The sequence below is a fragment of the Capra hircus genome, chromosome 4 (assembly GCF_001704415.2).
Source record: "Capra hircus breed San Clemente chromosome 4, ASM170441v1, whole genome shotgun sequence".
NCBI classification, from domain to species: domain Eukaryota; kingdom Metazoa; phylum Chordata; class Mammalia; order Artiodactyla; family Bovidae; genus Capra; species Capra hircus.
The window spans coordinates 79,993,373-80,137,551 of record NC_030811.1 but is presented as its reverse complement, the minus strand read 5'-3'; the positions used below and the strand labels follow the sequence as shown (position 1 = coordinate 80,137,551).

At 38.7% G+C, this 144,179-nt stretch overlaps 1 protein-coding gene across 1 annotated transcript; it reads right to left on the bottom strand.

Annotated features, from left to right (window-relative positions):
* Window positions 55,267-130,852, bottom strand: LOC108633303 (platelet glycoprotein 4-like). The gene is made up of 14 exons (XM_018047277.1): window positions 130,808-130,852; window positions 116,948-117,156; window positions 95,971-96,131; window positions 87,399-87,546; window positions 85,752-85,931; window positions 84,001-84,092; window positions 81,734-81,780; window positions 72,764-72,833; window positions 70,035-70,222; window positions 68,758-68,876; window positions 67,703-67,776; window positions 60,319-60,373; window positions 59,322-59,484; window positions 55,267-56,414 (listed from the first exon to the last, which is right to left on the bottom strand). The coding sequence occupies exons 2-13, from the start codon at window positions 117,065-117,067 to the stop codon at window positions 59,326-59,328; spliced, it is 1,413 nt and encodes a 470-aa protein (XP_017902766.1). The 5' UTR covers window positions 117,068-117,156; window positions 130,808-130,852; the 3' UTR covers window positions 55,267-56,414; window positions 59,322-59,325.

The following is a 144,179-nucleotide window of genomic DNA, read 5'->3' as shown; positions in this document are numbered from 1 at the left end:
GAAACTGTGGTCCCCTCAGTTTCTTGATTAAACAAGCATTCCCTTTTCCTTAGAGTTGCAAAGGTAAGGAAAAGCCATTATAGTTTAATGAAAAAGCTGTGACTTGTTTGGAAAAGTGTGTTCACTCAACATAATATCCCTTTTAAAAACTTGCAGTCTGCAGTTTTGTATTTCTCAGCACTAACCTGGGATAACTTCATCACAGTCACTTAAAATTGCATATACCTGGGCTCAATTCAGACTTATTGAACTTGATGTCAGGGCGTGGGTCCTGTCCAACAAACACATATGCACATGAAAATTTCAGAGGCACCAGGCAAGTTTTCCCTAGTTTATTCTAGACCACATGAAAAAGTGTCAACTAGATGTGCTATTTATACTACATGGAAATATGAGAAAAGGATACCTACAAAGAGGGCTGCTATTAGCTCTGAGTTTTAATTTCTTCATGGGGAGATGAAACTGTGGAAATAGGTGATCTCTAGTTCCTCTTTCTTGTTCTAAAGTGTTTTGATTCAGTTGTGTATTTACCAATCTGTATACATAGTCACTTCCAGGAACCATAAATCATGTTACATGGTTTTCCTTGGGCTTCCTGCTTGACCACATTATTTACTGTATTGACTAGAGCCAAGTATTTCAAATTTGTCACTCTTCTTGGTGCAAAACAAAGGGGAAAGAGACAGGAGTGCCATAAATATTTAATTTGTACTTTGATCCATTTCTTACATATTGTTTCTTTTTTCTCAAAATATTAAAAATGATCATATTCTTGTACAGTCTTACAAGATAACTGAATTAGGTTTTACTTCCAAATGAAAATATTAAATACTTAAAACATCAAAAAGTCAATAATATGGCAAACTTTCTATTTTATCTCAGTAGCTGATTTTAGTCATACTCATTATAAAAATACAATTTATACTAATGTTCTTTTAGTGGCTAATGGATCTGTATGTTTAACCATTTAGATATTTTATGATTGTTTTTACCTAAATGTGTCTCCTTAGCTTATGAATAAATAATGAAAAGCAATCTATACCTTAAAGAGAAACTAAACCTGTATTGAGAAGTGTTAATGCCATGTCTTGCATTGGTGTTTAGTAAATGTTTCTTGAATGGTTATTAGTTACTCCACAAATTATTTCTGACAAAACAGTGATTTTTCAAAATGCCTTTGCATGATATGAACTATAAACAGTAAATCCAACTATGGGCTTACAGATGCTTCATCTTGAGGTCTTTTGTCTACAGTTTTAATGTATCTTAAAATAATTTCCCATTGCCATGAAATGCTGGAATTGTTCTGAATAAATTAGGAGTTCTAAAGAGCATGGAAGTGACAACTGTGAGACTGCAGTAGAAACCACAGTTTCTTTTGTAATGGAGTTTTGAAGGGGCAATCTTACTGAATGCAGGTGTATCAGGAAATCTTTGGGTAAAGGTACAGTTAAGCAAGCATCCAAAATTGAATAAAAGTTCTCATGTTCCATTGTTTAATCTGGAATAAGTTAATAAAAAGTGTTGTTTGTTGGCTTTTCCTGCCAGTTTTCAAGATTCTCCCCAAAGCTGATTTAACAGCCACTTACTTCTAGAATATTCCAGCCTGGTAAAGTGTTCTGAGTTAATGACGTAAAAGTCCAGAGTTATGGGTCACGATCCAATAAAGCCAAGTCTGTTTGCCTTCAGTGATCAGTTCAGAATCTGTTGAGCCAGATTTTTTTTCTCCTAATTGGGAAAAAAACAGGCAGTTCCTTCATTTCAAAACAGCATCATTTCATTTTGATGGTTTTATTTTTATATTCATAGTTTTGGTGATGTTTGATACTGGTACATTTTTAGAAATAAAAGTCTGTGATGGTATGTTTTGGCTTTTAAGTATATTTCGTTTTGTTATTGTTGAAAATGATACTGGTGTATAGTTTGTACAAAACATGCCAAGCATTTTAAAACATGTGATTTTAAAAAATTATTCAATATGAAAATTCCTTGCTATCCATAAGACTTGATTCACTAGTTGACATAAGAAAGGTTAATGTGCTAAGCAGAAAAAGTATTACTAAGAATTTTGACATTGCGGAAGTCATTTTTTTTTAAATACTGAAAGTTGTTTTATATGAAGAGACATTAAATTCCTGACCTAAGTTATATTTGATTATACAGTTAAAGTAAAGGTAGGGTTTAACTTTTAATAAGAGCTTTGAAACGATTTGTGTACATTCGAGATTTGTGCACATTCAAGAAACACATCAGACTTGACTAAAATCAAAATTTCTTTGGTAATATTTATCCAGAGAAAAATAATCTTTTTTAAACTAACAAAGGTTCCTAAAGAATTCAAAAAACAATAGTATCACAAAAATAATAATGAATCAACATGATTGGAGTTTGACTGAGTTATGAGATAGCTGACCAACCCCAGATGCCGGGTTTGTCATAAGTTGCAGACTCATTTTAGACAGAAACATTGGTCAGTCATCATTATGGTGGACAAGCTTTTTCTAAATCATGTACAATAGTGAACCATCATATTATTATATATTCTCTCATTCTAAATTATTAAAAAAAAACATAAGAGTCAGTATACATTGTATTGTGAGGAAATCCTTCAAGGCTCTATTTACATCTCACATCTGTGATAAAATCCTACCATAGTTTCTTCATTTTTGTTTCCATTTTTATGTTTTTACAGTACACAAGGTGTGAAACTAAAAAGATTCTACGTATCTAAAGTAATAAAAGAATAAGAAAAGTCAATTCCTCTAGTAAAATAATAAATCATTTTTAAAGTTCTCATTTCCAAATTGATTACCTTAGACTAGTGGTTCTCGAAGTCTGGTTTTTGGACCAGCAGCAGCGCCTTAGTACCTGTTATATATGTAAGTTTTCAGGTCCCACTCAGGCCTACTGAATCAGCAGCTCTGAGAGGGGCCATCAGAGCCTTCACAAACTCTCCATGAACTTCTGAAGCCTACCAAAATTTGAGATCATCTGCCTTTGACTGTGAAGCCTAAATTAACAAGCTGAAATAGATAGGCCTGAATTTTTGGGTAGACTCATTGGCTGTTGTTGGATCTCAGCCCTCCCTGCTGATCCCTCATGGGGATGTTTCCAGGATCCCAACTCAGATAAGTTAAATCAGTATCTCTGTCTTAGCATCAGCATTTTAAAAGTTCTGTGGTGGTTCTGATGAGCTTCAGGATGGAGAGATGCTGTTGTAGGTCAGCCACTTACTGCAGATTCAGACAGACTAACCCTGTGGTTGTTCCTGTTGCCTTTTCTGTTGACCCTACTTTTCTGTGTTTCCCCACTGGCTGAAATACACAGAGCCAAAGAGGGTGTGATTTAGCTGCCAAAATAGCTTAGATATGACTTAACTCTGATTTTGGAAAATTTTACATTCAGTTTAAGAATCAACCCACTATCCCTTGGATCATCTACTACTGATATTTTTTCCTCTTCAGCTTATCCCTTTCTAATTCATTTCCACATTGTGTAGTCAGTGTTATCTTTTTCAAAACAAAGTTAGTGAAGTATAGTTGATTTAGTGTGTTGATTTCTGCTGTATAGCAAAGGGATTCATTTATATATGTATATCTTCCTTTTCATATTTTCCATTATGATTCATCACAGAATATTGATTATAGTTCTCTGTGCTATACAGTGAAGGGAACTATAACGCATGGAACTATAATCAATATTCCGTGATGAATCAATAGGCCTTGTTTTATTCTATTCTCTGTATAATAGTTTGCACCTGCTAATCCCAAACACCCAGTCCTTCCTTCCCCTGCCTCCGTTCCCTTATGGCAGCTGCAAGTCTGTTCTGTCTGTGAGTTTGCTTCTGTTTCATAGCTATGTAAATTTGTGTATTTAGACTCTATCTGTAAGAAATAGCATATGGTATTGGTCTTTCTCTTATTGACTTTCCTTAATATGATAACCTCTAGGTCCGTCCGTGTTGTAAGTGGTGTTATTTCATTAGCTCCCATTCCCATGGCTAATATGCCACTGAGTGTATGTGTTTGTGTGTATATACACATATGTATACGCCAGGTATTCTTTATCCATTCCTCTGTTGATGAAGATTTACACTGTTTTTAAGTCATGCCGATTGTAAATAGTGTGGCTATGAATATGGGGATGGATGTATCTTTTTGAATTGTAGTTATGTTTGGGTATATGCCCAGGAGTGGGATTGCTGGATCCTGTGGCAACTCTATTTTTATCTTATAAAAAAAATTATAATGCCCTGTTTAAACTCATAACCACTTAACTTCAACAGCATTCCTAAACTTTACACTCTCACTCCCTTCCCTCTTCACAATTTAGGTTACTGATGTTACAGTTTACATAATTTTCATATCCAACCAATGACAGATTATTGTAGTTATGGTTATTTTTGCTGTCTTTATTTTTAACTTAAAAAAAAGTTGTAACTGATTTATACACCATCAGTACCATATTTAAGAATTTAGATGTGACTATATTTAGTATTGCTAATACGTTTTCTGCTGTCTTCTATGTTTTATGATGTTTATAAGCCTTCTTTTATTTCCACTCAGAGAATCTTTAGCGTTTCTCGTAATGGTCTCTTTCAGCTTTTGTTTGTTAAGTGAAGTCATTGTCTTTCTTTGTTTCTGAAGAACAACTTTTCGGGGAATGGAGTTCTTGGTTGGCAGGGTTTTTGTCTGTGTATTTTATTCAACATTTTAAATATGTCATCCCCTTTTCTCCTGACTTGAAAAGTTCCTGTTGAGAAACCTGGTGAATGTCTTATGTTGGTTCCCTTGTACGTTCTCTCTAATCTCTTGTTGCTTTGAAAATCCTTTCTTTGTTTGTACTTTTGATAATTCAGTTATAATGTTTCTCAGCACAGCCCTGTCTAGGTTCAAACTCTTTGGGAGTCTTAAACGGGACTTTTTTATTTGGATGTCCATTTCTCTTTCCAAGTTTGGGAAGTTTTCAGTCATTAATACTTTTTTCCCCCTCACCTCCTTCTGAAATTCCCACAGTACAACTAGTTAGTTTTGTTCTGTTTTGTTTTTTTTCCTGTTCCTTAAGTCTTGTAGGCTTTCTTCATTCTTTTCTCATCCTTTTTCCCTTTTGCTTTTCTGACTCTGTAACATCAAATGGTTTGTCCTTGAGATTACTAATTCTTTTTTTCTGCATGGTTGGGTCTGCTTTTGAAGCTCTTTATTGAGTTCTTCAATTTAGTCATTGTAATTTTCTGCTTTAGGATTTCTGATTTTTTTTTAACGGTTTCTGTTTGCTGAACCTCATCTTTTGGTCATACACTGTTTTTCTGATTTTGCTTAGTTGCTGTGTATTCTTTTAGTTCACTAGACTTTTTTAATGGAGAAGGAAATGGCAACCCACTCCAGTGTTCTTGCTTGGAGAATCCCAGGGATGGGGGAGCATGGTGGGCTGCTGTCTGTGGGGTCACACAGAGTTGGACACGACTGAAGCGACTTAGCAGTAGCAGCAGACTTCTTTAAGAGGATTATTCTGTGTTATTCATCTAATGGTTTATAGATCTCCATGGCTTTAGGGTCAGTTATTGGAGCTTTATTAGTTTCCTTTGATAACGTCACATTTACCTGATTTATTATAATTTTTTAATATTTATTTTAGCTGTGATTAGTCTTTTTTGCTTTCTCTAGTTGCTGAGAGTCGGGGCTGCTCTACCTTGTACTGTACTTGCTTCCCATTGTGCTGGTTTCTCTTGTTAGGGAGCATGGGCTCTAGGTGTGTGGATTGCGTTGTTGTGACAATTGAGACACACGGGCTTAGTTGCTCCACAGCATGTGGGGTCTTCCCAGACCAAGGATTGAACTGGTGTCCCAAGCATTTCAAGGCAGATTCTCAACCACAGGACCACCAGGGAAGCCCTTATTATAATTCTTGATTCCTTACTTTGGTATCTGTTCATTTGAGTCATCCGTCGTCTTTTGCAGATTTTATGATTTGGTTTTCTGGACATGTCTGATAGTAACCCCTTGGACAGATGGGGCTCACTATTGAGGTTTACTTTTGAGTAAGGCTGTTGCCTAGCCCTAAGCTCATGGGTTGAGGTGGGGGATGCTGCTTGTTGAGAATAGTTGGATAGGTCTGCTGACTTGGTTTCCAGTCCAGGTAATGCTATAGAATGGGCATCATGGTTGCTTGCTTCTCTAGATAATCAGATTTTTTTTCTAGGTTGTCTAGGCTTACTAGATGATCAGACTTGGTACTGTCCTAGGTCACAGTTAGGCCTATAAATTATAGATTCTGCCCAGAGCATGGTGGGGGTTGCTCAACATAATGGACCCCGGAGTGTGTTTATGTGGCTCACTGTTTGGGGCACTCAAGTCAGCAAGATTATGAACTGAGTTCCCTGGCCAGACAGGTCAAGGATTTTGTCCTGCAAACAGGGAAAGTGATGGGCTGTACTCTGTTCAGGTGCCTCTGTAAGCAGGGCTGTTGGATGTGCTATGCAGTTTCCCATGTGCTCCTCATAGAGGAGCTGAAAACTGTTTAGTGATAGCTGGGGCTATGCATTAGTTTCCCTGACTGGTCAGAATGGAGACACCAGCTTCAGGTTCAACAAGACTCCTTATGGTCTTGACTCAAGCCAACCCACTCCCCAAGTTCCTTGGCTGATGAGTGCACTGACTTTGCTTCAGGAGCAATCAGCTCTGCTTAGAGACTCTGCCACTCAAGCGTTGCTGGGGTAGGTAGTTTCCCTGTGTACCCAGTCATGCTTTCTGGTCAGGAGGGGCTGGGAGCTAAACTCAGCAGTCGTTTGGACTAAGATTCAGCTCCCCTGCCTGGGAAGGGGCAGGTCAGGATTGGCAAAGTTCTCTATTTGAGGACCTGAATCAGGCAGACCTTCACCCTGCTGAGTTGCCTGGTCAGACTGTACCATTGTCTTGGCCCCGCAGATGAATAAAGCTGCTGGTGGGGACTACACCGCGGGCCCTGGCGGCGGGAACTTGATCTGCCGCCGTCCAAGCGCTAGTTATTGCAAGCCTGTCGTGGCTTCTCCACAACAACCCAATTTCTAGTGGTCAAGTGCTGGCAATTCCCCCACAGTTCTTAAGGGGTAAGCCTGGAGTGAAAGCGCCCAGGAAGCAACGTATAATTCTGGGGGAGCTGATGTCCACCCTGGGCTCCCTTTTCCAACTGGAGGAACCGAAGGTTTAGGGTAGCTGTCTTAGCAACGTGCTTGTTCTGGCCTGGGGGAGGGGCGGTGTGGTCAGTGTGTAGCCGTTCCTCTTCCTCTTGTGGTGTGGTCTGTGTGTGTGATGGTCACCTCAGCCTCATGTTCTCGGATTCTCTCAGTGGTGTCTTGGAAGTGAATGAGGGGAAATAAAGTCAGGAAGGATTTATGTCATACTCATGGTGATATATGGCATATTTTATCATATTTTAAAAAATGTTTCTCAAATATAATGCATATAATAATTTATTATATATTAAATTGTGTATTATATAATACTTACATTGTGTAAATTGTGTGTGTTATATAGTGAATAAATGATATGGATATATTTATATTATATGAATTATATTAAGGATCTGTCAAATAGATTAATTTTAGTATATTATTATAGCTAATAATATTCACATCTTTGCTTCCATCAATTGTCTGGATAAGAAAACCACCCTCCATGATGGCTGAGTCTGAGAGCTTTCATTTCTTATCTCTTTGATATTATATCCTTTAAGTTTGAAATGAGAAAATTAGACCCTTTGCTTGCTGGGTTCTAAGAAACTACTGACCCTCTTGTCAGTCTGTAGCAGGAGATGCTGTTTTGAGGCACATTGTTAAATAACCCCAGTGCTCAGAGTGTAACAACTCATTAGTATATGGATACCTTGTCCTGAAATAGGGCAAACTGTAAGTCCCAAGAGAACATTGTTCCTCAAATAAGAGATGAGTAGAACACTCTGAAAATTATTTTTGAAAACTTTTGGCTAATAAGATACCCTTCTTTCTAAGAATTTGAAACCTCTCCACACAAAGATGGGAGAACCTGATATTCTGTTTCAGGACACAGCACAGCGCTGGCAAACAGGAAAGGCAGATTCTTCCTCAGCTTCTATCCTGCCACCACTCAGCCCCTCACCCTAGGAATGGCAGTAGAATCTATTCAGCTTTTGTGGCTCTCGAAGATGAGTCATACTCAACTGTGTTACCAGAAGAGTATAGTTTACCATGATCTCATATTGTGCTTTCAACATCCTCAGCATACCAATTGTTTCTTGAAATACATACAGAAAATCTGGTCACTAGGTGGGGAATATCAGCTTTTTACTTTTATTTCTTAAAGGATATTATACCTCATTGAACATAACTTCTTTGTCAAATTCCCTGTTTATGTGGACTCATGATGGGCAATAAGTTGCTAAAGTGTGAGGTAGGGCCAAGGAGATGATAAACTTTGCTCTACTTTCAATCTGGATAGAAACTGCAAGTGGAAACTGATATTTGTATGATTAGGTGATGATGCCTTTGGTACCCACGAGGTAATGCAGTCAGTAAACTGCAGTTAACCCTTGAACAATGCAGCACTCAGGGGTACCAGTTCCCTGCACAGTCAAGTCTATGACTTTGCAGTCAGCCCTCCACATCTGCAGTTCCACATCAGTGTCTTCAGCCAACCAGCCTTGGATCATGTAGTACTGTTGTATGTATTTTTAAAAATTTGTGCATAAATGAACGTGCCCAGTTCGAACTTGTGTTCTAGGGTCAAGTGTACTTAGTTTCTCTATTCTACAGGAAAAAACAAGAGCACCAGAGAGCAGTTCGGGTGATGGTCCTCACTGGTGTTGGAGCTAAAGCAAATTCAAAACCGTGGATGAATCGGGAGCTCATGTGTGTGCATGGCCTGTGTGAGCCTGTCGGTAGTGACGCCCTTATAGGAGCATATCTTAGTCGTGCTCTGTGGAACTCGAATCCTGCCCCTGGAAGCAGCTCCAGCAGGCAGCGCTGTACACTCATTCCTGTCTTTTAGGTATTCACACTGACTAATATTTACTAACAGCTTAAGGGGTCTGCAGTAAAGCAACCTGATGAATTTTGTGTGCTCCAACAGCTTTGCTCTGAGTTATTCTCAGTCTGTTACTCGTTTTTATTTTTATTTTTTCCTTTGAGTACACAGCATTAACATTCTTAGGGATCAATATTCCAGGGTCATGTTTTGGAGGACACTGCTCTTGACCGTTTAAAAGTGAGTCATGTCCAAAGCAAAATAGGCCTTGCAAAAGTAGAAAGCTTCTATATTGCCTTCCAATGATTTTTACCTTGGCTTCCCTGGTGGCTCAGAGGGTAAAGCGTCTGCCTGCAATGCAAGAGACCTGGGTTTGATCCCTGGGTCAGGAAGATCCCCTGGAGAAGGAAATGACAACCCACTCCAGTACTCTTGCCTGGAAAAGCCCATGGACAGAGAAGCCTGGTAGGCTACAGTCCATGGGATCGCAAAGAGTAAGACACGAGTGAGCAACTTCACTTCTTCTTCACTACACTTTTAATCCTCTAACAAGACAAAAGTCTTTAAGTTATATTAAACATTTTTAACTTCATTGTGCAATGGAATAAAGAAGAAAATGGGAGTGTCCTAGTGCAATCGAATGAGGGATAAAAATTAAGAAATCTAAATCCTGGCTATGTACCGAGAAGGTTTAACCTTTGCCTGGGGATTAAGACTTGGGCAGCTGTCATGCTGGACATGCTTAGTTCACTGCACTCCCCAGTTCATAGAAGCTGAAAGCACGGTTAGGCTCACCCAGATGTTAATCCCAGTTGGCAGTAAGAGATATCCAGGAATTCTGGGCCTGCCTCCCTATTCTCCAAGTCCCTGGGCCAGATGCAAGACCACAGGGGAGTAGTGACTCAACAAGATGAGGAAGAAGTTGGCAGTATCACATGTAAGTCAGCAGGAGAAAGGTTCCGGGTGGGAGTGCCTGACAACAAAATGTGCAGTGTGCTATGTGTGAGGGACTTCGTGTGAGCAGAGAGCCAAAGGGCACCCCCGGGACTCTGAGAGGCCAAACTGAGTCAATTACATATACAAGAAGAGGACAGCTGGGTGAAAGGGAGTTTTCAGTTGTAGACTGGAGTTGCTTGGTAATAATAAATACAAATTTATAACAGACATGACAGCTGTATTTATCACACTTCCAGCGTTTGGAAATGCCTGCAAAAATGCTTAAAAATTACAGCTCTGACCAGAAATAACCATTATTTGCATGTGGTGCATTTATTAAGGAGAAGGCAACGGCAACCCACTCCAATACTCTTGCCTGGAAAATCCCATGGACAGAGGAGCCTGGAAGGCTGCAGTCCCTGGGGTCGCGAAGAGTCTGACGTGACTGAGCGACTTCACTTTCACTTTTCACTTGCATGCATTGGAGAAGGAAATGGCAACCCACTCCAGTGTTCTTGCCTGGAGACTCCCAGGGACGGGGGAGCCTGGTGGGCTGCCGTCTATGGGGTCGCACAGAGTCGGACACGACTGAAGCGACTTAGCAGCAGCAGCAGTTATTAAGTTGCAGCATCATGTAAAACTTCCCATTTTATTGTCATCTTCTTGGCATGCAGTTAGAAAACTTCCACACTCTAATTCTCCAGAATTATCTAGGCACTGAAGCTAAGTGATCACTTTGACATACCACCTTACCCCAGTCATTGCAGGGTCTAACCTCTGACTGAGCATGGGTGGAAGAAAAAGGAAAAGGGTTTAGTAACAGCAGCCTCATTTGGGTGAACATGAGAGACCCACATACAGGAGCATGTACCCTATATTAGTGATGAGTTGGACTTCATAAGCTTTGTAAAGTCATCAAGACCGTCTGCTTGCGCATTATCAGAGAAGATAACATGCTCACTGAGTAACAGAGGGACAATTACGCATCTTATACGCGTCACACAAACGCTAGTGTTCTGCCTGGAGAATCCTCATGGACAGACGAGCCTGGCGGGCTACAGTCCATGGGTCGCAGAGAGTCAGCCATGACTGAGTGATGAAATACACACTTACATGTCACAACATTCTTGCTACCCTTTTTTTAGTTTTTTGATGACTGTACATTCTGAGGTTAAGTTGCTGACCTCTTTTTCTCATCTAGAAGTCTTGAAAGAGTTACATACAGCTTTTTTATACTTCTAACATTTCATTCACTCTTGGGCAGTCTGGTTTCCACCCCCACCCTTCTGCCCCTGCTACCCTCCAGGGTTCAGCTTAAGCATGGATGCTGCTAATCACTGATGCTTCCTTCCCTTCCTAAAGCAGAGGCTTATCCTGGCTTCCGTGGTGGTTCTCCTTCTATAGTTCCTGGCGTCCCTGTTAGTGTCTTTGGAAAGGCTTCCTCTCCTAGCCAATCCTTTAAACTTAGTGTTTCTTGGGATTCAGTTTAAGCTTTTCTATTTACTTTATGCACTTCTGTTCAATGAATTCATTCGCTTCCATGGCTTTAATTAGAGCTCTGACTCCATCTCTTGAGTTCCACTTACACATTCCATATGCAGCTGTGAAAATCTCAGCACATCTATGGCTCAGCACATCACTTCACCCCACCAACTTTTGTGTTGCCTGTGTCGGAGACTGACATATCATGTTACCCAACCATTTAAGGTAAGTCATCTTATAGCCCACAGGTTAATCAACAGATCCTGTCAATTCCATCCCCTTCGTATGTCTTGACTACCTTCCACATTCATTTCAAACTTGAACTAGCTTTGTTCAGATTGCTAACATCTTTCACTGAGTTTGTTATAACACCCTTCAATTAATTCTCTACACAGTAGCTAGAATGATCTTCCTAAAATACTGTCTGGTCAAGTCACTTTCTTACCTAAAACCTTCAGTGTCTCTAATTTACCCTCAGAATGTCCAGTACTCCTTAGCCTGCTTCACAGATTCTTAACTGTTCATCTCTCAGCCCTAGTCTTGCCAGTCCCTAATTTGCACTTGAAAAAAGCAGAAGCATTAATTTACCAACAAAAATCTGTCTAGTCAAGGCTATGGTTTTTCCAATAGTCATGTATGGATGTGAGAGTTAGACTATAAAGAAAGCTGAGTGCCAAAGAATTGATGCTTTTGAACTGTGGCATTGGAGAAGACTCTTGAGAGTCCCTTGGACTGCAAGGAGATCCAACCAGTCCATCCTAAAGGAAATCAGTCCTGAATATTCATTGGAAGGACTGATGCTGAAGCTGAAACGCCAATACTTTGGCTGCCTAATGCAAAGAACCGAATCATTGGAAAAGACCCTGGTGCTGGGGAAGATTGAAGGTGGGAGGAGAAGGGGATAACAGAGGATGAGATGGTTGGATGGCATCACCAATATGATGGCCATGAGTTTGAGTAGGCTCCAGTAGTTGGTGATGGACAAGGAAGCCTGGCGTGCTGCGTCCATGGTGTCACAAAGAGTTGGACACGACTGAGCAACTGAACTGAATTGAACTTGCACTTAAAACTGTAGGCACATGAAACTTGTTTTTTCTTCTCCCTTCTCTCTAAATGTTTTCATATAATATTAATCCTGCTTAGAATTCTCCATTTTGATTTTGTTAACAATTTGTTTTCTGATCCTTCCTGGTTGTTGTTGTTGGTTTTTTTTTTTTTTTCCATTTCTCTCAGTCTGATTGACCATACATAGCCTACTATCTTAACTTGATTATAACAATGAACATTGTATTACAGTTTCCTATTTACCTATTTGTATCCCCACTAAATTGAAAGCCACTTAAGTTGATCTTTACAGTGGGATAAATGATGGACTCATTCACTACTATGGAGAATAAAAGGAAGGGATGGGATGGAAAAGGGTAATTAGTTTAACACATGTCCATTTGCTTTCTCTGATCTCTTCATTTTGCATCTACTGTATTTTTTCTGATTTTGCATTTATATTAACTTCTCATTATATATAAAACTGAAAACTGCAATTTTTGTTGAAAAAAGTATGAAGTTGAGCCTCAAAGCCTACAAAATAAGTAATAATTGTTTGGAATTGGATTTAAGACTTTCAAGGAGAAAGACAACAAGAAATTTACTGTATTGCATGATGGCCTGAATTAAATTTGATTTAGCATTTTTCCATAAGTCACAAGAAAAGTTTTAAAACTATCTAGGCCTCATAATAGCAGGGGAAAATATCCTTTAGAAACAAATTTAAAAGAGGAAAATCAGTCAGTGAGTGTATTGATTGTTAGATCCCAAAGGATACCACTTCTGTTTTTCTTAATTAGGAAATTAAATAGAGAGTTCTTAATTTTTATAATTGTGGTATTAGTAAATGTATAAGTCATTCCTCTTATTTTTCAGCTCAGTGTAACTCATATCCTTAAATCTTAAATGCCATAGCCTTGAAAAATATTTTTGAACAAAGCATTGGTCACTTATTTATATGAGTTATTTCCTGTGGGGTTGCATTAGATCTTAATATGCTCAACTAAGCCATTTATCTCCTCAGACATTAAATTTCTTTTGTGTTTATGTCTTATCTCACTAATTAGATAATTACTTCCTTGGAGGCTTCCTTATAATTCTCTCATTTTTCTCACAGCAAATAAGAACATAGCAGATGTTCAATAAATATGCTTTAATTGAGTACATTTGGATCTTTTTCTGTTTAGTGTTTGCAGTGTTAATCACCATCTGTGGCTGCATGTAATCATTTGTATATAATTATATCAAAAACAAGCATGCTACCTCTGATGATGCTCTCCTCTAGGACACACACACACGTTCTTGGGCGGGAGATGAAGTTGCTGGGAATACTGATGGTGTTTTCTTTAGGAGTAATATATTGCTTCTTCCCCATCTGTTGGTGTTCTTAATTCCTCTCTTCCTACAAGCTTGTTTTCAAGGTTACCTTACATGCATGGGTTTAAATGTTTATCCTTTCAACAAACTTTTGTAAAATCTAAATTTTATATTGTCTACCCTCAGAGACTTTCATAGGGGACACAGACAGTTACACTCATTTGTGATAAATGGTGTGTTTAAATAAAATAAAAGATTCTGGAAAGCACATAGAAATAGCTACCTTAAACCTGAGCGGGAGAAATGGGCAAGGAAACTACTGAAAATTCTTTTCTGCAGAAATAACTGTCAGAAGCCTGTAAGATGAATAAGAATCACCAATGTTCTGGTTTTCTATTACTGAATATCAAATTATACCTAATTTAGTGGCATAAAACAGCAATAATGAGTTGCTATTATCATCGTTCTGGTGTGAGCCAGCCTGAGGCATTAGAATAGGATTTCTGTTGAATCTTGTGTCCCCTCCAAATTCATATATTGGAGCCTTACCTGACAATGTGGTAAGATTTGGAGATGGCGCCTTTGGGAGGTAATTAGGACCAGATAAGGCCATGAGGGCAGAGCTCTCGTTGTGAGGTGAGCGCTCTTATACCGAAGAGACACCAGAGAGCTTGCTCTCTCTGTCCCCACACCATGTGATGACACAGCAGGAAGGTAGCTGTCTACTAACCATTTCTTGTTAGTGGACAGTAGACTGATGCTGATAGCCCAGTCTCAGACGTCCATCCTCCAGATTGCAAGCAAATTCCTTCCTTTAAGCCACCTAGTCTGTGGTATCTAGTTTCAGTAGCCTGAGCTAACTGATCCAGGTCTGTTTTGTTGTTATAGTCAAACGGTGTTTGAAGCCCAGGTCATCCCCAAAGACTCCTCTCGCCTGTGTTGGAGGGGGCTGAGGAGAGTCACACAGCTCAAGGCTGGAAGCACTGGGGCTTCATAGACATTTCTCTGTCCCTCTTTTCTCATTCTGATCTCTCCAGTATTGTGGTTTCAGAGTGGCCAGCCGTAGTGTCTCTACATGGTGGCCTAGTGCTCCAAAGGGATGTGCTGGAATAGACAAAGCTGGGAGGAAGCTGCGCCAACTTGTAGGACTCGACCCTCCGCAGCCTTGCAGCACTGCTTCTGCCGCATTCTGCTGGTTAGAAGTGAGTCCCTGAAGCCCAGACCGCTCCCTGGGAAGAGAATTTGATTCTGCCTCTTGATAGCAAGGAATTTGTGGGTGAGTTAGAGTCACCATGCCCAGGGAAGGAGTGTTTGCGTGCTTTGTGTGTATGCTACGTAGATTTGTATGTATGTGTGCTGATTAGAAGAGGAGGGAAGAGGAGGCTTGTTTGGTGAGAAGAAGCATAATGCAAGAGTGATCTTGGAGTACGTGTAGCGTTTTATCAAATTTATCCTCAGAGTTCGTCATGCCACCATATCCAATAGAATGCATTTTAGTCTCTATCTTTTTGATAATCCTGGCTGTTTCCCACTCTCCAGGAAGAGTTCATCCTTCGCCTCTCGTTATGTCCTCACGTCCCTGGCTTTTTTGCTTGCGTCTTCTCCTTTGTTGGCTCTCTCCACTAACAGGCCATATCCCGTCACTCACTGAGCCTTACATCTCTGTCTCCTCTGTGTTGCTCACATCTATCTACTCCTCTCCAGCCTAACTACCAACTCTCTTAGTCCATACCAGTATGGTAGTTTCTTTTGTTCAACATGTATTTCCTGAGCAAGAGTGAAGGAACCAAGAGTGGCATGCAGAATGAAATGTGAGGGAAGACCTCCTGGAAAGGTGATTTGAAAGCAACAAGGGTTAATGGGTGAGGGGTTGAGTCATTGAGTCTAGACTCACTAGTTCTAGAACTGAGTGACGTAGGGAGAGAAAGAACAGAAGGTAAGGTCAAGAGTTAAAGGTGGATGGTAGAGTGATCACCTGGGATCTGGAAGGAGAGGTCATGAACTTCAGTTTATGCTCTGCATGAGGGTTTTAGGCAGAGGAAGGACATGAATCAACATTTTAATGGGGACACTGACTCCTTGGTTGAAAATACACTGGGTGGGGAGTGGGGAAAATGGCAGGGAGGGGAATGTCCTTCGGTTGGGAAAGGCAATGATTGCTTTGACCACTTAGCTAAAATACTACAGTAGCAAAGGAATTTTTGTTGGTTTATTTCAGTTGAATGATAGGAAGTATTTTAGCATGCTTATATGCTCAGGTGGAAGAATTAGCCTTAGGAAGAGAGAATACTTCCTGCACTCATATGGCATTGAAGAAATATATACGGCAATACGTGAAAATGATCATTTTGCTGGGTAAAAAGTTTAGTGATACAGTAGACTGTTTGCTCTGTGACTTAGGGGTGAAATGAGCAGTTTAAGCAAGACATGGTAAGATGAAAGCTGGCCCTCAATTTCCATCTAACACCTTTAAGGGGTTTAAGTAGAAAGTATGTCAAGGTTGGCAACTTATCAAAAATGATTCTACATTTCTTGAGACTCTGCTACAGGTACTAATATGCTAACATATTTTCTTAACTTGATAATAGCATAATAATAAATAAAGTTATTAATAGAAAATGTATTTACCACTGTTCCTCAGTGTGTTGCTCAGTCTGTGTAAGTAATTCTGCCACACATTCTGGCATTCCTTAAGAGAAAAGCATATATTAGCACCTGATTTTGGAAGATCTGTTCTTGCCCCTCTCAGCTTAGGGGGCTTCAGTTAAAAGCACTGTGTTTTCTCTATATGAAATATCCTAATTTGTCTGATGCTCCTTGGCCCACTGGAAGTCATAGGGGCCTTCATTTATAAAACAGTAGACTTCGCTCTGGAGGCTGCCTGCTTGTGTCTTTGAAATGTGCTCCTTGGGCATTTCAAAGTCATTTTTACATCAGTTCAGTTCAGTCGTGCAGTCCTGTCCGAATCTTTGCAACCCCATGGACTGTGGCACACCAGGCCTCCCTGTCCATCACCAACTCCCGGAGTTTATAAAAACTCATGTTGATTGAGGCTGTGATGCCATCAAATCATCTCATCCTCTGTAATTCCCTTCTCCTCCTGCCTTCAATCTTTCCCAGCATCAGGGTCTCTTTGAATGAGTCAGTTCTTCACATCAGATGGCCAAAGTATTGGAGTTTCAGCTTCAAAATCAGTCCTTCAATGAATACTCAGGACTGATCTCCATTAGGATGAACTGGTTGGATCTCGTTGCAGTCCAAGGGACTCTCAAGAGCCTTCTCCAACACCACAGTTCAAAAGCATCAATTCTTCAGGACTCAGCTTTCTTCACAGTCCAACTCTCACATTCATACATGACTACTGGAAAAACCATAGCCTTAACTAGACAGACCTTTGTTGGCAAAAAAAGTCTCTGCTTTTGAACATGCTATCTAGGTTGGTCATAAATTTTCTTCCAAGGAGTAAGCACCTTTTTATTTCATGGCTGTAATCCACATCTGCAGTGATTTTGGAGCCCAAAGAACATAAAGTCTACCACGGTTTCACTGTTTCCCCATCTATTTGCCATGAAGTGATGGGACTGGATGCCATGATCTTAGTTTTCTGAATGCTGAGCTTTAAGCCAACTTTTTCACTCTCCTCTTTCACTTTCATCAAAAGGCTCTTTAGTTCTTCTTCACTTTCTGCCATAAGGGTGGTGTCATCTGCATAACTGAGGTTATTGATATTTCTCCCAGCAATCTCATTTCCAGCTTGTACTTCAGCCAGCCCAGTGTTTCTCATGATGTGCTCTGCAAAGTTAAATAAGCAGGGTGACAATATACAGCCTTGACGTACTCCTTTCCCAAGTTGGAACCAGTCTGTTGTTCCATATCCAGTTCTAACTGTTGCTTCCTTACCTGCATACAGATTTCTCAAGAGGCTGGTCAGGTGGTCTGGTATTCCCATCTCTTTCATAGTTTTCCACAGTTTATTGTGATCCACACAGTCAAAGTCATTGGCGTAGTCAATAAAGCAGAAATAGATGTTCTTCTGGCTCTTGCTTTTTTGATGATCCAGTGGATGTTGGCAGTTTGATCTGTGATTCTGCTGACTTTTCTAAAACCAGCTTGAACATCTGGAAGTTCATGGTTCACGTATTGCTGAGGACTGTCTTGGAGAATTTTGAGCATTACTTTGCTACCGTGTGAAATGAGTACAATTGTACAGTAGTTTGAGTATTCTTTGGCATTGACTTTTTAGGATTGGAATGAAAATTGAACTTTTCCAGTTCTGTGGCCACTGCTGAGTTTTCCAAATTTGCTGGCATATTGAGTGTATCACTTTCACAGCGTCATCTTTCAGGATTTGAAGTAGTTCAACTGGGATTCCATCACCTCCACTAGCTTTGTTCGTAGTGATGCTTTCTAAGGCCCATTTGACTTCACATTCCAGGAGGTCTGGCTCTAAGTGAGTGATCACACCGTCACGATTATCTGGGTCGTGAAGATCTTTTTTGTACAGTTCTTGTGTGTATTCTTGCCACCTCTTCTTAATATCTTCTGCTTCTGTTAGGTCCATACCATTTCTGTCCTTTACTGAGCCCATCTTTGCACAAAATGTTCCCTTGGTATCTCTAATTTTCTTGAAGAGATCTCTAGTCTTTCCCATTCTGTTGTTTTCCTCTATTTCTTTGCATTGGTCACTGAAGAAGGCTTTCTTATCTCTTCTTGCTATTCTTTGGAATTCTGCATTCAAATGGGTATATCTTTCCTCTTCTTCTTTCCTTTTCACTTCTCTTCTTTTCACAGCTATTTGTAAGGCCCAGACAGCCATTTTGCTTTTTTGCATTTCTTTTCCATGGGGATGGTCTTGATCCCTGTCTCCTGTACAATGTCACGAACCTCATTCCATAGTTCATCAGGCACTCTGTCTATCAAATCTGGTCCCTTAAATGTATTTGTCACTTCCATTGTATAATCATAACAGATTTGATTTAGGTCATACCTGAATGTTCTAGTGGTTTTCCCTGCATTCTTCAGTTTAAGTCTGAATTTGGCAATAAGGAGTTCAAGATCTGAGCCACAGTCAGCTTCCGGTCTTGTTTGTGCGGACTGTATAGAGCTTCTCCATCTTTGGCTGCAAAGAATATAATCAATCTGATTTCAGTGTTGGCCATCTGGTGATGTCCATGTGTAGAGTCTTCTCTTGTGTTGTTGGAAGAGGGTGCTTGCTATGACCAGTGCATTCTCTTGGCAGAACTCTATTAGCCTTTGCCCTGCTTCATTCTGCATTCCAAGGCCAAATTTGCCTGTTACTCCAGGTGTTTCTTGACTTCCTACCTTTGCATTCCAGTCCCCTATAATGAAAAGGACATCTTTTTTGGGTGTTAGTTCAAGAAGGCCTTGTAGGTCTTCATACAACCGTTCAACTTCAGCTTCTTCAGCATTACTGGTCGGGGCATAGACTTGGATTATTCTGATATTGAATAGTTTGCCTTGGAAATGAACAGAGATCATTCTGTCGTTTTTGAGATTGCATCCAAGTACTGCATGTTGGACTCTTTTGTTGACCATGATGGCTACTCAATTTCTTCTGAGGGATTCCTGCCCACAGTAGTAGGTATGATGGTCATCTGAGTTAAATTCCCCATTCCAGTCCATTTTAGTTCGCTGATTCCTAGATGTTGACGTTCACTCTTGCCGTCTCCTGTTTGACCACTTCCAATTTGCCTTGGTTCATGGACCTAACATTCCTGTTTCCTATGCAGTGTTGCTCTTTACAGCATCAGACCTTGCTTCTATCACCAGTCATGTCCACAACTCGATGTTGTTTTTGCTTTGGCTCCATCCCTTCATTCTTTCTGGAGTTATTTCTCCACTGAGCTCCAGTAGCATATTGGGCACCTACTGACCTGGGGAGTTCCTTTTTTGGTATCCTATCTTTTTGCCTTTTCATACTGTTCATGGGATTCTCAAGGCAAGAATACTGAGGTGGTTTGCCATTCCCTTCTCCAGTGGACCACATTCTGTCAGACCTCTCCACCATGACCCGCCCATCTTGGGTGGCCCCAGGGGCATGGCTTAGTTTCATTGAGTTAGACAAGGTTGTGGTCCATGTGATCAGATTGACTAGTTTTCTGTGATTATGGTTTCAGTGTGTCTGCCCTCTGATGCCCTCTTGCAACACCTACCATCTTACTTGGGTTTCTCTTACCTTGGTTGTGGGGTATCTCTTCACGGCTGCTCCAGCAAAGCACAGCCGCTGCTCCTTACCTTGGACGAGGGGTATCTCCTCTTGGTCGCCCCTCCTGACCTTGGACACGGGGTTTCTCCTCTCGGCTCCTCGCTACCCCAGTGCCACACAGCTGCCCCTTTCTGCCCTATATGATGACTGAAAGAAATGAGCCATCTAAAAAATGAGTATAATATTTTATTCAGCAGACATACTGAGAAAAAACAGCCTCTCAGGTGCCAAAGAAACAGCCTCTCTGATGCTCTGAGGGACTGTTCTGAAGAGGAAAGGGAGGAGCTGGTATACATAGGAGTTTTTGCAACAAAAACCAGGTGGTTGAATATCAAAAGATTATTGTTAATTAAAGAAAAAAGAGACGTCTGAGGTTAACGAATTTAGCAGTTCTCTATGTGTGGAAGATGTTAGAGTCTGAGCTCATTGAAATCTGTGCTCTGATGTGCACCTTAACTATTTAAGGCTAATACCCTGAATCCCCTCAGGGTGCACTGTCCGGGGACAGCTGCAGTAGCTGATGGTTTGATGGTGACAACATTCTTTGTTGACTGATATGGCAGGTGACATTCTTTGTCAGCAGTGCATCCTCTTGGTTTTAAAATCAACCAACATTTGAGAGTCATTCCATGACCAGTTTTGTCCTATAGCACGTAGAGGGCTAATTCCTAGACAAGGCAGAGATTCTTTCAATAGGCCACTCAATGTGTTAATTTTTGCCTTAGGCCCTGTTGATAATCTAAAATTCCCTGTTTCACCTGTTTGATTAGTCTGTGATAATCCAGGAGATGTTTCCCCTTATTGCTTCTTCCCATAATTAGAATGGGATTATTACAATTATTCTAAATGGAGTGATTTTTTATATATGTGCAAGTATATATAATATTCATATATATGTATGTAAATATATAAGTGAATATATAAAATTTACATATATGTAAATATATCAAATGCCTCAAGATTTTTGGTCTTCGTTTTTTTGGAGACCTATTTACACAGTGGATAATGCAAGAGACACTCTTACAAAATAGACAAAATAAGTCATACAGATAGTAACATTAGTAAGATCCTACTATACCAGAGAAAGACAGAGAGCATAAACAATTTCATAAAAAAGAGAACAAATCAAAGCAATGATTAGTATAACTGGTTGAGTCTACAAGGGAGCCAGCTGGAGAAGCCAAATTCTGGAAGGATCAGGTAGAGAGAAAAAGGCTAGATACAGCCTTTGTTTACAAAGTATACTTTATCAACTTTTTGATACATAACTTGTTGATAAAAAATTATGTATCAACCGGTGCATACTGATGTGCACTCATGTAGCCTCTTTCAACTCAAATCATTCCAAGCATAGTCTTCCAATTTGCTGCTACTCTGTCTAATCATCTTGTCTCAATTTCATAGCAAAAAGGCAGAAAGATAATGCATTTGTGTAGACCAGTAAAAGATGCTAGGATGGCTCAATCTAATGTTTGTTTGTTTGTTTGTTTGTTTGTTTGTTTTTTAGGGACCTTAGAAATTATTTAAAATCTCAACCATTCTTCCTGATTCATCATGTTGTAATTCCTTTAAGAAGTGAAAAGCTTTGGAAGGAGTGTTTAATATAATCTAAATTTACCAGGCATTTATCATTCAGTGTAAATGCAGATCTGAGAGGCTGAATTTGATAGATATGAAAAGAAAAAGCTTGAGTTTAGGGACATTACTAGAAATTGAGAGAGGTGTGTGATCAGAGAGCAGTCACAATGGACCCACTCCCCCTCCTCCACAAATGAGAACAAGAGCTTATCCTGATGACAGTAACAACTGAGAAGGTAAAGCCTTATTGTGAAAAACTATTAACAGAAAGGACAGAGGAAAGTTTTCGTGATAGAACACACATTTCAAAGAGCCTGTAAATTCCAGATAAATATTTCATTATTTGAAATTTAGAGTTTATTACTCAGAAGCGTTAACAGACTGTACAGGGAAACCCACTCTTCTTACATAGAATGGATAGGTCACTTCCCAATTCATGCCCTTGGGTCCCACGTCACTGGGCTTAGCCACAATATTTGTTGGAGAGTATTCTGAAACATTGTGCTAACCTGCTACAGATCTGATAAGCACTCACTCTCACATATGGGATATCACAGTTGTCTTCACGTATTGCCTGCTGCAGTGAGACATTTGTTTCATAGTCCATGTAACCTCATACTGTGGTAATTGAGTCAAATCTGAACTCAGCTTTATTGTAAGGATGTGTGGTTTGCTTACCAGAAGTGTGGGATGGTTCCCCCTTCCCCAGGCCTTCGGCAATGTTCATTGTCACTGAGAATTACAGTATATATGGTAGGAATACAGTAGGTAATTCAGTTCATGTGTCAAATTAATGACTGTTTTATTTGGAATGTAGTCCATTCGCAATGTTGTGTTTGTAGGTGTAATCAAACATGATTCAGCTGTGCCTGCACGCTCAGTCATGTCTGACTGTTTGCAACTCCATGAACTGGACAGGCTTCTCTGTCCATGGGAGTTTTCAAACAAGAATACTGGTGTGGGTTGCCATTTGCTCCTGCAGGGGACCTTCCCAACCCAGGGACTGAACCTGCGTCTCCTGCATTGCCAGGCGGATTCTTTACCACCAAGCAACCTGGGAAGACCTTGACTCAGGTGTACATAGACCTGCGTCTGGTGTTTTTCACAGGCCTCCCCCTATAGGTTATTTCAGAGTGTTGAATAGGGTCCCCTGTTATATACAGTAGGTCCTTGTGGGTGATCTTATTTTCAGTACCTGAGAGTGCATATGTTAATCCCAACCTACTGGTTTATTCCTCCACCCAGTTTTTCTTCTTCAGTCTAACTAAGTTGGTTTTATGTGTCTGGGAGTCTGTTGCTATTTTGTAAATGTGTGCATTTGTATCCTTTTTTTAGATTCTACCTGTACATTATACTAAATGGTATTTGTCTTCCTCTATCTGACTTCCTTTACTTAGAAGGACCTAGTGATCATCACACTATGTTGCAGCAGATAGCATTATTTCAGTCTTTTTTTTTTTTTATGGCTGAGTAACATTCCCCTTGTCTGTATATAAATGTACCACAACTTCTCTATCCATTCATCTATAAATAGACATGATAGTTTTTTCCAATCTTGGCTGCTCTAAACAGTCCTGCAAGGAACTCTGGAGTCATTTACAGGCCCTCAGGCCTTATGAGTAAGTGCAGCCTATGTCCCAAGACTGCTCATTCCTCAGAGTAATGACCTTAGCCCAGGTCACCCTGGGCTGAATATAGTAGGCATTTTATTTTATTTGTCAAATTAATCATTATTTATGTTGGAGTATAGTTCATTTTTGTTGTTGGAGAAGATTCTTGAGAGTCCCTTGGACTGCAAGGAGATCCAACCAGTCCATCCTAAGGGAGATCAGTCCTGGGTGTTCACTGGAAGGACTGATGCTGAAGCTGAAACTCCAGTACTTTTGCCACCTCATGCAAAGAGTTGACTCATTGGAAAAGACCCTGATGCTGGGAGGGATTGGGGGCAGGAGGAGAAGGGGATGACAGAGGGTGAGATGGCTGGATGGCATCACCGATATGATGGACATGAGTTTGGGTAAACTCTGAGAGCTGGTGATGGACAGGGAGGTCTGGAGTGCTGCAATTCATGGGGTTGCAAAGAGTTAGACACGACTGAGCGACTGAACTGATAGTTCATTTTTAATGTGTTTGTTGAACATGCGTAGCAACAAGATTCAGGTATCCATATACCTATGTCTAGCCTTTTTCATAGGCTTTACCCTTATTGGTTATTTCAGATGGTTGAGTAGGGTTCCCTGTTGTATACGGTGAGCCTTCTGAATGATCTGTTTTTGTATAGTAAGTGTGTATATGTTAACCCCAACCTCCTTATTCATTCCTCACCCACCAGTGTTTATCAGTATGGCTAAGTTGGTTTTCAAAGTGATAAGTTTCGAACTGATCACTAAGTTGTTTTTCTCTTTCAGCTTTGTAAATAGTTCATTTGTATCAATTTTTAGATTGTACCAATAAGTGACACCATATAATTTCTATCTTCCTTTTCTGACTTCCTTTGGTTAGAAGGATGTAGTGATTATCCTACTGTGTTGCTGCAAATGACATTATTTCAATTTTTTTTTTTTTTTTGGTCTGAACAACGTTCTCTTTTTTTCTGAATATAAATGTACCTTAGCGTGTTTATCTATTCATCTGTGGATGGGCATTATGGTTGCTACTATCAATAGTGATGGGTTGAACATTGGGGTACGTGGGACTTCTCTGAATTAGTTTTCTCTGGATAGGAACCCAAGAGTGACACTGCCAGATCATATGGTATCTCTGTCTTCAGGTTTTTAAGGAATCCACCAAGATGTTCTTCATAGTGGCTGTTACTAATTTGCATTCCACCAGTGGCCTGGAAGGGTTTCCTTTTCTGCAGGCCCTCTTTAGCATTTATTGTTTGCAGACTTTTGATGATGGCTATTCTGACCAGTGGGGGGTAATACTTCTATGGGTTTTTGATTTCCATCTCTCTGATATTGAGGGGTACTGAGAATTTCTATACATGTGTTTTCTGTAAGTCATTGATAAAAAATTTTGCCGGTTGAAAAGATCTTCTTGAAAGCTTTGCCCTGTTTCCAGTTCTTATGCAAATACCTACCCCAGACCTTTTCTTGAGTACAGGAGTCTTTTTCAGGCCCGCAGGCCTTGTGAGTGCCCATGAGCACCGGTTGTAAAGGTGTTGTTACAGGAAATGGCCACGGGGTGGCAGAATTTCTTCATTCCTCACTCTGGTTATTGGCGCACCAGAGGCTTAGTGAAAATGTGTGTCTGGTGTGTAGGTGAGAGTGGAATATGCCAGAACACACGCCCAGGGGCTTGTGTCTCATTATTTCTACCCTATTAGTCTCCTCCAGATGGGATCAGCCCCACCGTCTTCAAATCTACCCTGCTGAGGATGAAGCAGTCTGAAAGTGAGATGACACTAAGGAGGGAGGCTGGAGGTGGGAGCCCCAATGCCTAGAGACAAGGAGAAGAGATCAGTTTTCAGAGTTCTTGTAGCCTGGAGGGTTGAGCATTTTTTGAGTGCATTAGTCTTGGTGAGGGCTAGTGAGGGCCTACCTGGTCTGGAGATTGTGGTTTCATCCAGAAGAAACAAATAAGACCAGTCCATCTGGGGCTCACTTGCTGATACATCCTTCTTAGCTCCACCGGCCCAGGGCAGTGCAGCCGTGCAACCCAAGGCTACTCAGTCCTCAGAGAAGCCACCTTCACTGAGGGGAGTACAGTAGGCATTTCATTTCACTTCTCACGTTAATCATTGATCACGTTGGAGAATAGTGCATATCTAATGGTGGGTTTGTTGATGGTGTACAGACATAAAGTTCAGGGATACATAAACCAATGTCTAGGCTTTCTTGGAGGCATTAACCCTACAGCTTGTTTCAGAGTGTCAAGTAGGTTTCCCCATTCTAAACAGTAGACCCTGGTGGGTCATCTTTTTCTATAATGAGTGTGTATGTGTTAATCCCAATCTACTGATTTGTTTTTCACATTCTGTCTTTCGCCATCAGTGTCACTAAACTGGTTTTCCAAGTCTGTGAGTCTGTTTCAGTTTTGTGAAGTGAGTTCATTTGTATCAATTTTTAGATTCTCCCTGTAAGTGATTCCATGCGATATTTGTCTTTTTCTGACTTCCTTCACTTAGAAGGACCTAGTGATCTTGCTACTATGTTGCTGCAAATGACATTATTTCAAACTTTTTTTTTATGGCTAAGTAACCTTTCCTTGTCTGTATATGAATGTATCAAAATGTTTTATCCATGTATCTGTGGATGCACATCGTGGTTGCTTTTGTGTCTGCATCCTGTGAACAGTGCTGCATTGAACATTGGGGTCCATGTGTCTTTTTCAAAGTATAGTCCTTTCTGAGTAGAGAACCATGAATGGAAGTACCAGATCATATGGTATCTCTGTGTTTAGGTTTTTAAGGAGCATCCATGCTGTTCCCCACAGGGGCCATTAGTAACTTAGATTCTCACCAGTGTCTTAGGAGGTTTACATTTCTTTAGTCCCTCTCCAGCACTTACTGTTTGTAGATTTCTGGTGATGAGTGTTCTGACCACTGGGAGGTGATACCTCTCTGTATTTTTTATTTTCATTCCTTTAATACTGATTGATATTGACAATTGTTACGTATGTGTGTGTGTGTTTAAGCTATTTGAGTAAAAGTTACCTGTTGAAATTGGCTTTTTACATCATGCCCTGTCTTGAATTCTTATGCTGTTACCTACCACAGCCATTTTTTGAGAGCAGGAGTTATTTACAGGCACACAACCTTATGCATAATATATACCCTAGGACCCCACTCAGGTACTCTTGCCTGGACGGAGGAGCCTGGAAGGCTGCAGTCCATGGTGTCGCTGAGGGTTGGGCACAACTGAGCGACTTTCACTTTTCACTTTCATGCATTGGAGAAGGAAATGGCAACCCACTCGTGTTCTTGCCTGGAGAATCCCAGGGACGGGGGAGTCTGACAGGCTGCCGTCTATGGGGTCGCCCAGAGTCGGACATGACTGAAGTGACTTAGCAGCGGCAGCAGGACTGCTGCTAAGGACAGGAGTCATTTATACAGGAATTCTTTGGAAGGACTGATGCTAAAGCTGAAACTCCAGTACATTGGCCACTTGTGCGAAGAGTTGACTCATTGGAAAAGACTTTGATGCTGCGAGGGATTGGGGGCAGGAGGAAAAGCGGACGACCGAGGATGAGATGGCTGGATGGCGTCACTGACTCGATGGATGCGAGTCTGAGTGACCTCTGGGAGTTGGTGATGGACAGGGAGGCCTGGTGTGCTGCAATTCACGGGGTTGCAAAGAGTCAGACGCAACTGAACTGAACTGAACAGGCCTTGTGAGTAAGTGCCCGTCAGAGCTGGTTCTGGTGGAGTTGTTAAAAGAAACGGCCACAAGGTGCAGGATTTCTTCATTCCCCTCTTTGGTTATTGGAGCACCAGGCATCCCTGGTGGCTCCACTGGTAAAGAATCTGCTGCAGTGCGGGACACCTGGGTTCCATCCCTGCGTTGGGAAGATCCCCTGGAGAAGGGAAAGGCTACCTACTCCAGTATTCTGGCCTGGAGAATTCCTTGAACTGTGTAGTCCATGGAGTCGCAGAGTCGGACATGACTGAGCGACTTTCACAAAAGAGCACAAAGAGAGCCTTAGTGGTGGTTTGTCCTGCTGCTGGTTTGTAAATGAGAGTGGAATGTGCCAGAACACACACGAAGGGCCGTGCCTCACTACTTCTATCCCATTAGTCTCCCCCAGACTGCCAGGATCAGCCCCACCCACTTCTACCTGCTGAGGTTGACGATGTCTGCAAGTGGGTCACACTAACAAAAGAGGCTGGAGTTGGGAATGCCAACGCCAGGAGATAAAGAGTGGAGATCATTTCTCAAAGCTCTTTTAGGTCAAAGGAAGTAGCGTTCTTTGGGTGCATTAATCTTGGTTTAACTGGTGAGGGCCAAATCTGGCCTGGAGATTGTGGTTTTGTCAGGAGGAAATAGGTCAGGGCCATCTGGGGCTCCTTTGCTGGGACATTTCCTTCTCAGCGTCATGAGCCTGGGTTAGTGCAGCCTTGGGTCTCAAGGCTGCTCAGTCCTCCAAGAAGTGCCCTTAGCCCAGGTCACAGAGGGCTCAGAGGAATAAAACAGGCATTTCATTTTACCTGTAAAATTAATCAGTAATTGTATTGGACTACAGTTCATTTCCAGTGTTGTGTTTGGGGAAGGTTTATAGCAGTGAGGTTCAGGTATACATAGACCAATGTCTAGGCTTTTTCAGACCGTTGATTCTATAGCTTATTTCAGAGAGCTCAGTAGATTTCCCCATTCCATACAGTAGGCCCTTGGGGATGATTGTTTATTCTATATTGAATTTGCATGTGTTAATCCCATCTTACTGATTTATTCCTCACCTCCAGAGATTCCCCATCAGTGTTGCTGTGTTGGTTTTCTAAGTCCATGATTCTCATTCAATTTTGTAAATGAATTCATTTATATTAATATCAATGTATAGATTCTGCCTATGCGTTCATGATAAATCACCTCAGTCGTGTCCAACTCTGCAACCCCATGGACTGTAGCCTGTCAGGCTTCTCTGTCCATGGGATTTTCCAGGCAAGAATACTGGAGTGGTTTGTCATGCTCTCCTCCAGGGGGATCTTCCTGACCCAGGGTTGATTGAATCCAAATCTTTTATATCTCCTGCCTTGGCAGGTGGGTTCTTTACCACTAGCACCACCTGGGAAGCCCCTATTCTACCCATAAATAATGCCATAGGATATTTGTCTTTTTCTGTCTTCACTTAGAAGGACCTAGTGATCATCCTACTGTGTTATAGCAAACGACATTATTTCAGGTTTTTTTTAAATGGCTGAGTAACATTTCCTTGCCTGCATATGAATGTACCAGAATTTCTTATCAGTTTATTTGTGGTTGGACATTATTGTTGCTTCTGTGACTGGCATCCTGTGAACAGTGCTGTGCTGAACAATAGGGTGCCTGTGTCTTTTCCAAATTATAGTTCTTTCCAAGTGGAGGCCCAAGAGTGGAAGTGCCAGATCATATGGTATCTGTCTAGGTTTTTAAGGCACCTCTGTGCTGTTCTGCACAAGGGCTATTACTCATTTACATTCTCACCAGTGTCTTTGGAGGGTTCCCTTTTCTCCAGGCCCTGCTCAGCACTTACTGTCTGTAGACTTCTGATGGTGGGCATTCTGACCAGTTGGAGGTGATCCTTCCCTCTATTTTTGATTTGCATTCCTTTGTTATTGAGTGATATTTTGAATTTTTACATGGGTGTGTTTTTTTCAGTGGTTTGAGTAAAACTTTCCCATTGAAATTGGCTTTTAAAAATCCTTCCCTGTTCTAATTCTTATGCAGTTTTCTGCCCCAGACCATTTCTTGATGGCTGGACTCACTTACAGGTCCACAGGTCATGTGAGCTGTAAGTGCCCATCAGCATCAGCGCTAAAGCTGTTGTTGCAAGGCGGCAGGATGTCTTCCTTCCCACTCTGGTTTATTGGAGCCCCAGGGGCCGAGTGGGAGTTTCTGGGTTGTAAGTGAGAGTGGAGAATGCCACAGTACACTCACGGGCTTATGTGTTATTCCTTCTTCACCGTTAGTCTCCTGCCAACTCCCAAGACAACTCTCAACATCTTCAAATCTACTTTGTTAACGATGCTGTGGTCCGAAAGCAGGCCAGCACTGAGTAAGCAAGGGGTAAGTGGGTATCCCACTACCCAATGACGAGGAGATGAGATCAGTTTTAAAGTTCTTTAGGACCAAGGTCTACTTTCTTTGGGTGCATTAGTCTTTGTTAAGCTATAGAGGACCAACCTGGATCGGAAGGTTGTGGTTTCATTCTGAGTGGGTAAAATCAGAGGTCCATCTGGGGCTCATTTGAGGGCACATGCTTCTCAGCTCCATTAACCCAGGACAGTGCATCCTTGGTGCCAAGGCTGCTCAGTCCTCAAAGAGGGGGTGTTAGCCCAGGTCACCCAGCACTGGAAGGGAATAAAGTAGTCATTTCATTTTACTTCTGCAAATAATCCTTAATTGTATTGGAGTATAGTTCATTTCCAAAGCTATGCTTGTGGAAAGTGTACAGCAAGGTTCAGGTATACATAGACCAATGTCTAGGCTTGTTCCAGGGCCTTGACACTAGAGCTTATTGGGGGGAGTAGAGTAAGTTTCCCGGCTTTATACAGTAGTCCCTTGTGAATGATCTGTTTTCCTAGAATGAGTGTGTATGTGTTAACCTGCTAATTTACTACTGAACTCTGTGTTTCCCAGTCAGTGTCACTAACTTGGTCTTTGAAGTCTGTGAATCTCTTTCAGTTTTGTAAATGAGTTCATTTGTGTCAGTCTTTTGACTCTGTGTGTAAGTGATACCAGGTGATGTTTGTCTCTATCTACCTGAGTTCTTTCACTGAAAGTACCTAGTGATCATCCTGCTGTGTTGCAGCAAATGACATTACTTAGACCTTTCAATGGTCGCGCCGTAATGTCTGACTCTTTGCGACCCCATGGAATTCATACGGTGGGTAGCCTTTCCCCTCTCCAGGGGATCCTCCCAACCCAGGGATCAAACCCAGGTCTCCTGCACTGCAGGCGGATTCTCTACCAACTGAGCTATCAGGGAATCCCATCATTTCCTTGTCTGTATGTAAATGTTCCAAACTTTCTTATATTGTGGCTGGACATTATCGTTACTTCTGTGTCTTTGTAACAGTAGTGTGTTGAACATGGGGGTGCACATGTCTTTATCAACTTATAGTTCTTTCTGGGTAGAGGCCCAGGGGTGAAAGTGCTAGATCATACAGTATCTCTGTCGTAGGCTTTTTAGGAACCTCCATGCTGATCTCCACATTGGATGTTACTAATTTAAATTCTCACCAGTGTCCTTGTGGGTTCGCCTTTTTCAAGCCCCTGTCCAGCACTTAATGTTTGTAGACTTTTGATGATGGCAGTTCTGATTACTTGAGGTGACATTTCTGTGTATTTCTGGTTTTCCTTTAACACAAGTGATATTGAGAATTTTTATGTGTGTTTTAAGTCACTTTGTGAAAAATTGACCCATTGAAATTGACTTTTTAAATCCTTCCCTGTTTCAAATTCTTATGCAGTTACCTCCCCCAAGACAATTCTTGAGGGGAGGAATCATTTACAGGCCCACAGGCCTTGCAAGGTAGTAAGTGCCCATCAGTATCAGTTCTTAGCTGTTGTTTCCAGAATTGGCCACAGGGTGGGAGGATGTCTTTATTGCCTCTCTGGGCACAGGAGCACCAGAAGCGGAGGGAAAGTCATATTTCTAGCTCGTAATGGAGAGCGGAAAATGTCAGAACATGCAGTCAGGGGTCGTGTGTCATTATTTCTTGACTATTAGTCTCCCACAGACCTCAGGACAAATCCCAGCCCCTTCACATCTACCTTGCTAGTGATGTAAGGGTTTGCAAGTGGGCCAACACTGAGTGAGCAAGGGGTATGTGGATACAGTACCACTCAGTGTCAAGAAGGTAAGATCAGTTTAGAAGCTCTTTTAGTCTCAACATATAGACATCTTTGGGTCATTAGTCTTTGTTTTAGCTATGGAGGACCGACCCTAGTCTGCAGATTGTAGTTTCATTCAGTTTGGACAAATACATTGGGTTCATCTGGGGTGCATTTGCTGGTACATCCCTCTCCCGACAGTGAATCCTTGGATCCCAAAGATGCTCAGTCCTCAGAGATGTGACCTTTGCCCAGGTTACCCAGGACTGAGGGGAATATAGTAGACATTTCATTTTACTTCTGCCATCATTTGTTAATTGTACTGAGGGACTGGGGGTGTTCATTAGTTTCACACTCGTGTCTGACTCTTTACAGCTCCATGGACTGTAGCCTGGCAGCCTCCTCTGTCCATGGAATTCTCCAGGCAAGGATACTGGAGTGGGTTGCCATTCCCCTCTCTTCCTGACCCAGGCATCAAACCTGGGTCTCCTGCATTGCAGGCAGATTATTTCCTGACTGAGCCACCAGGGAAAGCCCATCTGTGCTGGAGTATGGTACATTTCCAACGTTGTGTTTATCTTAGGTGCACAGAGATGAGTTTTGGGTATACCAAGACCAATGCCTAGGCTTATTCCAAGACCTTGACCCTGTAGCTTATTTCGGGTGCTGAGTAGGTTTCCCCATTTTATGCAGTAAGCCCTTGTGGATGATCTGTTTTTCTTTAATGAATGTGTATGTGTTAATCAGCAAAGGAAGTGGCAACCCACTTCAGTATTGTTTTCTGGAGAAACCCATGGACAGAGGAACCTGGTGGCCTGCAATCCATAGGATCAAAAAGAGTTTGACACGATTGAGCATGCACGCTCCCATGCACACTATCCCAACCTACTCATTTATTCCTTACTTCCAGTGTTTCCCCATCAGTGTCACTAAGTTGCTTTTTGAAGTCTGTGAATCTCATTTTTGTAAGTGAGTTTAATTATTTCAATTTTTAGATTCTCCCTGTAAATAATACCATGGTATATTTGTCTTATTCTTTTCTTTTTTAGCTTAAACACTGTTCAGTATTTATTGTATACCTTCATGGTCAAGTTCAGATCTACATAGCACTGGATGGAACATGGTACCTGGCCTCAGTGAACATATATGTTAACAGGGAAGAGTGGAGACAATTATATTCAAATAAATTAAGCCATGCATTTTGCTGGATGGTCTTTTTCTATCTGACTTCCTCTACTTAGAAAGAGCTAGTGATCTTCCTGCTGTGTTGTAGCAAACAGCATTTTCTCAGACACTTTTTATGGCTTAGGAAGATTTTCTCCTCTGTATATAAATGTACCAAAATTTATTATCGATTTATATATGGATGGACATTATGTCAGTTCTGTATCTGTGAACTGTAAATAGTGCTGCATAAACACTGGGGTGCATGCGTCTTTTCCAAATTGTACTTCTTTCCAGGTAGAGGCCCAAGAGTATAAGTGCCAGATCGTATGGTATCTCTGTCTTTAGGTTTTTAAGGAACCTCCATGCTGTTCTTACAGTAGCTGTTACTAATTTACATTCTCACCAGTGTCTTATGGGGTCTCCTTTTTCTCCAGTCCCTCTCCAGCACTTACTGTTTGTAGACTTTTGATATGGCCATTCTGACCAGCTAAAGGTGATGCTTCTATGAATTTTTGATTTGCATTCCTTTAATATAGAGTGATACTGAGAAATTTTACGTGTGGATTTTTTTAAGCGTTTGAGTAAAATTTACTCATTAAAATTTGCTTTTTATAATCCTGCCCTATTTTGAATTCCTACCCGTTTACCTATCCCAGGCCATTACTTGAGGACAGAGTCATTTCCAGGCTCACAGGGCTTGGGAGTAATAAGTGCCCATCAGTTATCAGCAGTAAAACTGTTATTACAAGAATGGCCACAAGGTGGCAGGATATATTCATTCCCCACTGGTTATTAGAGCCCCATCGTCTGAACGAATGTTGTGTTTCTGGATTGTAAGAAAGTGGAAAATGACAGAATACACACCCAAGGGCTTCTCTCTCATTACTTCTTCGCCATTAGTCTCCTGCCGACCCCCAGGTCATATCCCAACCCCTTTAAATCTACTCTGCTAATGATTAGTTGGTCTGAAGATGGGCTGACACTGAGGAAGCAAGGTGTAAGGAGGTAACCCACTCGCCGGTGGTTAGGAGATGAGATCAATTGTAAAAGCTCCTTTAGCCCCAAGATCTAGCATTTTTGGGTGCTTTAGTCTTTGTTTGGAGCAGGCAGTGGCACCCCACTCCAGCGCTCTTGCCTGGAAAATCCCATAGACGGAGGAGCCTGATAGGCTGCAGTCCATGGGGTCGCTAAGAGTCGAACGCGACTGAGCGACTTCATTTTCATTGCATTGGAGAAGGAAATGGCAACCTACTCCAGTGTTCTTGCCTGGAGAATCCCAGGGACGGGGGAGCCTCATGGGCTGCCGTCTATGGGGTCGCACAGAGTCGGACACGACTGAAGCGACTTAGCAGCAGCAGTGTTTGTTTAGCTATGGAGGACTGACCCTGGTCTGGAGATCGTGGTTTCATTCAGAGTGGAGAAACACCACACGTCCATCTGGGCTCATTTGCTGGCACATCCTTCTCAGCTCTGTCAGCCCAGGACAGTGTATCCTTGTGTCCCAAGAATCCTCACTTCTCAGATAATTGATCTTAGTTCAGCTCACCCAGGGTTGAGGGGAATATAGTACAGATTTTACTTGTAAATTAATTGTGAATTCCACTGGAGTATAGTTCATTTCCAGTGTTGTGTTTGTTGAAGGTACACAGCGAGTTTCAGGTGTACATAGACTAATCTCAGGCTTTTTCTGAGGCCTTGCTCCTACAGCTTATTTCATTGTGTTGAGTATGTTTCCCCATTTTATGCAGGTGGCCCTTGTGGATGATGTTTTGTATAATGAGTGTATATGTGTTCATCTCAAGCTATTGATTTATTCCTCACCTCCAGTGTTTCCCCAGCAGTGTCACTAAGATATAATGAGAAGTCTGTGAATCTTTTGGTTTTGTAATTGAGTTCATTTTTATCAGTCTTTAAATTCTCCCTATAAGTGATGATACCATATGCTATATATACTTTTTCTCCCTGACATCCTTCAGTTAGAAAGACCTGGTGATCATCCTACTGTGTTTCATCAAATGGCTTTATTTCAAACATGTCTTATGGCTGAGTAAGATTTCCTTGTCTGTATATAAATGTACCAAAATGTCTCATCCATTTATTGTGGTTAGACATTATGTTTGCTTCTGTGTCTTGCAGACTGTAAATAGGGCACTGTTGAACATTGGGGTGCATGTGTCTTTTCCAGATTATAGTTCTTTTCAGGTAGAGGCCTGAAAGAGGAATGCCAGGTCATATATTGTTTTTGTCTTTAGGTTTTTAAGGAAACTCCATGCTGTTCTCCACAGTGGCTGTTACTAATTTACATTCTCACTAGTGTCTTATGAGGTTCCCTTTGCTCATGCTCTATCCAGCCTTTATTTGTAGACTTTTGATGATTGCCATTTTGACCAGCTGGAGGTGATACTCCTGTGTGTTTTTGACTTGCATTTCTTTAATGTTGTGTGATAGCGAGAATTTTTACATGGGTTTTTTTTTTTTTTAATGTTGAGTAAAATTTTCCCGTTGAAGTTGTTTTTTTAAAATCCTGCCTGGTTTTGAAATTGTAGTCAGTTACCTGCCCCAAGCCAATTCTTAAGGGCTGGACTCATTTACAAGCCCACAGGTCGTGTGAGTAGTAAGGGCCTGTCAGCATCAGCACTAAAGTTGTTGTTACCAGAAATAGCCACAAGGTGGCAGGATATATTCCTTTGCACGCTGGTTATTGGAGCACCTGAGGCTGAGTGTAAGTAGTGTTCCTGGCTTGTAATAGCGAGTGGAAAATGCCAGAACACACAACCAAGGGCTTGTATTTCATTACTTCTTCTCCATTAATCTCCCATTGACCCCCAGGATAAATCCAAACCTCTTCAAATCAACCTTAATGCTGCTGTGGTCTGAAATTGGGCCGACACTGAGGGTTAAGTGGATACCCCAGTACTTGCGGATGAGGGGGTGAAGTATGTTTTAAAAGCTCTTTTAGCCATGAGGTCTAGAGTTCTTTGAGTGCACTAGTCTTTGTTTAATTTGGAGGATCGACCTTGGTCTGGAGATTGTAGTTTCATTCAGTGTGGACAAAATACCACGTGTCCATCTGGGCTCATTTGCTGGCACGTCCTTCTCAGCTCTGTCAGACCAGGACAGTAAACTCCGGGTTCCAACATTGCTCAGGCCTCAGAGTGACCTTAGCTCAGGTCACCCAAGGCTGAGGGGAATATAGTGGACATTTCACTTGAGCAATTAATCATTGATTATATTGGAGTATAGTTCATTTCTAAGTTGTGTATGTTTTTTTGATGCAGGCAACAAATTTCAAGTATGTGTAGGCCAGTGCCAGGGCCTTTTTGGTATACCCTCACGCTCTAGCCTATTTCAGAGTGTTGAGTAGTTTTCCCCATTTTATACTGAGGCCCTTGTGGATGTTCTGTTTTTCTATATGAGTGTGTTATATGTTAATTGGAGGAGAAAATGGCTACCCACTCCAGTATTATAGCTTGGAGAATCCCATGGACAGAGGAGCTGGCAGGCTGCAGTCAGTGGGGTTGCAGAGCTGAACATAACCAAGTGAGCTCTCATGCACTCACACCTGTTAAGACCAACTTTCTGATTTACTCCTCACTTCTAGTGTTACCCCATCAGTGTCACTAAGTTGGGTTTTGAAGTCTGTGAGTCTCTTTCAGTTTTGTATCAACTTAACATTTTCTGCATAGGTGACACCATAAGATATTTGTCTTTTTCTCTCTGACTTCCTTCAATTAGAATGACCTAGCGGTCTTCCTAATATGTTGTACCAAGTGGCATTATTTCAAACCTTTTTTATGACTGAGTAGCATTTCTTTGGTACTGTGTTTTGGGGAAGACTCTTGAGAGTCCCTGGGACTGCAAGGAGGTCCAACCAGTCCATCCTAAAGGAAATTTGTCCTGAATATTCATTGGAAGGACTGATGCTAAAGCTGAAACTCCAATACTTTGGCCACCTGAAACGAAGAACTGACTCATTGGAAAAGACCCTGATGCTGGGCAAGATTGAAGACAGGAGGAGAAGGGGATGACAGGATGAGATGGTTAGGTGGCGTCACCATCCTGATGAACATGAGTTTGAGCAAGCTCTGGCAGTTGGTGATGGACAGGGAAGCCTGGCGTGTTGCAGTCCATGGTGTCGCAGAGAGTCAGACACGACTGAGTGACTAAACTGACTTAGCATTTCCTTGTCTTATATAAATGTACCAAAATTTCTTATCCATGCATCTGTGGTTGTACCGTATTTTTTTCCTGTATCTGTGTTCTGTAAATAGTGTAAACATTTCCAAATTACAGTTCTTTCCAGGTAAAGGCCCACGAGTGCAAGTACCGGATCTTACGGTATCTCTGTCCTTAGGTTTTTAAGGAATCTCCATGCTGTTCTCCACAGCGGCTGTTACTCATTTACAGTCTCACCAGTGTCTTAGGAATGTTCTTTTTTCTCCAGTTTCTCTCCAGCATTCATTGTTCATAAAGTTTTGAAATTGACCATTATGACTGGTGGGAAGTTGTACCTTCATGTATTTTTGATTTTTGTTTCTTTAGTAATGATTGATACTGAGTGTTTCTACTTTTTTTTTTTTTAACGTGTTTGAGTAAAATTTTCCCACTTAAATTGGCTTTTTAAAGTCCTGCCTTGTTTGGAATTCTTACGGGATTACCTACTACAGGCCATTAATGAGGGCAGGTGTTATTTACATGCCCACAGTCGTTGTGAGTAATAAGTGTCATTCAGCATCAGTTCTAAAGCTGTTACATGAAATGGAGAGAAGGCAGCAGCATGTCTTCATTCCACACTCTGGTTATATGAGGCTTAGTGAAAGTCATGTTTCTGACTTGTAGAGAGTGATAAGTGCCAAATCACACACCCAAGGGCTTGTTTCTCATTCCTTCCCCACTATTAATCTCCCACTGACCCCCAGGACAAATCCCAGCCCCTTCAAATCCACCCTACTGATGGGGCGATCTGAAAGTGGGATGACAGGAAGGATGGTGCCAGCGGCTACCCCACCACCTGGGGAGGAGGAGACCGGATCAGTCTTCAAAGCTCTTGTAGCCCAAGGTCAGGCATTCTTTGGGTTCCTTTGTTTATTCTTCCCTGATGGCTCATTGGTAAAAGATTCCATGGGCCGTGCAGGAGACGCAGGATGCACAGGTTTGATCCCTGAGCCTGGAGGATCCCATGGAGAAGGAAACGGCACCCCACTCCAGTGTTCTTGCCTGGAGAAGCCCGTGGACAGAGGCGCCTGGCAGAATACAGTCCGTGGGGTCTCAAAGAGTTGGACATGACTGAGTGACTACGCGGGCAAATCCCGTTTACCTGTGGAGGGCTAACTGTGATCTCTAGACTGATTTCATTCAGAGTGGACAAATACCACAGGTCCATTTGGGGTCGTTTACCGGCACCTCCTCCTCAGCTCTGCCTGGAGAGGCACAGCGCCGTCTTGGATCCCCCAAGAGATGCCTCAGGAGGTGACCTTAACCCAGAACACCCAGGCCTGAGCGAAGTACAGTAGCCATTTCACATGTGGAATTAATCACTATTTCTATTGGAATATACTTCATTTCCAGTGTTGTATTTTTTGAAGGTGCTCAGTCACGAGCCTCAGGTATACGTAAACCAATTTCTAGCCTTTTCCTGAGTCCTTGACTCTGTTGGCTATTTCAGGGATTTGAGTGGGATTCCCCTTTGTGTCGTGTAGCCCATTGTAAATGATGCATTTTTTGTAACGTGAATGCGTACATGTTAATCCCTACATCCTGATTTGTTCCTCATCCTCAATATTCCCCTCAATTTTCCAAGTATATGAATCTCTTTCATCTGTGTAAATGATTTATATCGATTTTTAGATTCTCCCTATAACTGATACCATATGGTATCTTTCTTCCTTGAGGTTTTTAGTTCTTCCATTAGAGGGATCTAGCGATCATCCTACTATGTTGCTACAAACGGCATCACTTCAGTCTCTTTGTGGTTTAGTGACGGTCCCTCCTCTGTATAAATATACCACAATTTCTTCATTTATCTATGGATGGACATTATGGTTGCTCCTGCATCTTGTATACTGTAAACAGTGCTTTGTTGAACACTGGGTTGCATGTGACTTTTTGAAATTGTAATTCTCTCTTGTAGAGTCCCCAAAGTATAAATGCTGGATCATATTCTATCTCTATATTGAACCCTGAGAGGGTTTCCTTGTCTTCAGGCTCTCCCCAACTTTTACTGTTTGTAGACTTAAATGATGATAATTCTCATCCATGAGCAGCGATAGTGTAGTGAAAGGCACTCAGTTGTGTCCGACTCTTTGGGACCCCATGGACTATATAGTCCATGGAATTCTCCAGGCCAGAATACTGGAATGGGTAGCCTTTCCCTTCTCCAGGGGATCTTCCCAACCCAGGTATTGAAACCCAAGTCTCTCACATTGCAGGCAGATTCTTTACCAGCTGAGCCACCAGGGAAGCCCAAGAACACTGGAGTGGGCAGCCTATTCCTTCTCTAGCAGATCTTCCCGACCCAGGAATCAAACCAGGGTCTCCTGCATTGCAGCAGATTCTTTACCAAGCTGTTAGGGAAGTGGTGATACCTTCTTGTATTTTTGATTTCTAGTTCTCTAATAGTAGGCTTCCCAGGTGGCGCTAATGGTAAAGAATCCGCTAACCAGTACAGGAGATCTAAGAGATAAAGGTTTGATCCTTGAGTCAGGAAGATCCCCTGGAGGAGGCAATGGCAACTCACTCCTTTATTCTTGCCTGGAGAATCCATGGACAGAGGAACCTGGAGAGCTGTGGTCCATAGGGTCACAAAGAGTCGGGAAACATCTAAGGCGACTTAGCCCACCCGCGTGCAATATAGAGTGATACTGAGGATCTTTACATGTGTGATTTTTTAAAAAAGAAAATCCGTTGGAATACAACTTACCCAGTGAAATTGCCTTGTTGAAAGCCTGCCCTGTTTCAAATTCTTATGGTATTACCTACCTGAAACCTTTTTTTGAGGGCAGCAGTCATTTCTAGGCCCTCAGGCCTTGTGAGGGATAAGTTCCCATCAGCACAAGTTGTAAAGGTGTTGTTAGAGGAATGACCACAAGGTGGCAGGATTTTTTCATTCCTCAGCTCTGGTTATTAGAGCACCAGAGCCTTAGTGAAAAGTCCTGTTTCTAATTTGTCAATAAGTGTCTCGTGGCAGAACACAGATACAAGCATTTGTATCTCATTATTTCTTCCTCATTAGCCCTCCCACCCCCGATGCCTAGGACAAATCCCAGCCCCTTCAAGCCTTTGTTGTTCAGTTGCATCTGACTCTTTGCAGCCGAGTTGACTGTGGCAGGCAGGGCTTCCCTGTCCTTCACCATCTCCTGGAGCTTGCTAAAACTCATGTCCATTGAGTCGGTGATGCCATCCAACCATCTCATCCTCTGTTATCCCCTTGTCCTCCTGCCTCCAATCTTTCCCAGCATCAGGGTCTCTTCTAATGAGTGTGTTCTTGGCATCAGGTGGCCAAAGTCTTGGAGCTTCAGCTTCAGTCCTTCCAATGAATATTTCAGTGAATGTTGTGGGTTGATTTCCTTTAGGATTGAAACCTTCAAACCCACTGTGCTGCTGATGTGGTGGCTTCTGATTCAGTTCAGTTCAGTTGCTCAGTCGTGTCTGACTCTGTGACCCCATGAACTGCAGCACGCCGTGACTGGGGCGACTCTAAAGAAAGAGACTAGAGGTGGGAACCCAACCACTGCGAGTTGTTGAGTCCAGATAAATTTTCAAAGCTCAAAATTTTAGCCCAAAGGTCCCAGCATCCTTTGGGTGCATTTTTCTTGTCTTGTCTGTTCAGGGCTGACCCTGGAGTGGAGACTGTCCACTCGTCTCTGTTTGGACGGCACAGTCACTTGATGGTATTGGCCCCTGTAGGCAGAGCTGCAGTGTTCCTTGGAGTGCATGTGTTTTGTTTTGCTTCCAGATTACAGTTATTTTCAGGATAGAGTTCTAAGAATTGGTGTGCTGGATCATACGGTATCTCTGTCTTTAGGTTTTATGGAACTTCCATGCTGTTCTCCACAGCACTATTACCAATTTACATTTCCCCCAGTGGCCTAGAAGCTTCCCTTTTCTCCAGGCTCTCTCCAGCATTTATTGTTTGTAGTCTTTTGATAACAGCCATCGTGTCCATTGGGAGGTGATATCTCTTTGTAGTGTTGATATGCATTTCGCTAATTATGTGTGATGCTGATCATGTTTTCATTTGGTGTTTGGTGGTGCAGAGTCTTAATCATTAGCCTGATGGGGAAGCCCCTGCCAATGTATGTTAGTTGTCTATATCGCAGGTATACCTTTCCTCCCTGTGTTGTTTAGTCTTTTTAAAAAAAATAAATCTCTAGTTCTGTAAGATCTTTTCTCACAGATTCTGATCTTCTCACTGATGGTTTTTCTACAAACATTTGTGATTTGGGTTTTTTCTAGGGGCTATGAGCTCAGGGACCTTCTACTTTCTATAAATATTTGTGATTTTGCTTTTTTCTAGGGGCTATGAGCTCAGGGACCTTCTATTTTCTTGGCCTTTCTCTCCTGAATAATTTCAGTCAGATTATTTTCAAAATATAATCAGTGTGATTCTTGTTTACCAACTTTTTTAGTGTACTCATGTAACAGTGTATGGTAAGTTATATACTCTTGTTTTTTGTTTTTTTTTTTTTAATTCGTGTTTTCAAGATAAATAGCACTTAGTTTAGCTCAGTTGCTTCAGTTTATAGAAGAAGCAAATGAAATCCACTCAGAAAGCTATTGCCAGGACTAAGTGTCTGGGCTGGTCTATTGTTCTTCAGCCAGCTGTTCTTACCCATTTACCATTTGTCTGGATGACCATTTCCTAGAACCGCGTTCTGCACAGTAGGTTGTTCTTCAAAAATATTTTTTTATAGAAATCCTGAATAACGTAGCTTGTTCTTGGTAACTCTTGGGAAATCCTTATTATGAAAATGACACAATCTATGTTGAGAAATCTAACTTCTCACCTCTGGACATGAAGCTGTGCAAACTCGAGGAGATAGTACAGGAAATAGGGAGGCTGGTATGCTGTGGTTCACGGGGTCCAGTGTTTCTTAATGTAACCAAAGAAAAATTCTATTCCATTAAAATATTGAGGGTAACAACACAGAAGTCTAATTTGGGAAAGCTAACATAAAAAAATGTTCAGTACTTCGATTCAGTAGGGCTGCTAAGTTACAGAGGGATTATGCATATTCCAGAGCTCCAGAGAAATGTGTGCAACATAAAGGAATGAAGGAACATGTTGGCTCAAAAAAGAAGCCGCTTTACCCCTAAGTGACTGAATGGAAGTAAATGAGGATGACACTCAACTTAAGCTCAAAATGCGAATAGATTATGTAAGTAGGTGCCTAAAACCCCTGAACCTTAACCTCTCAGTCATAAGAAAAATTTCCTGTTATATATAAATTCAGCCTTCCTCAGCTGTGATGTAAACCTATCGTGTGCATAGTCTGTCTGAATTTGTTGCATCTCCCCTGTGAGATTTGAGATCAGGGGAGACTGACGGCAGATAGGCTGATGCTCATGCTTTTTACTGAGCTGTAACAAAGTCTTTTGTCTCTGTCCCAGGAGTTTATGTGTCTCCTGCCAATGTATTAGCTTGTAAGTAATGTAAAGTCTAAAATGCAATAGTGCAGCATAGTAATAATAAAATTTTTGCTATTTCCATAAGTTAGTTTGAGTAGTTTTTCCTGGGCTACTAGGTTTTTTTTTTTTTTTCCCTTTATTTTAATTTATAATACTGTATTGGTTTTGCCATACATTGACATGAATCCACTACAGGTGTACATGCGTTCCCAAACATGAACCCCCCACCCACCTCTCTCCCCATAACGTCTCTCTGGGTCATCACCATCACCAGCCCCAAGCATGCTGTATACTGCGTCGGACATAGACTGGCGATTAGATTCTTACATGATAGTATACATGTTAGAATGCCATTCTCCCAAATCATCCCATCCTCTCCCTCTCCCTCTGAGTCCAAAAGTCCGTTATACACATCTGTGTCTTTTTTGCTGTCTTGCATACAGGGTCGTCATTGCCATCTTCCTAAATTCCATATATATGTGTTAGTATACTGTATTGGTATTTTTCTTTCTGGCTTACTTCACTCTGTATAATTGGCTCCAGTTTTATCCATCTCATCAGAACTGATTCAAATGTATTCTTTTAATGGCTGAGTAATACTCCATTGTGTATATGTACCACAGCTTTCTTATCCATTCATCTGCTGATGGACATCTAGGTTGTTTCCATGTCCTGGCTATTATAAACAGTGCTGCGATGAACATTGGGGTACATGTGTCTCTTTCAATTCTGGTTTCCTCGGTGTGTATGCCCAGAAGTGGGATTGCTGGGTCATAAGGTAGTTCTATTTGCAATTTTTTAAGGAATCTCCACACTGTTCTCCAAAGTGGCTGTACTAGTTTGCATTCCCACCAACAGTGTAGGAGGGTTCCCTTTTCTCCACACCCTCTCCAGCATTTATTGCTTGTAGATTTTTGGATCGCAGACATTCTGACTGGTGTGAAGTGGTACCTCATTGTGGTTTTGATTTGCATTTCTCTAATAATGAGTGATGTTGAGCATCTTTTCATGTGTTTGTTAGCCATCTGTATGTCTTCTTTGGAGAAATGTCTATTTAGTTCTTTGGCCCATTTTTTGATTGGGTCGTTTATTTTTTTGGAATTGAGCTGCATAAGTTGCTTGTATATTTTTGAGATTAGTTGTTTGTCAGTTGCTTCATTTGCTATTATTTTCTCCCATTCAGAAGGCTGTCTTTTCACTTTGCTTATATTTTCCTTTGTTGTGCAGAAGCTTTTAATTTTAATTAGATCCCATTTGTTTATTTTTGCTTTTATTTCCAGAATTCTGGGAGGTGGATCATAGAGGATCCTGCTGTGATTTATGTCTGAGAGTGTTTTGCCTATATTCTCCTCTAGGAGTTTTATAGTTTCTGGTCTTACGTTTAGATCTTTAATCCATTTCGAGTTTATTTTTGTGTATGGTGTTAGAAAGTGATCTAGTTTCATTCTTTTACAAGTGGTTGACCAGTTTTTCCAGCACCACTTGTTAAAGAGATTGTCTTTACTCCATTGTATATTCTTGCCTCCTTTGTCAAAGATAAGGTGTCCATATGTGTGTGGATTTATCTCTGGGCTTTCTATTTTGTTCCATTGATCTATATGTCTGTCTTTGTGCCAGTAGCATACTGTCTTGATGACTGTGGCTTTGTAGTAGAGCCTGAAGTCAGGCAAGTTGATTCCTCCAGTTCCATTCTTCTTTTTCAAGATTGCTTTGGCTATTCGAGGTTTTTTGTATTTCCATACAAATCTTGAAATCATTTGTTCTAGTTCAGTGAAAAATATGACTGGTAGCTTAATAGGGATTGCGTTGAATTTGTAAATTGCTTTGGGTAATATACTCATTTTCACTATATTGATTCTTCCAATCCATGAACATGGTATATTTCTCCATCTATTAGTGTCCTCTTTGATTTCTTTCACCAGTGTTTTATAGTTTTCTATGTATAGGTCTTTAGTTTCTTTAGGTAGATATATTCCTAAGTATTTTATTCTTTTCTTTGCAATGGTGAATGGAATTGTTTCCTTAATTTCTTTTTCTACTTTCTCATTATTCGTGTATAGGAATGCAAGGGATTTCTGTGTGTTGATTTTATATCCTGCAACTTTACTATATTCATTCATCAGCTCTAGTAATTTTCTGGTGGAGTCTTTAGGGTTTTCTATGTAGAGGATCATGTCATCTGCAAACAGTGAAAGTTTTACTTCTTCTTTTCCAATTTGGATTCCTTTTATTTCTTTTTCTGCTCTGATTGCTGTGGCCAAAACTTCCAGAACTATGTTGAATAGTAGCGGTGAAAGTGAGCACCCTTGTCTTGTTCCTGACTTTAGGGGGAATGCTTTCAATTTTTCACCATTGAGGATAATGTTTGCTGTGGGTTTGTCATATATAGCTTTTATTATGTTGAGGTATGTTCCTTCTATTCCTGCTTTCTGGAGAGTTTTTATCATAAATGGATGTTGAATTTTGTCAAAGGCCTTCTCTGCATCTATTGAGATAATCATATGGCTTTTATTTTTCAATTTGTTAATGTGGTGAATTACATTGATTGATTTGCGGATATTGAAGAATCCTTGCATCCCTGGGATAAAGCCCACTTGGTCATGGTGTATGATCTTTTTAATGTGTTGTTGGATTCTGATTGCTAGAATTTTGTTGAGGATTTTTGCATCTATGTTCATCAGTGATATTGGCCTGTAGTTTTCTTTTTTTGTGACATCTTTGTCAGGTTTTGGTATTAGGGTGATGGTGGCCTCATAGAATGAGTTTGGAAGTTTACCTTCCTCTGCAATTTTCTGGAAGAGTTTGAGGAGGATAGGTGTTAGCTCTTCTCGAAATTTTTGGTAGAATTCAGCTGTGAAGCCGTCTGGACCTGGGCTTTTGTTTGCTGGAAGATTTCTGATTACAGTTTCAATTTCTGTGCTTGTGATGGGTCTGTTAAGATTTTCTATTTCTTCCTGATTCAGTTTTGGAAAATTGTACTTTTCTAAGAATTTGTCCATTTCTTCCACATTGTCCATTTTATTGGCATATAACTGCTGATAGTAGTCTCTTATGATCCTTTGTATTTCTGTGTTGTCTGTTGTGATCTCTCCATTTTCATTTCTAATTTTATTGATTTGATTTTTCTCTTTTTGCTTCTTGATGAGTCAGGCTAATGGTTTGTCAATTTTATTTATCTTTTCAAAGAACCAGCTTTTGGCTTTGTTGATTTTTGCTATGGTCTCTTTTGTTTCTTTTGCATTTATTTTTGCCCTAATTTTTAAGATTTCTTTCCTTCTACTAACTCTGGGGTTCTCCAATTCTTCCTTTTCTAGTTGCTTTAGGTGTAGAGTTAGGTTATTTATTTGACTTTTTTCTTGTTTCTTGAGGTATGCCTGTATTGCTATGAACTTTCCTCTTAGCACTGCTTTTATAGTGTCCCACAGGTTTGGGGTTGTTGTGTTTCATTTTCATTAGTTTCTGTGCATATTTTGATTTCTTTTTTGATTTCTTCTGTGATTTGTTGGTTATTCAGAAGTGTGTTGTTCAACCTCCATATGTTGGAATTTTTAATAGTTTTTCTCCTGTAATTGAGATCTAATCTTAATGCATTATGGTCAGAAAAAATGCTTGGAATGATTTCGATTTTTTTGAATTTATCAAGTTTAGATTTATGGCCCAGGATGTGATCTATCCTGGAGAAGGTTCCATGAGCACTTGAAAAAAAGGTGAAATTCATTGTTTTGGGGTGAAATGTCCTATAGATATCAATTAGGTCTAACTGGTCTAAAGTATCATTTAAAGTTTGCGTTTCTTTGTTGATTTTCTGTTTAGTTGATCTGTCCATAGGTGTGAGTGGGGTATTAAAGTCTCCCACTATTATTGTGTTATTGTTGATTTCCCCTTTCATACTTGTTAGCATTTGTCTTACATATTGCGGTGCTCCTATATTGGGTGCATATATATTTATAATTGTTATATCTTCTTCTTGGATTGATCCTTTCATCATTATGTAGTGGCCTTCTTTGTCTCTTTTCACAGCCTTTGTTTTAAAGTCTATTTTATCGGAAATGAGTATTGCCACTCCTGCTTTCTTTTGGTCTCTATTTGCATGGTATATCTTTTTCCAGCCCTTCACTTTCAGTCTGTATGTGTCCCTTGTTTTGAGGTGGGTCTCTTGTAAGCAGCATATAGAGGGGTCTTGTTTTTGTATCCATTCGGCCAGTCTTTGTCTTTTGGTTGGGGCGTTCAACCCATTTACGTTTAAGGTAATTATTGATATGTATGATCCTGTTACCATTTACTTTATTGTTTTGGGTTCGGGTTTATACACCCTTTTCGTGTTTCCTGTCTAGAGAATACCCTTTAGCATTTGTTGGAGAGCTGGTTTGGTGGTGCTGAATTCTCTCAGCTTTTGCTTGTCTGTGAAGCTTTTGATTTCTCCTTCGTATTTGAATGAGATCCTTGCTGGGTACAGTAATCTGGGCTGTAGGTTATTGTCTTTCATCACTTTAAGTATGTCTTGCCATTCCCTCCTGGCCTGAAGAGTTTCTATTGAAAGATCAGCTGTTATCCTTATGGGAATCCCCTTGTGTGTTATTTGTTGTTTTTCCCTTGCTGCTTTTAATATTTGTTCTTTGTGTTTGATCTTTGTTAATTTGATTAATATGTGTCTTGGGGTGTTTTGCCTTGGGTTTATCCTATTTGGAACTCTCCATGTTTCTTGGACTTGGGTGATTATTTCCTTCCCCATTTTAGGGAAGTTTTCAACTATTATCTCCTCAAGGATTTTCTCATGGTCTTTCTTTTTGTCTTCTTCTTCTGGGACTCCTATAATTCGAATATTGGAGCATTTCATATCGTCCTAGAGGTTTCTGAGATTGTCCTCATTTCTTTTAATTCGTTTTCTTATTTCTGCTCTGATTCATTTATTTCTACCATTCTATCTTCTATTTCACTAATCCTATCTTCTGCCTCCGTTATTCTGCTATTTGTTGCTTCCAGAGTGTTTCTGATCTCATTTATTGTGTTATTCATTATATTTTGACTCTTTTTTATTTCTTCTAGGTCCTTGTTAAACCTTTCGTGCATCTTCTCAATCCTTGTCTCTAGGCTATTTATCTGTGATTCCATTTTTATTTCAAGATTTTGGATCATTTTCACTATCAATATTCGGAATTCTTTCTCAGGTAGATTCCCTACCTCTTCCTCTTTTGTTTGGTTTGGTGGACATGCCTCCTGTTCCTTTATCTGCTGAGTATTCCTCTGTCTCTTCATCTTGATTATATTGCTGCGTTTGGGGTGGCCTTTTTATATTCTGGTAATTTGTGGAGTTCTCTTTATTATGGAGCTTCCTCACTGTGGGTGGGGTTGTATCAGTGGCTTGTCTAGGTTTCCTGGTTAGGGAGGCTTGTGTTGGAGTTCTGGTGGGTGGAGCTGGGTTTCTTCTCTCTGGAGTGCAGTGGAGTGATCAGTAATGGGTTATGAGACGTCAAAGGTTTTGGAGTAACTTTGAGCTGCCTGTATATTGAAGTTCAGGAGTGTGTTCCTGTGTTGCTGGAAAATTTGTGTGGTATGTCTTGTTCTGGAACTTGTTGGTCCTTGGGTGGAGCTTGGTTTCACTGTAGGTATGGTGGCATTTGATGAGCTCCTATTGCTTAATGTTCCCTGAATTCAGGACTTCTCTGATGTTTTCAGGCTTTGGACTTAAGCCTCCTGCTTCTGGTTTTCAGTTTTATTTTTACTGTAGCCTCTAGACTTCTCCATCTATATAGCACCGATGATAAAACATCTAGGTTAAAGATGAAAAGTTTCTCCACATTGAGGGACACTCAGAGAGGTTCACTGAGTTACAAGGAGAAGAGAAGAGGGAGGGGGTAGTTAGAGGTGACTGGAATGAGATGCGGTGAGATCAAAAGAGGAGAGAGCAAGCTAGCCAGTAGTCACTTCCTTATGTGCGTTCCATAGTCTGGACTGCTCAGAGTTTATGGAGTTATATGGGGAAGAGGAGAGGGAGGAAGTAGACAGAGGTGGCCAGGAGGATAAGAAAGAGGAATGAGAAGGAGAGAGAGAAATCCTGCCAGTAACCAGTTCCTTAGGTGTTCTCCACCGTCTGGAACACACAGAGGTTCACAGAGTTGGATAAAGAGATGGGGGAGAAAAGAGACAGAGGCCACCTGGTGGAGAAAAAGGAGAGTCCAAAGGAGGAGAGAGTGGTCAAGTCTGTAATCTCGCTCTCAGGTAAAATTGGGTAGTGAAGTTTGGGTTTTTAAATGTACAAAATTGACAACAAAAACCGAAGAGCAAAGATTAAAAATCTAGAGAAGAGGTTGGATTTTCAGAAATACAATATTAAAGAAAAGAAGCAGAAGGAAAAAGGAAAAAAGAAAAAAAGCCACAAGAATTATTAAAAAAACAAACAAACAAACAAACACCAATAACCACCCAGAGACTATATATGGTGTTTGCCTTAAAAAAAAAGTCTTTTTTTTTGAATATTAATAATAGGTTATAGAAATACACATTAGAGAAATAGAAGACTTAACTATTTAAAAAAAAAGTCAGAAAAAAGAAAAAAAAAGAAAAAAAAGGAATGATTTTTAAAATACTAAAAATATATCTGGCCCTTCTCTGATGTGGGCATTGTGGGGTCACTTCCAAGGCGGTTCCCTCTGTTTAACTTCTTCTTTATGCTGGCTTTTTAGGCTCACTAGTTCAGTCGCGCTGTGGGGAGGAGGCATCCTGCAAACAAATAGCACTGTCATGTGCACACAGTGTCTCAGCCCGCTGGACCTGTCCCTTCTTGCGGCACACAAACTGCTCCGGCTCTACGATGCTCAGCCGGGAACCGTCTGAGGCCCGCCCTAGGCTGCGTGCACTTCCCCGGTCTAAGCCGCTCAGGTTTGGCGCTCAGGCAGCCCTCAGAGGCACAGATTCGGCTGGGACTGCGCTTTGTGCCCTTCCCAGGTCCGAGTAACTCAGGGGTTTGGCGAGCTCGATCGCCGCGGCTTGTCACCTTTTCTGCCACTGCTGCTCAGCTTTCTGGGTGGACCGCTGGCGCCCCCCGTGAGGCAGATTGTGACTGTCCAGCACCCCCAGAAGTCTTAGCAAAGGAGCCTGCTTGCAGTTAGGTAAGTAAAGTCTCTCCGGGTCTGCAATTGCCCCTTTCCAGTCTTTACGGCTCTGGCTGCCTGTCCCCGGCGGGGGATGGTCTGCAACCGGCTTTTCCCGTTCCGTCCTTTGTTCTGTGCTCGGTCCTGGCGGTGTCTTATGTTCGAGCTTTTCGCGTGGTAGCTATCCCACAGTCTGGTTTGCTAGCCCAAGTTAGATCGTTCTGGTTGCGCGTGGGGCGTTCCTGCCCGATTCTTACAAAGCTCTGCAGCCCGCGCCTCCCGCGCGTCCCTGCCCTGCCCCCACTTCCCAATGGCGGATGCAGGCGTCTGTGCTGCTTTTCCGCTGGGGGAGTTACTGTTGGGCTTGTAATCTCTTGGTTTTAATTATTTATCTATTTTTCCTTCCTGTTATGTTGCCCTCTGCATTTCCAAGGCTCACCACAGACTCGGCAGGGAGAGTGTTTCCTGGTGTTTGGAAACCTCTCTTCTTCAAATTCCCTTCCCGGGACGAGCTCCCTCCCCACCTCCTTTGTCTCCTCTTTCATCTTTTATATTTTTCCTACCTGTTTTTGAAGACAATGGTCTGCTTTTCTGGTTGCCTGATGTCCTCTGCCAGCCTACAGAAGTTGTTTTGTGGAGTTTGCTCAGTGTTGAAATGTTCTTTTGAGGAATTTGTGAGGGAGAAAGTGGTCTTCCCGTCCTATTCCTCCGCCATCTTAGGACCGCCCCCTCTGGGCTACTAGTTTTGACAGAGGAGAAATAAGAGTTACTGGGCAGTCAATTCACAGATGCCATGATCTTCCAAAGTTGCAAGGTCTTTGTGTGTGTGTGTGTGTGTCAGTATCACAATTTATTTTTAGCTTTTTATTTTTAATTGGAGTGTTGGTGATTAGCAACATGTTAGTTTCAAGTGTACCAAATAGTGATTCAGTTATAAATAGAGATACATTTATTACTCTGCCATTAAAAAGAATATATTTGAATCAGCTCTAATGAGGTGTATGAAACTGGAGCCTATTATACAGAGTGAAGTAAGCCAGAAAGAAAAACACCAATACAGTATACTAACACATATATGGAGAAAGCGATGGCACCCCACTCCAGTACTCTTGCCTGGAAAATCCCATGGGCAGAGGAGCCTGGTAGGCTGCAGTCCATGGGGTCGCAAAGAGTTGGACACGACTGAGTGACTTCACTTTCCCCTTTCACTTTCATGGATTGGGGAAGGAAATGGCAACCCACTCCAGTGTTCTTGCCTGGAGAATCCCAGGGACAGGGGAGCCTGGTGGGCTGTTGTTTATGGGGGTGTCACAGAGTCAGACATGACTGAAGAGACTTAGCAGCAGCAGCAACACATATATGTGGAATTTAGAAAGCTGGTAACGATAACCCTGTATGTGAGACAGCAAAAGAGAAATGGATATATAGAACAGTCTTTTGGACTCTGTGGGAGAAGGTGAGGGTGGGATGATTTGGGAGAATGGCACTGAAACATGTATAATATCATATGTGAAACAAATTGCCAGTCCAGGTTCGATGCATGATAGTGGATGCTTGGGTGTGGTGCACTGGGACGACCCAGAGGGATGGTATAGGGAGGGAGGAGGGTTCAGGATGGGGAACACATGTACACCTGTGGCAGATTCATGTTGATGTATGGGCTTCCCTGGTGGCTCAGAGGGTAAAGCGTCTGCCTGCAATGCAGGAGGCCTGGGTTCGACTCCTGGGTCAGGAAGATCCCCTGGAGAAGGAAATGGCAACCCACTCCAGTATCCTTGCCTGGAAAATCCCATGGATGGAGAAGCCTGGTAGGCTACAGTCCATGGGGTTGCAAAGAGTTGGACACGACTGAGTGTGTCTAGTTTATCTTATGGCAAAACCAATACAATATTGTAATTAGCCTCCAATTAAAATAAATAAATTTATATTAATAAAAAAAAAGATTCTTTTCCTAAATGAATGGTTACAGAATGAGTAGAGTTCCTTATACTGTACTGTAAGTCTCTGTTAGTTGTTTATATACAGAAGTATGTATATGTTAATCCCAAACTCCCAGTTTATCCTTCCCCTCACCTTCCCCTTTGGTAACCGTAAATGTGTTTTTGAAATCCGTGAGTCTATTTTGTAAAGTTCATTTGTATCATTTTTTTTTAAGATTCCATATATGTGATACCATACGATATCTGTCTTTCTGTGACTTCACTAGTATAAGAATCTCTAGGGCCATCCGTGTTGCTGCAAATGCCGTTATTTCATGCTTTGTTATGTTGCTTTGTGTATGTGCACCGCATCTTGTTTACGCAGTCCTCGATCACTGGACTGTTTAGTTTGACTCCATGTCTTAGCTAGATAGAGCTGCAATGAACAGTGCGGTGTGTGTATCTTTTCAGATAGTGGTTTTCTCCGGGTATATGCCCAGGAATGGGATTGCTGGGATCATATGGTAGCTCTATTTTTAGTGTTTAAAGAGCCTTCATGCTGTTGTCATTGAATGGGATCATACAGTAGCTCTATTTTTAGTGTTTAGTGAATCTTCATACTGTTGTCCAGAATGGCTGTATCAATACATCCTCATCAACAGTGTGGGAGTGTTCCCTTTTCTCAGCACTAACTCCAGCATTTACTGTTTATAGATTTTTTGATGATGGCCATTTTGACAATGTGAGGTGCTACCTCATTGTAGTTTTGATTTGCATTTATCCAGTAATCAGAGATGTTGAGCATCATATCGTGTGCTTTTTGGCCATCTGTATGTCTTCTTTAAAGAGGTGTCTGTTTAGATCTTCTGCCCATAGTTGATTGTTCATTTTCTGATGTTGAGCTACGTATGCTGTGCATACATTTTGGATATTAATACCTTGATAATTGCTTCATTTGCAAGTATGTTCTCTCATTTTGTGAGTTGTCTTTTTATTTATGGTTTTCTTTGCTGTGAAAAGTCTTCAAGTTTAATTAGGTCCCCCTTTTGTTCTCATTACTCTAGGAGGTGAATCCAAGAAGATAATGCTGTGATTTATGTCAGAGTGTTCTGCCTATGTTTTCCTCTAAGAGTTTTATAGTATTGGTCTTACATTTAGGTCTTTTAGCCATTTTGAATATCTTTTTGTGTGTAGTGTTAGAGAATGATCTAATCTCATTCTTTTACATGTAGCTGTCCAGTTTTCCCAGCACCACTTATTGAAGAGACTGTCTTTTCTCCATTGCATATTCTTCCTTCCTTTGTCATAGATTAATTGACCATAGGTTCATGGGTTTATTTCTGGGCATTCTGTCCTCTTCCATTGGTCGATATCTCTGGTTTTGTGCTAGTGCCACACTGATGTGTTACTGTAGCTTAGGGAAATATGTTTTAAACCCTCCCAGTTAAAAGACATTTTGTCAGTATGTTTTGAGTATCTTTGGATTTTTCAAAAATCCTTCAGAAACGGTGATATCTCAGTTTGAGGTTTTCAGTGTTTACTGTGGCACCTCATGTGAGGACACTGAATTACTCTTGGATTTTAGTAGGCAAACAAAGCAACTAAAAATTGTTAGTCAGTCAGTTGTGTCGGATTCTTTGTGAGTCCCAAGGCTTCCCCATCCTCCACCATCTCCTGGAGTTTGCTCAAACTCATGTCCATCAATTCGGTGGACTTGATGCCATCCAACCATCTCATCCTTTGTTGTCCCCTTCTCCTCCTGCCCTCAATCTTTCTCAGCTCAGAGGCTTTTCCAATGGGTCAGCTCTTCACATCAGGTGGCCAAATATGGGAGCTTCAGCATCAGTCCCTCCAATGATCATTCAGGGTTGATTTCCTTTAGGATTGACTGGTTTGATCTCCTGGCAGTCCAAGGGACCATCAAGAGTCTTCTCCAACACCATAATTTGAAAGCATCAATTCTTTGATGCTCAACCTTCTTTATGGTCCAACTCTTATCTATACAAGACTACTGAAAACAAAACGTAGCTTTGACTGTACAGACCTTTGTTGGCAAAGTGATGTCTCTGCTTTTTAATACACTGTCCAGCTTTGTCATAGCTTTTCTGCAAAGGATCAAGCATCTTCTCATTTCATGGCTGCAGTCACCATCTGCAGTGATTTTGGGGTCCAAGAAAATAAAGTCTGTCACTGTTTCCATTGTTTCCCAATGTATTTGCTATTGAGTGATGGGACCCACTGTCATGATCTTCATTTTTTGAATGTAGAGTTTTAAACCAGCTTTTTCCCTTTCTGCTTCACCTTCACCAAGAGGCTCTTTAGTTCCTCTTCTCTTTCTGCCAACAAGGTGGTGTCATCTGCATATCTGAGGTTACTGACATTTCTCCAAGTAGTGTTGATTCCAGCTTGTGCTTCATCCATCCCAGCATTTTGCATGATGTACTCTGCATATTAGTTAAATAAGTGGGTGGCAATATACAGCCTTGACATACTCCTTTCCCAATTTGGAACCAGTCCATTACTCATGTCTGGTTCTAACTGTTGCTTCTTGACCTGCATACAGGTTTCTCAGGAGGCAGGTAAGGTGCTCTGGTATCCCTATCTCTTGATGAATTTTCCACAATTTGTGTGGTTCTAAGGCTTTAGCATAGTCAGTGAAACAGAGGTAGATGTTTTTCTGGAATTCTCTCTTTCTCTGATCCAATGGATATTGGCAATTTGATCTCTGGCTCCTCTGCCTTTTCTAAATCTAGCTTGTACATCTGGAAGTTCTCAGTTCACATGCTGTTGAAGCCTAGCTTGTAGTATTTTGAACATTACCTTGCTAGCGTGTGAAATGAATGCAACTGTGCGGTAGTTTGAGCATTCTTTGGCGTTGCCCATCTTTGGGATGGGGATGAAAACTGACCTTTTCCAGTCCTGTGGCCACTGCTGAGTTTTCCAAATGTGCTGGCATATTGAATGCAGCAGTTTCACAGCATCATCTTTCAGGATTTGAAATAGTTCAGCTGGAATTCCATCACCTCCACTAGATTTGTTTGTGGTGATGCTTCCTAAGGCCCACTTGACTTCACATTCCAGTATGTCTGGCTCTAGGTGTGTGATCATAGCATCATGGGTATCTGGGTCATTAAGATCTTTCCTGAGTAGTTCTTCTGTGTATTATTTCCAACTCTGTTCTGCTTCTGTTAGGTCCATACTATTTCTATCCTTTATTGTGCCCATGTTTGCATGAAATGATCCCTTGATATCTCTGATTTTCTCAAAGAGATCTCTAGTACCTTATGATTATGCAGTGAAAGTGACAGATTCAAGGAATTAGATCCTTTAGATGGAGTGCCTGAAGAACTATAGATGAAGGTTCATAACACTGTACAAGAGATAGTGATCAAAACCATCCCCATGAAAAAGAAGTGCAAAAAGGTAAAATGGCTGTCTGAGAAAGCCTTACAAATAGCTGAGAAAAGAAGAGAAGTGAAAGGCAAAGGAGAAAAGGAAAGATATACCTATCTGAATGCAGAGTTCCAAAAAATAGCAAGGAGAGATAAGAGAGCCTTCCTAAGTGAACACTGCAGTTACTAATACTTTGTCCTATAAACTTCTTTGGGTAAAGCACAGACAGAGTGTGGTCTGTCTTCTGTGGAAAGCTGTTTTAGGGGGAACTCGTGCTCTCTGCCATAAATGAACCCCTGCTAAAGAAAGCAGGATTACCTAACAATATGTATTCTAATAAAAAGAAAAGATCCTTCACAGTCTAGAAGTCCTGTTGCTGAAAAAGATGAAACCAAGTATCCTTTCCTTTTCTTCCAACTTGCTTTAAAAATTAACTTAGAATGGGAGTTCCCTGGTGTATAAGAGTCCACCTGCCACTGCAGGGGACATGAGTTCGATCCCTGGTCTGGGAAGATTATACATGCCGCAGGGCAACCAACCCCATGTGCTGCAGCTACTGAGCCCACAAACAGCAGCTGTTGAGACATGCCCTAGAGCCCAAGCTAGTGGTGAGCAGGGGCTGCCAGTTGTGATATGTGGGCTGCTTCTTGTGGCTTCTCTTGCTGCAGACAAGCTCCACAACAAGAGATGCCACCACAAGGAGAAGCTCACACACAACAACTTTAGCCCCTGCTCACTACAACTAGAGAAAGCCTGTGGGCAGCAGTGAAGACCCAGTGCAGCCAAAAATAAATCAATGAATACATTTTTTTAAAAGTTCAAGAAATGCATTTTCAAAAGGAAAAGAATATGAAAAACCTTTTAAAAATTAATTTAGGAAAATGTGGTCAAGACTGAATTTAGAAAGAATGTTTCAGAAAGAAATACAAATGCGTAAAGAAATAAAAATTCAAATAGACTACTTCAGACAGAATACTAGACTAAATGTTTTGTGATACAACAGGAACGAGGCAAAGCACAGGAATAAGAAAGGGCATCTTTTAATGAATGAAACCAGTCTCTCTGCAGTGACTGTGAAAGCAAGAAATATTACAATAAGTAACCATTAATGCACATTCTACTCATCGTTCCCTTTCATGCAATACTTTTTATTTTCATTTACATCTCTTAACACTAGCAGAGAATTCTTTTCAGTTTTATTCATGTACTTTGCGGCTGTGCTGGGTCTTCATTGCTGTGCGCAGGCTTTCTCTAGCAGTGGTCAGCAGGGGCTACTTGTGACGCATGGGCTTCTCCTTGTGGCTTCTCTCGTTGCAGAGCATGGTCTTTAGGTGCATGGGCATCAGTAATTGTAGCACTTGGGCTTAGCTGTCTTGCTGTATGTGGAATCTTCCTGGACCAGAGTTCAAACCTGGGTCCCCTGCACTGGACCACCAGGGAATTCTAGCACAGCATTCTGAAATTGCCAAGCATAAGTTTATGCAGCTGAGTGAAAAGATCAAAATGTACTCAGTTTTCCAGAAGTGCTGATGAACATGGAAGATGACAAAATTCTTTTACATACCCATTTACATAACTATTGACAAAAATATAAGCATATATTGTTAAGGAGAGCATGATTATGAACAATTCCATAAAGAAAGAAACTGAAGTAATGTATAATAAATGGTTCAGAGGCCAAGCATTTGGTTACCGTTCTTAAATGCTTTTCAAAATAGTTGATCCTCATGAAATGCAATGTACCAACAGTCTTGGGGTCTGTGTTGTTGCAGGGACACCGATAAGGGTAATGACATTTCCCCTTTGAGGAAGACAAGTGTTCAAGATCCAGGATTTGTTTAGGTTGTCCAGTCCTCTTCCATATTTACCACCAGGGAACCAATTAGTAAATCAATACCCAATAAAAATAAGTGTATCATGAATAAGTGAGGTCTGTAGAAATTTAATTCAATTGTGTGTGTATGTTGAATTTTAAAACCTATTTTTGTTCAAAGTGTGGATGGCATCTTAGTGATCCTTTAGCAGTGTGCTTATGCTCAGTGCAAAACAAAAAATGCCACGAGTTCTTCAACTATAAGATAAGGTGTGCTTGCAAAGATAAAGCATATCAAATCTTCATTTTGTTGGTCCATATTAAGAATGGTCCTAACGTAGCTGATGCATGAATGTGAAGACTCATTTGCTCCCTGGAAAGAAGAAAGGTAAGTACTTAGTACTTATCAGAAAGTTGTGGAAAAAATAGGTAATTCTGACCGTCTTTATACTGAAGATGTCATATTTTCTAGTAATTAGCCCAGCTTCTCAAGCTGGAAAGAAAAATTCTCTGATGCACTTCATGGATAAGGCAGTTATTTTCCCATTCCAGGGCCTCCTTTCCAGATCTCAAGAGCTGCATGCAGTCAGATGAGGAGGGTCACTCATTAAATCTCCTCTGCATGAGCATTTCCACTCCTTGCTGTCCCTTCAGACCATCCTCCATTTAGTGGTATATGTACTGTTACTTTCAAAAAGACTATTGGTTTACTCTCTCTGTGAATAAAACCATACCTTAGGTCTACCATCTTTGCTCTATTCCCTCCTGTACATCCATCTTCTTATGTTTCAATTGTTTGTAAATCTGCCCACAGGCATAATTATTAAATATTCAACATGAAGTCTGTTTAAGGAAATCTATATCTGTGAATCTTCCAAATCTAGTAAATCAAGTAATCTGTAGAGAATAGTGTTCTCTGTTTGTAAAGAAAAAAAAAAAAAAAAAAAACATTGTGTAAAGAGCAGTAGCTTTCCACTGCAACAATCAGATGTTTAAGAAAAATCAATATGCTTGTTGACAGTGACAATTAGAGAGTTCTCCATCTTTCACCTCAATTTAGCCACAAAGAGACCCAAGATACTGGATATTCAGGGTTCATTAAGCATTGATGAAATATATCATGTAACAGTTACAGGGAAGAATACAGAAGAATTTACAACTATTACACTTCATTTTTAAAAGCATATTTTCCCACTAGAACAAGTTTTGTTGTGATATGGCTTTTAAGTGGGTAATCTTTTCTGTCTATTGTATAAATGATCATGTGTATTACTTTGTTTAATCATAACTTATTTGTTACTTGACTAATGACAGGTCTTAAAGGTGATACAATATTTCTTTCATTACAATGTGAATATATTAGTTTAGCATTTTGAATATTCTGTTCAGATGGATTGTAGGCAGAAGCATTCAATCTTTTTAGTGAATAAATATAGGCAGAAAGCATCAGAACAAAAGATTGAGTGGTCTTCCGAGGCCCAAGTTCTCATTCTTACATACAGAAAATACTGTTGCATGTCCTGTTTCACTTTTTAAATAATTCAGTTTGACTGATGTCACATTTAAAAAACGAACAGATTTGCGCTGTTAAAATTTTCTATAATGTCTCAAAAAGATAGAATGAATGCTGGTGAATCCCTGGCTACTGGAAATATAAAATTTTCTTAGAGATTAGTTGTGATAATTCATGTAAAATGGTTATCATAATTTTGGTGCATAATAGAAGGTCAGTCATTATCAGTGGCAGCTCCAGAACTTCTGTATAAGACAGCATACAGTCAACAATCTGAAAGGAGAGTAAGAAGACTTGTTTTGAAGTTGTAATTTTTCATAGCAAGTATATTGCTTTTATTTTGATTGTATATATTTTTTGATTTTCCTGGGAAGAAGCGTGGATGGAACCTAATGTAAGTGGAAAATCCTCCCTGCACCCTACCAGGCCACACCGATGCCACATATGATTATTAAAGGCTTCATTTAGGGAAGACTGAGTCAGATGTTCCTCTATTTACAAGGGGGCATCGGCACTAATAACTAAAACACAGAGACCTGAGCCACGTCTTCAATTTTGCTTAAACTCCTACTGTCCACATGTACCTGATTTTTCCTGTAAACTCTGGCTTTACTGTATTGACTTGTTTTTCTTCTATTTTTTTATACTATTGTATTAAATTTTGGTTCATGAATTGTAATAATTCATCAAGGCTTCAACATTAAACATGTAGGGTACACACTGTGATTTTGTACTGTGATTGTAGCATGTTTTATGCTATAATCCTTTATATTAATGTTATCTTCATCTTAAAAGAGCATATTTATCCTGTTTTCTTACTATCATTTATTGAGTTTCTATTTCTCCTTAATTCCTAGCTTATTTAATAAACCTTTCTATTTTCTTTTCCCTTGTAAATTTCAGTCTCCCCAAATATCTACCATTTTCATTTATATATAAACTTTCCTAGTCTGTGATTGTATTAATTATTTATGATTTTAAAGTAATTAGCTAGAAATAATCAAGAAATGAAAAGTTAGAACACATTTAGCTTTTGTGCAACATTTTAACTTTTCAAAAGTGATGATTTCATACTTTAGCCTATTCCTTTCAGAAGAAAGATGTAATGTAGCCATCTGGTTGGTATTACTAGGGCTTATTATTCATTCAGTCTTCATTTATGTTTTAGTTTGCATTCAGTTCAGTTCAGTTGTGTCCAACTCTTTTCGACCCCATGAATTGCAGCCAGCACGCCAGGCCTCCCTGTCCATCACCAACTCCAAGAGTTCACCCAAACTCATGTGCATCGAGTCGGTGATGCCATCCAGCCATCTCATCCTCTGTCGTCCCCTTCTCCTCCTGCCCCCAATCCCTCCCAGCATCAGGGTCTTTTCCAATGAGTCAAATCTTCACATGACGTGGCCAAAGTACTGGAGTTTCAGCTTTAGCATCAGTCCTTCCAAAGAACATCCAGGACTGATCTCCTTTAGAATGGACTGGTTGGATCTCCTTGCAGTCCAAGGGACTCTCAAGAGTCTTCTCCAGCAGCACAGTTCAAAAGCATCAATTCTTTGGCACTCAGCTTTCTTCACAGTCCAACTCTCACATCCATACATGACCACTGGAAAAACATCTCAAAACTTCAAAGATAAATTAAAAACAATTGTTGACTAGACAGATCCAGGAATATTTGTAGCCTAATTTATAACCTCTTTTTGATAAAATGAAAACAAGTAATATATAAACTAATGTTATAGAAGCTGTATATAATTTTTATTATATACTTACTTATTTAACACCCCACTCGGCATGCACAGTATGAAATCATAAAAGCAACAAACATCACTGTACCAATACTCCGAAAGATTATTTGTACCAGGCGAAGGAGGTTTATTTTTCGAGTTACTTGATCTATGAACATTGCTTCCTTCTCATCAGCAATGGTGGCAGTCTGTAATAAAGTTAATAGTGTTTTGGGGGTAGTTTAGTGAAGCAAAATACTCAAAACCTTCAATTTATGTATCAGTTTTTTTTCAAAACACTGCATAAATTTTAGTTACTTTTTTCTGTAAAACAAGCTAATGGAAGTCTCTTTGCATGTCAAAGAAGGTAATAAATGCCCAGGTGGAATATTTAGAGAAATACAATCATTTCCCTTTAAACATGTTATATAGCATTCTTCAATACACTGACTTCTTGTTCAATATACTGGTCTTACAGAAATATTTTCCAGTTTCCCAACGAATGTTTTTAGTGACACAGGGAAATATCAGGGTCAGCAGTTTTCTTTCTCTAAAGGCTTATAAAATGCATTTCCTATTTCGTGGCTAATCCATTCCATGATTTTTACACTAAAAATATCTTGGCAGGAGATCAGCTGCCTACACTTACTATAATCTCATCCTTATAAACTTGGTTGGTTTTTATTAACACGACAATATTCACACTGAGTTATTTGGAATGTCATTTTTGCATGACCCTTCCCCATGACAAGCACTGTGACAAGAGATAGTGTTTAATAGAGGCATTACGGAAATAATCTTAAATGATAGGAAGTACTTTCTAAAATAAAAACACTGAAATCTAACATAATCCTGATATTTCTGCATGGCTTGGTTCTCTCACAATAATTAATTATATAATTAATATATATAATTAATAAAGTATAAACTTGCCCACACGAGTAATGGAAACTCATACAACTTCAAATACTATGCACACTTACTCAATTTTCAATCATCCAAGGTTTTTTCTATTTTAGTGACTAATAGATAAAAATACTAACCTCATTAAGCCAAAGAATAGGCACCAAATAGTTCTGCTTTAGGTGCTTTAATGCTCTGTAATATACATTGAAAATAAGTATAAAATATTTAATAATTATAGAAATAATTATATATTATACATGCATAACAGAAATGTTAGTAATTATCTCTATACATGAATGTTCAGAAGCTAGTTGCTGTTGTGTCTTGGCTAAATTCCTTGATTTTTGTTCCATGTGATGAATAATTTAAATTTTAATGTCTGTTTCTGAGTTTTATAATCACTGTTATGAATCTTTCTAATACATATTTCTAATTAGATTCACTTTTGCTGATCATTTATTTTCTCTTTCAACAAGTGATGCCCAGGAAACTGAGAAAGTCAATTCCTAGGCAGGTTGCTAAGAAGTCCGGGGTCCCCAAGGAGAGAGGGGTCTGGAATTCTCAAGGAGGAAGAAAGGACAAACTTTTTTATCCTCTGTATTCCTTAGGATTATATAACAATAATGTAACCTGCTTGAGGACAGTTTCTGGAAAAAAAAAAAAAGTTCTGGCTAATCCTGTTATCATAAAATGTAAATTATGGGAGTGGGTCTCATAAGGTCTTTACAACCTCCAGACATTGTTTTGATTCACTGTAATAACTGATTAAAAGTATATAACTCCATTGCTAACACTAGTGATGAGGTACTCTTTCTGCCCTCTTCTGATGTCTGTGTCAGAAGCTTTCTCTACCTCTTTTATACTTAGAAAAAAACTTTATTACACAAAAGTTCTGAGCAATTAAGCTGCGTCTCTGGCCCTGGATTGAATTCTTCTCCTCCAGAGGCCAAGAATCCCCAGTCTCTTTTGTGGTTTGGCAACAACCCTTCAAACCTAAACTTTGAATTCTGGAAACTACTGTCATAGAAATATTTGGACAGCTAGTGGAATGAGCAATACCACCATAAACTCATTCCAAAATGTGTGTAAATACCATTTCAATACAAACTAGATACAATTCTAAATTGCAAATGAAAGTTATTAGCATTTAGCAATTTAATGAATTAAGCAAAAGAAGTTGAAATTTTATTTTATATATGTTTTTTCATCATATTGGATTATTACTGCATGAGTTTATTCAAGAAAACTAAGAAGTGGCAAGAATACACAGAACTATACAAAAAAGATCTTCACAACCCAGATAATCGTGATGGTATGATCACTCACCTAGAGGCAGACATCCTGGAATGTGAAATCAAGTAGGCCTTAAGAAGCATCACTACGAACAAAGCTACTGGAGGTGATGGAATTCCAGTTGAGCTATTTCAAGTCCTAAAAGATGATGCTGTGAAAGTGCTGCACTTAATATACCAGCAAATTGGAAAACTGAGCAGTGGCCACAGGACTGGAAAAGGTTAGTTTTCATTCCAATCCCAAAGAAAGGCAATGCCAAAGAATGCTCAAACTACTGCACAATTGCACTCATCTCACATGCTAGTAAAGTAATGCTTAAAATTCTCCAAGCCAGGCTTCAGCAATACATGAACTGTGAACTTCCAGATGTTCAAGCTGGTTTTAGAAAAGGCAGAGGAACCAGAGATCAAATTGCCAGCATCCTTTGGGTCATCAAAAATGCAAGAAAGTTCCAGAAAAATTTCTGCATTATTGACTAAACCAAAGCCTTTGACTGTGTTGACACAATAAACTGTGGAAAATTCTGAAAGAGATGGGAATACCAGACTACCTGACCTGCCTCCTGAGAAACCTGTATGCAGGTCAAGAAGCAACAGTTAGAACTGGACATGGAACAACAGACTGGCTCCAAACTGGAAAAGGAGTACGTCAAGGCTGTATATTGTCACCCTGCTTATTTAACTTCTATGCAGAGTACATCATGAGAAACACTGGGCTGGAGGAAGCACAAGCTGGAATCAAGAGTGCTAAGAGAAATATCCATAACCCCAATATGCAGATGACACTCTTATGGCAGAAAGCAAAGAAGAACTAAAGAGCCTCTTAATGAAAGTGAAAGAGGAGAGTGAAAAAGTTGGCTTAAAGCTCAACATTCAGAAAACGAAGATCATGGCATCTGGTCCTATCACTTCATGGCAAATTGATGGGTGAACTGTGGAAATAGTGACAGACTTTATTGTTTTAGGTTCCAAAATCCCTGCAGATGGTGATTGCAGCCATGAGATTATGACCAACCTAGACAGCATATTGAAAAGCAGAGACATTACTTTGCCAACAAAGGTCCATCTAATCAAAGCTATGGTTTTTCCAGTAGTCATGTATAGATATGAGAATAGGACTATAAAGAAAGTTGAGTGCCCAAGAATTTATGCTTTTGAACTGTGGTGTTGGAGAAAACTGTGGTGTTGAGAGTCCCTTGGACTGCAAGGAGTTCAAACCAGTCCATCCTCAAGGAAATCAGTCCTGAATATTAATTGGAAGGACTGATTCTGAAGCTGAAACTCCAATACTTTCGCAACCTGATGCGAAGAACTGACTCATTTGAAAAATCCCTGATGGTGGGAAAGATTGAAGGTAGGAGAAGGGGAAGACAGAGGATGAGTAGGCTGGATGGCATCACTGACTCAATGGACATGAGTTTGATTGAACTCCGGGAGTTGGTGATGGACAGGGAGGCCTGGCGGGCTGTAGTCCATGGAGTTTCAAAGAGTCAGACACGACTGAGCAACTGAACTGAACTGAACTGATGGTAACAAAGAATACATTAATCCACAGCTTAGAGTTTCTTCAGCCAGAAATTCTTGGACATAGGCCTTCAAATCATTTAATGGTCATAGTTTTCTTTAGTAGCCTGTTTTGACATTCCTAAAGGGGCAGATATTCTAAATTTTTGTAGAAATTAGAAAAGAATTTTATCTCTAAATCTCTAAGAGTATCAGTAATAAAGCTGGTAGCAAGAGTTGAGATGCAAACCTCTTAGGTGCCAACATGGAAGGATATAACCATGCTGATATACTTAGTGTGGGCGGCTGTGACAGGCGCATTTAGCATGGCCGAGAGGAGCTACCCCAGTCTGAGGTCAGAGTCAGAAGCCAGGAGGACCCCAAGCCTGAGGAGCGGTGGCCAAGAGGAGTTACCCCATGTCCGAGGTCAGGGGCAGTGGCTGAGAGTGCCAGGCTGCGACGGCGCAGGAACGGCAGAGAGGAGCTACCCCAGTCTGAGGTCAGGGGCAGCAGCCGAGAGGAGCTACCCCACGCCCGAGGCCAGGGGCGGCGGCCAGGAGGAGCAACCCCACCTCCAAGGAGCAGTGGCTGCGCAGGCAGAGGGCCTAGAGGAGCTATTCCATGTTCAAGGTCAGGAGGGGCGGTGGTAAGGAGATACCCCTCCTCCAAGGTAAGGAGCAGTGGCTGTGCTTTGCTGGATCAGCCGTGAAGAGATACCCCACGTCCAAGGTAAGAGAAACCCAGGTAAGACGGTAGGTGTTGCAAGAGGGCATCAGAGGACAGACACACTGAAACCATACTCACAGAAAACTAGTCAATCTAATCACACTAGACCACAGCCTTGTCTAACTCAAAAAACTAAGCCATGCCCGTGGGGCCACCCAAGATGGGCGGGTCATGGTGGAGAGGTCTGACAGAATGTGGTCCACTGGAGAATGGAATGGCAAACCACTTCAGTATTCTTGCCTTGAGAATTCCATGAACAGTATGAAAAGGCAAAATATTAGGATACTGAAAGAGGAACTCCCCAGGTGAGTAGGTGCCCAATATGCTACTAGAGATCAGTGGAGAAATAACTCCAGAAAGAATGAAGAGATGGAGCCAAAGCAAAAACAATACCCAGTTGTGGATGTGACTGGTGATAGAAGCAAGATCTGATGCTGTAAAGAGCAATATTGTATAGGAACCTAGAATGTCAGGTCCATGAATCAAGGCAATATGGAAATGGTCAAACAGGAGATGGCAAGAGTGAACGTCGACATTCTAGGAATCAGCGAACTAAAATGGACTGGAATGGGTGAATTTAAATCAGAAGACCATTATATCTACTACTGTGGGCAGGAATCCCTTAGAAGAAATGGAGTAGCCATCATGGTCAACAAAAGAATCTGAAATGCAGTACTTGGATGCAATCTCAAACACGACAGAATGATCTCTGTTCATTTCCAAGGCAAACCATTCAATATCACAGTAATCCAAGTCTATGCCCCAACCAGTAATGCTGAAGAAGCTGAAGTTGAACAGTTGTATGAAGACCTACAAGGCCTTCTTGAACTAACACCCAAAAAAGATGTCCTTTTCATTATAGGGGACTGGAATGCAAAGGTAGGAAGTCAAGAAACACCTGGAGTAACAGGCAAATTTGGCCTTGGAATGCAGAATGAAGCAGGGCAAAGGCTAATAGAGTTCTGCCAAGAGAATGCACTGGTCATAGCAAACACCCTCTTCCAACAACACACGAGAAGACTCTACACATGGACATCACCAGATGGTGAACACCGAAATCAGATTCATTATGTTCTTTGCAGAAACTCTATACAGTCAACAAAAACAAGCCCAGGAGCTGACTGTTGCTCAGATCATAAACTCCTTATTGCCATATTCAGACTTAAATTGAAGAAAGTAGGGAAAACCACTAGACCATTCAGCTATGACCTAAATCAAATCCCTTATGATTATACAGTGGAAGTGAGAAATAGATTTAAGGGCCTAGATCTGATAGATAGACTTCCTGATGAACTATGGACTGGAGTTCCTGACATAGTACAGGAGACAGGGATCAAGACCATCCCCATGGAAAGTAAATGCAAAAAAAGCAAAATGGCTTTCTGGCTAGGCCTTACAAATAGCTGTGAAAAGAAGAGACACGAAAAGCAAAGGAGAAAAGGAAAGATACAAGCATCTGAATGCAGAGTTCCAAAGAAGAGCAAGGAGAGATAAGAAAGCCTTACTCAGTGATCAATGCAAAGAAATAGAGGCAAACAACAGAATGGGAAAGACTAGAGATGTCTTCAAGAAAATTAGAGATACCAAGGGAACATTTCATGCAAAGATGGGCTCGATAAAGGACAGAAATGGTCTGGACCTAACAGACGCGAAGATATTAAGAACAGGTGGCAAGAGTACACAGAAGAACTGTACAAAAGACATCTTCATGACCCAGATAATCACGATGGTGTGATCACTCATCTAGAGCCAGACATCCTGGAATGTGAAGTCAAGTGGGCCTTAGCAAGCACCACTATGAACAAAGCTAGTGGAGGTGATAGAATTCCAGTTGAGCTGTTTCATATCCTGAAAGATGATGCTGTGAGAGTGCTGCACTCAATATGACAGCAAATTGGAAAACTCAATAGTGGCCACAGGGCTGGAAAAGGTCAGTTTTCATTCCAATCCCAAAGAAAGGCAATACCAAAGAACGCTCAAACTACTGCACAATTGCACTCATCTCACACGCTAGTAAAGTAATGCTAAAATGTCTCCAAGTCAGGCTTCAGCAATACATGAACCATGAATTTCCTGATGTTCAAGCTGGTTTTAGAAAAGGCAGAGGAACCAGAGATCAAATTGCCAACATCTGCTGGATCATCAAAGCAATAGAGTTCCAGAAAAACATTAATTCTGCTTTATTGACATTGCAAAGCTGTTGACCGTGTGGCTACAATAAACTGTGGAAAATTTTGAAAGAGATGGGAATACCAGACCACCTGACCTGCCTCTTGAGAAATCTGTATGCAGGTCAGGAAGCAACAGTTAGAACTGGACATAGAACAACAGACTGGTTCCAAATAGGAAAGGAGTAGGTAAAGGCTGTACATTGTCACCCTGCTTATTTAACTGCTATGCAGAGTACATCATGAAAAACACTGGGCTGGAAGAAGCACAAGCTGGAATCAAGATTGCCGGGAGAAATATCAAGTACCTCAGATATGCAGATGACACCACCTTTATGGCAGAAAGTGAAGAGGAACTAAAAGGCCTCTTGATGAAAGTGAAAGAGGAGAGTGAAAAAGTTGGCTTAAAGCTCAACATTCAGGAAACGAACATTATGGCATCCGATCCCATCACTTCATGGGAAACAGATGGGGAAACAGTGGAAACAGTGTCAGACTTTATTTTTCTGGGCTGAAAAATCACTGCAGATGGTGATTGCAGCCATGAAATTAAAAGACGCTTACTCCTTAGAAGGAAAGTTATGACCAACCTAGATAGCATATTGAAAAGCAGAGACATTACTTTGCCAACAAACATCCATCTAGTCAAGGTCTGGTTTTACCTGTGGTCATGTATGGATGTTAGAGTTGGACTGTGAAGAAAGCTGAGCACTGAAGAATTGATGCTTTTGAACTGTGGTGTTGGAGAAGACTCTTGAGAGTCCCTTGGACTGCAAGGAGATACAAGCAGTCCATTCTGAAGGAGATCAGCCCTGGGATTTCTTTGGAAGGAATGATGCTAAAGCTGAAACTCCAGTACTTTGGCCACCTCATGGGAAGAGCTGACTCATTGGAAAAGACTCTGATGCTGGGAGGGATTGGAGGCAGGAGGAGAAGGGGATGACAGAGGATAATATGGCGGATGGCATCACTGATTCGATGAACATGAGTCTGAGTGAACTCTGGGAGTTGGTGATGGACAGGGAGGCCTGGCGTGCTGCAATTCATGGGGTCGCAAAGAGTTGGACACCACTGAGCAACTGAACTGAACTGATACAATTTTTCACATCTCCTTTTGCATTTTTTTCTGTGCATATATATTTTCCTCATACCAATTTGTTTATGCAGGCCATTCACTGCCTGTCTTCCTAGTCCAGCTACCTAAATTTCAGTAGACTTTCTTTTATTTCTATTTACCAACATTTTGTTTTATAGAAGTTCAGGTAGAGTTTTACTTTCATGACTCCTATTATTATCTGTGTTTGGTCAATTCCTTGGGCTAAATAACTCTGATCATCTACATTACTTTAAAAAACAGATTTGTTTTTTTACATTGGAGTATAACTGCTTTACAGTGTTGTGTTAATTTCTTCTGTACAACAGCATGAATCAGTTACAAGTATTCATAAATCCCCTCCATCTTCAGCCTGCCTGCCACCCCTCTACATCATCGCAAAGCACTGAGCGAACTCCCTGTGCGATACAGCAGCTTCCCACTACCTGTTTTACACATGGTCGTGTGTTTACGTCAGGCTGCTCTCTCAGTCCATTCTACCCTCTCCTTCTCTCGCCGTGTCCACACATCCATTCTTACACCCTCATCTCTACTCCAGCCCTGCCGATAGGTTCATCAGTGTCCCTTTTCTAGATTGCATATATATGTGTTAATGTATGATATTTTTCTGACTTAGAGTACTTGAATTTTATATTCTTTCCCCTTCTTTTCATAGATATATTCTCATTCTTACAAGAAAATACTAAAAATCATAATGAAACTTGTTCAAGAGACTCACTCAATTTTTCTTGCTGGTTTAACCAATATATTGATCTGCAGCCGTTTTGCAAACTGTAGAGTGAATCCAGTTACCTAAAGACAGAACAAACTAAATTAATTATCCACTTCCTTAAAATAAAAGTATTTTATAAATCCAAAATTTATTTTTACTGTTACATAGAACCGAAGGTGAAACTCTGCTACTTGAAATTTATTAAATAATAATTGGACATATTGCATCAGGCACACATAATTCTCCGTAGTTAAATTTTGTGTGTACACGAATGGGTGTATACAGATGTATATGCCCATGCATATACAGGCACACAAAATTCCTTTGCCCATCCTAATGCCTAGGCTTTATTTAAATTTATGATATTTATTTGAACTGGTTTTGAGGGATTCACAACAATAGTACTGAAACCCAGAACTCATATACTGTAAACAAATCCTGAACTTTACATGATTAAGGATACATCAGTCAGAACCCATATATCATGCATATAATTATAATACTACTTATTATTCTTTAAACTGAAATGTGACTCCTAAAATTCTGGCATATCATTTAAACTTTGAAAAGGAGAATATTAAATGAAAAGTTGAAAATTGTTACTCTATAGGAAATGTAATAGATTTTTCCCTACACTGAGTATAATGAATCTTACCTCAAATGCATATATATCTGTAAAATCTTTTAATTGCTTGTAATCTACAGTGTTCCTTCATGTGAGCAGTACTTGCAGTTAAGTTATAAAATGAGCATAAAATCGTACTTTATACCAAATTATTTTAAGTAGAATCATTTCTGTCATTGCTTTCTCTGACCTATGAACAATTAAAAAAGTCTATAAAATTCCACATGCTAAAAAATCTAAAACAGAATTACTTCATCTCATAAGCAACAACAGGAAAACAAATGTAATTTCCTTGATATAAAAGTAAGTAATTTATCAAGATTGTGATGCAATAAATATAACCAATAAATGTGATTGAGAAAATGGAGATAATTTAATTCTTCTTTCATTAAAAAAATAATGTTAAACCAAACAGGTCAATAATGTAGTTGCTTACAGGTTCAACATCTAAGTATGTGCTATGTTCTTCTTCATTTGGACTTAAGCCTTCAACAGGTTCTGCAATTTCTGGACTTGCATGTAGAAAATGAGGAAGTGAAATGTACACAGGTTTTCCTGCAAGCAAGTTTTAAAAGACAAATGATATAAATACTTTTTCTTATTATACATCCCTCTCAGAAAAGATTTCCTTGAAGATAAAGCTTTTTAAGTTAAAAATGAAATGCAAAGTTTGCTTTGACTACTAATTGGATGGTGAGGATTAGAGACGATTATAGCATCTAATCACTTTTGAACAATAACAAAAAAGAAATGTAACCAATCATCCCTTAGGTGTTTATTTCCTATAAGTAAGGCTTAGCTGGCCTTCCCTGGTAGCTCAGTGGTAAAGAATCCGCGGGCCAATACAGGAGATGCAGGTTTGATCGCTGGGTCAGGAAGATCCCCTGGAGGAGGAAATGGCAACCACTCCATTTTCTTGACTGGGAAATTCCATGAAAAGAGGAGTCTGGCAGGCTACAGTCCATGAGGTCGAAAAGAGTCAGATAAGACTTAGCAACTAAGCAACAATGGCAAAGCTTAGCTGCTGAACACAAAGTTACAACCATATACCTACATGTTTCAGGTAGTAATATGTCTATGGACTGATAATTTTTAAAAGAGATTCTTCTTTCTTTCTTCACACCTACATCAATATGAAATAGGTGAGCAAAATATGATAAACTCCAAATTTTGAGTCAATTCTTGTTTTGGAGACTTCCTGAAATACACTTATTTTTATTTACCATTTTCTAGGATAGAAAAGTTAGAAAAATGTTAGATAAGTTGGGATGTTTAAAGTATTCTGGTAACTAATTTTATCCTAAATCTAAAAAGAGCACAGAGATTCTGCACAGCACAGGACACCATCAAAAATGAAAAGGCCACCTATGAGATGGGAAAAATATTTTCAGAACTTGTATCCCATAAGTAAGTAACATCCAAAATATACGAGGAATTCACACAACTCAAAAAAATAATCAGTTAAAAAATGAGCAAAGTACCTTAAAATTTATTTTCCAAAGTAGCACAGAAAAATATCAGGGTGGTTTTACCTAATAACAACTAAATTTTGCAACAGTGAAAATCAGAACAAAAACAGCCTACCACCTTCTGCCATTGTTGCTTTCTCACTTTAAATTTCTTGTGGAAAACAATCCTGGCTTAAGTTTACCCGGTTTAAAGAATAATGCAAATTATGCCATGGATTGTGACATTAAGAACCTGTAAACTCACCTTCTTTGCATTTGCTAATGTCTAGCACACCATATAAGGTACAATTTTTTGAGAGAAGTTTTTCTGTGCAGAAACAGTGGTTGTCTGGATTTTGAAGTGGAGATGCAAAAATCCTGGATGGAAGAACAAATCTGTACACAGGGATTCCTTTTAGATTAATTTCAGCTCCAAACACAGCATAAAATGACCTAAACACAGACACAAAAGAGGTTCATTCTGGGAAACCGAACTTCGCTCTGGAGATCCATTTTCTCCTGTTTTTAAATTTACATTATTGCATTAACTTAGGAAACTTATGTAATCTTATTAGAATTCCTGTTTAATTCTTAGGAAAAAAAAATTGAGAGATTTTAAGGTATGCCAGAACTCAATACTTGGATATGAGCTATCCTTACCTTTGTTTTCAAAAGCTTCTGAGATTAATTTTTGTTTGTGAACTGCAATAGAGTATTTATCCCTTGAGATGGGAATGGCAACCACTCTAGTTTTGTTGCCTGGAGAATCGCACAGATAGCGGAGCCTGGTGGGCCACAGTTACAGTGCACAGAGTGGCAAAGAGTTGGACATGACTGAGCGAGTAACCACATAGAGTATACAGCAGACATTTCTCATGGTTCATTTCTTCTTTGGATTAATTATTGATGACTCTCAAATCCTTAATTTGTGCCCAGTTTCAATGAGATAAAAATAAAGTTTCAATGTCCCAAAACTTAATCATGGAGAGAAGTTCTGCTTGAGTGTGTGCATGCTGGTGTTTAATATCTGCCTTCTACACTCCCATCATTTACAGCTATCCACCATAAACTTGGCAATGTACTCAATCCCACTATATACTTTTTTTTTTTGATACCCAGATGACCTTAGCTCAAACTACCGCACAATTGCACTCATCTCACATGCTAGTAAAGTAATGCTCAAAATTCTCCAAGCCAGGCTTCAGCAATACATGAACCGTGAACTTCCTGATGTACAAGCTGGTTTTAGAAAAGGCAGAGGAACCAGAGATCAAATTGCCAACATCTGCTGGATCATGGAAAAAGCAAGAGAGTTCCAGAAAAACATCTATTTCTGCTTTATTGACTATGCCAAAGCCTTTGACTGTGTGGATCACAATAAACTGTGGAAAATCCTGAAAGAGATGGGAATACCAGACCACCTGACCTGCCTCTTGAGAAATCTGTATGCAGGTCAGGAAGCAACAGTTAGAACTGGACATGGAACAACAGACTGGTTCCAAATAGGAAAAGGAGTATCTCAAGGCTGTATATTGTCACTCTGCTTATTTAACTTATATGCAGAGTACATCATCAGAAATGCTGGGCTGGAAGAAACACAAGCTGGAATCAAGATTGCTGGGAGAAATATCAATCACCTCAGATATGCAGATGACACCACCCTTATGGCAGAAAGTGAAGAGGAACTAAAAGGCCTCTTGATGAAAGTGAAAGAGGAGAGTGAAAAAGTTGGCTTAAAGCTCAACATTCAGAAAATGAAGATCATGGCATCTGGTCCCATCACTTCATGGGAAATAGATGGGGAAACAGAGGAACAGTGTCAGACTTTATTTTTTTGGGCTCCAAAATCACTGCAGATGGTGACTGCAGCCATGAACTTAAAAGACGCTTACTCCTTGGAAGAAAAGTTATGACCAACCTAGATAGCATGTTCAAAAGCAGAGACATTACTTTGCCGACTAAGGTCCGTCTAGTCAAGGCTATGGTTTTTCCAGTGGTCATGTATCGATGTGAGAGTTCGACTGTGAAGAAGACTGAGCACCGAAGAATGGATGCTTTTGAACTGTGATGTTGGAGAAGACTCTTGAGAGTCCCCTGGACTGCAAGGAGATCCAACCAGTCCATTCTGAAGGAGATCAGCCTTGGCATTTCTTTGGAAGGAATGATGCTAAAGCTGAAACTCCAATACTTTTGCCACCTCATGCGAAGAGTTGACTCATTGGAAAAGACTCTGATGCTGGGAGGGATTGGAGGCAGGAGGAGAAGGGGATGACTGAGGATGAGATGGCTGGATGGCATCAGTGACTCGATGGACGCGAGTCCAAGTGAACTCTGGGAGTTGGTGATGGACAGGGAGGCTGGCGTGCTGTGATTCATGGGGTCGCAAAGAGTCGGACACGACTGAGCGACTGAACTGAACTGAACTGACCTTATTTGAAGAAATTCTGCTCTCGTCAATTTTACAGATAAGAAAAGTTTCAGAGATCTTCAAAGCTTTCTCAACCAGACAGAATTTAGAAACTAAAGGATTCAAGCATACCCAGTGCCCAGTGTGGGTGCTGATGCTTATGTGAAAGCTACTGCGCCCTGCCAATTTGAATGGATGCTGTAGTGTCAGTAGAGCACATTAACATGGATCTGTGCCTGGAATATCATCATTTTAGACATTTTAAGAAAAATTGGGCATGTCTTTCTTGACTGTTACTAAGCATACTATTACTTCAGTAAAGGAGAGGAACAATAGCTCTTGCTTAGAAATGACAAAGAAGAAAATGATTTGCATCATACAAAATACCCTTTACATCTTTCAGTTTTCAGAAATGTAATAAACACATTATGAATTCTATATTGTATTTATTAATATATCAAAAAACTTCCTTAAATTTATTTCATTTTTCTAATATACTGCTATTGAGTGTGGTCTTCTTGATTTATCTTTTGTCACTTGGGGAAATAATTCTGACTTAGAGAAATACATTATTGTCTTTGTCTTACCTGCAAATGTCCGAGGAGAAGAATTGCAATACCCGGGTCTTCTCAATAAAAGGTGGAAATGAAGCTGCATCTGTTTAAAAGTTGAGCCAGTAGCAAGGGATTAGATGCAGTTTGTGTCTTAAATCAAGAAATCTTGATTCCAAAATGCTTGATAGAAATATAATATGAACTGTAGCAATTGTACATGTAATCTTTTAAACAGAAATTTATTTTTCTCATTCCTTTCTCTTTTATTAAATTTTATGTTGGATCAGTTGATTAACCATGTTTTGTTAGTTTCAGGAGTATAGCAAAATGATTCAGTAATACGTACACATGTATCTATTCTTTTTCAATTTCTTTTCCCATCTAGGTTAAAAAAGAGCATTGAGTAGCATTCTTTGTGCTATACAGTAAGTCCTTGTGGGTTATCTGTTTTAAGCATTAATAGTGTATATATGTCAATCCCAAACTCCAAATCTATCTCCCCCTCCAGCTTTTTCCCTCAGTCACTGTAGTTCGTTGTCTTAAGTCTGTGAGTCTGTTTGGTAAGTTCATTTGTATCACTTTTTTAAGATTCTGCATAAAAGCAATATGACATGATCCATGTCTTTCTCTGTCTAATTTACTTCACTTAGTATGATAAGCTCCAGGTCCATTCATATTGCTGAAAATGGCACTGTTTCATCCTTTTTAATAGCTGTAATATTGTTTCATGTATGTGCCACATTTTCTTTATCTGTTGATGGACATTTAGGTTGCTTCCATGTCTTGGCTATGGTAAGCAGCACTGCGATGAATCCTGGGCTGCATATAACCTTTTGAACTACATTTTTATCCAGATAGATGCCCAGGAGTGGGATTGCTATATCATATGGTAGCACTATTTTTAGTTTCTTAAGAAAGCTCCATACTGTTCTCCATTGTGACTGTCACCAGTTTAAATTCCTACCAGCAGTACAGGAAGATTTCTTTTTCTGCACATCCTCTCCAGCATTTATTGTTAGTGGATTTTGGGGTGATGGAGTTTGACCATTGTGAAGTGATAACCTCATTGCAGTTTTGCGTTTTTCTAGTAAATAGTGATTTTGAGCACATTTGTATGTACTTCTTGGCCACCTGTATGTCTTCTTTGAAGAAATGTCAACTTAGGTCTTTTGCCCATTTTTTTTTAAATTTTTTAAATATGTATATAGAGAGAGTATGAGCTGTTGAAAACTTTGGAAATTACTTGGTGGCATTGTTTGAAAATATTTTCTCCCATTGTGAGTTGTCTTTTTATTTTGTTTATGGTTTACTTTGCTGTACAAAAGGTTTTGAGTTCAATTATGTCCTATTTGTTTATATTTCTTCTTACTTCTATTTCAGTATTTTCACCTCTCTAAGAGGTGGCTCAGAAAAGATACTGCAGTGATTTATGCCAGAAAGTGTTCTGCCTATGTATTCCTCTAAGAGTTTTATAGTATTCAGTCTTTAGTTATTTAATTTAATTTAGTTATTTAATCCATTTTGAGTTTATTTGCATATGGTGTTAAAGAATGTTCAATTTCATTTTTTTGCATGTACTTGTCCCATTTTCTCAGCACCATTTATTGAAGAGCCTGTCTTTTCTCCATTGTACAGTCTTACCTACTTTGCTGTACGTTAATTGGCCATATGTGTGTGAGCTGTTTCTGGCTTTCTACCCTGTTCCAGTGATCTACATTTCTGTTTTGGTGACTGTAACTTTGCAGTACAGCCTGAAGTCAGGGAGCCGTGATTCCTCCAACTTTGTTTTCTTTCTCAAGATTGCTTTGGCTATTCAAGGTCTTTTATGTCTCCATATACACTTAAAATTTTTTTCTAATTCTGTGAAAAATGTCATTGGTAATTTGATAGGGATTTCATTGAGTCTTTAGATTGCGTTGGGTAATACAGTCATTTTAACAGTGTTGATCTTTGAATACAAGAATGTGATGTATCTTTCCATCTGTTTGTATCATCTTTGATTTCTTTCATCATCATACAGTTTCAGAGTATAGGTCTTTTGTTTCCTTCAGTTCAGTTCAGTCGCTCAGTCATGTCCAACTCTTTGCGACCCTCATTGTTAGTGTACAGACATGGAATAGATTTCTGTGTAATAATTTTGTAATAATAATTACAAATTTACTTATCCTGCAACTTTACTGTGCTCAGACGCTCAGTTGAGTCTCTATGTGACCTCATGGACTGTAGCCCACCAGGCTTCTCTGTCCACGGGATTCTCCTGGCAAGAATACTGGAGTGGGTTGCCATTTCCTTCTTCAGCAACTATATTACAGCTCTTCAAAAATGAATTCAGTGGTTTTCTGATAGCATCTTTAGGATTCTTTGTGTATAGTATCATGTCATCTGCAAGCAATGACAATTTTACTTCTTTTCCAATGTGGATTTCTTTTATTTCTTTTTCTTCTCTGATTGCCATGACTAGTACTTCCAAAACTATATTGAATAATAGTGGTAAGGGGCAACATCCTTTCTTGTTCCTGGTCTTAGAGGAAATGCTTTTATCTTCTAACTGTTGAATATGATGCTAACTCTATTTTTGTCATAAATGGCCTTTAGTATGTTCAGAAAGGTCCCCTCTCCACTTTCTAGAGTTTTTTTATCTCAATGAATATTGAGTTTTGTCAAAAGCTCTTTCTACCCTCTATTGAGATGGTTATATAATTTTATTCTTTAATATTCTTTGATGTCATATATCACACAGATTGATGTCCAGATATTGCAAAATCCTTGTATCCATAGTATACACCTTATCATGTTGTGTGATCCTTTAATGTATTGTTTGATTTGGTTTGCTAGTAGTTTGTTGAAATTTTTTGCATCTGTATTCATCAATGATAATGACCCATGGTTTCCCTTTTTGTAGTATCTTTGTCTGGTTTTGGTATCAGGGTGATGGTATCCTCATAGAATGAGTTTGAGAATATTCCTTCTACTGCAAATTTTTCAGTAGTCTCAGAAGGATAGGTTTAACCCTTCTGTAAGTTTTTAGTAGAATACACCTGTGAAGCCATCTCAGTTCAGTTCAGTCACTCAGTCGTGTCTAACTCTTTGTGATCCCGTGAATCGCAGCATGCCAGGCCTCCCTGTCCATCACCAACTCCCGGAGTTCACCCAAACTCATGTCCATAGAGTCAGTGATGCCATCCAGCCATCTCATCCTCTGTCGTCCCCTTCTCCTCCTGCCCCCAGTCCCTCCCAGCATCAGAGTCTTTTCCAATGAGTCAACTCTTTGCATGAGGTGGCCAAAGTACTGGAGTTTCAGCATCATTCCTTCCAAAGAAATCCCAGGGCTGATCTCCTTCAGAATGGACTGGTTGGATCTCCTTGCAGTCCAAGGCACTCTCAAGAAGCCAGCTAGTCCTGGACAGTTTTTGTTAAAAGTTTTTAAAGCACAGTTTCAATTTTAGTACTTGTGATTGGTACGTTCATATTTTCTATTTCTTCTTAATTCATTCATGGGAGCGTATACCTTTCTAAGAATTTGTACATTTCTTCCAGGTTTTCTATTTCATTGACATACAGTTGCTTGCGTTTGTCTCTTATGATCCTTTGTATTTCTGTGGTGTTTGTTGTAACTTCTTTTTTTTTATTCTAATTTTATTAATTTGAACTCTCTCCCTTTTTCTTTCCTTGATGAGTCTGGCTAAAGGTTTATCCATTTTGATTCTTTTTAAAGAACAAGCTTTTAGTTTTATTGACCTTTTCTATTTTTTTTTTCTTTTTGATTCTGCTCTGATTTTTATGATTTGTTTTCTTCTACTAACTTTGGGTGGTGTTTGTTCTTTTTCTATTGCTTTAGGTGTAAGGTTAGGTTTATGTGAAAATTTTATTGCTTCCTGAGATAAGATTGTATTGCTGTAAACTTCATTCTTACAGCTGCTTTTGCTTCTTCCCATAAGTTCTGGATCATCATGCTTTTATTTTCATTTGTCTCTAGGTGTTTTCTTTTATTATTATTCTTTGATTTATTCAGTGATCTATTGGTTTCTTGATAACATGTTGTTTATCTTCAACCCATTTGTGTTTTTCCAGTGTGTGTGTTTTTTTTTTTTTTTTTTGAAGTTGAATTCTAATCTCATAGCATTGTGGTCAGAAAAGATTCTTGATATGATTTCAGTTTTCCTAAACTTATCAAGGCTCACTTTGTGGCCCAGCCTGTGATCAATCCTGGAGAATGTTCCATGTGAACTTGAAAGGAATGTATATTCTTCTGCTTTTGGATGGAGTGCACTATAAATTAAGTCCATCTGGTCTTTCTTTTAAGGCTTGTGTTTCCTTTGGTCTTCTGCTGGATGATCTGTCCATTGCTGAAAGTGGGATGTTAAAGTCTCCCAGTATTATTGTGTTACTGGTGATTTCTCTTTTTATGTCTGTTAGTACTTGATTTATATATTAGGATGCTCCTATTTTGGGTGCATGTACATTTGCAGCTATTACATCTTCCTCTTGGATTGATCCCTTGATCATTATGTAGTGTCTTTCTCTGTCTATTGGGAAAGTCTTTATTTAAAGTCTTTTTTGTCTGATGAATGTTGCTGCTGCAGCTTTCTTCTGACTTCCGTTTCCATGGAATACCTTTTTCCATCCTCTGACTTTCATTTTATATGTGTACTTAGATATGAAGTGGATCTCCTGTAGACAGTATACATACAAGCCTTGCTTTTGTATCTATTTAGCTAGTCTGTGTCTTTGGTTGGAGCATTTAATCCATTTACATTTAAGCTAATTAGCAATGTCTTTTCCTATTTCTATATTCTTTATTGTTTTGGATTTGTTTCTGTAGGTCTTTTTTCTTCCCTTTCTCTTTTGTTCTGTTGTGATTTGATGACTAGCTTCAGTGTTGAATTTGTTTTTATTTTTGTGTGTGTGTATCTACTGTAGATTTTCAGTTTGCTGTTACCATGAGGATTTGATATAGAAGTCCATACATAAACAAGGTTGTTTTAAGTTGCTGATGTTTTAATTTCAAGTGCATTTCCAATATCTTGCATTTGTGCTCCCTTATTCTCAGTTACTGGTTTTGATAGCATATTTTGCATATTTTTGTGCAGATGATTTCCTTTCTTACTTTTTTTGCCTTTACTGGTAAGCTTTTCCATTCTTAATTTCTCTGTTTCTAGTAGTGAATTTCTTTTAGGATTTGTTGCAGATCTGGTCTGGTGGTAATGAGTTCTCTGTAAAGCTTTTGATTTCTCTGTTGCAACTGAACAATAGTCTTCTTGGACAGGGTATTCCTGGTTGTAGGTCCTTCCCTTTCATCACTTTGGATATATCATGCCACTCCCTTCTGGCCTGCTGAATTTCTACTGAGAAATCAGATGATAATCTTATGGGAGTTACCCTGTATGTTGTTTGTTGTTTTACCCTAGTTGCTGTTAATGTTTTTCTTTGTCTTAAATATTTGTCCATTTGATTACTGTGTGTTTTGGCATGTTCCTCCTTTGGTATATCTTGCCTGAGACTCTCTGCACTTCCTGTACTACATTCACTCTTTTCTTTCCCATGTTAGGGAAATTTTGGCATTTGCATTCATTTTTCTCTCTCTTTTCCTTCAGAAACTCATATAAATGTGAATATTGGTGCATTTAGCTTTGTCCCAGACTTTTAGGCTCTCTTCATTTCTTTTTATTATTGTTTTCTTTATTCTGTTCTGCAGCAGTGGTTTCCACCATTCTTTTAGTTCACTTAGCCATTCTTCTGCCTCAGTTACTCTACTGTTGCTTGCTTCTAGTGATTTTTTCATTTCAGTTACTGAATTGTTCATCTCTTTTTGTTCTTTTGTTTTTCTAGGTCTCTTAAACATTTCTTACATCTTCTTGCTCTTTTTATGAGATCTTGTATCATCTTCACTTTCATTACTCTGAATTCCTTTTTGGGTAGATCACCTATCTCCATTTCAATACGATGTTCTTCTAAGTTTTATCTTGTTCCATCATCTGGGACATATTCTTCTGCAATCTCATTTTGTCTAATTTTCTGTGATTGTGATTTCTTTTCTGTAGGCTGTAGGATTGTAGTTCTTTTTGCTTCTGCTGTCTGTCCCCTGGGATAAGACTGTCTGAGTCTGAGAGGCTTGCACAGGCTTCCCGGTAGGAGGATTTTGTTCCTGCCCACTGGCAGGTAGAGCTGGGTCTAGTCCTTTTGGTGGACAGAGCTGTACTCAGAAAGCCTGTGTGCTGATGGATGGGGCTGTGTTCCTGCCTTGTTGGTTGTTTTGGATGAGGTATCCCAGCACTGGAGCATATAGGATGTTGGGTGGGGCTAGATCTTGGGGAGGAAATGGTATTCACCAGAACTTCCACTACTGGTGTTTTTTTTTTTTTTTTTTTCCAGTTTGTGGAAAATAATTATACCACCTGGCAGATATGGAATTTGGTTTTATTGTGATCATGACTTTGCCCCTCCTTCTGTCTTGTGGTTTTTTGTCTTTGGATGTAGAGTATCTTTTTTTTTTTTTTTTTTTTTAGATGATTCTAGCATTTTGCTGATGTTGTTGTGGATGGTTGTTGAGCAATCAGTTGTGATTTGGGTGTTTTTGAAAGAAGGGATGAACTCAAACTCTTCTGCCTTGCCATCTTACTGGCCAGTTGATTCAGGAATTTGTATACATGTAATTTTTAAATCCTCCAATAGCCACATTTTAAAATGATAAAAGTATCAGTTATATTTAACCCAGTATATCCAAAATCACATAATTTTACACATAATCAATAAAAAATTAACAAAATCCCATGTGTACCTATGGCACATTTTGGTTTGTACTAACCCTATTTCAGGTACTTAATATGGACAGGTGACTAGCTGCTACCTTATTCAACAAGTCTGTATACTGTCCACATTCATTGGTATTCAGTTTTGTATCAGATTTTCCCACTGTTTAAAAATAAATGAGGCTTTTTTTTTTTAATGGCCAAATCACCTGTTGTTACCACTTAGAAAAACAATCAGTAGAGTGGAAATTTCCTTACTTTGAGGTTCCTTTACACATCCTTTTGGTAAATGTTGTTCTACTTTTGATTGTGGATTCATTCACCTACCCTTATGGCTGATTAACATTTTTTAAATCATTTTTTGAAGTTCTCTCTCTAAGCAGGATTTCATGCAAATAGTTTGAAATTGTATACATCAAAACAAAAAAAGCATTTGTTGAGTTTATTGAACCCCTACAATGGTTATTATCCATGGCACACATTGAATATAAGAAGAAATAACTAGATAATTTCCTCCATTTACTCCACAAATGAGTATCAGCAAAATGAGCTGCTGCTGAATGTGTTTGTTCAAAACAGTAAGACCTAGCCTTCAATTATGAATACCACATTCTTTTTCTAGTAACAGCACTAACTTTGGAATCTTCTTACATTTCACTTATAACAGAAAATCAGTAAACTCAATCCTGCCTTTAAGATAATGGGCTATTGAAGATTAGCTTAAATGCCCAGATGGGTCTCTGAATGGGCATTGCCTACAACTGCCTTCCCAACACCTTAAACATGAAAGGAAAATAATACATTGAAAAGCTTTAAATATCATCAAAGATTCTGTCATCATGATACCAGCAGTTACCGTGTGTCATAACCCCAGGATTGTGCATACTAACAGGACCCCCCCTTTTTTTTAATACATTCAAGTGTAAATCAATATTTCAATTTTATACCTCTTTAAGCTTATTGGAGAAGGTATAGTAAGTACTTCTATCATGCTAACAACATTGGAATGTTTTCTGTTTCTTTACACTCTTTTCCTAGTGTGTAACCAACAATCTGTCTCAAAGAGAATCCATCAGAGTCCTTGGTCTGCCCAATATACCTCTATTCCTAGTATTTTTACTTCTGTTTTTCTCTTAGATACTTTTAACTTCATGATTTCTTCCCAACTCTAGTTTAGAATGTTCATTTTTGCATGTTTTATCATGGTTGGTAACAATGTCCAGTACAGGTATGTATTGGTTAACACATATATAACCTTATTTTTTTGCTACTGTTGTTCTTTTCTCCGTAATTATGATCATCTTATTCAAAATAGATGGCTCCCCTTGAAGGTTATTGATTCTTCTTCATATTGAAACCTCCATTTGGATATGTTTTACCTTTTATAATTATGTTGATTGTTAAATTCTTTCACTCTTAAATTATTATCTACACAGTATGTACAATAGATGTGAACAGTAACTACTAACCTCTTTACTTCTGTGACCAGTAAGTCAGTTAATTAGTCTTTACAAAGCAAACATTTCCCTAGGAATGCAGTAATGATTTATCCTTAGTGGTTAATCTTGAGACATTCCATCAAATTAGGTAGTTACTATTACTTTGCCAACAAAGGTCCGTCTAGTCAAGGCTATGGTTTTTCCAGTAGTCATGTATGGATGTGAGAGTTGGAGTGTGAAGAAAGCTGAGCACCGAAGAATTGATGCTTTTGAACTGTGGTGTTAGAGAAGACTCATGAGAGTCCCCTGGACTGCAAGGAGATCCAACCAGTCCATTCTGAAGGAGATCAACCCTGGGATTTCTTTGGAAGGAATGATGCTAAAGCTGAAACTCCAGTACTTTGGCCACCTCATGTAAAGAGTGAGGTGTACTCATTGGAAAAGAGTACTCATTGGAAAAGACTCTGATGCTGGGAGGGATTGGGGGCAGGAGGAAAAGGGGATGACAGAGGATGAGATAGCTGGATGGCATCACCAACTCGATGGACATGGGTCTGAGTGAACTCCGGCAGTTGGTGATGGACAGGGAGGCCTGGTGTGCTGTGACTCATCGGGTTGCAAAGAGTCGGACACAACTGAGTGACTGAAGTGAACTGAACTGAAGCCTGTATAGGAATTGAGACTCTGAATTATGTCGTAGGGATACAAAGATAGGTAAAAGCATACCTATCCAGAATATCGTCGGTATGATGGTAGATTTGTGGGAGAAAGGAGGGGGTTTCATTGTGGTATTATCACAAAACAAATACCCTTACCTGTACCATTAATCATGTCACAATAACTTGCCCAATAGGAGAGATGCCTTAGGGGAAAAAAAAAGGAAATGAACATTCGCATTCCAAGAGCACCATCTCACATTAATTGGTCTTTTATGGTTCAAGTGGTGGTGGGGGGGGGGTGGTTTAGTTGCGAAGTTGTGTCTGACTCTTACAGGAGTCTGTAGCCCACCAGGCTCTTTTGTCCATGGGATTTTCCAGACAGGAATACTGGAGTGAGTTGCCAGTATCCTTCTTCTGGCAATCTTCCTGACCCAGGGCTTGAACTTGGGTCTCCTGCATTACAGAGAGTTTCCTACATTGCAGGTGGATTCTTTACCAACTGAGCCACCGGGAAAGCCTTACTTCTGCTAAAGTAATAAACACTGATAAGACCAGTTGTGACAGATACTAAATTTAGGAAATATTCTAAATCATTTGGTCTATGTTTTGCTAGAAGTTTTCATCTTGCTGAGGTAAATGAAGTGCCTGATACCATTAAGTGGCCAGATTATAAAATAAAAACTAATAAATTTTGTTAGGAACAACTTGGAGCAGACCGAGTTCTTAAACATTTTTTGAGAAATATTTATTAGAAATTTAGATCTCTGTTTAGAATCAAATTTCTGTGTTCCAGTGGCAGAAGTGGATTATTGCATAGTATATTGAGTGTTAAACTGAATAGGAGGAAAATATTAAGTAGGTAACTGATGTAAACTCAGTATGAGGGAAAAGAGGGGAGTGTGGAGGAGCAAAGAAGCAGATATTTGATCAGAAGTGACCGGAAATGTAAATAATCAATTTATACTTTTCCCCTCTTTTAACTTTGCATGAATTGACATTAAACTAGAATGGAGTTTATTAATTTATACTCTGGTATTTTCATGAAATATACATATACATATAACTGGAAACAATACAAACAATGGTAGTGATTGTTTCTCTGCAGTCTCTGCCACTTTTTGGTGATAGAAAATGGGTTTTTCACCCTCCTAACATATCATACGTAACATGTCAAGGCTAGCTGTTGCTTCTATTTGAAACACAATAAGCTGTCAATCATGCTCAGTCTTGCCATGGTCAGTTAAATTAACCTTATCTTAACCTTAAACTCATGTGAAATTCTTATTCCAATTAGGAGCACTCAGTAACTCCTCAAAACCTCTCTGTAATATTGAAATTAAAGAAATGCTCACTGTACTCAATATATGAACACTGATATGATATCCCATGAAATGAGCATTTAGATGTGTTTTTTTCCCTCCATTAGATTTTCTTGTAAAAAAAAAAAATGTGACTATGGACTCTGTAGATGAACAAGGAATATGAGTAACTATTTAACTGTTTTACACAAATTTTAGATAGGAACTCAGTGTGAGGTAATGCTTGCTTAATTAATAAAAATGTTTCATCTCTTGATTTTGATTATTCTTTGTCACGAAATCACTGATCTAAAACTCATTTTAACTTTGAGGAGAAAAGTCTTTTTTTCCTTGGTATTTATTGGGGTTCTATCCTATTTTAGACATACGACAGATTAGACGTACTCCAGATAAGCAGCAGGAGTTAGAGAAAAGTAGAAAATTGTGGCCATGTGAACATTATCTCATTTTACTACTACTTCACAGAATATGTACTCCTTATTTTCAAGTTCAATATGTCAGTTTTAAACAGGAAATAATAATTCCATTTTTATAACGATAGGCTTTTTTAAAAAGCTGAGTTATTTTAAGAACATTTGGAAGGGGAAAGTCATAAAAGTTGTGGCATGGATTCATTAAGCTTCCGTCTTTATAGACCTGTTTAGTCATGTCACTGGAATGAACAATATTTTTATTTTGTGCTCAGTATAAAAAAAAAAGTATATTTTCCTAGTTCCTGGATGATGAGTTGACATATTGATATTCTTCCTTTTAATTTGCTCTTATGTAATTGAAGTGTGCATGAAAACTCTGATTATGCAACACAGATAAAAGCAGCCCCTTTAGATTTCTATATATAAGACACCTGTTCATAAAGGTGAACCCTCCAGTAGGGCTGATACTCAGCAGCTTTGTACTGGTGTGACCAGTCATCACAGCTAAAAGGGTAATGCCTGGTAGACCAGGAGTTTCTAAGGGCTGAGATACAGGCAACTGTGTTCCATAGATTGGTGCCTGTGCCTTACCAGTTGGTAAATAAGTTTCTTGCCTGCCTTAAAGCATCCTAGTGACACACACACACACACACACACACACACACACACCTCACTTTGCCTGTATACTTACTTTTTGCCTTTATATGTGTCAATTATGGCAACTTTGCTTATGTCATCTTTTCCATTGAAAACTTTATAAACTCCATCTGCAGTGTTGTTGTACTGAAGAAATAAATACATACAAGAAAAAATTACTTCTAAAACAAGCCATGCTTTCCAAATTACAAAGTATGTAATTAATTCACTTTTGCATTTCTCAGACACTGGCTGTTCACAATTATTTTGTATGATTTGAAATATCTGTGATTAATTTTTAAAATTACTGATTTCTAATATTTTATAAAAACAAGATATAAAAAGTACCTAGAAATACGTGCTAGATGCTGAGATAAAGGAAGAAAACAACGATCAGAAGCTGGCATAATCCAACTCCAGTACTCTTGTAATTAAGCCAGAAAGGCCATTTTGATCACTAGTCCTATTATATTGAGGGGAACGGATAGTTAACAAAACCTATGAGAAATACGACAGCTTTCCTGAAGTTTTCTCAATGTTATGATCTCTAATATGTGGTTACTAAAATTTAGGTACACAAAATGAAAAACAGAATTAGCCAAGGAAAGAATTGAGTATTTTAGGTAAATAATAATAACTGAATTTATTATCCTTTAAGGCTTCTATACTTAAATTTAGTTGATATATAACCTTGCAATCCTAAAAATCATCTCAATTAAAATAATTAAAGAATATAACTGATATCTAATAAAGTGCCAAATGAATTCATATTCAATTTTAAATGCAGTAATCAACTGGTTCTTTTCATGGCCCAAAACATTAAACAATAACTAAGTACATCACCAAGTTCACATCTTCTTAAATTTCCTATATGTCCTTTCATGACATTTTTAGATGTTTTTATAAACTAACTCGATGAAAATATGACATTGCTGATTTATCCTTCTTGTTGTGTAGAATTTCAGGTAACTTTTAAATTTACATTCAAACAAACTTTTAGGAGGTCTAGAGAAGGAAGAATGGTATGATGAATACATTTCATATAAAAACTGGGCATTCAACTTGATTGTGCATAGATAGAAAACCAAAATTGAAAGTGTTCAAAGTTTTTCCACCCTACAACTTAATTTTAGACAATTTATATAGACAGTTATTTAGAGAATTTGTCAAAGAATGGAAACTTGATTAAATGTTAGTTTAATTTATTTTTTAATTTTTTTACTTTACAGTACTGTGTTGGTTTTGCCATACATTGATATGAATCCACCACAGGTGTACATGCGTTCCCAACCCTGAACTCCCCTCCCACCACCCTACCAACTAGGAAAGATAAAACTAGGTGAGATAAACTTTGAAATAGTGAGAATATTTATTAGGGTTAATACATTAATAGGGTTAAGAAATAGGGTTAACACACTGAATAATAAAACTGTGAATTACCAATGCCATTATATTTATCTGGTTAAAGTCTAATAATATTGACATTTATATTGTTACAGGATAAAATGAACCAACTGTAGTAGTAGGGTATGGAACCAAATTCAAGAATGGATCCTTATAGGCCCACTAGTATATATAGTTTTTAAGTTCTCTTTTGAAACATCAGAATTTGACTTTTTGATAAGTGAGTTGAGTATTCAATTCACTTTTTAAACTTTTAAAAGTGACTTTTAAGAACTTAGAGTATGTACTCTGAGATCAGAAACACAGTTGACACACTAAATGATAAACTTATGAATTGTCAATGTGATTATATTTATCCAGTTAAAAGTCTTAACAGTATCAAGATTTATAATTGTTACTCACAGGATAAAACACACCAACTGTAGTAGTAACAGGATATGGAACCAAATTCAAGAATGGATCCGTATAGCCCCACAATAGTTCTTTCAAAGTTCTGTTTTGAAACATGGAAGATTTGGACTTTTTGATAAGTGAATTGAGTATTCCTTGAATAAATGAATTTGGATAGAGATGTGGTATAGCCTGCAAAAAAAAAAAAAATCATGGTTTAAGACACCAACTGCAATATCACTTTCTTAACAAATAAATGTAAATACAAGAATTAAACTGAATAAAACAATTTCCAGCTATTTTTAAAACGACTGCCGAATCTAGCCAGGACTAAAAGTATATTATTTCTTCATCTCTTAATGATTACATTTCTCCGTGGTGTGTGGGCCACAGGAAGAAGAGTTCCAAGTTGAGTCCTACTTTTTGACAAATTTTACTTATTTTTTTCACGAGTGATTCATTTTGGCTGTGCTGAGTCTTCACTGCTGGGCACGCTTCTCTCTAGTTGCCTTGAGCAGGGCCAGTCTCTGATTGTGGTGTGTGGGCTTCTGGTGGTGGTGGCTTCTCTTGGTGCAGAGCATGGGCTCTGAGGTGTGCAGACCTCAGTAGCTGAGGCATGTGGGCTCAGTAGTTGCGCTCCCCAGCTCTAGAACACATGCTCAATAGTTGCGGTGCACAGGCTTAGCTGCTCTGAGGCATGTGGGATCTTCCTGGACCAGGGATTGAACTCATGTCTCCTGCATTATCAGGCGGATTCTTTATCACTGAGCCACGAGGGAAGCCCCATAAATCCTTTTTTTTTCTTTTCTTTCTTTTTTTTTTTTTAGTTTTTTATTTTTTTAATTTTAAAATCTTTAATTCTTACATGCGTTCCCAAACATGAACCTCCCTCCCACCTCCCTCCCCATAACATCTCTCTGGGTCATCCCCATGCACCAGCCCCAAGCATGCTGTATCCTGCGTCAGACATAGACTGGCGATTCAATTCTTACATGATAGTATACATGTTAGAATGCCATTCTCCCAAATCATCCCACCCTCTTCCTCTCCCTCTGAGTCCAAAAGTCTGTTATACACATCTGTGTCTTTTTTCCTGTCTTGCATACAGGGTCGTCATTGCCATCTTTCTAAATTCCATATATATGTGTTAGTATACTGTATTGGTGCTTTTCTTTCTGGCTTACTTCACTCTGTATAATTGGCTCCAGGTTCATCCATCTCATCAGAACTGATTCAAATGAATTCTTTTTAATGGCTGAGTAATACTCCATTGTGTATATGTACCACAGCTTTCTTATCCATTCATCTTCTGATGGACATCTAGGTTGTTTCCATGTCCTGGCTATTATAAACAGTGCTGCGATGAACATTGGGGTACATGTGTCTCTTTCAATTCTGGTTTCCTCGGTGTGTATGCCCAGCAGTGGGATTGCTGGGTAAAATGATACACTCTAAATGGTCTTCTAATCAGTCTTCAGTTGATCATTCTATGATCTTGTCATCTTTCCAAATGATTGTAATTCAAAATAACAGCGTAAGAAAGCATTTTTTATAAAAATGAAAAAAAAAGATATCTAATTGTAGTTTTAATCATGAGGTTATTTACAGTTGGGTTCTAGAGGATTTCAAAACCAGTAATTTTGCGGTTTGTCTACTCACTGCTATAGCCAGGTTGAGAATGGTGAACGTGTCATCCTCAGTTCCAACTGATAGCGAGGGTTCAAAGATGGCGCCGTTGGGCTGCAGAAAAGAGACCGTGTGGGTCTCAGGGTCCTGGGTTATATTTTCCTTGGCTAGATAACGAACTCTGAAAAACAGGAGGAACTAAAACTCAAAACCGTTGTTTCAAATGAATGTCATTCATTTTAACAGAAGTTAAAATTCAAAATAGTTATTCAAATAAACATTAATTCTCAAATGCCATTCACTTAAGCAGCGATTATTGAGTACATAGATTATGTCAGAAATTAGGGTAAACAAGTGGATTAAAATGATAAATAAGCCAATGCTGAGCCTCCAGCAAACTAGAGAAGAGGAATCTTGGGTGTGCATAGCAGAGGAGAAGGAATATGTGTCATTATAGGAGTTTACACAGGTTTGTGGGAAAACATCTAAAAGGTACAAACTCAGGCTAGGGATTATGGTGGGGATAATGGACAGGATACAATTCCATATTAAATGTTCCAAGTGACAAATAGAAGCTTAGGTAAAATGAGATAGAAAATAGCATGTGTTAGGTAAATGTGTTATTTTAGTAATTCAGATGTTTCAATATGGTTGGTTTAACGAGCAAGGAGAGTGGTGGAAATGAAGTGATTAAAATAGGTAAGATCTGGACTTAAAAGGGTTGCATCCCATAAAGAAATGTTTAGCTTTTATTCTGAAGGTGAGAAGAAGAAAGAGTTTTAAACAAGGGAATAGTAAGAGCATGTTTTCACATAAGAGAAAGACTGCTCAAAGTGCACAGACTTTCCTGGATTGGCTTCCATAGTCTCCAATGTTTTCATGAGAATTAAAGATGCTAGTGAAATATACTTTCTACTTTACAGATCATTTCCCCTCAATCCTTGCCCCATATATTGTTAAACTTATTACATCTAAGCTTCTCACTCTAACACCTCTAGGCAAAGTACCATCTTTGGTACTTTAGGAAAGAGATGAAGGGTGGTTTTATGGGGAAAACTCTTTTGCAAGCAAAAGATATTTAGTGAGATAAAATAAGGTATACATTATTCATTGCTCTATCATTTACCTGAACATCTATTATGTGAGGTTATAGTAGATATCTGTTGTTATCTGACTAAGGTAAACACTGAAAAAACGTGAAACTGAAGTGTGGAAACAAAAATAAACCAGAGAAAACCTGACTTGATTTCAATCAGGTATAATAAAATTGTAAATTCCTGTAGGATAGGTATTATGTGTGTTCTGAATGCCCAAGCAGTATCTGGTAAATGGTAACTTCTTGGTAAATATTTTAGAATGAATAAATAATGGTTCATATTCTTTAAAGAGTGAATTAACAAAAATATAGATATATATCTTATTTCTAATATAATTTCATTAAAGCTTTTTTGTTCTCTATTCTTGGAGTACTGCAGACACAGAATACAAAAATCTAAAACAGTAGCCAGGATAGTCTATTACTACTCAATTATTATTTCCTCTTAGAAAATTATATTTTAAACTTAGATTACATATTATTAAAAATTTACTGCTAAAATACTTTAATTTTCAGGAAGATTTATATATGTATAATAATTGAAATAATAGCAACATAGTTTTGACCCAGATTGTTTTCTTAGTTGTAGTTACAACACTATACCAGTAGATGGCGATCACTAAGAGAAAAATTCTTTAAACAGGTCTGTGTTTAAAATGTACTTTTTTTTAAATATAAATTTATTTATTTTAATTGGAGGCTAATTACTTTACAATATTGTATTGGTTTTGCCATACATCAACATGAATCCACCACGGGTACACGTGTTCCCCATCCTGAACCCCCCTCCTACCTCCTTCCCCATACCATATCTCTGGGTCATCCCAATGCACCAGCCCCAAGCATCCTGTATCATGCATCGAACCTGAACTGGCGATTCGTTTCTTATATGATATTATACATATTTCAATCCCATTCTCCCAAATTATCCCACCCTCTCCCTTTCCCACAGAGTCCAAAAGACTGTTCTATATATCTGTGTGTCTTTTGCTCTCTCGCAAACAGGGTTATTGTTACCATCTTTCTAAATTCCATATATATACGTTAGTATACTGTATTGGTGTTTTTCTTTCTGGCTTACTTCACTCTGTATAATCTCCATTTTCATCCACCTCATTAGAACTGATTCAAATGTATTCTTTTTAATGGCTGAGTAATACTTCATTGTGTAAGAAAACATAATCACTCAATTTTGGTTTAAAAATTAGACTACGTACAGGTTCTAGAAAGCGTTGGTTAATGATATCAAAGGGAGGAGTTCCCCTCTACTTTAGCCCAAGATTGGTTTCTGTGTACACCTACCAAAGCAGAGGAATTAAAAAAAAAATTATATTGGATCTGAGAATATTCTGAAGGAATTAACCAGGTCTTCAAAGAATTGGTGTAGATTGGAATAGACATATGCAAGATCTCAAACTAGATAATTTTATTCTTTGATCCCTGTCACATCCTGCCAGAGTTTCATCAACTTCACATTAGCAGCCAAAGCTAAATAAGTCTGTGCTTCTGATTGTGGAGAGACATCCTTCTCCACTGGAAAAGGTTGGTTTCCATTCCAATCACAAAGAAGGGCAATGCCAGAGAATGTTCAAACTACCACACAATTGCACTCATTTCACATTCTAGCAGGGTAATTCTCAAAATGCTTTAGGCTTCAACAGTGCATAAACCAAGAACTTCCAGGTGTACAAGCTGGATTTAGAAAAGGTAGACGAACCAAATATCAAATTGCCAACATCTGTTGGATCATACAAAAAGCAAGGGAATTCCAGAAAAACATCTGCTTTTGCTTCATTGACTACACTAAAGCCTTTGGCTGTGGATCACAAATAATTGTGGAAAATTCTTAAAAGATGGGAATACCAAACCACCTTACTTGCCTCCCGAGAAACCTGTATACAGGTCAAGAAGCAACAGTAAAAACCCAGCATGGAAAAACTGACTGGTTTAAAATTGGGAAAGGAGTACATCAAGGCTGTATATTGTCACCTTGCTTATTTAACTTACATCACAGCACATCATGCAAAATGCTAGGCTGGATGAATCACAAGCTAGAATTAAGATTGCCGGGAGAAATATCAATAACCTTAGATATGCAGATGACACCACCCTAATGGCAGAAAGCAAACTGAAGCTAAAGAGCCTGTTTATGAAAGTGAAGGAGGAGAGTGAAAAAAAGCTGGCTTAAAACTCAACATTCAGAAAACTAAGATCGTGGCATCTCGTCCCATCACTTCATGGTGAAATAGATGGGGAAGAAATAGAAACAGTGACAGACTATATTCTTGGGCTCCAAAATCACTGCAGAAGGTGACTGCAACCTTGACAGTGACACTTGCTCCTTGGAAGAAAAGCTATGACAAACCTAGACAGCATATTAAAAAGCAGACATATTACTTTGCCACCAAAGGTCCGTCTAGTCAAGGCTATGGTTTTACCAGTAGTCATGTTTGGATGTGAGAGCTGGACCCATAAAGAAGGCCAAGTGCTGAGGAATTGATGCTTTTGAACAGTGGTGCTGGGAGACTCTTGAGAGTCCCTTGGACAGCAAGGAGATCAAACCAGTCAATCCTAAAGTAAATCAACCCTGAATACTCATTGGAAGGCCTGATGCTGAAGCTCCAATGCTTTGGCCACCTGACGTGAACAGCTGACTCATTGGAAAAGCCCCTGAGCTGAGAAAGATTGAGGACAGGAGGAGAAGGGGGCGACAGACGATGAGATGGTGAGATGGCATCATTGACTCAATGGACTTGAGTTTGAGCAAACTCTGGGAGATAGTGAAGGACAGGGAAGCCTGGCTTGCTGCAGTTCATGGGGTCGCAAAGAGTTGGACATAACTGAGTGACTAAACAATACTTTTCCTCCACTTCCAGTTTCAACTGAACTCAGGATTTAATTGATGGAAAAAACTATTAGCTTTTCCTAAAATGTAACCAGTCATTTTCCTATTATTTAAGGCATCTAAACAGACACTATGGAGAAGGCAATGGCACCCCATTCCAGTACTCTTGCCTGGAAAATCCCATGGATAGAAGAGTCTGGTAGGCTGCGGTCCATGGGGTCGCTAAGAGTTGGACAACTGAGTGATATCACTTTCACTTTTCATTTTCATGCGTTGGAGAAGGAAAGGACAGCCCACTCCAGTGTTGTACCTGGAGAATGTCAGGGATGGGGGAGGCAGGTGGGCTGACGTCTATGGAGTTTCACAGAGTCGGACACTACTGAAGTGACTTAGCAGCAAACAGACACTAAGAACTGTTTTATTGACCTGTTGAGACAAAATGACTCATAGTTAATCATAAATTCCTTTAATATTGTTCAGTTCAGTTGCTCAGTTGTGTCCGATTCTTTGCGACCCCATGAATTGCAAAAGGCCAGGCCTCGCTGTCCATCACCAACTCCTGGAGTTCACTCAGACTCATGTCCATCGAGTCGGTGATGCCATCCAGCCATCTCATCCTCTGTCGTCCCCTTTTCCTCCTGCAATCCCTCCCAGCATCAGAGTCTTTTCCAATGAGTCAACTCTTCACATGACGTGGCCAAAGTACTGGAGTTTCAGCTTTAGCATCATTCCTTCCAAAGAAATTCTTTCCAAAGGAACACCGAGGACTGATCTCCTTTAGAATGGACTGGTTGGATCTCCTTGCAGTCCAAGGAACTCTCAAGAGTCTTCTCCAACACCACAGTTCAAAAGCATCAATTCTTCAGTGCTCAGCTTTCTTCACAGTCCAACTCTCACATCTGTACATGACCACTGGAAGAACGATAGCCTTGACTAGATGGACCTTTGTTGGCAAAGTAATGTCTCTGCTTTTGAATATGCTATCTAGGTTGGTCATAACTTTCCTTCTAAGGAGTAAGCGTCTTTTAATTTCATGGCTGCAGTCACCATCTGCAGTAATTTTGGAGCCCCAAAAAATAAAGTCTGACACTGTTTCCCCATCTATTTCCCATGAAGTGATGGGACCAGATGCCATGATCTTCATTTTCTGAATGTTGAGCTTAAAGCCAACATTTTCACTCTCCTCTTTCACTTTCATCAAGAGGCCTTTTAGTTCCTCTTCACTTTCTGCCATAAGAGTGGTGTCATCTGCATATCTGAGGTTATTGATATTTCTCCCGGCAATCTTGATTCCAGCTTGTGCTTCTTCCAGTCCAGCATTTCTCATGACGTAGTCTGCATATAAGTTAAATAAGCAGGGTGACAATATATAGCCTTGACGAATTCCTTGTCCTATTTGGAACCGGTCTGTTGTTCCATGTCCAGTTTTAACTGTTGCTTCCTGACCTGCATACAGGTTTCTCAGAAGGCAGGTCAGGTGGTCTGGTATTCCCATCTCTTTCAAAATTTTCCATAGTTTATTGTGATTCACAGTCAAAGGCTTTGGCATAGGCAATAAAGCAGAAATAGATGTTTTTCTGGAACTCTCTTGCTTTTTCCATGATCCAGCAGATGTTGGCAATTTGATCTCTGGTTCCTCTGCCTTTTCTAAAACCTGGAACATCTGGAAGTTCACGGTTCACGTATTGCTGAAGCCTGGCTTGGAGAATTTTGAGCATTACTTTACTAGCGTGTGAGATGAGTGCAATTGTGCGGTAGTTTGAGCATTCTTTGGCATTGCCTTTCTTTGGGATTGGAATGAAAACTGACCTTTTCCAGTCCTGTGGCCACTGCTGAGTTTTCCAGTTTGCTGGTATATTGAGTGCAGCACTTTCACAGCATCATCTTTCAGGATTTGAAATAGCTCAACTGGAATTCCGTCACCTCCACTAGCTTTGTTCGTAGTGATGCTTGCTAAGGCCCACTTGACTTCACATTCCAGGATGTCTGGCTCTAGGTGAATGATCACACCATCGTGATTATCTTGGTCATAAAGGTCTTTTTTGTACAGTTCTTCTGTGTATTCTTGCCACCTCTTCTTAATATCTCCTGCTTCTGTTAGGTCCATACCATTTCTGTCCTTTATCGAGCCCATCTTTGCGTGAAATGCTCTCTTGGTATCTCTAATTTTCTTGAAGAGATCTCTAGTCTTTCCCATTCCGTTTTCCTCTATTTCTTTGCATTGATTGCTGAGGAAGGCTTTCTTATCTCTTCTTGCTGTTCTTTGGAACTCTGCATTCAGATGCTTATTTCTTTCCTTTTCTCCTTTGCTTTTCGCTTCTCTTCGTTTCACAGCTATTTGTAAGGCCTCCCTAGACAGCCATTTTGCTTTTTTGCATTTCTTTTCCATGTTATATATATATATAAATTTATTGTTTGTGTACTTTAGTTGCAAACTAACTTCTCTTTCCAACAGTCACCTCTTTACTTCTTCAAGTAAATCAATTACATCTTACTCATTTCACTTTTATCCCTTAGAGACAGAGGTCTGCTCCTTTAAAAATAAAATATATATTAACTGCCACCTATCAGAGCAGGACTAGGAGAGGAGTCAGTATTGTATTTTTCTATACCACAATTAGTATCCTTAAAAGTCAAAACATAACCTCTCAAAACAAACAAAAAATTAAACAAAAATTGTGGTAAGTTGTCAAATTCTAACAACTATTCTCCTTTCTTACAGGCCATCAGTTCACTGGGTTCTGATTTTTAAAATTATGCTTAGATTCTTATTAGGTCATATGTGAATTCTAGATTTTCAAGTGCACAAATCATATCTACATCATTTTTTTTGAAACCAGATATTCACATAGGCTTTTGATAATGACATAAGAACTGTAAGACTCTGAAAAAGATAAAATTTTATTTGAAGGTAAGATTTTTTTTCTGTAACAATGAAAACCAGGTAATCTCTGAGAGAGTTGTGAATAGTCATAGGCATATGCCTGGAGCTAGGACACATGGGGATAATTGCTAGGACAGAGTAACACTACGGCACTCCACAGCTTACATTATGTGCTGTAGCAGCAGGCATCCCCTCCCAACTACTCTACTTCATTATATTTGAGTGTGAGTTATTGATATAGAAATATGTTAATGCACGGAAAGGAAAGAAATTATGTAATTACAGACTGTCTAAAACAAGTAAGTAAAACTATGAATTGAGGAAACTATTGAAAATGTGATATTTTATAGTTGACCATGGCATATAACTAGTTGAAATTATTCTTGAGGAACAATAAAAATTTTTGTAACAAATGATACAGCAGGCCTTAACTCTGTTCCCATATGGGCACCATAAGTATATTCCTAATATTACAATAAAGTTAGTGTTTTTGGCACCTCTGCCCCTCCTTTTCTTACTTTGATAGTTAGAAAAAACATAGTCTATAATTTAGATAGGAGAAATTTACTCAACAGTGTAAGAGTTACTAATTCTCAAGTTTGTATAAATCACAGCATATCCCCTGGTTTCAGTTTATTTAATTTAAAATTGAAATGTCCTGGCCAATTATTTTCCCCTAGTTCTAATAGTCTAATGTTTGGTTCGGAAGTATGTTGAATTATTAAGGCATATAAGATATTTAGTCTCAATAGTGGGTAAATTATAAGAATGAATCTATTGAATAAGTGAAAACACCCTTAAGAGCTGGAAAATAGTTTGAATAGAAATCCTTAGCAGGTTTTGTGGTTATGTGAAAACTGTGGTATTGGAGAAGACTCTTGAGAGTCCCTTGGACTGCAAGGAGATCCAACCAGTCCATCCTAAAGGAGACCAGTCCTGGGTGTTCATTGGAAGGACTGATGCTGAAGCTGAAACTCCAGTACTTTGGCCACCTGATGCAAAGAGTTGATTCATTGAAAAAGACCCTGATGCTTGGAGGAATTGGGGGCAGAAGGAGAAGGGGACGGCAGAGGATGAGATGGCTGGATGGCATCAACCAACTCGATGGACGTGAGTTTGAGTGAACTCTGGGAGTTGGTGATGGACAGGGAGGCCTGGCATGCTGTGATTCACAGGGTCACAAAAAGTTGGACACGATAGGGCGACTGAACTGAACTGAAAATCAGTTTAATGTTGAGGTTCTCAAAATTGAGTATGTGTTGAAATCCTCCAGGGTATTTGTTGAATTCATTACTTCAGCCAAAACTCAGAGTATCTGATATGTTTGGTAAGGTGGGACCTGAGAATTTGCATTTCTTCCTAGTTCCCAGAAGATGCTGATGTTACTGGTCCAGCAGTCACACTTTGAGAACACTCTTATAACCCACACTTGCAATTTTAGGATTTAAAAATACTCTGGTTTTACATTTTTTGGATAGATTTTTTTCCTATTTGACATGCAGATTTTAGAGTTCTTTAGAATATATGTTACAAGTAAAAATCCTATAGCTTCTTAAATGTATGGCAGTTAATTGATGCTGGTAAACTCATAATAAAATATGTATTTCTTATCATCGGTACATCTTTAGGGTTTTAAATAGGCAGAAACATATTTCAATGTATATTAATGGCAAGAAAATAACGAGCATGTTTCAATAAAACAACAGTTGTCAAGTGAAAGCATTTTCAGAGATACATATGCTCAAGGGAAGAGTGCCACTTATTGTGGGGACTCACTCACCTGTATGTGTAAGGACCCCTTTGCTTGACTTTAATTTTGCTGCTGTGAACTTCCACTTCCTCTGGATTCTGTACATCGAATATCCAGAACTGTCTATAAACATCTGTGTCTGTTTTAACCCAATTTTTAAAAGCAATTGTACCTTCTTCAAGGACAGCTTCCTGTGAAACAGAAAACAGCTTTGGGTTATTTCTTTGTGGTCAGTATGGGCATTTGTGGGAGCTGCAAACCTTTAATTATCCAGTGAAAGGACTAATCTCAAGTATCTTGTGCATGAGAACCTTGGCAACCTGCCGCATGCTTGCAACAGAAATGTTTTCAGCACTTGAGATAGCAGTCTCTCTTAGTCAACATTTTACAAAGAGAATCGTGTGATATTGTAGACATGTCTGGTGATTGTAAGGCCAGCCACTGGCAAGCTTTAAAGTGACCTTATGACAGTATTGTGAAAGCTTAAAATACAATTATTAAGAAAATTTTATCAAAACTTTTCCAAAAAGTTCTTAGCAGGTCAAACATTAACTTCTCTTTTGCCCTCTGAGTTGCACTGAGGAAGGAAAGGATAAAAATCTAATGGTATTGAAGCTTTTTCACTTTTCTTCAGAAGCTGGATACTTTAGAAAGAAATCATTAACATTTGTTAAATTAAGTAAAACACAAATCTGACTTCTCCCTTCAAAATCCTGCTCAGTGTGGCTTCCCTAATTCTCAGTATGTTTATAGCAATATGTTAGTACATATTTCCAGAAATTTCAACAGTCTAATTCATTACATTTCAGTTCAGTCGCTCAGTCGTGTCTGACTCTTTGCGACCCCATGAATCGCAGAAGTGAGTCCTAGAGAAACGGATGTCTTCTTCAATATTGTATGACAATTTAGTGGTGGATAATGGAATCGGGTATTTTAGTCCAGTCTTAAGTAATTTCTAAACCACCACAGTTTGTTCAGAGAGCAAGAGAAAAAATTTTGAAGCAGTCAGAATAGGAATGCCTTCTGATCCTAACACTACCGTATGTACTAGAAAATTGTATTGGCTTACTTGAATACTAAGACTTATTTTATCATCAGTTCCTTTAATTTTAAAGTAGCAAAAGTTTGTACATCCTTTGTGAATTTAAGAGGTTGTGTTTTTATTTTATTTTTTAAATTGTTAATTGGAGAGTAATTGCTAGACCTGGATTATCTGGTCTATTTTGCGAATGTTTCATTAACTTTAAAGTACAAAGGTGGTAATTATGTGAACAGCAAAAGTAATATAAGATCCTCTCCCTTGCCCAATGCGTACATCAGTATCTTTCCCTTCAAGTATTGAGACTATCCCAGCCTAGTAAGGAGATCAAACCTTTCAGTCCTTAAGAAAATCAATCCTGAATATTCACTGGAAGGACTGATGCTGAAGCTGAAGCTCCAGTACTTTGGCCAACTTGATTTGAAGAGCTGACTCATTGGCAAAGACCCTGATACTGGAAGATTGAACACAGAAGGAGAAGGGGACAACAGAGGATAAAATGGTTGGGTGGTATCACCGACTCAATAGACATGCGTTTGATCAAACTCCAGGAAGGACAAGGAAGCCTGGTGTGCTGCAGTCCATGGTTTTTCAGAGTCAGACATGACTGAGCCACTGAACAACACCAACAAGACCCTAGTAATGAGTAGATGCCAGCCAGAAGGCTCTTACATGGCATGGTCTCCAGCTGAGCTGAAAGCCATTTACCTTGAAACTTCTTTTTGCTCCATTATACTGAAAGCTGATTTTTGAGAGAATAGTATCTTCTATCTAGTCACATGGTCCCTTGATTATTGCTTTTATGGGAAAATGGTACTCATCGACATGCTAGGCAACTTTAGTGTAACTGTTAAAATATCTTTGATATCTTCCTATGCGTGAAGTATTCAGAATACATATGTAAAATATGTATAGTCCCGTTTTTCAAAGATATTACACAGTAATGAGGGATAGAATCATATATAGCGGATTTTAATCCATGAATAGATATCCTTAGCCTACTCCCAGCCTGACCAATTACATTGACTTTATTACTCAAAGCCTTGATTAAAGTGGTTAATAAAGAAATAGATGCTATGAATTTGATCCCTGATTTGGTCACATTCTAAGCATTTAACTTGGGCAGGTTGCTTAAGGTATTTGTACCTCAGTTTCCTTATCTGTAAAATGGCTGTAATAATATTAATATTAGGTTGAACTAATACAACTAGCATTTTCGAAAGTCAAAATCAGTGAATATGGTGAAATTAAATGTTTATCCTCATATGTTGTTATAAGAATTAATAAATGTTAGCACTTAGTATAGTCTTAGCATATAGCAAGCATTCAATAAACATTGGCTGCTATTATTATAGAAATCCTATCAACCCTTTAGAGGGAGCACTCTCATCTCATTTACTTCTCAGATTGCTCTAACTACTTTGTTCTTAGCATTATTGTATAAACCACTCATGTGGCAATAACTCATATAAAATCCTATGACATTTCTTTCTTTTCTAAGCTAAGCTAAGCTAAGTCACTTCAGTCGTGTCCGACTCTGTGCGACCCCATAGACGGCAGCCCACCAGGCTCCCCTGTCCCTGGGATTCTCCAGGCAAGAACACTGGAGTGGGTTGCCATTTCCTTCTCCATGAAAATATTCCATAAATGAATTTCAGTAACTCTTAAACATTCCACAAAATTTCCTAAGAACCTGTGAGAGTATAATACCTGGCAATCCTCTCTAAAGCAGAAATTCACCTATCTGCTACATTACTGCTGATGATCTGAAATGTACATGACCTCTAAAAAATAACAGTACTGAATAAAACTGAAAGGATCATCCAAGTTCCTACATAATACCAAAGTATTTATCCAGGATTACTGAATAAATCATAGCAATTTGGTATCCTTTTCAGAAAAAAAATCTCAGAACTTACAAGCATGTGGCATTTCACACTGTACCAACTAAGTAACAGTAAATGAAGGTATAACCACTACAACTTCACCAACTTTTGTGTCCTGAAATATGATGTCTGCCCCTGGCAGTTGGCTGCACTGAGTCTGTGTTGCTGCCTGTGGGCTTTCTCTAGTTGCAGTGTATGGGCTACTCATTGTGGTGGCTTTTCTTGTTGCAGAGGGCTCAAGGGCTCTCAGGCTTAGTCGTGGCTCATGGATTAAGTTGCCCCAAGGCATGTAGGTCTTTCCAGACAAGGCACTGAAACCCCTGTCCTCTGCATTGGCAGGCAGATTCTTAACTCCTGGGCCATCAGGAAAGCCCCGGTGAAACTTCTTTTTCTGCTATTTAATCTGCTTCTTTTTTCTGCTATCATTTTAATATTGACTTGCCATCCAGTGAAATCAAAACTTCCTTGAAAAGTAGAATCACACAGAAAACGATTTTCATTATCTCTGCTCATTACTAAAATTTGTTTTGTTAGGACCAGTTACAAGCAGTTTTTACATGTTCAAAAATGTTTTCATATATGTGGGCATTATGTACATGTGTGACTGTGCATGCTGAAAGAAGTATTTAATTCCCTTCTTGGTGTTCAACAGTATCAAATTTATTTTAAATTGCCTATTTTATACAGTATTCAGTAAATATTAATCAAGTGGTATTAACAACATCAAGGTGATGAATTATTGTTTGAAAATATTGGTAAAACTTTTTCCTCTTCTGGTCTTTAGGTGGTTTATACTTTCCACACTCATGGCAGCTTATATCCTTGACTTCATCTAGCAAAATTGCATAAACCTGCTAGACCTACACAATAGGAAACATAATAGGAAACATAGTCTAAAATACTGGTAAATAAATTTTCAGATACAATGGATAAAAAACATGAAGTCCCTAAAAATTTACTTTGGAAATAAAGAGTAAATAAATACATATATATGAAATAAAATGTATTGATTATTCTAGGCTATTTCAAATGCTCATGTCAGGGTGATAGCTTTATGGTGAATGATGTTGGATTTGTGATTTCTGAAGAAGATTTAGCTTAGGAACCAGGGACCAGGCTTCAGGCACTCAGAATTTTGTGTGGCAGAAGTTTATTACAATGAAAAAGGACAGAGGAAGCTTCTGACATAGACATCAGAAGAAAGCCAGAGACTGACCCCCTTGCTAGTCTTGTCAAGGCCTTATATACTTTTTCAGTTGGTTACTAACAATAGAATGATCTTACCAGACCCACTGCCACCATATCCATCTTAAGATAATAGGATTAACAGTAGTACTGGAGTGGGGTGCCATTGCCTTCTCCGAGAAAGGACTTACCAGACCCCAAAGAAGATGTCCTTTTCGTCGTAACGGGCTGGAATGCGAAAGTAGGAAGTCAAGAGATAACTGGAGTAACAGGCAAGTTTGGCCTTGGGATGCAGAGTGAAGCAGGGCAGAGGCTAATAGCGTTCTCCCAGAAGAACTCACTGGTCATTGCAAACACCCTCATGCAACAACACAAGAGAAGACTACACATGGACATCACCAGATGGTCAATACCAAAATCAGATTGATTATATTCTTTGCAGCTGGAGATGGAGAAGCTCTATACAATCAGCAAAAACAAGACTGGGAGCTGACTGTGGCTCAGATCATGAACTCCTTATTGCCAAATTCAGACTTAAATTGAAGAAAGTAGCGAAACCACTAGACCATTCACGAATGACCCAAATCAAATCCATTACAATTATACAGTGGAAGTAACAAATAGATTCAAGGGATAAGATCTAATAGAGTACCTGAAGAACTATGGATAGAGGTTCATGACATTGTACAGGAGGCAGTGATCAAGACCATCTCCAAGAAAAAAAAATGCAAAAAAGCAAAATGGTTGTCAGAGAAGGCCTTACAAATAGCTGAGAAAAGAGAAGCTAAAGGCAAAGGTGAAAAGACATACCCATTTAAATGCAGAGTTCCAAATAATAGCTAGGAGAGATAAGAAACCTTTCCTCATTGATCATTGCAAAGAAATAGAGGAAAACAATAGAATGGGAAAGACTAGAGATATCTTCAAGAAAATTGGAGATACCAAGGGAACATTTCATGCAAAGATGGGCACAATAAAGGACAGAAAAGTACGAACCTAACAGAAGCAGAAGATATTCAGAAGAGGTGGCAAGGATACGTAGACGAACTATACAAAAAATATTTTCATGACCCAGATAACCATGATGGTGTAATCACTCACCTATAGCAGACATCCTGGAATGCAGAGTCAAGTGGGCCTTAGGAAGCATTACTATGAACAAAGGTAGTGGAGGTGATGGAATTCAGTTGAACTGTTTCAAAGCATAAAAGATGATGCTGTTAAAGTACTGCATTCAGTATGCCAGCAAATTTGAAAAACTCAACAGTGGCCACAGCACTGGACAAGATCAGTTTTCTTTCCAGTCCCAAAGAAAGGTTAATGCCAAAGAATGTTCAAATTATCACATAATTGCAGTCATCTCACATGGTAGAAAAGTAATGCTCAAAATTCTCCAAGCCAGGCTTCAACAGTACGTGAACTGTGAGTTTCCAGATGTTCAAGCTGGATTTAGAAAAGGCAGAGGAACCAGAGATCAAATTGCCAACATCCGCTGGATCATTAAAAAAGCAAGAGTTCCAGAAAAACATCTACTTCTGCTTTATTGATTACACCAAAGCCTTTGACTGTGTGGATCACATCAATGTGGAAAATTCTTCAAGGGATCAGAATACCAGACCACCTTACCTGCCTCCTGAGAAATCTGTATGCAGGTCAAGAAGCAACAGAACTGGTCATGGAACAACAGACTGGTTCCAAATTAAGAAAGGAGTATGTCAAGGCTGTATATTGACACCGTGCTTATTTAACTTGTATACGGAGTACATTATGAGAAATGCTGAGCTGGATGAAGCACAAGCTGGAATCAAGATTGCCAAGAGAAATATCAGTAATCTCAGATATGCAGATGATACCACCTTTATGGCAGAAAGTGAGGAGGAACTAAAGAGCCTCTTGATTAAAGTGAAAGAGGAGAGCAAAAATGCTGGCTTAAAACTAAAACCAATACAATATTGTAAAGTTAAAAAAAAAAAGACTTTGAACTTTAAAAAAAAAAAAAAAAAACAAACCTCAACACCCATAAAACAACGATCATGGCATCTAAATAGATGGGGAAACAGTGCAAACAGTGACATACTATTTATTTGGACTCCAAAATCACTGCAGATGGTGACTGCAGCCATGACATTAAAAGATGCTTGTTCCTTGGAAGAAAAGCTGTGATCAACCTAGATAGCATATTAAAAAGCAGAGACATTACTTTACTGAGAAAAGTCCATATAATCAAAGCTATGATTTTTCCAGTAATCAATATGGATGTGAGAGTTGGACTGCAAAGAAAGCTGAGCACAAAAGAATTGATGCTTTTGAACTGTGGTGTTGGAGAAGACTCTTGAGAGTCCCTTGGAGAGCAATATCAAAGCAGTCAGTCCTAAAGGAAATCTGTCCTGTATATTCATTGGAAGTACTAATGCTGAAGGTGAAGCTCCAGTACTTTGGCCACCTGATGCAAAGAACTGACTCATTGGAAAAGACCCTCATGGGAAAGATTAAAGGCAGGAGGAGAAGGAGAAGACACAGGATGAGATGGTTGGATGGCATCATTAACTTGATGGACATGAGCTTGAGCAAGCTCCAGGAGTGGACAGGGAAGGTACAGGGAAGCCTGGCTTGCTGCAGTCCATAGGTTGCAAAGAGTCAACAGGACTGAGCTCCTGAACTGAAGTGAACCAGACCCATTCCTACATAACAGGATTAGTCAGAAGGTTCTTGTTAAGAAGGAGAAACACATCCTTGAGCAAGATACATTGTTGTTATGTAATCATTTGTACAGAGCTTAAGGAAAAATATACCCTGAGCAAGATGAGTTGTTTTGTTGTATAATCATTAGCTCTGGGCTTAAAGAAAATAAAGTTTCATGTGATTAAGACAAAGAAATATAGAAAAAAGTCTGTCTTTTTCTCCTCCTTGAGAGCCCTGGATCCCTTTCTCCTCCTTGAGGGCCGCAGACTCATTATCCACCTATGTAAGAATTAACTCCTCAAGGGTACCATCCTTTAAAATCAGAAGATAACATATAGTCTCAACTCTGTACTTTAAAAATTAGATAACAACATGAGATTATTTTCTGATCTTTTATAATTAAGCACTTTAATTATTTTTTCAAAATGGCTGTTATATATAGGTAATAACTTTTCAATTTGGTATTTATTAAATGAAGCAAGTAATCTGCAGTGGCTTCAATAGTAAATAAAAGTTGACAAGTTCTAAACTGTATGTATTTTTAAAATAATACAGAATTCAACTGTTATAACACCTACTGTTGACCTATTTGTCTGTTCTTTTGTCTCTGCATTCAGATTCCCTATAAAGCAAATTACTGTTTAGTTTTATCTGTAATCTCTATTGTAAAGATTAAATCTCTCTGAGCTCTGACCTTTGGAAGTATTTGTCCTGTGCTTGTCACTCAGTTGCATCTGACTCTTTGCGACCCCATGGACTGTAGTCCGCCAGACTCCTTTGTCCATGGGATGGATTCTCCAGGCAAGAATACTGGAGTGCCTAATTCAGATTGCTTATAAAACCTTGAAACGTTTTTCTCCTAAGGTATACATTTCTATCAGTAACACAATTGGCCATGTTGCAGTCTGCTATTTTTGCTCTTCTCTCTGTCTCCCCTTTTAGCCCCTTTATCCTATTGCATCTCATCACCCATTAGTTCTAAAATATCTACCACTCCAAATAGAGTGCATTGTTATGTGCATACTGTGCAAAGATCTTTCTAAAAGGGAATCTTAAATTCTCCTTGAAAGTGGTCATGTCCTACCTAACTTTTGTTGGTTTTCATGTTTTTAGTCTCCTCAATTTCCAACACTTTATATTTCAGACTTATACTGTTCGAGACTATGTAAAGTATCTAGTCTCTTCCAGATTGCCTATGTTTGGAAATTGGCTCATCCTCTTTCTGGCTAGGTGAGAGTGCAAGTCAGTTTAAGCTCTTGTGACTGTAAAATGGGAAAAATAATATGTTCTGATAGGTATCTCTGAAGACTAGATGAATATTTATATATATTGCTTGCTTGCTAAATCGCTTCAGTCATGTCTGACTCTTTGTGACCCCATGGCCAGTAGCCCACCAGTCTCTGCTGTCAATGGAATTCTCCAGGCAAGAATACTGGAGTGAGTAATCATTCTGTTCTCTGGATGAAGCTGTTAGTAGTAGAAATACCATGTCTGTGAGGGCCATGGCATGCTGCAGTCCATGAAGTCACAAAGAGTTGGACATGACTTAGCAACTGAAAAACAAAATATACTAAATGCAAATTAACTTAGTGAAGCTCTTTTGTTGTTGTTCAACTCTTTGCTACCCCATGAACTGCAGCATGCCAGGCTTCCCTATCCTTCAAGGTCTCCCAGAGTTTTCTTAAACTCATGTCCATTGAGTTGTTAATGTTATCAAACCGTCTCATCCTGTGTCATTCCCTTCTCCTTCTGCCTTTCTGCTATTAGTTTCTCTTTGCTTTCTGCCGTTAGAGTGGTATCATCTGCTTGTCTTAGGTTGTTATTTCTCCCGGCAATCTTGATTCCAGCTTGTGATTCATCCAGCCTAGCATTTTGCATGATGTACACTGCATAGAAGTTAAATAAGCAGGGTGATGATATACAACCTTGTCATACTCCTTTCCCAATTTTGAACCAGTCAATTGTTTCATGTCCTGTTCTAATTATTGCTTTTTGACCTGCGTATGAGTTTCTCAGGAGGAAGGTAAGGTGGTCTGGTATTTCCATCTCTTGAAAAATTTTCCAGTTTGTTGTGAACCACAGTCAAAAGGTTTAACATAGTCAGAGAAGGCAGAGGTAGAAGGTGGTTTTTTTTTTTTTTTTTTTTTTTTTTTTTTCAGAATTCTCTCGCTTTTTCTGTGATTCAATGGATGATGGCAATTTGATCTCTGGTTCCTCTGCCTTTTCTAAATTCAGCTTGTACATTAGGAAGTTCTTGATTCAAGTAGTATTGAAGCTTGGCTTGAGGGATTTTGAGCATTATCTTGCTAGCATGTGAAATGAGCACAATTGTATGGTAGTTTGAAGATGTTTTGGCATTGCCCTTCTTTGGGATTGGAATGAAAACTGACCTTTCCCAATCCTGTGGCCACTGTTGAGTTTTCCAAATTTGCTGGCATATTAAGTGCAGCACATTAACAGCATCATCTTTTAGGATTTGAAATAGCTTAGCTAGAATTCTATCACCTCCATTAGTTTTGTTTGTAGTAATAGTTCCTAAGGTCCACTTGACTTCATACTATAAGATGTCTGGTTTTAGATGAGTGATCACACTTCTGTGGTTATCTGGGTCATTAAGGTATTTTTTGTATAGTTCTGTGTATTCTTGCCACCTGTTCTTAATCTCCTCTACTTCTGTTGAGTCCTAGCCATTTCTGTCCTTTATTGTACCCATCTTTGCATGAAATGTTCCCTTGGTATCTCTGTTTTTGTGGAAGAGATCTCTAGTCTTTCCAGTTCTATTGTTTTCCTTTATTTCTTTGCACTGTTCACTTTAGGATGGCTTTCCTATTCTCCTTTCTGTTCTCTGGAGCTCTGCATTCAGATGGGTATATCTTTCTCTTTCCCCTTTGCCTTTCACTTCTCTTCTTTTCTCAGCTATTTTAAGGCTTCCTCTTGCAATCATTTGCCTTGTTACATTTCTTTTTCTTGGGGATGGTTTTGGTAATCACCTTCGGTACAATGTTGTGAGCCTCCATGCGTAGTTCCTCAGACACTCTTGTCTACCAAATCTAATCCCTTGAATCTATTTGTCACACTCCACTGTGTAATCATAAGGCATGTGATTTAGGTTGTACATGAATGGCCTAGTGGTTTTCCCTACTTTCTCCCATTTAAGCCTGAATTTTGCAATAAGGAGCTAATTATCTGAGCCATAGTCAGATCCAGGTCTTGTTTTGGCTGACTACATAGAGCTTCTCTCTTTTTGGCTGCAAAGAATATAATCGTTCTAATTTTGGTATTGACCATTTTGAGATGTCCATGTGTAGGGTCATCTCTTGTATTGTTGGTAAAGGGTGTTTGCTATGACCAGTGTGTTCTCTTGAGGCAACTATACCTAGTATATAATATAGTATATTTGATATCAGTCTCTAAATGCAGATTTTTTTATATCCAATATCTAATAGAAAATAAACACCAACTACTGTTGTCTGTCCCATCATTAAATATCCTGATATTCAGTTCAGTTCAGTCACTCAGTCATGTCCGACTTTTTGCAAACCCATGGACTGCAGCATGCCAGGCTTCCCTGTCTATCACCAACTCCCGGAGCCTACCTATACTTATGTCCATCATGTCAGTGATGCCTTCCAATCATCTCATCCTCTGTCATCCCCTTCTCCTCCTGCCTTCAATCTTTCTCAGCATCAGGGTGTTTTCCAGTGAGTCGATTCTTTGCATCAGGTTGCCAAAATATTGAGGTTTCCGTTTCACCTATTCTGATATTCAAAGCATCCTAAATCTTACCCACATTGTTCTCTTTTTAATCATCTCTCTTCTTAAACCTATATTTTTGGCACATTTTCTACATTTTTCCTTCCCTTGTCACAACATTTAGTTACATTTCCACTACTTTATCCATTATGTTAGCCTGTTCTTTGACCCCTTTATTTGCAGCCCTCTTTGGATGTTCAAAGTTTTATACTTCAAAATTAAACTCAAGTCTCACCTATTTTCTGAAGTTACTTATCACTCTGAGAAAGTTCTCTTTCTAAATTATATTTATATAGCCTCCAATTAAAATAAATAAATTTATATTAAAAAATAAATTACATTTATGTTTCCATATTATATATTTTAGAATTCAATGATAGAATTTCACAGTTCTCCTTTATTTAAAAAAACTAATGTGATTTTTCCCCAATTGAAAGATATTTCTTGAAGTAAATATTTATTTTATTCTGTCTTAGTCTCTTTGCAAAAGCAAATTTCTGATGTCTCAAACTGCTATTTCCTCAGGATTAGCATTGTGAATTTAGAGGGAAAATATTAAATAAACAGTAAGGAAATCAGAGGGCTTCCCTAGTGACTCAGCAGGTAAAGAATCTGCCTGCAGTGCGGAGGACTTGGGTTTGATCCCTGGGTTGAGAAGATCCCCTGAAGTAGGGAAAGGCAACCCACTGTAGTATTCTGGCCTGGAGAATTCCATGGACTTTATAGTCCATGGTGTTGCAAAGAGTCAGACATGGCTGAGCGGCTAACGTAGAGCTAGAAAATTGAAGGTACACCTTTCTTGTCATCTAATGAGAGTATATGTCTATACTATCTTGAATAATAAAAGAATAGATTACCACTATTGAAATATTGATCATCAATTATATATTGGAAGAATAATCTTAATATAAAATATGATGCACTGGAAGATTACTGTGACTTTTCCACTCTGAAGGCTTTTCCATAATATGTTATAGTCTCTGTGTTAGAACCAATACAATATTGTAAAGTAATCAGCCTCCAATTAAAATAAATTTAAATTTAAAAATAGATAAATAAATAAAAAGAACTGACTCTGTTTTCTCTAAATAAAATGTTGTTGTACAAAGTCTGTATATCAAGTCACTGTATTTTTAGTTAAAACTATAGCCATTTTGTTACGTATATAATGGGATATGTCCTACATTTCATTTCTGAAAGTATTTTCTGGAAGTCAAGTTTAAAGCTTAATCAAAAGGAAATAAGACAGTCATATATTACACGAATTTTAAAAAGCAGTATGGCAAGTACGAGATTTTTACCAGGTTTTCCAGATATTCATGTGTTAATATTAACTACAATTATGCTTAAGTTATATATAAGAAATGTGATTTTATTTTTTTCAGTAGTAACCAGAGTACAGCTACTTTTATAAATGTACTGTCACAAAATACAGTTACTTGTTTCTTATTGAAAAACATATCAGTATATTCTTTGGACATAATTAAAAGCAATTACTCAGAGGTTAAAGCGTCTGCCTGCAGTGTGGGAGACCTACGTTTGATGCCTGGGTCAGGAAGATCCGCTGGAGAAGGAAATTGCAACCCTCTCCAGTATTCTTGCCTGGAGAATCCCACAGACGGAGGAGACTGGTAGGCTGCAGTCCATGGGGTCACAGAGAGTTGGACACGACTGAGCAACTTCACTTCACTTTACTAATAATCAGTTAAGAGATACAGAAAATAAGTAGATGTAAACTATATAAAAAAGTCATTGTGAGAGGGGGAGAATACAAATGCAGGATTTTGAAAATGCATTTGAAAATGATATCAACAACCTAAGACAGTAATGCATATGTAAATAGACTTCTATACAATAACCACAAGGCTATGGTTTTTCCAATAGTCATGTATGGATGTGAGAGTTTGACTGTGAAGAAGGCTGAGCACTGAAGAATTGATGCTTTTGAACTGTGGTGTTGGAGAAGACTCTTGAGAGTCCCTTGGACTGCAAGGAGATCCAACCAGTCCATTCTGAAGGAGATCAACCCTGGGATTTCTTTGGAAGGAATGATGCTAAAGCTGAAACTCCAGTACTTTGGCCACCTCATGCAAAGAGTTGACTCATTGGAAAAGACTCTGATGCTGGGAGGGATTGGGGGCAGGAGGAGAAGGGGACGACAGAGGATGAGATGGCTGGATGGCATCACTGACTCGACGGACATGAATCTGAGTGAACTCCGGGAGTTGGTGATGGCCAGGGAGGCCTGGCGTGCTGCAATTCATGGGGTCGCAAAGAGTCGGACATGACTGAGTGACTGAATTGAACTGAACTGAATCACAAACCAAAGATCTAAAACCTATATACAGATAAAAAAGAAAAAGGAAGAAATCATAACAATAAAAAGTCAGAAAGTGAAGTCACTCAGTCATGTCCGACTCCTTGTGACCCCATGGACTGTAGCCCACCAGACTCCTCTGTCCGTGGGATTTTCCAGGAAGAATACTGGAGTGGGTTGCCATGCCCACTCCAGGGGATCTTCCCAACCCAGGGAATGAACCCAGTTCTCCTGCACTGTAGGCAGACGCTTTACCATCTGAGCCACCAGGGAAGTCCCATAACAGTAAAGACAGGCATCAAATCATAAGAGAAGAGAGCAAAAGAAGAAAGAGGAAAATAAAGTCCTACCAAAACATATCCATAATATTAACAAATGGCAACAATAACTTAGATATCAATAATTACATTAAATATACATGGACTTAATGTTTCAACCAAAAAATCGAATGTCTGAATGGATACAAAAACAGACCCATATACATGTTGTGATATGAGATTCACTTCAGATCTAAAGATACACAGACTAAAACAAGGGATGAAAAAGGGTATTCCATGCAAATGAAATGCAAAAGAAAGCCAGAATAGCAATACTTACATCAGACAAAATGGGTTTTAAAATATAAACTGTTATAACAGAGAAAGATACTTCATAATGATCAAGGGATCAAGCCAAGAAGATATAATATTTGTAAATATATATTTGCCCAACATAGGAGCACACACACATATAAGGTACATATGAATGGACATAAAAGGAGAAATCAACAATAACACAATAATAATAGAGGACTTTAACAACCCTCTTACATCATATAGATCATCCATATAGAAAATCAATCTGAAAACGTTGGCCTTAAATGATACATTAGAACAAATGGGCTTACTTGATATGTGTGTGTACATATATGTGCATATATATATGAACATTCCACTCGAAAACAGAATATACTTTCATTTCAGTTGCATCTAGAACACTGTCCAGGAGAAATTCCATACTAGGTTATAAAACAAACCTTGATAAATATAAGGAGAGTTAAATACTTTTAAGCACCTTTCCCAACAATGTGATGAGACTTGAAATAAACTGAAAGAAAAAAAAAAACAAAACATCCAAAACCAGTGGTTTGCAGCAAAGGCAATTTTAAGAGGAAAGTTTACAAGTTTACCTCAGGAAACAAGAAAAAAATCTCAACCTAAAATTACACCCAAGGAAACTAAAGAAAGAAGAACAAAAAGTAGAAGGGAAGGAATCATAAACATCAGAAACAGAAACTTAAAAAATAGAGATCAGTGGAACTAAAAGCTGATTCTTTGAAAAGGTAAAGTTGATCATCCTTTAGCCAGGCTCATCAAGAAAAAGAAATGATCTAAATCAGTAAAATTAGAAATGTAAACGTGGACGTTATCACTGACACCATAGAAGTACAAAAGATATTGAGGCTACTGTGAACAACTGTGTGCCAATAAAATGGACAGCCTAATCTAAGAAATAGACAAATTCTAAGATACAGTATCTCAAGACTAAACCAAGAAGAAATAAAAAATATGAAAAGACCAGTTACCGGTAATGAATTGAATCAGCAAATTAAAGACTCCCAACAAATAAAAGTGTAGGATCAGATGGCCTTGCAGGTGAACTCTGCTAAACACTTAGAGCCATGGTAACTACCTCTCCTTCTGAGACTAGTCCCAAAAATTTCAGAGGAAGGAATATTTCTGAACGCATTCTATGAGTCCAGCATCACCCTGATACCAAAACCAGAGAAACCAAGTAAAAGAAAAAAAAAGGGAACCAAAAGTCAATATCACTGATGAACATAAATGTAAACACCCTTAACAGTGTGGTAATGGAATGCAACAATACATTAAAAGGATTATCCGTATGATCAACTGGCATTTATTCTGGTGATGGAAGGATTTTTTCACCATCTTCAAATCAACCAATGTGATAACCATATTAACTAATGAAGAATAAAAACTGTATGATCTCAATAGTTGCAGGAAACTTTTTAGATAAAATTTGACATCCATTTGTGATAAAAATTCTCCAGGAGGTAGGCATAGAGGTAACCTCCTCAATATAATAAAGGCATGATCCATCATAGCTAACATCATACTCAATGAAGAGAAGCTGACAGTATTCCCTTTAAGATAAGGAACAAGACAAAGATGCACACTATTTCCACTTCTGTTCATTGTAGTTTTGGAAGTCCTAACTGCACCCATCAGAAGAAAAGGAAAGAAAAGGAAATTGGAAAGGAAGAAGTAAAACTGTTACTTTTACAGATGACATGTATTATGTATAGACAATCTTAAAAATGCCATCTAGAAAACTACTAGAGTTCATCAATGAATTCAGTAAACATTCAGGATAGAAAATTAATATACATTAAAAAGAATACATTTGAATCAGTTCTAATGAGATGGATGAAACTGGAGCCAATTATATGAGTGAAGTAAGCCAGAAAGAAAAACACCAATACAGTATACTGACACATATATACGGAATTTAGAAAGATGGTAAAGATGACCCTGTATGCGAGACAGCAAAAGAGACACAGATGTATAGAACGGACTTTTGGACTCTGAGGGAGAGGGAGAGGGTGGGATGATTTGGGAGAATGGCATTGAAACATGTATAATATCATGTAAGAAACGAAGTGTCAGTCTATGTTCGATACAGGATACAGGATGCTTGGGGCTGGTGCATGGGGATGATCCAGAGAGATGATATGGGTTGGGAGGTGGGAGGGGGATTCAGGATTGAGAGCTTGTATACACCCGTGGTGGATTCATGTCAATGTATGGCAAAACCAATACAGTATTGTAAAGTAAAATAAAGTAAAAATTTAAAAAAATCAAAAAAAAGAAAATTAATATACAGAAATCTGTTGCATTTCTATACACTTAACAGTGAACTATCAGAAAGGGAAATTAAGGAAACAGTCCTATTTACCATTGCATCAAAAAAAGATATAATTCCTAGAAATAAATCTACCTCAGGAGATAACAGACCTGTACTTGGAAAACTGTGAGACAGATAAAGAACACACAAGCAGATACAAGGATACTGTATTCTTGGACTGGATGAAATAACATTATTAAAATGACCATACTACCCAAGGCAGACTAAAGATTCAGTGTAATCCCTAATAAGTAGCAATGGCATTTTTCAGAGTAGTACAACAAATAATTTAAAAATCTGTAGAGAAACAAGAAGTTCCCAAATAGCCAAAACAGTATTGAGGGGAAAAAAAAAATGGAGCTGGAATTATCAAGCTTCCTGAGTTCAGAGAATCATACAAAACTGCAACAATGAAAATAGTATTGTACTGTCACAAAACAGACATATAGATGAAAGGAGCAGAATAGAGAACCCAGAAATAAATCCACACATCTGTGATCAATCAGTCCTCAACACATGAGGCAAGAACTTACAATGAAAGTGAAAGTGTTCGTCACCCAGTCATGTCCAACTCTTTGTGACCCCATGGACTGTAATCCTCTAAGGCCTCTGTCCATGGGATTTCCCAGACAAGAATACTGGAGTGGGTAGCCATTCCTTTCTCCAGGGGATCTGCCTAACCCAGGGACCAATGCGGGGTTGCCTGTTTTGCAGGCAATTTCTTTAGCATCTGATCACCAGGAAAAGAAGACTGTTTCTTCACCAAGTGGTGCTGGGAAAGCTGAATAGTCTCATTGTAAATCAATGAAATTAGAACACTCCTTCATACGATATACAAAAATAAGCTCAAAATGGATTAAAGACCTAAACTTAAAGCTGTATACCCATGAAACTTTTAGAAGGAAAGGTAGACAGGACACTCTGTGACATAAATCCCTTTAGCTCTGTCTCCAAAAGCAAAGGGAATGAAAATGAAGATAAACAAATGAGACCCAGTTTTTTTAAAAGCTTTGGTACAGCGAAGGAAAGATTGTTGAAGTGAAGACAGCTTACTGAAGGGGAGAAACTGTTTAAAAATGATAAGACCACGGGTAAGAGATTAATGTCAAAAATATATAGATATCTCGTGCAACTCAACATAGAAAAAAAAACAGAACAATCCATTTTAAAAATAGGCAAAAGAACTTAGTATATTTTAAAAAATTTATTTATTTTTACTGAAGTATAATTGATTTATAATGTTCTTAATTCCTATATAGAGCATGTATGTGTGAGTCACTCATTCGTGTCTGACTCTCCGCAACCCCGTGGCCTACAGCCTGCCAGGTTCCTCTGTCCATGGGGTTCTCCAGGCAAGAATACGAAGTGGGTTGCCATTTCCTTCTCCATATAGAGCATAGTGATTCAGTTATACCTAAATATACATTCTTTTTAAATAGTCTTTTCCATTATTATTTATCATGGGATGTTTTTTAAAATTGGAGGACACTTGTCTTAGAATGTTGTATTAGTTTTTGCTGTGCAGTGTTAATCAGCTATATATACATCTGTTCTCTCCCTCCTGCTGCCCTCTGCATCCCACCCCTCTAGATTATCATTGAGCACCATACTGAGTTCCCTGTGTTACACAGCAGCTTCCCACTAGCTATCTATTTTATATGTGATTTTATATATATATATACACACACATATATATAAATGCTACTCTCCCAACTTGTCCTGCCTTCTCCTTCCTCCACTATATCCACAAGTCTCCTCCACATCTGCATCTTTATTCCTGCCCTGCAAATAGATTCATCAGTACCATTTGTCTAGATTCCATATATATATGTGTATGTGTGTTCATATTTGTTTTCTCTTTCTGACTCACTTCACTCTGAATGACAGACTCTAGATTCATCCACATTACTGCAAATGACCCAGTTTCACTTCTTTATATGGCTATGTAATATTCTATGGTATATGTGTACTGTAATTTCTTTATCCATTAATCTCTCAATGGACATCTAGGTTGTTTCCAAGTCCTGGCTATTGTAAATAGTGCTGCAGTGAACATTGGTGCCAGACATCCTGGAATGTGAAGTCAAGTGGGCCTTAGGAAACACCACTATGAACAAAGCTAGTGGAGGTGTTGGAATTCCAGGTGAGCTATTTCAAATCCTGAAAGGTGATGCTGTGAAAGTGCTGCACTCAATATGCCAGCAAATTTGGAAAACTCAGCAGTGGCTGCAGGACTGGAAAAGGTCAGTTTTCATTCCAATCCCAAAGAAAGGCAATGCCAAAGAATGTTCAAACTACCGCACAATTGCACTCATCTCACACGGTAGCAAGGTAATGCTCAAAATTCTTCAAGCCAGGCTTCAGCAATATGTGAACCGTGAACTCCCAGATGTTCAAGCTGGTTTTAGAAAAGGCAGAGGAACCAGAGATCAAATTGCCAACATCTGCTTGATCATGGAAAAAGCAAAAGAGTTCCAGAAGAACATCCATTTCTGCCTTATTGACTGTGCCAAAGCCTTTGACTGTATAGATCACAATAAACAGTGGAAAATTCTGAAAGGGATGGGAATACCAGAACACCTGACCTGCCTCTTGAGAAACCTGTATGCAGGTCGGGAAGCAACAGTTAGAACTGGACATGGAACAACAGACTGGTTCCAAATAGGAAAAGGAGTACGTCGAGGCTGGATATTGTCATCTTGCTTATTTAACTTATATGCAGAGTACATCATGAGAAACGCTGGGCTGGAAGAAGCACAGGCTGGAATCAAGATTCCCAGGAGAAATATCAATAACCTCAGATATGCAGTTGACATCATCCTTATGGCAGAAAGTGAAGAAGAACTAAAGAGCCTCTTGATGAAAGTGAAAGAGGAGAGTGAAAAAGTTGGCTTAAAGCTCAACATTCAGAAAACGAAAATCATGGCATCTGGTCCCATCACTTCATGGGAAATAGATGGGGAAACAGTGGCTGACTTTATTTTTGGGGGTTCCAAAATCACTGCAGATGGTGATTGTAGCCATGAAATTAAAAGATGCTTACTCCTTGAAAGGAAGGTTATGACCAACCTAAACAGCATATTCAAAAGCAGAGACGTTACTCTGCGAACAAAGGTCTGTCTAGTCAAGGCTATTGTTTTTCCAGTGGTCATTTCTGGATATGAGAGTTGGACTATAGAGAAAGCTGAACGCCGAAGAATTGACGCTTTTGAAGTGTGGTGTTGGAGAAGACTCTTGAGAGTCCCTTGGACTGCAAGGAGATCCAACCAGTCAGTGCTAAAGGAAATCAGTCCTGAATATTCATTGGAAGGACTGATACTGAAGCTGAAGCTTCAATATTTTAGCCACCTGATGCCAAGAGCTGACTCATTTGAAAAGAGCCTGATGCTGGGAAAGAGTGAGGGCAGGAGGAGAAGGGGATGACAAAGGATGAGATGGTTGGATGGCCTCACCAACTCAATGGACATGAGTTTGGGTTAACTCTGGGAGTTGGTGATGGATAGTGAGGCCTGGCATGCTGTGGTTCATGGGGTTGCAAAGAGTCGGACACGACTGAGTGACTGAACTGAACGTTGGTGTACTTGTGTCTTTTTTTTTAATTTATTTTTAATTGGAGAATAACTGCTTTACAGTGTTGGGTTGGTTTCTGCCATATATCAACATGAATCAGCTACATATATACATATGTTTCCTCCCTCTTCAACCTCCCTCCCATCTTTTACCCATCTATTTATCACAGAGCACCAGGTGGAGCTCCCTGCATTATACCATGACTTCACATTAACTATCTGTTTTGCTTATGGTAATATATATATTTCAGTGCTGTTCTCTGTTTGTCCCATATTCTCCTCCCACCGCTGTGATCATGAGTCTGGTCTCTAAGTCTGAGTTTCTGTTCCTGCCCTGCAAATAGGTTCATCAGTACCATTTTTCTAGATTCTAAATATATGTGTTAATATACAATATTTGTTTTTCTCTTTCTGACTTACTTCACTCCGTGTAGCAGGCTCTAGATTCATTCACCTCACTAGTACTGACTCAAATCTGTTGCTTTTTATGGCTGAGTAATATTTCATTGTATATATGTATCACAACTTCTTTATCTATTCATCTGTCAGTGAGCGTCTAGGTTGTTTCCATGTCCTGGCTATTGTAAATAGTGCTTCAGTGAACACGGGGGTACATGTGTCTATTTCACTTATGGTTTTCTCAGGACATATGCCCAGTAGTGGAATTGCTGGATCGTGTGGTAGTTTTATTCCTAGTTTTTTAAAGAAATGTCCATACTGTTTGCCATAGAAGCTGAATCAATTTACATTCTCACCAACAGTGCTAGAGGGTTCCCTTTTCTCCACATTCTCTCCAGCATTTATTGTTTGGAGAGGAAATACAGATGGTCAACATCACATAACATGCTCAACCTTATTAATCATCAAGAAAATATAAGTCAAAACCACAATGATATATCACCTTTCACCTGGCAAAATGGCTATCAGCAAAAAAGCACAAGTGACATAATGTTGGTGAGAAAAGGGAACCCTAATTCATTATTGCGGATAATGTAAATTGGTTCAGCCACTGTAGAAAAACAGTGTGGAGTTGTCTTACAAAACTGAGAATAGAACTGTCATATGACTCAGAAATTACACTCCTGGATACATAGATGAAAAACCCACTAATTTGAGAACGTACATGCACCCTAATATTCATAATTGCATTATTTTCAGCTGCCAGGATATGGAAGCATCTTCGGTGTCCATCAACAGATAAATGGATGAAGAAGACATGGTATGTATGCACAAAGGAATAGTTCTCAATTATAAAAAAAAAGCAATTTAGCCATTTTCAATGTAGATGGACTTGGAGGGCCTTAACCTAAGTGAAATAAGACAGAAAAAGACAAACACTGTACGATGTCACTTTTATGTGAAGTGTAAAAAAACACAGCAAACTACTAGGGGGCCAGGGAACAACAACAACAAAAAAGACTCACAGATACAGAAAACAAACTAGTGGTTACCAGTGAGGAGAAGGAAGGAGAGGGACAATACAGAAATAGGGGGAAAATGGTTATTATGACATCATATGAAATCATGTATGTGAAACTTGAAAATTTCAAAACACAATATAGTTTAAGAATCTTTCAATAAAAATGGTATATATGTATACAAAAAAAGCATGTAATATATTCTTTGGACATACTTAAAAGCAATGACATGTTCTCGATACCACTTGTACCTTTTTAACTGTCTTCTCAATAAGCATGTCTCCAACTGGCACTAGAACACCACCAAACACAGCCAGGACTGCACCAATGGCAGCGCCAGCGATGAGCCCACAGTTTCGATTGCAGCCCATTCTTCTTGTTTAGGGGAAAAGCTAAGATTCAGCACCTGTTTCTTTCAAACTCTCGGGTCTGATGAAGGTGTTTTCCAAGTGGTCCGGTTCTATCATTGGAAGGAGATCATAAAACAGAAGCATAAATATCAGTACAATTATCAAAGTACAAGGAAAACATACAACTGAAACAGATCATTTTGCCAGTTATAAATAAATAATTTTTTTAAAGAAAACTTTCTAGGTCTTACTCTTTTCTTGATTTGAGCTACCTACCAGTGATAGCAATAATAAATATTGTCACATAGAGCATTTCTTTAAAGTTCTACTTTTTAAAATTTTCTTCTTTTGAGTGATTCAGATACTGAAATCTTACCTAAGGAAATCATGTTTACTGTATTCTCACCTTTTGCCTTCTTTTGTCAGCCTGAGACACTTATAGGTAACCTAACCCTTTATCCGGAGAAGGCAATGGCAACCCACTCCAGTACTCTTGCCTGGAAAATCCCATGGGTGGAGGAGCCTGGTAGGCCGCGGTCCATGGGGTCACGAAGAGTTGGACACGACTGAGCAACTTCACTTCTTCAGTATTTCAGAATCTGGACTTCCCTGGTAGCTTAGACGGTAAAGCGTCTGTCTACAATGCGGGAGACCTGGGTTTGATCCCTGGGTTGGGAAGATCCCCTGGAGAAGGAAATACTAATCCACTCCAGTACTATTGCTTGGAAAATCCCATGGACAGAGGAGCCTGGTAGGCTACAGTCCATGGGGTCGCAAAGAGTTGGACACAACTGAGCGACTTCACTTCATTTTTTCCACTTTTTTCCACATATGCACATATGTGGCTAAGAAAATAATGGTAAGAAAATAAGGGAAATTAGACTTTTCACAAAATGTGGACAGAAAAACTGTCAGAAAAATCTTCATGGAAATGTGTTAAATTTTTCTCTTATCTATTAAGATCTTCCTTTACCTGTCTTAGGATCAGTTCAGTTCAGTCGCTTAGTCGTGACCAACTCTTTGCGACCCCATGAATCACAGCACGCCAGGCCTCCCTGCCCCTCACCAACTCCCGGAGTTCACTCAAACTCATGTCCATCAAGCCGGTGATGCCATCCAGCCATCTCATCCTCTGTCGTCCCCTTCTCCTCCTGCCCCCCCATCTCTCCCAGCATCAGGGTCTTTTCCAATGAGTCAACTCTTCACATGAGGTGGCCAAAGTATTGGAGTTTCAGCCTCAGCATCAGTCCTTCCAATGAACACCCAGGACTGATCTCCTTTAGGGTGAACTGGTTGGATCTCCTTGCAGTCCAAGAGACTCTCAAGAGTCTTCTCCAACACCACAGTTCAAAAGCATCAATTCTTCGGCACTCAGCTTTCTTCACAGTCCAACTCTCGCATCCATACATGACCACTGGAAAAACCATAGCCTTGACTAGATGGACCTTTGTTGGCAAAGTAATATCTCTGCTTTTCAGTATGCTATCTATGTTGGTCATAACTTTCCTTCCAAGGAGTGTCTTTTAACTTCATGGCTGCAATCACCATCTGCAATGATTTGGGATCCCCCCAAAATAAAGTCTGACACTGTTTCCACTGTTTCCCCATCTATCTGCCAAGAAGTGATGGGACTGGATGCCATGATCTTCGTTTTCTAAATGTTGAGCTTTAAGCCAACTTTTTCACTCTCCTCTTTCACTTTCATCAAAAGGCTCTTTAGTTCTTCTTCACTTTCTGCCATAAGGGTGGTGTCATCTGCATATCTGAGGTTATTGATATTTCTCCCGGCAATCTTGATTCCAGCTTGTGCTTCTTGTCTTAGGATACTTCCACTGTAAATCAGGATGAACAAACTGATTCACACTGATGTCCTGGTGGCTAAGAAGCTAAAATGGTCATTATGGCATTTTTTTTTTCAAGTGTAAATGAAAAACACACAAGCCTAAACAAGTAACTTATTTTTTCCTGTGGAAATTATGTGTCACTGAGCAAGTAGGGTGGGCTTTTTACTAACTTTAGGGTGAAAGATGAAGAGCAACATGCTGCTTCCTGTGACTTTGGCCAGGGTTATCATAATGCAGTGGAACGAGTTATGTAAACCTGATAATAATGACTATATGTTCTCAGGTAGAATCTCCTTTGTGAAATCTAATTTTAGAGCCACTTAAAATGTTCATGGAACATAATCTCTTAAACAGTCATTGTCATTGCTAAGTAGAGAAAGTCATCCAGATATTGTGTACAGATACAAGTGGGATCATATTCAGCAGGGGGGGTTATTAAATAATATTTTATTGAATACCGATTTTATAGACTATTCCCCGTTTCTCAAATACATGTTATACCTAAAATAGTCATCAAAATACAAGGATTTTATATTTTGTGTGATTGAGACTGGTGGTCTGACAATGAAAACAGAGCCTGAATTGCCACCACTGAATCTCTCTATGACTCTTAATTCCTTATGTGTAACATAAGATGCTAACACAATATCTGCAGTTTTTAATATAAGCAGCTGAACTGGTTCTTCATTCAAATTCTTACACGGAAGACCAGGCAAAGTGACTTTGATTACAGCGGTGGTGGGAACCCAAAACAACCTCCATGTTCTTTGCAGGTCTGACAGATGGCATATAAGTGATTTAAAAATTTTAATTATGTCAATGCTAACAGTGGATATATGTGTGTATGTTTGTCCCTTTTCAGATTTTATGCCATCACCTAGCTGAGAATCTATTTTTCCTAAAATCATTCTCCTTTCTTCACGCAGCACATGGACTACAGGAAGAGTCTCAAGGGAAAAAAACATCCGAAGAAAGTCCACTGGATGACACAGGGAGCACATGTTGTGCATTGCCTCCCGCTGTAAACCTAAAAACTCATTACTAGGATATCCAAGGACCCTGAGTCCAGAGATGTCGAGTCATGGGCAGACCTGGGTACTGGCTAGACTCTGCTCTGAACGTAATATTGAAGTGAGATAGTGCACATAGCCCATACAGTCAAGTTCATCAGAAAAGAGAAGTGTCAATAATTTATTCTTTTGAATTGCATGGTTAGTTACTAGTCTAATACTGGTCTGGATGATATATAAGCCAAGATTTAAGTGTTACTCTGATATTCCTGCATAGTGTTAGTCACTCAGTCGTGTCCAACTCGAGACCCCGTGGACTGTAGTCCACCAGGCTCCTCTGTCCATGGGATTTTCCAGGCAAGAATGCTGGAGTGGGTTGCCACTCCCTTCTCCAGGGGATCTTCCCGACCCAGAAGTTGAACCCAGGTCTCCTGCATTGGGAGATTCGTTACTGTGTGAGCTACCAGGGAAACCCAATATTCCTGAATACATGTACTGGTATTTTTGACAGAAAGAAGTTGAGTTTATGTACTTTTTTATATTTTGAATTACCTGACTGACTCTTGTCACCTTGATGTAAGTTTTCCTTTTTTTTTTTTTCTAAGAATATGCAGGGTATTTCACATGAGTGTATTTCTCCTTTATCACATCAGCAGCTTTGCTTTCTGTGGTTTCAGCTACTCACACTTAAATAAGGTCAACTGAGGGTAACTGAAACTGTGCAAAGCAAAATCTTGAATAACAGGGAACCACTTACAGTTTGGTGCTATCCGTGGTTTCATGCACAAGCTGAAGGTGATGGAATGTTTCCCCCACACCCGTGGGTAAAGGAAGGATTACTGTACTTGGGTTCATTTATTATGCTTCAGTGCCTTATCCCCATGAGTAAATATTGCTGTCATTGTCATACTTTAAACTTGTGTTCATACTATAAATTTGAAATAGAATTGATTGACCCTTGAATATCACAGAGGGGTCACAGGCACGGATCCTGTGCACAGTAGAAAATCGAGGTTATAACTATACAATCATTCCTTCTTATCTGTGGTCCTGTATGCATGGATTCAACCAATCAGCCATTGTGGTTTGGGTAGTAATTTAGCTTTTATTGAAAAAAATCTGCATAAAATTGGAACCATAAGTTTAAATCTTCCGCCCCCACAAAAGGTCAATTGTGGTTTTATTCATTTAAGCAGTGCGGGAACAAGGCATTATATCAGGCATGCACTGGATACATAAGAGAAAAGTTCAGGTTACTCAGCACATTCTATTAAACAGCTCTTTCACTTATGTTCATCTTCAAAAAAATGTGGTTTGTCCCCACTCTTCTCTCAAATGTAGCTATTTGTAGCGGGTAAAAAATTTTTCTTGCTTACCTGATTTTCTTAATAATGCAGTTTCTTTTTAGAAACCATATTTATCATTTCACATACAAATTTTGCTATAATTCCTCTGTGGAAAGTTTATAATCATTTTATAGATACATGTCTTAGAGTATCTACAACATAGTTACCAGTAATGAGGTTACAGTAGATGAAAATATCTGGTGTTTTGTGAAGATGGCTTATTAAAAGAAGAAAGAATAGTTGCTAAATAGAAGGATATTCAACATAGGAGCCAAAATGTATATTCTATTCTGTTAATGTTTTATTTTGTGTGTTAGTTGCTCAGTCCTGTCCAACTCTTTGTGACCCTGTGGACTGTAGCCCACCAGGCTTTTCTGCCCATGGAATTCTCCAGGGAAAATTACTGGAGTGGGTAGCCATTCTCTTCTCCAGAGAATCTTCCCAACCCAGGGATCAAACCCAGGTCTCGCAAATTGCAGGCAGATTCTTTACCGTCTGAATTTCCAGGGAAGCCCTATTGTTTTATTTTACATATTATTAAAATGGAAAAGAAGAGATAAATACATAGATACTTGAAGATGGTTTGGAGATAAGCAAATGAGGAAAATGAGGTCCTGAGAGGGATAATAGTTTGCAGTGTATTACACAACTGTTCTGGAACAACAACAAAAATTTTTTTGTTTTTTTTTCTTATCTTGTTCATAAGATAGAAATTATTATTTATACATACAAACATATCAAGAGTGTTAATAACAGAATATTGCAGCTTCTTACATGTTAAAGTTTTATTTGCTAATTTTAGATTAAACTATTTTCTTTATTTTTTCATCTTAAGAAATAGACAAAACATCGATGTCTCTAGTAATTTATTGATTGCTTAAAGTACTGAAGTTTAGAAAACAAAGGGGCAGGAAAGAAAACTAATTATTGAGACTTAACATCAAGAACAGAAAATAAAAAATGTGTTTTAAGATATCACTAATCACATACTTCTCTTGAATCTATAGGGAGATCAGCTGTGTCCTGTCAGTTCATAGATCATAAATTCTATTCCTTTTGTAGAATTAAAAATGTATCTATATGTGGGCTTTCTTTGAAAAAAAGAACATAATTTTTCTGTTTCTTCTTCGCTATCATATCTACAAAGTGTTTCTAAAATGAACATATAAGCGCTATGCCTTTGCACAATGTTGGCAACATGGTGGTAGGAACTAAGGCTGAGCTACATGAAGTGTCTCCAATAAGTAGTTCAGAAAATCAGAGAAAGTTCCCAAAGAATCTGTAATTATTCCCATGTGTGAATAGAGCTACAGTCCCTGGGAGACTCCACCTAGAAAAGGCATTGCCCAGAGTTAAAATTTCCTGGGATGTGAGCTATGAAACTTTAAAACAGTTTCAGATTGCAAGAGTGCATGCTTGTCCCATAATGAATTTATCTTATAATTTATCCCATGTGCCAATGGATTTCTACATAAAATATTTTTTAAAATGTATTTGTTGGTAAACTTATGGATGAGTATTTAAAACAAATGTTTCTTTTACTAGTTTATATAGTAAACAATTGAAAAAAGTACATGCAAAGATTTTAATAACATCTTTCAGTATGTTACTTGACAATTCCAGAAATTATCTGAAATTTTCTCTAGAGAATTTATTATTTACAATATATATGAATTTACTTACTATAAGTAAATTAAAACTTTTCTATAGAATGATTTGTCTTTATTTAAACTTGGTATCATCATTCAAGAAAATAATTTGCTTTTGTCTGTAATTAGCTTCCTAAATATCCAGAAGTATAAATTTTGGTTTATTTTTATTCTACCAAATTGTGTATAATTTATACAATTTATTTAAATCAGAATCATTATTTTAATTAATATAATTCACTATCTCTGGTAAAAATTAAAGTGCCCTTGTTCATTAAGAAATGCATAATAAGAGCATATCCAAAATAGACATTGCATTACTGTGTGAACAAAGCCAAGTTCACCAAAATCTGTGCAATTATGGCAGAAGATTAAACAAACTAATAGACTCTCTAAAATAATAATTAGTTAACATTACATATTGTGAACCATATTGGTACAAGTATGGCAAGTTGTTTAATAGGAACTAATTCTGCTGTAATGATGTTTATTTTCATTATGGTTATTTTCATTCATAATTTAAATTAAATATCATGTACAAATAGCTTAATAGACAATGAAAATTCCCCAGTAATAAAAATGGATACTACATCATTTTAAATGTTAACAAATGTTTACAGATAAATGTACAATTTTAAACATCAAGCAAAATGACATTAACTATTGGACAAAGTTTCAATATTTTTAAACATAAAAGGTAAGGTTGAGAACTTGGAAAACACAAAACCTAATTTTTAAAAAAAGCCTAATAACTTCAAGACAACATGTCCTGCTTGCTGCTTGTGTTCTATAACTCATTAAGAGTATTTATATAGTAGTGTAATCTATTATTTGGGAAGCATAAATCTTTTTATTTAAAAACAATCATTATGACTTACTTTTAAAAAGGCTAAGAGGGATTTTTCAAACAAATGCTCCAATATCTAAATAGACAGTTATTCTTAGGACCAAATGTTATTCTGTAGAAAAACTCTACACTAAAGTCCTTATTACAAAAAAAAAAAAAAGTGTGAGTTTAAATATGCTTAAAAAAATATATCAGGTCCCTGTGAGTGATCTGTTGCAAGAGAAATTTAAAAAGGAGAAGAAAGAAACTTGCGTCCTCTTACTGACATTGTTTTGCAAGGTCTGTTTTTCTATTCTGGTGATGACCTCCATCTGAGATCATTCAGCAGCACTTTTTTTTTTTCTAAACCATTTTTCCAAATAAGTCAGAGGCCAGAGAGACGTAAGGAAATAACTTGCTGAGTGGGCTCTAGTGTGCTCTGTTTTACTGCAGAGTCATTATTCCAGATGATAACTGGGGTCGTGATGCTGGGAAAGATTGAAGGGAGAGGACGAGATGGTTGGATGGCATCACTGGCTTAATGGACATGAGTTTGAGCAAGCTTCAGGAGATGGTGAAGGATAGGGAAGCTTGGCATACTACAGTCCATGGGGTTGCAAAGAGTTGGACACAACTAAGCAACTGAACACAACAAAATTAGATCCAGGGGATCAGAAGTACAGATTAGGGAGAATTAGCAGAGTCGCACTTCCCTGTATGGTTTAGCTTCCAGAACTCATTTCATGAAGTTTAAATAAAATGCGCTTTTCTATACAGCATTAATCTAAAATGTTGTGCTTGACACTTGTGAAAATAATTGGAGACTGTCAGTCATAAAGGAAAAAACCTATTTTTCTAACTGGATTTTTTCCACCATTTGTCACTTTCTGTTAGTTTTACAAAAGTTTCGTGATCACAGCAAAATTCTTCTATGAAAACCAAAAATATTATTTCTCTAGATTTTTTAGATAAAAAACCAACTATTAAATAACATTTAAATAGAATTACTATTTAGGATGATATTTTAATATAAAAAGTATTTTCTTAAGTTAACTTGAAAAGGCATTGCACTGGGGAGAAATGAAAGACCCTCCCTATTAAAAATGCATTTTTTTACAAAGAAATTCTCAATCCTACAAGCAAAATAAAAATCTTCAGAGGTTAAGCTTTCATCTGACGGACAAACCAGCTGAATAAATGGTTCTCAATCAGCTTTGAAAGACAACCTAACAATAATAGGCAGAAATGCATTTAGTTTCTTTAGATAATATTTAAACCGTGTGTAGGCTCCTTGCAATTGCTAGCTTTGCAACACAGCTGGGAAGGAACTCAAAGCATTTTTTCTTTTCTGGAGAATTTCTTTCTTTTTCCAGGGTATTTTGACTGATACCTTTATGTAAAAGTAAGTTATAAAAAAATTATATTGGGATTGTTTTTTCCAATGTCAGACCACTTAATTAAGACAAACTAGAAGTGGGCTGTGTAAGCTCATTATACTTTTCATTTAAGAATAACTTACAGAAAGTTTACATATTTTAAAAAGATAATTTCTTTAAAATTGAGACCTTGTATCTTTGTTGTATTAGTAAGATGGTAGTATAAAAGCTAATTTAACAATTATTTTGATTAAGAATGTCTATTTTATTGTATTTAAGCTGCTTTGATACATTTCCTTCTCGGCCTTAATTCTCACGGATACATACACCATACACAGCCTCCAGTGTGACAATATTAGCCCACTAACACAGAATTTCAGTTGCTATTTTAAAACAGCATATCTTAGATATATTGAAAGTTTAGTTAAATTATAATGAAAGTATGACCACTAATAGAGGAAGATAATTCAGAAAAATACATGTAAATGCCTAAATTGACGCTCAAGTTCCTTGGATCACTAATCAGTAGCCTGTGCATGCTAAGTCTTTTCAGTCGTGTTGTGTCCCACTCTATGACCCCATGGACTATAGCCCATCAGGCTCCTCTGTCCAAGGGTTTCTCCAGGCGAGAATACTGGGGCTGCCATGCCCTTCTCCAGGGGATCTTCCAGACCCAGGGACTGAACTGATATCTCTTAGGTCTCTTGCATTGGCAGGCTGGTTCTTTACTGCAAGCACCACCTGGGAAGCCCAATCAGTAGCCTAACACCATCCAAATTCTCTGTCTCTGGAAAGAAAAATGTCACATACTTCTGTGAGTAGCCCAAAGAGTTATATTTCCATTCCCAGAGACAGCTCTTAAGTGTTCAGTCCCATAAACAACGTTCTTGAATAGCTTAGCATACAAGACCTGGAAAATACAGAGCTATGTAAAATCTGCAACCATATATTTATATTTTAAGCAAAATACTCATCTGAAACAGTAAGGCAGAAAATTACCATATCATTTCTGAGTAGTTTATGTTGAGGTTTACATTTTAAAAAGATTATGTACGTACAATATTTTGAAGGGTATGTGTCCGCAGATAATAAGTAGAGTCTAAGAGGACCCATCCTCATGGGCCTTGGTTCTTGATAAAGACACAAAGAAGAATCTGAGGTCTTACCCATAGCAGAAATAAGTTTATTGAAGAAAACAGAAAGAACACCTCAAAGGAGAAGTGGGCAAACCAATAAAGGCACTGCCCTGAAATGATGAGGGATAGGGTTTTTCAAGTCAGGGCTTTTGTGTATTCATCTAGGTAGGCGTGGATTGACGTTTTTGATTGACAGTTGCAAGTTACATAACAGACTCTATTGTGCATGTCTTCCCCATACTTGAGGACACAGCTGTGCATTAAGGAAGCGCGTGGTGGGGTAGGAGAAGTCCCTGTGCTTGGTTTGTGTCCACTGTGCCGCAGGGGCACATAGGCTGGGTGGAGCTGGAAACGTTTTTGTGGTTATTTTGCAGCATATCTGTGAACTCTTCCTCAGCCTCACCCGGCCTGTGGAGGTGGGGTTTAGCGTTTAGCTTGAAACTTTATCAGCTAGGCTACCCCTCTGTTGCTCATGCCTAACTTTCTACCTAACAGTATGTTTTATATGAGGATAAACCTTATGTTAATCCACTGCTGCTGCTGCTGCTAAGTCGCTTCAGTCATGTCCAACTCTGTGACCCCATAGACAGCAGCCCACCAGGCTCCCCCATCCCTGGGATTCTCCAGGCAAGAACACTGGAGTGGGTTGCCATTTCCTTCTCCCATGCATGAAAGTGAAAAGGGAAAGTGAAGTCACTCAGTCATGTCCGACCCTCAGCAACCCCATGGAATCCACTGCAGGGGTCCCCAACCCTTGGGCCGCCTATAGGTGCGGGACCTGTTAGGAATGGGGTGCGCAGCAGGAGGTGAGTGGCAGGGGACGAAAAGGTTGGGGACCGCTGCAGAGCACTAGACAAATTTAGTGGAATGAAAACTAAAATTATCTATATGCCAATGACAGCTTATGAACAGTGCTTTGGGAACGCTTTTTTATATTTTTTTTTGAAGGACTGCTCAGAATTTGGAATCAGACATAACTGACTCCTGATGTTACCACCACTAGCTTTATTGACTGGGGATTTGGAGTTAAATAACTTATTTTCTTAATCAAAAAATGGAGGAAACTCAATTAAAGAATCATAATAAGAACTAATTAAGTTGTGTGTAGCACTTGACAGGCACCTGATTACAAGCCAGCAAAATGCTTCCCTTTCCATTTTTGCCCCTGGCCATTTTCTCCTCTTCTCTGTTTCGTGGAGATTACATATCTCCATCAGACATACATTTGATTGATTTTTTTTTGGTCCTGTTTCTGTGTCTGTTAGAATGTTAGCTCTATTGTGAGGGGGAGGGGACACTTGTCTGCTTAGTGCACTGCTGAAGCCCCAGAGCACAGAGCAGGCTGGTAGCTGGTAATCAGTCGAATACATGGAAACCCACATGATTATCATAACTACAGTGATATGAGAATGACCAGAAATGAGAGGTTATTATAATGTTAGGTCATATCACAAATATGCTTGAAATGAAAGGCCTGTGCTAGGGAAGTAAATGGACGTAAGTTGAAATTTGGAATTCATCCCTTGCTACAGTGTGTGACTCATTATTACTACTCTGCTTCTCTCTCAGTCGTAGTGGAAATAGGTTTTTCTCAGGATAGTTATAAAGATAAAGAGTGGTAATATGAAGGACTTAGCACAAACCATGATATTGGAAACTGGTTATCTTATAGAATATATTAATGTGACATGGAATAGTAAAAAAACAAATGAAAATAGTTGAAAAAAATATTAATCACCAAATCAGTTCTTCAGAAGTGACCAATGTTAAGTATGTCCACATCCTCCTAGGAATTATATAAATTTTAAATATATATATGTGTGTGTATCTATATATATATGTGTGTGTGTGTATTATAAAGTTATAAACATATGCTTGTCAGTTTATAACACACACACAAATATATGTATGTGGCCCAGCGGTAAAAGAACTCGCCCACAATGCAGGAATTGTGGAAGGAGGACCAGGCTTGATTCCTGGGTTGGGAGGATCCTTTGAAGAAGGAAATAGCAACCCACTCCAGTATTCTTGCCTGGAAAGTCTCATGGACAGCCAGCCCATGGGGTCACAAAGGTGTCAGACACAAATTAGTGACTAAACAACAACGGATTGAAGTATATACTGAGTCACACTTTTTGCAACTTGTTTCTTTAATATGAAGTGCCTTGGAGAAATTCTCATCTCATGGATAGTGTTAACTCTTTTTTTTTTTTAATCCATTATTGAAAAGTAGTCCATAATAACTATAGAATGTCTTTTAAATGACCATTATCATGTTTAATGTAACTTTTGTTTTTTCTAGTTCTCTGATCTTACAAAAATAATGCTAAAAATTTGTGTCTATGCAGTTTTGTTTATGTACTTGAGCACTAGTAAACACCAGAAAGTAAAGTTTTTGGATTGAAAATATATACATTTTTTGGTATAGAGAGTTTTTACCAAATTTCAGTTAAAACAGATAAAAGCAATGTTTGAAAATGCCCATCTCCATACATAACTCACACTGGTTTATACTGAACTTTGTTTTTAACAAGTATGTATTTTATTGTTAAGTATTTAATTGAGTGAAGTTTAACCTATTTTCTTAACTGTATTGGCATTTACAGTTTTAAATATTAGTGATAATAATTTTGTTCATCTTTTTTCCCCTCTGTAGGTTTTACCCTTCCTTATTAATTAGTAAGGAAATAGCCAGTCTTCCTAATTTGACAGTTAAAAAAATGTTTGGACTACTTAAAATTTTTTTTGTATTTTTAAATTATTGAGAAATTTTAACTTTTATGCCATTAACTTTCACAGTGATTCCTTTTAAGTATTGTGTCATGCTTTGAAAGGCCTTCTCAAAGAATATGAAAAATAATAAACATGCTTTCTTCTACCATTTGTATATTTTCAAAAAAATCCTTTAAAACAGTACTTCTAGAGAACCTCATTCATGGAGTTTATCATTTGTGAAGTGAAAGAGGAAAAAGAAAGTGTAGTAACTGTAAGTGAAAAGTGTTAGTTGCCAATTGTGTCTGACTCTTTTGCAACCCCATGGACTGCAGCTAGTCAGGCTCCTCTGGCTGTGAAATTCTCCAGGCAAGAATATTGGAGTGGGTTGCTATTCCCTTTTCAAGGGTATCTTGCCAACCCAGGATCAAAACTGGCTTTCCCACATTGCAGACAGATTCCTTACTGTCTGGGCCACCAGGGAAGCCCAGAACACAGATGACAGACGCATATTAAGAGTTTTGTAAGAGGACTCTTGTGGCCACATTCTGACCACAGCTCTGTTAATAGTAGCAGGTTTTGCAAACTGGCAGTACACAGATACACTCCTGATTTCCTTTCTTGTCAAAGAGAATAACTGTACTGGCTGCCTACATCCTTAAACTGAAGATCAAATCATACGGTAGATTTAAATTTTAAAATGTGAAGCTATATGTGGTTTCTATGTGGCTGTAAAAATTTGTAGAGATTCGCTTCTTTACAGTTCAGCAAATGAAAAGAATTTTAATATCATACACATTGCAATTCTAGGTTGTATGTGTAAGCAAATATCTGTAAATTATAACAATGATACAGTAATAGCATTGATTTATATTGGAGACTTACTATCTGCCAGTTGTCCAAATAAGTGTCTCACATCTATCCATATATTTATCCGTAAATATCTCCATATGTTATCTCGTTGACCTATCGTATCACCTTACTATGTTCTTTAGACAACTAGTTGAGGTCACACAGCTAATATGTGCCAAAACAAGGATTATACTGACTGAGAAGCCTATATCCTTTTTGGAAAGAAAAAAAATATGTACATATACACACACACATATAAATGAGTTCTTGATCAGGATCTAGGCTTACATATTCTTTTCAAGACATTTGTATGGATTGAATAACAATTTTAAATGTGCTATTATTAGAAAAGAAAATAAATACAGCAAACACGGAGTGAACAATGACAATATTCTTTAAGTGGCAAGTAATAGAATTATTTTAAGATTAAAAAAAAATTCATTCTAAAGACCTGTAACACATACATTGTATACATACACTGTAAAGTATCTCAAAATAGTAGTTACCAATATAAGACCATAAGGTAAAAGTATACTTTATCACTTTAATCCTTGGGGTAACTAATCATGGAGATTTACTCACACATACTTATGCACATACAAAACACAGATGACTGTGTGTCTGTGTATATGCATAAAAGAACTTCTATTTTTTAACCATTGCCTTTTTCATTTGTAGAAATATTAAACCAGTGGCAGGTTATATCTGCTTTATATGGCGAAGAGGGGCTTTATCTGCAGGGATTAAAAATAAACACAAATGTGCAAAATTTAGAAAGAAAAAATTGAATACAAAAGACAAAGCAGGATATGATAATGCCAGTGAAAGCCTGAGTGATTAAAACAGAGGTTTCTGATATCATCTTTAAAAGAAAATTTAAAGGACCACCCTTAAAGATAAAATGTAGAATATCAGTGTCATTAAAATTCAGAGTTAAACCATATAGTTTAATGAATCAAACCATAGGATGAAAGTAAATGTACTGCATTAAAGATATAAAATAAACTTACCCAAATGCTTTATAGAAGCCGTGGTAAGAGCTGTGTGTAAAAGACAGATTAAAGAGGGAGCACTTCTTTATATGTAGATAGTTCTCATGTGGGCAGGGCCAGATCAGTATGTAAATTTACTGGGCTTGCTGAAAGTGTTGGCAGACCTAAACTTCTCTTGAACTTTTGCAAAGCTGACTTAACTCTCTAAGAGAAGAGAGGGAGAAGTCATTTTTATGATCTAGTATTTATACAAGGCTTCCCTGGTGGCTCAGATGGTAAAGAATCTGCCTGCAGTGCAGGAGATGGGTTCGATCCCTGGGTCAGGAAGATCCCCTGAAAAGGGAATGGCAACCCACTCCAGTATTCTTGCCTGGAAAATCCCATGGACAGAGGACCTGGAGGGCTGCAGTCCATTGGGTCGCAAAGAGTTGGACACGACTGAGTGACTGATACCTTCACTTCACTTCAATCTTTATACACATCCATATGTAAACTAACACTCAAGTATACATCCTTGTATATACATGCAAACTTGTGTGAATGCAGTTTATGCTTTTGTGTGTTACACCTTGTGATCACTTTGATCACTTGCTTCAAAATTTTTATATGTAAAGGAAATTTTTGTCTTGACTGACAAGTTTCTGGTGCTTTAGGCACCCTCTCTGACTGTTCCCATTTGGAGCTTCACTGTTGCCAGCTGAAGTTGCAGGTTATCCTCAATAATTTGCATCCAGTTACTTTGGAGTAAAGAGGCTGCTTTTTTGAGCCAACATGTAACTTCTTTATCTTCCTTATATTGTACCCATTGGTCTGGAGCTTCTGAAATATATGAAATATGCAAAAATAAACTATAGAAAAGAAGTACTTAATGTTTTTCTGTATTGACTTTCTCATATTGGAATTCTGTAAGTTACTACCCAAAATATTTTTAAATATTTTATGTTTTTCTGATGAGACTTAAACATTCTACATTTACATACAATTAAAATATCTTATTTTGTTATACAGTTTGATGCATTTCTTAAGCATTCATAAAAAAGGTTCTTGTAACCTTCTCTGCAAACAGCGTGCAGAAAATCGGCAGCACCAGTGTAATTTCCTTGTACCATCAGCCACCCACTTGCCCCAGTGCTAACCTGGTAAATAACTGATTAGTTCTCTGTGCCTTGCTCTTTTGCCTTTTGTAGAATGTCATATGGTAACTAAAGAGCCTCTTGATGAAAGTGTAAGAGGAGAGTGAAAAAGTTGGCTTAAAACTCAATATTCAGAAAAATCATGGCATCCGGTCCCATCACTTCATAACAAGTAGATGAGAAACAATGGAAACAGTGACAGACTTTATTTGGGGGGGGCTCCAAAGTGACTACAGATGATGACTGCAGACATGACACTAAAAGACACTTGCTGCTTGGAAGAAAAGTTATGGCCAACCTAGATAGCATATTGAAAAGCAGACTTTACTTTGCCAACAAAGGTCCCATCTAGTCAAAGCTATGATTTTTCCAATGGTCATGTTGGATGTGAAAGTTGGACTACAAAAAAAGCTGAGTGCTGAAGAATTGGAGGAAACTCTTGAGAGTCCCTTGGACTGAGAGGAGATCCACCCAGTCCATCGAAAAGGAAATCAGTTTAGTTCAGTTCAGTTCAGTCACTCAGTCATGTCCACCTCTTTGCGACCCCATGGACTGCAGCATGCCCGGCCTCCCTGTCCATCACCAACTCCCGGAGTTTACCCAAACTCATGTTCATTGAGTCAGTGATGCTATCCAACCATCTCATCTTCTGTTGTCCCCTTTTCCTCCCACTTTCAATCTTTCCAAGCATCAGGGTCTTTTCCTATGAGTCAGTTCTTCATATCAGGTGGCCAAAGTACTGGAGTTTCAGCTTCAGCATCAGTCCTTCCAAAGAACATCCAGGACTGATCTCCTTTAGAATGGACTGGTTGGATCTCCTTGCAGTCCAAGGTACTCTCAAGAGTCTTCTCCAACACCACAAAAGCATCAATTCTTCGGTGCTCAGCTTTCTTTATAGTCTAAAACTCACATCCATGCATGACCATTGGAAAAACCATAGCTTTGACTAGATGGATCTTTGTTGGCAAAGTAATGTCTCTACTTTTTAATATGCTGTCTAGGTTGGACATAACTTTAGGTCCTGAATGTTCATTGGAAGGACTGATGCTGAAACTCCAATATTTTGACCACCTGATGCGAAGAGCTGACTCATTGGAAAAGACCCTGATCCTGGGAAAGATTCAAGGTGGGAGGAGAAGGGAACGACAGAGGATGGATGGTTGGATAGCATCACCAACTTGATGGACATGAATTTGAGTAAGCTCCAGGAGTTGGTGATGGACAAGGAAGCCTGGCGTCCTGCAGTCCATGGGGTTGCAAAGAGTTGGACATGACTGAGCAACTGAACTGAAGTGAACTGAGAATGTCATACAAGTGGATATTGTCATACAATATGTGGCCCTTTGAGAATGAGGTTTTTCACTTAGCATAACACATTTAAAGTGTACCCGTGTTGTTGAGTGTATCAGCATTTTCTTTCTTTGCTGAGTGCTGTTTCATTGTGTAGTTAAACCATGGTTGGGTTATGCACACAATGAAAAAGAATACATTTGTATATTCTTTTTAGATTCTTGTCCATTGTGTATTTTTACGAGATACTGAGTATAGTTCCCTGTGCTATATTGTAGGTCCCTATGTTTATCTATTTTATTTATAGTAGTGTATATGTTTTAATCCCAAATTCCTAATTTGTCCCTTTCAATTTGGTAACCATAAGTTTGTTTTCTGAATCTGCAAGTCTATTTCAGTTTTGCAAATAAGTTAATTTGTGTCAATTTTTCATATTTCACACATAATCAATGTCAGGTGAAGCTTGTCTTACTCTTGTCTGACTTACTTTACTTCGTATTATAATCTCTTGGTCCATCTATGTTGCTGAAAATGGCATTATTTCATTCTTTTTATGTCTGAGTATTACTCCATTATGATTTTATATCACATGTTCTTTATGCATCCCTATGTTGATGGACATTTAGGGGGCTTACCTGTCTTGGCTATTGTAAATAATCCTGCTAAGAATATTAGGATGCTTGGGTCTTTTTAATTATAGTTTTCTCTGGGTGTAACCCCAGCAATGGGGTCACTGGATAAATGACAATATATTTTTTCTTTTAAGGAAACTCCATATTGTTCTCCACAGTGGCTGAATTAATTTACATTTTCATCAACAGTGTAGGAATTTTTATCCACACCTTATTTAGCATTTATTATTTTTGATGATGGACATTCTAACTGGTATGAGCTGATACCTGACTGAAGTTTTGGTTTGCATTTCTCTGAAAATTAGTGATATTGAGCATCTTTTCATCTGCCTGTTGGCCATCTATTTGTCCTCTTTGGAAAACTGTCTATTTAGATATGCTCATTTTTTGATTGGGTGTTTAGTTTTGTTTTTTGATATTGAATTGAATGAGCTGTTTGTGTATATTGAAAATTAATCCCCTGTCAGTTACATCATTTGCAGATATATTCTCCCATTCATAGATTGCCTTTTTGTTTTGTTTATGGTTTATTTTGCTGTGCAACAGCTTTTACATTTAATAGGATCACAATTGCTATTTTTGTTTTTATTACCATTACTCTAGAAAGTGTATCTAAAAGGTGTTGCTGTTTATGTCACAATATTCTGCCTATGTTTTCCTATAGGAGTTTCATAGAATCCAGTACTATGTTTAGGTCTTAAGGCATTTTGACTTCATTTTTGTATATGATGTTAGAAAGTGTTCTAACTTCATTATTTTATACATAGCTGTCCAGTTTTCCCAGTACTGTTTGTTATATAGATGATCTTTTCTTCATTGTATATTCTTACCACATTTTTTGTAGATTAATTTACCATTAATTGGATGGGTTTCTTACTGGGCTTTGTATTCTATTTCATTGATCTAAGTATCTGTTTTTGTGCCAGTACCATACTGTTTTGATGACTATAGGTTTTTAGTATTGTCCAAAGAGTTGACTCATTAGAAAAGACTCTGATGCTGGGAGGGATTGGGGGCAGGAGGAGAAGGGGATGACCGAGGAGGAGATGGTTGGATGGCATCACTGACTCGATGGACGTGAGTCTGAGTGAACTCTGGAAGTTGGTAATGGACAGGGAGGCCTGGCGTGCTGCGATTCATGGGGTTGCAAAGAGTCGGACGTGACTGAACTGAACTGAATTGAAAGTCAGAGAGTCTGACTCTTCCATCTCTATTCTTCTTTCTCAAGAGTGCTTTTGCTATTTTGGGGTCTTTTTGTATTTCCATACAATTTTTTTAAAAATTGCTGTTTCTGTGGAAAATACCATTGATAATTTGATAGGGATTGCACTGAATCTCTAGACTGCCTTGGAGAGTATAGTCATTTTAACAATATTAATTTTTTCAATTTAAGAACAAGGGATATCTTTCTGGTTGTGTCATCTTCAGTTTGTTTCATCAGAGTTGTGTTGTTTTCCAAATGCAGGTCTTTTACCTCTTTAGCTACATTTATTTGTAGACATTTGTTCTTTGTGATGTTATGGTAAATAGGATTATTTCCTTAATTTACCTTTCTGTTATTTTGTTGTTACTGTAGAGAAATGCAACAAATTTCTGTATATTAGTTTCGTAGACGGTAATTTTACCAAATTCATTGATGCAGATGGACATGATACTGTAGATAGAAAATCCTAAAGTTGCCACCAGAAAAATACTAGACCAAGGAATATTATATTCATGGATAGATAAGAGTATTGCAGTGATTTTTGTTAAAAGGTCAGTAAATAGAGGCAAGCAAAATAGCAGCAGCCCACAGTACTTTTGAAAAACTGCAATTGGTATTCTTAAATAGAAGAAACTCATGGTCATAAAACTTAGGGAAATGCTGAACAGTAAATTTTTCTTCTTGGAAATTTATAGCACATTGAGAACTTGAAAATCATTCCACGAAGAAGTCAGTTTAATATCACTAACCAGAAGTTTATCAGATTTTTTATCATAGAGCTAAAAAGAGTAAACATAATAATAACCTGTCACACATGGCTGGGTAGGATATGCAACTAAAGGAAATAGTAGCTGTTGGGCTTAGGGTTGCTGCATATTCTGCTGGTGTGCCAGAAGGAAAGGCCCTAACTGCTCATACATGGGTCTTTTCTTGGGCTTATGTTTTTAGTGGTGAACCTACGAGAATGAAATAATGTCTTACTCCTGCTCCCAAACCATCAGAGGCATTGCTTACTGCTTGCTGTGAAAGTGGTGGATCCCTCAGATTTAGGCTTCATGAGTCTCACTATGTGCACGGCATCCATTTGACCCTGTTATATCTCCCCTGTGAGACATAAGGTCCAAGGATGTGACAGCAAGTAGGCTGATACTTATTGTTTTTATAGCTGTAACAAAACTTTTTGTCTTTGTCCCAGGAGTATCATGTGTCTTCTGCCAACATCCATCTATAGTTTAGACCAACTTATTACCTTGTAACTAGGGTAACTTCAAATCCAAGATGTACTACATATAAGAATAAGGCAGTAATAATAAACTTTCAACTCTTTGCATAAGTCAGTTAATTTGAGTAGTTTTTCCAGGGCTACCAATTTTGACAGAAGAGAAATATGAGTTACCTGACAATCAACTCACATTTGCTACCTACCAAGGTTACAGCTTTCCAGGGTGTGCAGTGGTAAAGAATCTGCCTGCCAATGCATGGATGCAAGAGACACAGGTTTGATCCTTGGGTCAGGAAGATCCCCTGGAGTAGGAAATGGCAACCCACTCCAGTCTTCTTGCCTGGTAAATTCCATGGACAGAGGAGCCTGGCAGCTGCAGTCCATGGGGTCACAGAGAGTCAGACACGACTGAGCAAGTGGGCACCAAAGTCACAGGGTCTTAATTAGCATTTACTTACTCTGTTTCATTCACTGTGGAAAACACTTGACATACATTATTAAATTAATCAAAGATACTCCATGGTTTAGGTATCAGAATTTTTATTTTACATGTAAGGGAACTAACACACTGGGCTTAATTAATTTTTGCAAGGTCATGAAAGTGGTAGGCCTTACCTACAAAAGTAAGTGGTAGGCCTTGAATTCAAATCCCCGGCAACAAAACCAAATTTCTATCCATCACATTTAGAGAAAGAAGGTTATAGGAATTTTAAATTTATTCACAATAGAAAAAATGTTTTCACAAAAATAATAAAAACTAAATTGAAGATTTTTTTTAAATATTAAAAGCCCAAGTTTGCAAATGTTTACCATAAAAAGAAAAGCAAAATAAAATGTTATTGTCCAATAAACATAAATAATATATGAGAAGAGAGCAAAGGAGTTTTGAAGTCACTTTAGTCGTGTCTGACTGTTTACAACCCTATGGACTATACGGGATCCTCTAGGCAAGAATACTGGAGTGAGTTGCCATTTCCTCCTCCAGAGGATCTTCCCAACCTAGGGATCAAACCCACGCCTCTTACACCTCCTGCGTTGACAGGCGGGTTCGTTACCACTAGCACCATCTGGGAAGTCCTAACAAGCGCTCTACCTGATATCTAATGAGTCACTTTAACTTCCACACTTAGTTCATGTCCTTGTTATTTATTCTCTAGCTGAGGTAAATACACTGAAGAATATTGTACAGTTGACACACAGCCATGTCTTCATATCCTTGGGTTCCCTACATGCAGGTTTTACCAGACTTGGAATTCAGTTTGTTCTTGGTTGAATCTGGAGATGTGAAGGGCAGATGCTTGGTTGAATCTGAGGATGTGAATGGCAGCTATGGAGGACCAATTGCACTATGCCATTTTATGTAAGGAACTTGAGTCTCCTTGGATTTTGGTATTCATGGAGGTCCTGGACCAATCCTGTGCAGATACGTAGGGCATAACATTACCTTAGTTTCAGGTGTACAGCAAAGATTTGGTTTATATGCACTGTGAAATAATCACTAAAATAAGTCTAGGTAGCAACTATCACTGTAAATAGTTACAGTTCTTTATTCTTGTGATAAACACTAAAGGTTTACTGTCTTAGCAGCTTTCTAATGTGCAATACAAGATTATTTACTGAGTTGTCATATTGTATAATATATACCAAGGACTTAATTACTAGAAGTTTGTATCATTTTGACACATTTTGCTGACTCATCTACCCCCACTCCTTGCCTCTGGCAACCAGCAATTTGTTTCCTGTATATCTGAGCTTGACTTTTTTTTCTTTTGTATTCCACATATAAATGAAATCATACTGTGTTTGTCTTTTTCTGTTTGACTTATTTTACTTATGGTCCTCAAGGACCATCCATGGTGTCACGAAGGTCAAGATTTTATTTTTTATGGCTATTTGATAGTCTGTTCTAGATAGATAAATCAATTGATCAGTTGACTGATTGATCTTCGTTATTGTTAGTAATGCTGCAGCAATATCGGGAATGTAGAAATCTTTCAAAATCAAGGTTCTTTTTTACTTCTAATACCCAGGAGTGGAATTGCTTGACCTTATTGCATTTTTAATTTTTTGAGAAACCTCCACCTGTTTTCCATCACGGCTGTTGTTCAGGCGCGCAGTCATGTCCAGCTCTTTGCGACCGTATGGACTGCAGCATATCAGACTTCCCTGTCTTTCACTATCTCCTGGAGTTTGGTCAAACTCATGTCCGTTGAGTTATGATACCATTCAGTCATTTCATCCTCTGTTGCCCCCTTCTCCTGCTGCCATCAGTCTTTCCCAGCATCAGGTTCTTTTCCAATGAGTCAGCTCTTCACATCAGGTGGCCAAAGAATTGGAACTTCAGCTTCAGCATCAGTCCTTCCAATGAATATTCACAGTTAATTTCCTTTAGGATCAACTGGTTTGATCTCCTTGCTGTCCAAGGGACTCTTGAGTCTTCTCTAGCACGACAGTTCAAAAGCATCAATTCTTGGGTGCTCAGCCATCCTTATGGTCCAACTCTCACATTCATACACAACTACTGGAAAAGCCCTAGCTTTGATTATACAGACCTTTATTGACAAAGTGAATTCTCTGCTGTCTAGGTTTGTCATAACTTTTCATCGAAGAAGCAAGCGCCTTTTAATTCATGGCTGCAGTCACTGTCCACAGTGATTTTGGAGCCCAAGAAAATAAAATCTATCACTGCTTGCATTTTCTCCCCCTCTGTTTGCCGTGAAGTGATGGGACCGTATGTCATGATCTTAATTTTTTGACTGTTGAGTTTTAAGCTAGCAAATATTCTTTCAATTCATGATCATGGAAGATCTTTGTGACTTATTTATTTCATCATTTCATTTTTCAGTGTGCAGAATTTAGGAGAAAGAATTTATCTTTCACCACCTCAGTTACATTATTCCTATGTGCATGGTTCATCTTGAACCAATTGCAAATGGGATTGTTTTCTTAGTTTTTGTGTCTGAGAGTTTATAGAGTGTATAGAAAGGCAACATTTTTGTACTTTGGTTTTGTATCATGCTACTTGATGGAATTTTTTTTTACTAGTTCTAACTGTGTCTTTCTTTTTTCTTTATTTTTTGGCAGAATCTTTAGGACTTTTTGCCTATAATATCAAGTCATCTGCAGAGACAGTCTTACCTCTTCCTTTCCAATGTAGACATCTTTAATTTCTTTTTCTTATCTGATGGATGCAGCTCAGACTTCCAGTACTATGTGGAGTAACAATTGTGGGTGGTCACCCTTGTCTTGTTACTGATCTTAGAAGAAAGTTTTTCAGCTTTTCACCATGGATATGATGTTAGCTGTGGGTTTGTCATAAATGGCCTTTATTATGTTGAGGTACGTTTCCTGTAATTCTGTTGGAAGTTTTTAATAATAAATAAGTGTTGAATTTTGTCAAATGCTTTTTGTGTATCTATTGAGATAATTGTGATTTTTATTTTTCATTTTGTTAGTGTGGTGTATAACATGGAATGATTTGTACATGTTGAACAATCCTTGTGTCCTTGAAATAAGTTCCACATATTCACAGTGTATAAGCATTTTAACGTGTTGTTGAATTTGCCTTGTTTATATTCTGTTGAGAATTTTGCATCTGTGTCTACCAGGGATATTAATCTATACTTTTCTTTTGACTTTCTTATGTGATGTCGGTACGATAGTTTTGCTGGACTTGTAATATGAGTTTGGCATGCTTCCTCTTCTGTTTTTGGGAAGAGTTGAGAAGAATTTTTATCAATTCTTGTTTGAACGTTTCATAGAAATCACCAATGAAGTTGTCAGATCCTAAATTTTTGTTTGGTGAAAGGTTTTAGATTTTTTAATTCAAGCTGTTTAATAGTAATTGGTGTATTCAGTTTTTCTGTTTCTTTATGATTCAGTTTTGGTAGGTTGTATGTTTCTAGGAATTTACCTTATTTCTTTTAGGTGATCAAATATATTGACATATAATTGTCAATAGTATCTAATTAACCTTTGTTTTTCTATGGTATTAGTTGTAATATTTCCTCTTTCACTTGTGATTTTATCTGAATTCTTTCATTTATTTGAATTTGTTTTGGTGCATGTACCCAAGGTTTTTTTGTTTTGTTTATATTTTTGTAGAATCAGCTTTCAGTTTTGCTGATCTTATCTATGTCTTTAGTCCCTATTTATTTCTGCTCTATTTTTATTTCTTTCTTTCTGCTAACTTTGAACCTCATTTTTTTCATTTTCTAGTTCCTCATGGATGAGAGAAACATTGGCTTTCAGGTCTAGTTGTATTGTGTGCTCATCTCTCAAGGGCAGTTACTAAATGTTAGTATGCCTGATGTGGGGCTTAGACTTTTTCCTCCTTAGGTGATGTTCCAGGTTAGATTTAACCTTGACCATTTCTTGACAATGGCAGGATTGTTTTGCAGCCTCTTCTACCTGCCCTGATGTGGAGTTTTTCTCATTTGTTTTATGTGTCGGAAAACTTGCTCAGTTAGTTTTTAGTTTTTTTCAGAGAAAATTGTTCTTTACATTGCTGTAGGTTCGAAGTGTCTGTAGGAGAAGGTGAGTTCAGGAATTTCCTGTGTTGCCAGCTTCAGCTGGAACCAGAGTTAAATATTCTGATAACATAAATAATGAAGCAAAATAACAGATTTCAGCAAGAAATTATTTGTAGAAAAATTTCTGAATCCTTGTCACTCAGCTGTCCGTTCAGTTGATTACTCCACTGATTCCCCTCCTTGTACTTCTCTAAACATGCTGCTCACGTGCTGGTGGCAGGGCTAGGGTGGGAAGGGAATGGGGACAAGCAGAAGGAAGTTAACTGCTAATACACATAGGTTTCACAATCTTATGGGGCCTTTAATTTAGAAGGGTTGTTAAGATATCTGTGGAAAATATACAACATAACAGATGTTAATATTTCAAAAAAGTTTCAGAAATAAAGAAAAGTTTTAGAATCGTGCTCCCTGATCTCTATCAGAAAGTGAAAATATTTAATAATTTATCACAATCCAAATTTCCATTTTAAGAAGAAGACGTCTTCTTAAAAGAAGAAGATTCCTATGAAGGTTCCTATGAAGTCTCCAGCAATTAAATTCTACTCTTTAATACTTAGGACGTGGAGTTATACCAACTACGTATTTCCAATCGTTCATGTAGGCCTGTCTTTCCATAATAAAACATAGTCCTCAACTGTGTAGAATGAATGTGGTATTAGCAGTAATAGAACAGTAGCTGTAACTGTGGCTCTATGAGCCTAGGTAGGTCCAAGCTCGGTTCTCTCCTCTGCACTGGCCTTATTTATGCTTCTATTACTGTATAGATGCTCATGCTTCCCTAGAAATAAGCCCTTGTCTTTGTATTCTCCTCTCTTGCCTCTGATGCTTCTTCCTCTCTATACATTTTCTATGCGTGCAATTCAGCCTACTGTTTTACCCAGAGTAAAGTTCTGTTCATTTCAGTTCAGTTCAGTCACTCAGTAGTGTCTGACTCTTTGCGACCCCATGGACTGCAGCACGACACACCACCCTGTTCATTGCCAACTCCCGGAGTTTACTCAGACTCATTTCCATTAAGTCGGTGATGCCATCCAACCATCTCATCCTCTGTCGCCCCTATCTCCTCCGCCTTCAATCTTCCCAAGCATCAGGGTCTTTTCCAATGAGTCAGTTCTTCACATCAGGTGGCCTAAGTACTGGAGTTTCAGCTTCAGCATCAGTCCTTCCAATGAATATTCAGGACTGATTTCCTTTAATGGACTGGTTGGATCTCCTTGCTGTCCAAGGGACCCTCAAGAGTCTTCTCCAACACCACAGTTCAAAAGCATCAATTCTTTGGCGCTCAGCTTTCTTTATAATCCAAAACTCACATCCATACATGACTACTGGAAAAACCATAGCTTTGATTAGATGGACCTTTGTTGGCAAAGTAATGTCTCTGCCTTTTAATATGCTGTCTCAGTTGGTCATAACTTTCCTTCTAAGGAGCAAGCATCTTTTAATTTCATGGCTGAAGTCACCATCTGCAGTGATTATGGAGCCCCCAAAAATAAAGTCTGACACTGTTTCCACTATTTCCTCATGTATTTGCCATGAAATGATGGGACCAGATGCCATGATTTAGTTTTCTGAATGTTGAGTTTTAAGCCAATTTTTTCATTCTTCTCTTTCTCTCTCATCAAGAGGCTCTTTAGTTCTTCACTATATCTGAGGTCATTGCTATTTCTCCCAGCAATCTTGATTCCAGCTTGTAGCTGATTCATCCCAGCAGTTCTCATGATGTACTCTGCGTATAAGTTAAAAAGCAGGGTGACAATATACAGCCTTGACATAATGCACTCATTTTCCTATTTGGAACCAGTCTGCTGTTCCATGTCCAGTTCTAACTGTTGCTTCCTTACCTGCGTACAGATTTCTCACAGGGCAGGTCAGTTGGTCTGGTATTCCCATCTCTTGAAGAATTTTCCACAATTTGTTGTGATCCACACAGTCAAAGGCTTTGGTGTAGTCAATAAAGTAGATATTTTTCTGGAATTGTCTTACTTTTTCAATTATCCAACGGATGTTGGCAATTTGATCTCTAATTCCTCTGCCTTTTCTAAATCAAGCTTGAACATCTGGAAGTTCATGGTTCATTTACTGTTAAAGCCGGGCTTGGAGAATTTTAAGCATTACTTTACTAGCATGTGAGATGAGTGCAGTTGTGCGGTAGTTTGAGCATTCTTTGGCATTGCCTTTTTTAGGATTGGAATGAAAACTGACCTTTTCCAGTTCTGTGACCACTGCTGAGTTTTCCAAATTTGCTGCATATTGAGTGCAGCACTTTGACAGCATCATCTTTTAGGATTTGAAATAGCTCAACTGGAATTCCATCACCTGCAATAGCTTTGTTTGCAGTGATGCTTCCCAAGGTCCTCTTGACTTCGCATTCCAGGATGTCTTCCTCTAGGTGAGTGATCATACGGTCATGAAGATCATTATTGTATAGTTCTACTGTGTATTCTCTCCACCTCTTCTTAATATCTTTTGCTTCTGTTAGGTCCCTACCATTTCTGTCCTTTATTGTGCCCATCTTTGCATGAAATATTCCCTTGGTATTTCTAGTATTCTTGAAGACATCTCTAGTCTTTCCCATCCTATTGTTTTCCTCTATTTCTTTGCATTGATCCCTGAAGAAGGCTTTCTTATCTCTCCTTGCTATTCTTTGGATCTCTACATTCAAATGGGTCTATCTTTCCTTTTCTCCTTTGCCTTTCGCTTCTCTTCTTTTCATAGCTATTTGTAAGGCCTCCTCAGACATCCATTTTGCCTTTTTGCATTTCTTTTCCTTGGGGATGGTCTTTATCCCTGCCTCCTATACAGTGTCACAAACCTCCATCCATAGTTCTTCAGGCACTCTGTCTATCAGAGCTAATCCATTGAATCTATTTCTCACTTCCACTGTATAATTGTAAGGGATTCGATTTAGGTCATACCTGAATGTTCTAGTGGTTTTCCCTACTTTCTTCAATTTAAGTCTGAATTTGGCAATAAGGAGTTCATGATCTGAGCCATAGTCAGCTCCCAGTCTTGTTTTTGCTGACTGTATAGAACTTCTCTATCTTTGGCTGCAAAGAATATAATCACTCTGATTTCAGTATTGACTATCTGGTGATGTTCATGTTGTAGAGTCATCTCTTGTGTTGTTGGAAGAGGATGTTTGTTATGACCAGTGCATTCTCTTGGCAAAACTCTATTAGCCTTTGCCCTGCTTCATTCTGTACTCCAAAGCAAAATTTGCCTATTACTCAAGGTATTTCTTGACTTCATACTTTTGCAATCCAGTCCTCTATAATGAAAAGGACATCTTTTTGGGGTGTTAGTTCTAGAAGGTCTTGTAGGTCTTCATGGAGCCATTCAACTTCAGCTTCTTCAGCATTACTGGTTGGGGCATAGAC

What these genes read in the sequence shown, in the direction of transcription:
- LOC108633303 (XM_018047277.1), bottom strand. Translation starts at nt 117,067, where the DNA reads ATGGGCTGCAATCGAAACTGTGGGCTCATCGCTGGCGCTGCCATTGGT. An exon ending in TTGAGAAGACAGTTAAAAAG is followed by an intron (nt 96,132 to 116,947) that starts GTACAAGTGGTA and finishes TCTGTTTCACAG; the next exon opens with GAAGCTGTCCTTGAAGAAGG. An exon ending in CTATTCTTTGGCTTAATGAG is followed by an intron (nt 59,485 to 60,318) that starts GTTAGTATTTTT and finishes ACTTTATTACAG; the next exon opens with ACTGCCACCATTGCTGATGA.